General features: G+C 37.3%; 1 pseudogene; it reads left to right on the forward strand.

The window, feature by feature from the left end:
- The first annotated feature begins 99,268 nt into the window (after window positions 1–99,268).
- Window positions 99,269–100,379, forward strand: LOC125100508 (hsc70-interacting protein-like; annotated as a pseudogene).
- Window positions 100,380–144,179: the final 43,800 nt, after the last annotated feature.

Raw genomic sequence — 144,179 nt, forward strand, 5'->3', positions numbered from 1 at the left:
ATTTGTACAGATAAATGTAATTATTTTTAATCTCTAAATGCCAGTTTATTTCTGGTTCTCATATTAAGGCCATAAATAATCTACAGAAGTCTCATATTTACTCATGAGAACAAAAGAATTTTTTTTAAAGCCAAGCTTTTTCTGTCATCTATACTATATGCAATAAAACATACATATATGAAATCATGTATCTGTGACATAAGTGTTGTGTATATATGTATTGTGTATTGTGTGTATATGTGTATGGCATATGAACACAGATATGTCCTGTTCCTGACCACCATCTTCAGTTTCCCCCTGACAATTACTGAAATATTTTCCACTTTTTTCTTCCTTTTTTTAAAAGACTTTATTTATTTATTTGACAGAGAGAGAAAGATCACAATTAGGCAGAGAGGCAGGCAGAGAGAGAGGGGGGAAGCAGGCTCCCTGCTGAGCAGAGGACCCGATGCGGGCCTCAATCCCAGAACCCTGAGATCATGACCTGAGCCGAAGGCAGAAGCTTAACCCACTGAGCCACCCAGGCGCACTCTTCATTTTTATAATACAATTATGACCTCCATAGTATATGGTTGTCTAGTCTAATTTAGGATTGTAGCCTTCTCTTCATTTCAAAGTTCACTTTAATGCTTTGATAAATTTATTCTTTTGCCTACCAAAAATGTATATACTAATTTCCTAAAGAGCACCTTGCTTCTTGGTGATAGACCACCATTTAACGTTCCAGCTATCATCTATGAAATAATCTTTTCTATGGTGTCAAATATTTTAAATTTTAAATTAAACATTTTAAAGATTATGAATTCAGCAAACATGTAGTAGGTTTCGGGGATGAAGTGATTGCAAGACTAACAGCATTCTTGTCCTCATAGAGCTCACACTCCTGTGAGGGAGACTGCTTGCAAATGACTGTACACATAAAGCAGTTATAGAATATGACCAGAGCTTTAATGGAAATACGCAAGGTGATGTGAAAGGGAGTGACCAAAAAAAGGGAAACTGTGTTAGATATGTGTGTCAGAAAAGATGTCAAGTTGGAGAAAAGACGAAATAAAATCAATGTTTTTGTTTTACTCTGTTTCCATTCATTGCTTTTAAAAGATAAGAGTTGGGGCGCCTGGGGGCTCAGTGGGTAAAGCCTCTGCCTTTGGCTCGGGTCATGATCTCAGGGTCCTGGTATCGAGCCCTGCCTTGGGCTTTCTGCTCAGCAGGGAGCCTGCTTCCCCCACACCCGCCTGCCTCTCTGCGTACTTGTGATCTTTGTCAGTCAAATCAATAAATAAAATCTTTTTTAAAAAAGAGAGAGAGAGAGTTATATTTGTCTCCACACAAGTGAGCTGAAGTTACTAGATTTGAAAAACTTTAGGAGGGATTTGAATACATTAACATCCAAGGATGAGATGTGCTGAGGCCTGGGGTCAACTTGATTCTGGACATGCTGATTTGTGTGTGCAGCTTGTCTCTGGGTGTAAGTGTCTGTGGCAGATGGCCTTGATGTTTTGGGGAGGCATGGAGTTCTGCCTTGCCTTGGCCTTGACTCTTTTCTACTCTTGTGCTATATTGAAGTAATGGGGACTGGGCTCATTTGCAAACAAATCTCTTTCTTTTTTTTGTTTTCCCCTAAGTAGGCTCCATGCCCAGTGTGGAGCCCATAATGGGACTTGAACTCAAAATCCCACTATTAAGACCTAAGCTGAGATCAAGAGTTGGACACTTAACTAACTGAGCCACCCAGGCACCCCACAAATAAATTTTTTTTTTCTTAAAAAAAAAAAATCCAAAATCTTGAAGACAACAGTCACCGTTGTTAGACCTCCGTCTTCTTCCATATCTGCACTGGACCCTCACTAATAATGGGAAAGCTTCTTTTCTCCCCAGGGCAGTTAAAAGAGTCCAACAATTTTTATGTGGGATTATTTGTTCAGCTTACGGTTGTATTAGATATTTGTTGTCATTATTTCCTCTTAATATCCAGCTTTATTTTTCTGTTCAGTGAGTAAAATATAGCTCAGATAGTGGGTTTTTTTCCTCTTCCTTTTTCTTCATTGTATTATTTCATTCATCAGCCTCTTAACACTGGTTTTGCTTTTCTTCTATATTCTTAGATTTTTTTTTCTTTTTGTATATTCTCTTCCAATTGGCCCAGTAAAACTCTTTATCTCTGTTAAAAATTAAAGGAGGGATAGGTATTCCTCAAGATCAGTAATTATGTTTACAGGTATAGTGATTCTCATCTCATCACGTCTCAGTCTAGTATGGAAGACTTAAAAGGAATTACCTGTTCCTGTGCTTCTATGTATTCCAGTCCTCCAGGGAACAACTGAATGACCGATCCAGCACTAAAATGGGTCATTCAGTTCAAATTCAAGTGGTCTTGTCAACATACAACAGGATGAAGTAGAGATTTGGTTAAGTTTCTAGTTTAGCAGAGTTTGTACTAACACCTGGTGTTTGAGATCCCCAAACCCACTTTGAGTTCTTATTTATAGCTTGCAGAGACATTGATTAAATAAAATGGGTGATTTCCACACTTTATCAAATATTTCTGGAATTAAGTGTGTCATGTAAAACTATGTATCAAACCCAAAGTACAGTGATTTTTCCTAATTCATAAATATTACAGAGAATTCTTCCAAAACTGAACTCTTTTATGATATTTTAGTAATGAAAATATGAAGTTCTCTGCATCCTGAGATGACCACTTCTCCCCTATAGTAAACACTGGGTAAATTTATCTTTTTATGGTTCTGGAGACTAGGTATAAAGTCTTGATGGTTATAATATATTTTTGCTATAATATATATTTTTTTCTGAGTTTATGTTTCTACCTTATTTTTAGGGAATTTTAATTGTAAATACAGTCTTCAGTGAAATAATAAAAGATGTTATCTACTTTTGACGGATTAATAATATAAAGCTTAATGTTTCCTACTGTGAACAAAGGAAAAAGTAAATTTAATTGACACATTAAAATGATGTTTAATGGCCAATGATAGAATCTAAAACATTCTTAAAGTACATAATTATGACAACACACTGAAAATGTATTTAAGAATTATTCTTCAGAGGGGTGCCTGGGTGGTTCATTTGGTTAAGTGACTGACTTCAGTGCAGGTCATGATCCCACAGTCCCCAGATTGAGCCCTATGTTGGGCTCCCTTATCAGCAGAGGAGTCTGCCTCTCCCCCTGCCCTGCTCATGCTCGCTCGCTCGCTCTCTCACTCTCTCTCTCTTTCAAATAAATAAAGAAAATCTTTTTAAAAAATTACTGTTCAGAAAATTCCTAGAAATAGGAGCCAATGAAAAGTCCAAGTTTGCAGCTTACTCTCTAGTTATATTTGATTCAATAAATTTAGGAACCTTTTCTAAAATTAACTGATTTTAACTCTTTTAAGTCCATCGAAATGATGATGCAATGATGGTAACATCGTTCTCAGTTCTACCAGGCATAATATATAAATTTATGGTATGTTTATTTTACTTATACAAAATAAATGTATTCCTTTATAATATAATAGTCAGTATGAGGCCTTTTATTGCTCAGAACACAAAATATTTTTTGACGTAGAAGGCAAAATAGCCAATAAGTATAATGTATACTCTTGCTGACCAAATTGCTTCATGAATATTCATTTGATTTCCTCAAGTGTCACGAAGCTTGATGAGTTATTAGAATTAAGAAAAAGTGAACACATTTGTGCAATTATGAACTGGATTTTAAAGTAAAACATTATCTCCCCCCATGAACGTTTTCACATCCTTTCCAAGTCACTAATAACCCTTCTCCATACCTTAGTCATATTCTGGTATTCCGAAATCCAACACCAAAGATTAGTCCTAAACTTTATACCAATAAAATCATACATTATGTACTTTTTAAATCTTACTTCTTTTGCTCATATTGTATGTGTGAGTTTTTTCTACATTGCGCCCAAGTGGAAATAGTGTATTCATTTTTGTCACTGGATCATATTCCATCATATGAATATATCATAAATTATTCATTCAAGTATGAGTAACGCTGCTGTGAACATTCTGGTTTATGTCTTTTTACCCACACATGTACCCATTTCTTTTGGATGTTTGCTTGTGAGTCAAATTGCTGGCTTATAGGTTACATTATATGCTCAACTTTAGATTCTGCCAAATAGAATTAATGGCTTAATTAGCTGTACTAATTTACACTTATAACAGCAGTGTAGGAAAGTCTCATTTGCTTGGCATGTTTACCAATTCCGTCAGTATTTTTAAATTATAGTCATCATGGTAGAGGTAAAGCGGTATTTCATTTGGATTTTAGCTGTCATTCCAGATGACTAATAGGGTTGAGCACCCTTTCATATATTTATTGTCCATTTTGTCATATTCTTTTGCAAAGTGCTTTTCATATATTTTCTTATTCTTCTGTTGGGATGTCTTCCTTTTTAAAAAAAATTTTATTTATTTATTTGACAGAGCACAGGCAAGGGGAGCATCAGGCAGAGCAAGAGGGAGGAGCAGGCTCCCCACTGAGCTGGGAGCTCAAAATAGGGCTAGATCCCAGGACCCTGGGATCATGACCTGAGCCAAAGGCAGATGCTTAACTGACTGAACCACCCAGGCACCCCTGAGTTGTCTTCCTTTTTTTCCACAGTGATCTGTAAGAGTTGTTTATATGGTTGGATGAAAGATTACCTTAGGTTGTATGCTTTGCAAATATCTTCTGTCATCATGCAGCTTGACTTTTCACTTTCTTTAGGGTGGCTTTTAATGAATAGATGTCCCTAATTTTAATGTAGTTGAGTTTATCAATCATGATTGTTGTCTGTTTTATGCTTTCTGTGACCTATTTTAGAAATTTTTAGTTATGTAAAAATAGGTAAGATATTTGTATGTATTATTTCCTGGATGAATCATTGTTTTATGTTTCATAATTGCTATATAATTCCCTTGCAATTGACTTTTATACATAACATGAGGAATGAGTAATGTTCAGTTTTTCTTTCTCTCTGGATACCTAGTTGACCTGGGCTTTTTTTGCTCCACTGCTCTGCTCCACATAGCCACCTTTACCGTAACTCAAATATTTATAAATATGTTAATCACCAGAATCTGTTCTGTTCCATTAGACAGTTTAACCATCCTTATAATAAATAATGTGGCTTTACTATAGAGTTGCTATTTAATAGCATACATCTCTAATTTTATTCTCCTTCAAGACTGCTTTTGCTATGCTTAGCTCTTGGTGTTTTCATATACATTTTAGAAACTACCTGTTATTTTTTTTTAATGCAATGACATTAAATCTTTATCAGTTTGGAGGGATTTTACAGTCCTGAATCTTTTATTCCATGAACAAAATAATCTATCAGGTAAAGGCCAAAATACCACTTTTGCTTATTTTCTAGGTAATCATCATCTTTTCCATTGACTACTAGAAGTTACCAGGGACATTTGTCCTGGTAGTCAAGATTGAAAACATGGGATACTAAAACTAAGCATCTTCAGCCTTTTCTGTTCAATATAATTATGTTCTTAAGCAAACTTACAAGAGCAAACATCAAATTTAAAAAATCTGTTATTTCAGTCAGGCAAGATTTTTATACTTGGAATAACACAGTTATTTTCCCTCTATGAATATCTAATGTTAAAGGTATTTGTGTAGTTCAAAATATTTAGCTATAAAAGGCAAAAATTATATAATGTAATCCATTGTCATCTTATATAAAGCTTTTGCTCAAGAATTATGGAATCTTTTTCTACCACCATAAACAATATTATTAGCACAGTGTTTTAGCAGTTTCATTATTCATTGAAAGGATAAACACAAAGCCAGTCATACAAAGCAGCTTTATGGCAAATGTTACATTTTCCTGAACATACTCTTAGTCCCTGATCTTGAAGTGTTGTTTCAGTCATATATTCAACAAATATTTATTGAACACTTACACCAATCCAAGCAGTATGTCATATGATGAAAACATGGTTGCTGCTTATAGTTTGGCTAAGAAGATAAAATTCATGTACAAGAATTTTAGAATTTTATATACATGGAAAAAAAAACAAATAAGTTCTTTGATTAGGTCACCTCTCATTGGTCTCTCTATTTATGATTATTCATGCTACTTCACACAGTGCCTCTCATTTCAGTTTTCAAAGTATACTCCACCATCATCTCTGAAATACCTGTGTTTACTGAATCCACTTATAAGCATCCTCTTTATTGGGTTCCATTTCCACATATCCAAATGCTGCTTGGTCATCTCTCCCTAGAAGCTCCATAGTGACATTAAGCTCAGGAAATGCCATAATGAGCTTATTGCTATATTTACAATTAGCTCTGCTCACATCCTGTAATCTCAGTGTTGGTGCTTAAGAAAATATTCCAGGGGCGCCTGAGTGGCTCAGTGGGTTAAAGCCTCTGCCTTCAGCTCAGGTCATGATCCCAGGGTCCTGGAGTAGAGCCCTGCATTGGGCTCTCTGCTCAGCAGGGAGCCTGCTTCCCCCTCTCTCTCTGCCTGCCTTTCTGCCTACTTGTGATCTCTTGTCTGTCAAATAAATTTTAAAAAAATCTTTAAAAAAAAGAAAATATTCCAGATTACTTTACAAACCAGAAATTTGGGGCTAAACCTGGAGTCTTCTCATTCTCTCATTTTGATACTGCCACTCTGTTTAAGTCTTCATTGTTGCTTCTCTTTGTTACTGAATAATTTTATATGTGTAGACAAAATTGGCACAGGAACTAGTGTTAATCCTGACACTATTTTTTAGCTTCTGGTTTCCATTCCTTCCAGAATCCAGTCTGCATATTTATTTGTATACACGGGATACCTTATCATTAATTCTTCCTTTTTTAAGGTGGATAACTGCCTGCTATTTAAAACCAAATGATGCTACGTACTGCATGTTCCAAATACAGTGATCTGTGGTCATTCTCTGTGACCACCATTTTTATACAAATGCTTATAGCACCTGTGAAAGAGTTGCATTGTCCTTTTCCATGTTTCTCTGTTCCTAGTAAAATTTTGCTAAGATTTTTGAAGACAGGATTTAAATATGTGTTTCTTTGCCCTTGCAACAGGGCTCAGTTAAATATCTGTTTAATTAATGATTGAGTGGATGAATGTATAAAATAGTCATTCATTTGAGTTATTTTTTTCTGGAAGACTTCTTGAGTTTGCTAGTAGGTTTTTATCTATAGTACTTTGAACAAATAATAATTATCTGTGTTTATCATCACATAAGATCTTGAAACGTATTTTATTATACTACCTTTTAACTGTGTTTTTCCACAATTCTTCTGAGACCAATATAAGTACAAACTGTTTCCATCTTGAAAGTGATCAAACAGGAAAAATACAATATTTATCCAATAATTCTTAGATGATTAGGTAAGAGTCACAGAAGTGAAAACTACATAACCATATAGTCATAGTTAATCATTTTATAAATACTGACAGTGGATTTTAGAAAGTTTTTGTGTCTGTTCAAGAAAATACAGCTAGTTCATAGAATTGAGCCACTATTGATAATCAGAATAAAGGCAAGACATAAGCTTTCTTCATAATATTATTTTTAATATTACTGGCTATGCTTGGTATCCTTACCTGTATTTCATATAAATTATGTGTGATATAATAACTTGTGGCTTGTTAGTAAAGAGACATGAAGTTAAGGTGCTTTTGTTCTGGGGAACGAGGGAGATGGTGACCAGTGCCAACAGTGAGTTGTCTAAACTAGCACAAAAGAAGAGGACAAAAAGGAAATTGAAGTTTATGGAGGGAGGAAATCAGAAAACCAATATAGAAGATTAACAAATTAAAGCCAAGGAAAAATTTCTTTATGAAATGGATTAAAAACTCCAATAAGTCATCCATGAAGATTTGGCAATGGCCAGGTATCACTGATTATTGATACTAGTTGTAGGGGTGCTGTTTATAAAAATTGAAATGAGTTTCCAATAAATTCTTCACAGCTCATAAATTAGCATAATCCTACAGGCTGAAAACAAGAAAACTTTAGGTCAGGCATGAAGTAAATCAAATTGTATGCTTGAACAGTTGTCAATAATAATTAGAAATACACTTGACAAAGTATAACAATTCTCTGGACTGTTGATGCTTCTGCCACATTATCTGTCATTTTCATAGAGCTGATTTTGTTTTTGTTTTTTAATTGTCAGAGTTTTTTTTTTAAGATTTTATTTATTTATTTGACAGAGATCACAAGTAGGCAGAGAGGCAGGCAGAGAGAAAGGAAGGGAAGCAGGCTCCCCGCTGAGCAGAGAGCCCGACATGGGGCTCAATCCCAGGACCCTGGGATCATGACATGAGCTGAAGGCAGAGGCTTTAACCCACTGAGCCACCCAGGCGCCCCTAATTGTCAGAGGTTTTTTTTTTAATATTTTATTTATTTATTTGACAGACAGAGATCACAAGTAGGCAGAGAGGCAGGCATAGAGGAAGGGGAAGCAGGCTCCTTGCGGAGCAGAGAGCCCGATGCGGGGCTCGATCCCAGGACCCTGGGAATCATGACCTGAGCCAAAGGCAGAGGCTTTAACCCACTGAGCCACCCAGGTGCCCCTAATTGTCAGAGTTTTTAATTTTTTACATGGTAGAGGATAGATGAGCAAAGTTTAATCTTTTAAATGTGCTGGAAAGGACTAACTTCTTAAAAGATTAAGCTACCTAATGTGTCATGTGAACCATAGGGGTATTTTGAAATATATATTTGAAAAATTATAGAAATGAATTTGAAATAAACATGCTTACAGGCTTCTGGCACTGGAGCTTCCTTTGGGAGTGTTACTTTTTCCTTTGTGTTCAATATTCTCTGTGTATCTACTACTTACAGCTATATGATCCATGGGCAGTTTTCTGTTTTTGTGGTTTGATACTTTTTCTGATTACAATATCATCAGCAAATATTCTTTCTTACTCCTTTAAAATGATCTGCGTAAGATAGAATATCCTCTCAGTACTTAGCCCATTGCCCTTCTCCAGCAATATCTACTATAATTTCAGCTTTCCATAGCCATTGTTAATTTCATATACTAATTTTCATGTCACCTGTATTTTGGCTAGATCCTGCCTCAGACTGTAAATGGTTGAAACTAAACCCGTTCCCTCAACTGTAAAATGAAAGTGTATTTAGCTGAAAAATGGCCTACCTAAAATATCAGATTCTAATCTGTAGAAACTATGACTCTTATCTCCTGTGGCAAAGACATTGCAGATATGATTAAGTTAAAGATCTTTAAATGGGATGTGTTAGTTTGCTAGGCCTGTCATAACAAAGGACTATAGGTTGGGCAGCTTAAACAACAGAAATTTATTTTTCTCACAATTCTGGAGGCTAATATCCAAGATCAAGCGGTGAACAGAATTGGTTTCTTTTGAGCTCCATCTCCTTGGCCTGTAGAGGGCCATCTTCTCCCTGTGTTTTCATTTGGTCTTCACTCTACTTGTGTTGTCTTAATTTCCTCTTTTTGTAACAACACTAGTCATACTGTGTTACGGCATAAACCTCTTACCTCATTTTAACTTAATTACCTCTTTAAACACCCTCTTTTCATATACTATCATATCTTGAGGTACTAGAGGCTAAAATTTTAATATATCAATTTGGGGCGCTTGATCGGCCCATAACTCTCCACTCACCAGTCCCCCTAAATTCATCTACTGCTAACATACAAAATACATTCACCCCATCTCAGTAGCTTCAAAAGTATTAACTGATTCCAGTATCAACTCTAATTCCAAAATTTCATCTAAATCAAATATATATGAGATTGAGATTGAGGTTTCATCTAGGTAAAAATTTCCTCCTCAGTTTTGACTTTGTGAAACCAGACAACAGGTTATATGCTTTCAAAATAATAGTAGCTGAACCAGTGTTGTATAGAATACATTACTATTCCAAAGAGAAAAATTAGAAAGAAAAACAAGATGGGCCCTAATGACAATCACTAGTATCCTAAGAAGAAGGAAGCAATAGGAAATTTGAGACACAAAGAGGGAATGCAATATGAAGATGGAACATGAAAAGATTTGAAGATGCTGACCTTAAAGATTGGAGTGCAGTAGCTCTAGGCCAGGAATGCTGGCAGCCACCAGAGGCTGGATAGGTAAAGAACAGATTTACCCCTAGAGCCTCTAGAGGAAGTGTGGCCCACCTGACATACTAGCTTTTGGCCCAGTGATTCTGATTTTTTACTTTTGGTCTCCAGAGCTCTGAGAAAATTAATTTCTGTTGCTTTAATCCACAAAGTTTGTGATAATTTGTTATAACAGCCTACAAAATTAATTGAAAACTAATAAAAAGAGTAAAATGTAGTAATTTATAGCAGTTTGCACTGTGACCTACACATAAAGATGTGGTCAATGAAAGCAGTACTTCTGTTCTTTTTCCATGTGTTTACAATCAGACAGTCTGCCCCATCATGTTTCTTTAGGGCTCATCCCAGGATCTCAGATATAGTCAGTGAATATAATAACTATTATGGATCTTTAAAGTGTTAAACTGAAACTTATTTCTACTTCTCCCACCACAAATTCCTTTGTTGCAAAGGAAGGAAGAAGATGTAAGAAAAGAAACAAAAATTTAACATTACCGGAAAAAAAGAGAGTCATCAGAGGAACACAATTTGGGGTATAGTGAAAAGACAGAAAATTAATAAAATGTTCAGTTCTGGCAACATGGCTCACTAAGCTCATGTGGAATCCATTCTCACAAAACAAAACAAACAAAAAAAACACTTATAAATAATGATTAAAATATTTCTGAAGAATTATATATGTTTATATCTCAGTTTGATAAGACAAAGAAATCTCCCAGTGCTAGAATAAGTAAGAAGATGAAAGAAGCCAGAAAGAGCTGGGTCTGCTTTCTCTAATTTCCAAATCAATGCATAGTCATTACAAGAAAGTATCATAAAACTATATAATTTATGATTGAAAATCTCCTATAATCTCAGTCATAAGATATAAATTCCACTGACACTTTTGGGAATATTCCACTGACCTTCTTCTTCCCTGCATATGGTCACATTTTGTTATTTATTCACATACAGGAATGCATGCTTTATAGTTTCATTTGTATAAAGTTAAAAAACAGGCAAAAACTAACCTACTTTAAAAAATCTAAACACTAATTCTTGAAGTAGGTCAAACAATATATTCCTCTCCACAACTTATTTTTTTTAACTTAATAACTCTTGGATTTCTTTCCATATCTCTCCCTATAGATTTGCATAACTATTTTAATGTTTATTTAACATTAATAGAAAGAATTTGAGATCTACTTATTTCTTCTAATTTAAAATCTGAGATGTATTTCGCTTGATATGCTTTCCCTGGCCAAATCAATGTTCTGAGAATTATTTAGTAAAATAGTTCTCATTTTCATATCATCACATTTATCTTTTCAGTTATCTCTTTTAATTTTTCTATACCAGACAACTTCTTAGGAGGTACATGTGAAAATTTTAATTTTACATAGTTTAAATGTCTTTTTTAAAATAAACTTTTTATCAAAAATAAGATATATATGCAAATGAGTACATAAATTGTGATTGTTCAGTGAATTTTTAAAATGTGAACATAATCATGAAAGCCACCATTCCTATTAAGAAAAAGAATATAACTAGCACCCCAGGGTTCCTACCAAATCACCAGAAAGTTGACTATGAAAGTGAAAACACTAACTCAGCCATGTCTGTAGCCATTTTTAATTTGAACACCTGGTGTAGAAAGCAGAAGGAAGCTTCTTGCTACATTTCTATTTTGATAAACATGCATATATTAATGAGCAGCTTTAATAATTGTCTGGAAGAATTACTCTCACAGTTCCCTATAAAGTAGAAGAATCCACAATAGACACTGGGAGAAAGATGCCAGACCCATAAGCAACAACCTATGACATGATATTTTGGAAGTAGGGATAAGTATATAGTTTAATGATTTTCAAACTGTTGTAGCTGATGTGCTGTCCTTCCAGTGAAATTATGAGTGCCAGATTGTATGGAGGCATCTAGCTAAACACATGTCTCATTCCTCCTAGAATTATCTTTAAAACACAAAAGAATCCAAAAGGATATGAAGAACCACCCATTTGGAAGTCTTTTCCTTATCTGTATAGTAAGAGAGTTGGGGTAGATATAATACTGAATTTTATTATTTTTAAACACCATATTATTTATATTCATATTACTATGGAAAATAAGTGGTAATTATCTATTGTATGTGAATAGATAGAAGCATTAGTGACAAAAAGGTAAATAAACATTGTGTGTAATTACTTTTGTGTATGGCCAAAAAAAATCTAAATATGAGTAAGTCTTCCACATATTTTAGAATCTAAAGTAAAGACATCTACAGTTACCTGATAATGAAAGCATAATTTCTAATTTTAAAACTTCTCTGAGTCAGGCAACCCTCTCGGGTCCCCTCCCTCCCTCTTTCCCCTCCCTCTTTGGGAGCTTCCTTCTTACTATGGCTCGACAAGCTTTGCTTTGCTGCCCACCACTCTGTCTGGTCTACCTCTGTAGTCTTCAAAGCAGCGTGACCAAGAACCACAGGCACCGACAGAAAAGAAAATCCTGTAACAGAGTCAATAAATATTTACTAAGCCCCAAGCACGTATGAAGGAAACTAGGGAAGCGGTGCTCAGTCCGACCAAGTCCGCGCCCCTCACCGGCGTTGAGCTCCCATGAGAGAGAGAAGGAACATGGCCTGAGGTGACCTCTGAAAATGGTTTGCTATTCGCTTGACCCAGATAAGCCTATGAAATCATGCAAATCAAGAGGCAGAACTTCAGGGCTCATGGTGGGATTGATCCGTACATGAGGTCTCCCTGCTACATCGAGAGGATCCTTACTGAAAAAGAACAGATTGTCCCTAAACCAGAAGAGGAGGTTGCACAGAAGAAAATGATTTCCCAGAAGAAACTGAAGCAACAAAAAGTTATGGCCTGGGACTAAATTCTGCACAGAATAAATGCATATAAAAAGATTTTAAAAAGGATAAAAAAAAAAACTTCTCTGAGTCTATCCATTTATCCATTAATAGCTGAAAAAGGAATTTCAGTGTTCCCTATGTGGGGCACTTATCAGTATATAGAGAGAGGTGAAATGGAGGTGGAGAAGTTGATGAGGAGAAAGAGAAAAGGAGAGAGGAAGGGGCAGGAGAAGGTGAGACAGAGAGAGAGAGATTGATTTTTCTTAAAATGTATTTTTAAAAATTTGAACCAAACATCTATTCTAGTTCACAGTAGGGAGTGTGTCCAATTCTAAAAATCCTGTCATTCTTTGTGTAATTTTTTCTCAGTGAACATACCTATTCACTGCTTTATATGCACTATATCACTTATTCATCATAGGAGCCAGTGAAATAGGCTTTTGCATTTTTAATTTAAAGAAGCTAAAGTATACAAAGTCAAAGAGTTTTCCAGCATTATCAGGATGAATGAAGTCCATGGCTGTCCTCTAAAGGTCACATTGTCATCTGCTTTGGTATATATCTCTTGTCTTCCCAGTTAATAGACCACTCTCAGTGATTACTGAGGAGGGGCAAAGTGAGAATAATGTACACGTGCTCTTGTAACAGATATGAAATGTCAATGGAATGATACCATTTATTTCTAATTTAAAGGTTATCCTTTCCTGTACTATATTCTTTGAACATTCAATTTGGCAAGCTGAAAGTTTGGGAAATGTTTCAAAATTGAAAACTTCGTAGCCAGTAGAGCTCAAATAAGCCATAATTTTATATCAATTGCAGGGTACTTTAATATTTATTCTAAATATATATATGTCAGAAAGATAAAATTTCATAATGTGTTTTATGGCTTATAATACCTCTTCAGTACAGAACCTTTATATTTATGATGTTTATTACCTAAATTGATTTAGTGATTATTGTTTTAGTTGTGGTGTGACTTGAAAGGAGGAAATACAGATGATACTGCTGTGTTCTTCACTGGACACCTACCTTAAAGAGCATTGTCAAACCATGAATAAACATACCACAGTAACCTTGGCCAGCTGGCCTCCTCTGTTTTCCTTTGCAGGGGGTAATTTTTTTATCTGCTGGCAGCCCATATTCACTTTTGTCTTAGATTATTTTATTATCTTTTATTGGGATATATTTGTAGAGATTAAGTAGGGTTCTTTGGAGTTTACACTATTTTTATTTGCTAGACATTTGATTCCCCTGGGAAACTTTTGTGTGTCAATACTAAAATGCTAAATTAATCCATAATTTCCCAAGATTAAATAGGTTTAGTAGTGGAGATGGGATTGAAATATATGGCTGCCTTACTCTAAAAAGTTACAGTTTATTACAAGATAATGAGAGCTTACAGTGAAACAAAATCACCAGATGGGCTCCTTGACTGGAGACAGTGTTTAAATTTGAACTTTACTGTTTTCCTGAAGATACTCCAAATTCCTATTATAGCATGTAGGATGGGGTTTTTTAACTTAATAAAAAGGTGATCAAAGGAGGAGAGTTTGTATTTTTCAGCTAAACTTGTCATATTGAATCACCTATATCTAGGATGTTCGGTTGATAAATTCTCCCAGAAATCTGAAGTAAGAATGATATCTACTTTCTTTCTGTAAGGAGGCTGTAAATACTTAGGTTGATCATAGTTTTCTAACATTTTTAAGAAATAATAACTAGCTTCCCAACACTTTTTTTAAAACTGCTTTTATTAAATCAGACACACATACACACATGCATATAATTTAATTATTCTGTGGCACATTTGTCTTTTATTTTCCTTAGTAATATTGATTGTCTTATTTTCCTCTGGAAGCTGATCAAGAGTTAAAGATTCAGGTGCAAGCAGTTTATCTAGGAGGTTGTAAGGACATGGGTAGGATAGTGAGGAAGAGAAACAGTGAAGGGGAACCAACCATGACAGAGCAACTGGAGGTTAGTCCTGCAGGGAAACTCTGGAATATAGTGCCCAACACATATCTCAGAATTATCCCACCAGTGGGTGCAGCATCATCACTGGCTTTGGAGTTTCTCCCTGGTGGGTATTAATTCTTTGTCTTCTGGCCTGGTATGCTTCTGGGCAGAGCCCCTGTGAGACTGTATTTTTCAAACATGGCCACACTGGGGTTTCTCATCCTGCATGCTATTCAAACATTGTGACTATGACACTCTTCTCATCAGGGTAAGGGACCTTTATATCCTTTTCTTGAATCTGGCATATTTGTGATCACAGTGGAAACAACACCTTATGACTTCTAAGTCACATCATAAAAGGTGATACAACTTCTGCTTGGTTCTTTTCACATGGTTCTTTTCTCTTGGAACCTAATCATCATGCTGTGAGGATACCTGCACCTCCCCATGGAGAAACCCATAGGGAGAGCAACCCACTAACACCAAAGTGCCAGCCATGTGATTGAGCCATCTTGGAAGAGAGTCCTCCAGTTCCAGCAGAGCTATCCCACTTAACACTGCAGGGAACATGAGCTAATCCTGATGATCCCTGCTCAACTTCCTAAATGTAACTAAATAAGTGATTGTTACTGAATTAACCCATTATTATTTTGGATTGGCTTTTTAAATAACAATAGAAAAATAGTACAGATTTTTCTGTACTGGTAGTCATGGGTGGCACCTAAATTCTTCCCTTGAAGCCATGAAGTAAAGCCTTTATAACTGCCTTAATCATATGTTTGAATTTAGTGTTTTCAGTATAACATTATGTGTTAATTATATTGGAATTTTAAAAACAAATAATTTTTTTTAATGAGGTAATGAGAAAGGGAAAAAAGTAGTGGCAGCTGTAGATCAGGATTTGGATGTTCAGGTATATAGCAGATTGTATTTAACAAAGGTAGCTACAACAGTGTCGCCCTTCCTGCATCTTTATCTAGAATTTTACCACTAGCCCATCAGAAGTGCTCCCCCCGAACTTCAGTGTTTTGTTTTTTTTTTTTGTTTGTTTGTTTTTTTTTGTGACTGCCTTGTCCAACAGTATATGGCAGCAGAAGTGATGTTATATGACTTCCAAGGTTAGGTCATAAAGATGCTCACTTCTGCCTTGTTCGCTTTAGATAATTATCCTGAGAACCCAGCCACCATCCCCAAGTAGCCTATAGAAAACCACATGCCTATAGCTACAAGTGAGTCTCAGCTGACTCATAATGTCCACTTGCCAGCCATCTAAACAGTCATCTTGAAGTGAATCCCAATTTTTAGTCAAGCCATGACACCTGATAGCATAGCATACCAGTTGGAGTAAAGATAAGCTCCCTCTGTTGAGCCCTGGGAAAATTACAGACCTGTCAAAATTAATAATAGTCATTTTAAGTCACTAAGATTGGTGTGAAAGTTTACACATAAAGTTGTGTACTGTGGGTTAAGCAAAGATATATAAAGCAAAATCTAGAAGAAGAAAAATTGATAATTTTATCAAAATTAAAATCTCTGCAATTCAAAATACGTGGTTAAGAAACTTTAAGGACAAACCAGAGTAGAATAAAATACCTGCAAAGCATATTTCTGATAAAGGACCTATATCTAGAATATATAAACGTTCTTAAAGTTCAATAAGAAAACAAATTTTAAAAAGGTGATAAGGGAGGATCAAAAGACTTGAATAAACACTTTACTAAAGATGATACATGAATGAAATTATGTGTGAGAAATGATGTTCAACATTATTGGTGTTCAGGAAAATGCAAGTAAAACCTACAATGAGATATCTCTACACACCTATTAGAACAGCTAAAATTAAGAAGATTGAACATACCATATGTTGGTGAGGTTGTGAAGAAAGTGGTTGTTTCATACACTACTAGTAGGAATGTAAAACCATTTTGGAAAATAGTTTGGAAGTTATCGAAGAGAATTGAAAGCATACGACTGTACAAAGACTTGTACTGAAATGTTCATAGTAGCTATATATGTAATAATCAAAACTGAGGAAATCTCAATGTCCATCAGCATGTGAGTGAATAAACTGTGGCATATCCTTATAGATCTTCAGCAGTAAAAAATATATGAATACATGTTATGTACAACTTGAACAGATTTCAAAATAATTATGCTGGGTGAAAGAAGTCACACCCCCCTAAAAATGAGTGCACACTGTGTGTATTTAAATTCTAGGGAATGCACATTTAATGTATATACAGTGACAGAAAGCAAACCAGTGCTTGCCTGGGGATGGTGGTGAGGATAAGAGAAGATTATCGGGGGGGGGGTTACAAGGAAACTTTTACAGATGATAGATACATTGATGACTTTTAAGATATTCTTTAGATTTTTTTTTAGTATAGTTAGCAATGTTACATTAATTGTAGCTATACATCATAGTCATTCAACATTTGTATACATTATGCAATGCTTATCATAAGTATAGTTACCATTTGTCAATACAACACTATTATTGCACCATTGACAATATCCTGTATACTGTACCTTTTATTTTCATGACTCATTCATTCTGTAACTTGAAGAGTGTATCTCCCACAACCCTTCACCTATTTTGTTCCTCCCCTCCTCTCCCTCCCCCCTGGCAACCATTAGTTCATTCTCTCTTTTTGGTCTGATTCTGCTTTTTGTTTGTTTATTCATTTGTTTTGATTTTTAGATTCTGCATATAAGTGAAATCATACAGTATTTGTCTTTCTCTGTCTGACTTTTTTCATTTATCATAATACCTTCTAGGTCCATCCATGCATCCACATTGTCACAAATAGCAAGATCTCATCCTCTTTATGGCTTGGTAATATTTGCGCGCGCGCGCGCGTGTGTGTGTGTGTGTGTGTGTGTACCACATATTCTTTATACATTCATCTATAAATGGACATAGGTTGCTTCCCTGTCTTGGCTTTTGTAAATAATGTTGCAGTAAACATAGGGGTGCATATATCTTATGAACCCTGAACATTTACCAAATTAATTTAATAGTTTTTTTTGGTGGAATCTTTAGTGTTTCCATATGTAGTATCATGTTATTTGCACACAGTGATAGTTTTACTTCTTGAATACCATTTTGGATGACTTTTATTTCTTTTTCTTATCTTATTGCTGTGGCTAGGACTTCCAGAACTATGTTGAATAAAAGTGATAAAGGTAGACATCCTTGACTTGTTCCTGATCTTACAGGAAAAGCTCTCAGTTTTTTTACTATTGAATATGATACTGGTTGTGTGTTTGTCATATATGACCTTTATTATTTTGAGGTACATTCCTTCTCTATCCACTTGGTTGAGAGTTTTTTTTTTTTTAATCCAAAATGGATGTTGAATTTTTTCAAGGGATTTTTTTGCATCTCTTGATATGGTCATATGATTATTATTTTTCATTTTGTTAATCTAGTGTATCACATTGATTGATTTGTGAATATTGAACTATTCTTGTATCTGTGGAGTAAATCCTACTTGATCATGGTGAATAATTTTTATTAATGTATTGTTACATTTGATTTGCTGATAATTTGTTGAGGTTTACATCTTTGTTCATCTCTTCTCTGTCTGTTCTCTTTCTGGGATTCCCATTATATGAGTGTTATGTTGCTTGATGATGTCCCTGAGTTCCCATAACCTATTCTTATCTTTTATTATTCTTTTTTCTTTATGCTGTTCACCTTTGGTGCTTTTCCTTATCCTGTCTTCCAGATTGCTGGTGTCCTGCATCCTCTAATCTGATATTGATCTTATGTGGGCTGTGTGCCCTGCTATTAAATAAGCCTGAACCACATTTGCCTTCATTCCAGTCAGCTATAATGACCCATTTTGTCTGTTGTGGGTACACTAGGCAAGTTTTGATTCCTGCACTATTGAGAAGCCTTTCTGAGGCCACTGCAAGCTTTTTGGTGGGAAGGTGTACAGTTAGGCTAGCTTTCTAAATTAGCATCTCTGCCATAGCTGCAGGCATATTCAACAGCAGGGCTTACTGTCTGTGCAGCCACCTAAGAGGTCCAGCTCTGGAACTGTGGGTATGCTGGTATATTGAGTTCTCTCCCCCTCTTCCCAGGACAGGGGTCACTTTAGAGCTTATGAGTGGAGTTGTAGAAAGGCATAAACATTAGAAGCCTGGATAACATGCTATAAGTGCAACTGAATATTAAGAAGGGTGCCCTTATCACTGTATAGTCACCCACTGTGGTTACAGAGAAAATGAGCAATAGACAGAGCCTAAGGCGGGGGGTGGGAAACTGAGGGATTTGGGGAGAGGTTGTTAGCTGTAGCAGCAGGAAAAAAGATGCTGACAAGGGAGGGTAAGTTTTCAGAACACAGAAGAAGCTAGATAGTTGTGAACTCTGCTAATCTGGCAGGCTAGATAATTTTGTTAGTCCAAATGATTTTTTAAGGCTATTTGTAAAGCTGGCTTTAATATACCTTAATAGGGATTCATTAAGGAAATGGCTTGTTACCATTCATGTGTTTAATGATTATGGCATATTTCCTTAACTAGACATGCAATTGATTGCTTTAAATACCCAGCTCTGCAAGGCTATTTCTGTACTTTGCTGCATAAAATAAGCTTATGTATAGAAATGTTTCTATTTACTGGAAAGAGATAATATTTAAACTACTATAGGTTATAAAATAAAAAGAAAGGGCATATATTGAACACAAAGATAGTTATTTTACTAAAACTGTTATTTTTCAGTGGCCTTATATTTCTTTGCAGTTACTTAAGTGATGCATGCACATGCATTGGTGGGAGATTACAGAAAAACAAATGATAGACAAGGAAAGATTCAGACATTTAATAAGGCTAATATATTTTTATGTTGTTATTTTCTCCTTTTGCTTTGTTAGTATAACTCTGTCAGTTTAATTATTTCCAGTATGCTCCTGTGCAAAGAAGTTTAATAATGGTTTTAGTCCTGGTGATTCCATCAGTGAGCTGTGGTGAATAGGCATCTAGCATTTTAAACATCTCTTATATGTTATCTGCAACTATCTTACACATACTATATTTGCTTATTAGACAAATATCAATACTAGAGACAGGCATTGTTGTGGAGTGAAAGAAACCTAGACTGGAAGTCGAAAGATATTGATTCTAAATTCTCCTACCGCAACCCAAGTAACCTTGAAAAATCATTAAAAACTATATAAGCCTATATTTCCCCACTTGTAATATAGAGATAGCACTTTCATTATGTAACCACATTATTTTAAGAGTCAGGTACATTCATTGTAGCCAATATTTATTCTTGTGTGCCCACCATAAGGTCTGGTACTCACTATGACATAGAAGATACATAATACTAATGAAAGATGTATTATAGCATCATATTAGGTCACTGTTTTCCTCTAGGTTTAAATTATATTATCTAAGGATCTGGTAGTCACATTTCTAGCCAACAAAAGATACACAGGTTTGCAAATTTAGGTTCTCCATGTTGTTCCTCTAGGTCAAAGGAAGATTAAAAGTTAAAATATGGGGGAAGAAACACCAGATATATATAAACAAAAGATAAAACTGACCTAACTATAATAAAATAAGGGAAGCTTATTTTAAGGCAAAAAAAGTGACTAGAAATTAAAGATCACCATAAAATATTTAACAGTTTAATTCAGTGGACAATATGATAATGCTAAATTCACACTGTCAAACAGAGCAACACAAATACAAAGGGAAATGGATAAATCTACCATTTGATATTTTCTGGGAAATTTTAAATGTATTTTCTCTTGGCAGTTGATAGATGAGAATGACAAAATAATCAGTAAGTATGCCAATTTGAAAAGTCTGCCTGAATGATTTTATAGAACCATGTACCAAATAATTGGAAAATGAAGATTATTTTTCAAGTACATGTGAGAATTTGCAAAAATTGACTATTATGACAGAAGCAGAGCAAAGAACAATTTCAGAGAAGCAGTATCATTGGACACATTGTTTCTTCAACAATAAATTAAGATGGAAATTGATAGCAAATGGTAATTCTCCAAATTTTTGAAAGATAAAGTGCCCAGTAAATTCCATATAAAAAAAAATAAAAGAAATTGAAAGGGGGATTTAAAATATGTGAGATGTCAACATAATGATGTGTTAGACTATGTTCTAGGATAGGTGAACAAAATAGACAGGTTTCTGCTTTCAAAAAAGTTTATATCCTTGGTGGGGGGGGGAAGACAAATTAGATGCTAGAGAGTGATAAAAGTTAAGGAGAAAATAAAGCATAATAGGTGAAAAAGGAATTATATGGGGAGAATGGGACAAGAAAAGGATTCAATGTTAAGTGGAATGGTTAGAGAAAATATCATTGAGAAGGTGGCATTGGAGCAAAGACTTAGAGTTGATGAAAGACCAAGCCGTGCAGAAGTGTGCAAAGGAACAGGCATTGTTGAGTGTGTTTTATTTCTGATTTAAATCAAGTTTTTTCTAAAAGCAAGATGAAACTGCAATGAAGGTAGTTAATTCTTAAAACATGTCATATCCATTTACGTTGAAAATGTCTTAAAGTCATAAATAGTTTATTTTCTCTTTTGCATTCTATGGATGATTTGACTTATTAAAATGGAAATTTTTATGCATTTCCTATGATGCTATTTTATCATTTCACATTTATAAAATAGAATATGCCATTTACTTTACATTTGAGCTAATATTGGCTAGGAATATAAAACAGCCATTGTCTGGCCAGCTGCCAAGATAAAAACATATTTAGAGAAGTAATTCAGTGATGTACTCTAAGTTAAAGTGTATAACAATTTTTGTATTAGTCCTATTATCTCCTTCTTAATACACGTTGTAAGGAATAAGTGAACTGCTTTGTTTGCATTTCATTAATGCTGAGTCTGTGCAGTTTCTCAACTTCTAAGTACACTATCCATGGGGAAAAAAATGTCAGGTAAAAACCTGTTTCACCAAACTCAGCTACTTTGATCCTCAATCTAGCACTCAAGACAGTTTTAATCTTTAATAATACCAATTTAATACAGTGAAATTCAAGGTTAATAAATAAAATGTAAATGAATGCTGGTGGTTTAAGACAAAATTATGTAGGGTTTTCTCTCTGTTAAAAAAAGCAGCTTTCCTAAAATGACAGACCTGTTGATATAGGACTATTGCTATTTGAAAACAAATTAAGACTGTAGATTCTGGCCAGGGTCCTGAATCCTGAAAGTCACCACTAATTAATGTTATTCTAGACAAGTTACTGACTTCTCTTAGACTTGATTTTTCCCTCTGTAAAATTGTCATAATAGTACCTAGTAACAAAGATAATTGTGAGAATTAAACATGAAGAAATATATAAAATACTTAGCACATTATATTGTAAGTAAGTAACAGATGTTAGTGGAATGTGTTTTTTAAATTGATTGGACTTAATGAAGTGCAAATAGGAACCTCTTTTACTCACTGTTCCCCAGAGAAACAGAACTGCTAAAAGGTGTATATATGTATGTGTGTGTGTGTGTGTATGTGTGTGTGTATGTGTGTATATGTATATACATGTGTATATATGTGTATATATGTATACATATAGATGTATGTATATGTATATATGTATGTATATACATATATACATATACATACATCTATATGTATACATATATACACATATATACACATGTATATACATATACACACATACACACACACACATATACACGTATACATTTATGTAATAGACATACAAGTGCTAACCAAATGGTAGGTATTACTACATAAAAATGTTAAATAAATGTAGGAATATAATTAAGATAAGAATTTTTCACACAGATTTATGGTCATAGAGCCAAATTTTTGTAACCTTTCCAGTCAGCACCTTGTTGACATAGAAGAAAATATACATACCCTTTAAAGATGGAGTAGAAGGAATCAGAAAATCGGAATGGGTAGAAGACATAAAGGGGGAACAACATTTCTTCAGTATACTTTTTTGTATTGGTCTCACGTTAGTACCATGGCAACTATTAACATGTCAATCAATAAATCCATCAATCAGTCAGTTCAGCCAAGTGTGTAGGTAGCAGTTGGGGAAGAGAATGGGAGGGGATAAAAAACAAAGAGTAACAGATAAATCTAGTTCTATAACAAATGAATAATAGACCCACACTGGCTGAGGTGGGGGAAAAAACAGCCAGATGATTTCGGAATGACTAAAACTCTTAGGTTTTGATCAAACTATGTAGTTGATTAAAAGTAATGTATACAGATATTGTATACTATTTAGTAAGTTTCTCACAGATTAACAATTCAGTCTGAGTCAACTTTATGTTTATTCTAAGATTGAGAATGCAAGTAAATATTTTGTAGATAATGAGAGCCAAGTTTTTCACCAACAGAGAAAGAAGTTACAAAGTAGGGAAAGGGGAAGGCTAAAATAAACACTGTGCTATTGTGTTGCAATGGGAGCTAATGCTATAAACTCATCAATTTTAATATATAGGAATGTATAAATATGTACATGTATATATAGATATATACCTATATATACATGTATATATAGATATATACCTATATATACATGTATATATAGATATATACATATTTATGTGTTTTGTGTATGTGTGATCAATGCATGTTTTTCCTGCCTTTTTCTGCTTATGACAGCCAAGAATCTGTGACATGGTATTAGTAATATGTACAACTAGCAACAGATGTATTTTGTATACCTGTTATAAATACCATTCCCTACTGAAAGGAATCAAGGCTTTTTAGAGTAATGGTTGAATCCAGGGCTGGATCAGGGAAAATACTCAATGAAACTGTAATGTCTTGTGGGACCAGAAAACAAGGAAACACTTAAACATGATAGGAGTATGTCAAAAGAACATAGAGGCTGAGGTGCCTTCTCACCTGGTCAGTAGAGTGTTTGACTGTATATCTCGGGGTCATAAGTTCAAGCACTATGTTGGATGTAGATTACTTAAAAATAAAATCTTAAAAAAAAAAAAAAGAATGTAGAAGCTAATTTGAAGGGGTGTCCACTGGCCAAATCTGGGACATATAAGACAAAATAAATAACAATAGTGATGAGTTCTATCCCATGAAATAAAATAAATATCCCTAAATCTACACGAATAGAAATAAATAACACAATATATAAATGATTAGAGAAGAAGGGATAGCTCTTCCTCAATGTATAATTTCAGTAAATGTTGAAATAATGAAGGAAATAGAAAAATTGCCATTTAGCAAATACCACCTCAATCTGATTTTATACTGTTGATAGTTATATAAGGTTATATACAGTTATATAAAATGCTAACATCTGGGTTAAGTGTATACATGAACTCTGTGTATTATTTTGCAACAATTTTGTGAAACTAAAATTATTTCAGAGTAAAATGGAAGAAATATATATATATATATATATATATGAAAAAAAGGTCTAAAAAAATGAAAGAAGCCAGTTTAAAATAGGGCTGAGTTTTGAAGGATTACTAGGAGTTAGTTTTGGACATACAGAATTTTGATTCAGTGGATCACTAAAATGGGACAGACTAGAAGGCAGTTGCATATGTGCCATCAAGACTAAAGACACATTGAAGAGTTCTTGACTTGGGGATAGTAGGAACCAAAGAGTCAAACAAAATCAGCCAGGAAGAATGCATGCAAGGAAGATATGGAAGACAGAGCCATGGAGAATACTGACTGAGAAGAATTAGCAAGAAAAAAGGTTAAGAAAACGGAAAGAGGTGGCATCAAAATGCAGACTTTAAAGAAAGAAGTTATCTGCTTGCCAAAAGTTTCAGTGGAGAAAAGATAAAAAGGAAAAGGAAGAAGAACTGTAATGTTTTGTGTGACCAGAAAATAAGGAAACATTTAAAATATGATAGGAGTATGTAAAAAGAACATAGAGGCTGGGGCACCTTCTCACCCAGTTAGGTCAAAAAATGTGGAGAAATGCTCTTAGATATACTGTGGCTAGATTTCTAAATTTCAAGGATAAGAAGAAAATTTTACAAACATTCCAAAAGAAACACTTTTTTAAAATCCCATTTAAGCTATAAAATTTGCGTCTGCCACAGGAATGTGAAGATACCAAGTAATTAGCTACAGATTATTGAGACCTAAGGATTGTGTTTAAAGAAAACTATATATATCCAGCTGAGATATAATTTATCTGTCAAATAAAAGAACTTTTGGGGCATGAAAGGATTTAGCAGGTCTACCACCCAAATTATTTTTCTGAGAAAATGTTCCAGAAAACATTCTAACAGTGAAAAATTAAACACAGATCTCACATTAGGAAGACATACAAGATATGTGAAAGAGTGTTAGAATTCTCTTTGCAATTCATTTCTGAATGGATTATAGAGTTAATAGGATTCTTTAATGCATGTGTTAATTATTTATGAAATTGGAAAATAGGTAAAAGGAACAGTATAATAATCGTATAGAACCAAAACTTTCTTCTTGTCCCTGGAAAGCTGAGATTTGAGTAAGGATGAGAAGAATGGGAAACAAGCTTTCGTTGTGAAGGACTGAGGCACATAGGTAGGAACAATAACACTTACCATGTTTTGAGGGCATTGCTAATCCTCATATTTATATCATTACAAGTTATTTGTAAAATACAAAAGTTTTAAAAAATGTTTGGATGCCAGTTATGGGAAAATAAATGGAAACTTTTTTTTTTAGATTTTTTTTTTTAATTTATTAGAGAGAGTACTAGCAGAGGGGGTGCACAGGAGAGGGAGAAGCAGACTCTCACTGAGCAGGGAGGTCCATGTGGGGCTTTTGTAACAGAAACTCTTAATAATACTATCAATTTAACAAGAAAAATAAAGTTAAAATTTCCCCAACTTGGCAAAAGGCAAGAAAAGGAAAAAATAAACATAGAAAGAGAAGCCTGACTTCCTTCCTAGAATTCAATAACTTTACTTACTCCATTTTAGAATAAAAGTAAAGGGATGCCTGGGTGGCCCAGTCAGTTAAGCTTTTGCCTTCAGCTCAGTCATGATCCCAGGATCCTGGGATAGAGTCCCACATCAGGCTTCTTGCTCAGCGGGGAGCCTGCTTCTCTCTAGGTGTCTGCCTGCCACTCTGCCTGCTTGTGCTCTCTCTCTCTCTCTGACAGATAAATAAAATCTTTTTAAAAAATTTAAAATAAGGTAAAATGAAATAAAAGTAGAAATGTAGGTGTAGAAATGAGTACCAAAAGAAAAGAAAACAAAAACATATTGAAGAGAAGAGTGGGGTAATTTTTGGAAACAATTTTGATTGTTCATCTGCTCAGGATTTTTAATTCCTTATGTATAGGCATATTTCTTTTTTTTTTAAGATTTTATTTATTTATTTGACAGACAGAGATCACAAGTAGGCAGAGAGGCAGGCAGGGAGAGAGAGAGGAGGAAGCAGGCTTTCCGTGGAGCAGAGAGCCCAACATGGGGCTCGATCCCAGGACCCTGGGATCATGACCTACGCCGAAGGCAGAGCTTTAACCCACTGAGCCATCCAGGCACCCCTAGGCATATTTCTTATATTCCTCTCCCCCATCTGTTTTCTTTACAAAACCATATTATTTCGTATTCTGAGGAGATAAATATTATTTCCTGTGGCACAAAAGTATGAAAAATTGTTTTGCAGATCTCCACTAAACGATTCATTAGTATTGGTCTTTTCCTGTTTTAAAATATAGACATGCTTCTTTATGCTGTTGCGTTGATTATTTTCCATTACTCTCTGGGATGAATCCTTGAAGGTTTACCCTAACTCTCCCTGATTCTCTGTCTACAACTCTGGTAACCTTTTGATAGATAGATAACTCTATGGAGAGACTTTTCAGAAGTGAGAACCTGAAAGAAATAAAGACCTTCATGATTCTTATTTTGTAAGAATGCAATTTTTCATTATAATAACAAAATGCACATTTGAATACACAATATATTTGTAAAATATAAACAAATAAATGTAAGATTTAAGGAAATATATGCATTAAACTGGTTATCAGTTCTGTTTCCTCTCTAATTCAACTGCTAACTAAAGTGCTCATGTAAATTCTGCCTAAGAGAAAATTTTGAGCTTATCTTACTTAAATTTGAATATCCAGGATTTTCTCCATAATTCCATAATGTTCTCACTTCCTCTTCAGAGCAGATATCTTACCTTGCAGAGCTAAAAGTAAGTTCAGTTATTCCAACCACTCTGCTATTCTTTAACTGGTATGAACTGCTTTGCTCCAAACAGCTTTAACAAAGACCGGAACTGGACATTTCAGCCTATCATTCCTCATCCCAGACAATCTCTCAGTGAAAGTAAAAGTACACAAAGAGAGAAGGTGTTGTAATGTATTTTATTTATGCCTCCACTTCTTGCACAGTGCTTGACAAAGAGAGAGCCTTCAACAAGTGTTTATTCAATGATTGAACACATGAGTAAATGAATAAAGAAACTGAATAACAGATTTAAAATTCCAGTACCTGCTTTTAGCTCCTCTCTCTTCTTCCAGAGTTCAGCAATGGAAGAGAAATAGGACTCTATTTTAAAAAGTCTTTAGTTAGTTTTCTCCCATTTAAGAAATGAGATAAATTATTTCCTTTCAGTAAGTTATATAACTTAAATAGCTCTTATTAAGCTCTCTTAACGGTGTTCCAGCAGTGTTTTTTTCCATCCATATGCCAAAACTCTGAAGTGTTGATAACTGTCATAAAAGAAACTTATTTTTTGTGTGTGTGGCCAATTTTTTCCCCTCTGAACAGTGTGAATCATAATTTATAAACAACAGAATGGAGTTAATTCACATGTTTGTTGATAAGAGTTTTTGTTATTTTGCCCTTAGTATTTGTGTAAGTTTTCTTTCGCTCCTGTAACAAAGTGCCACAGACTTAGGAGTTTATAACAATACGAATTTACTATCATATAATCTTTAGGTCAGAAGTCTGACATAGGTCTCCCTGAGCTAATGTGAGGTTAACAGTGCTTTCTGGTGCCGCTAGGAGGAATCCATTTTCTTGCCTTTCCAAGCTCTGGAGATTACGTACCTTCCTTGGCTCACACCCACCCATTCCCCTCCCCACCGCCCACCCCCCTTTCTCAAAGCCAGCAAAACTGCATTGCCCTGATCCTTCTGTTTCATCTCTCTGCACACGGCTGGGAAGAGTTCTGAGCATTTGAGGACTCCTATGATTCCAGTAGGACCCCTGGATAATAAGGCTGACCTTCCCAGCTGAAGGTTCATAACCTTAATCACATTTGCAAGTTTCTTTTGCCATGTAAGGGAACAATATTCACAGGCTCTGGGGATGAGAGCGTGGACATCTTGGAAGAGGGGATATTATTCTGATTATCAAAGTATTTTTTTAGAAATTTTAGTCACCTATTATAGAAGATGGACAGTGATTCCAGGGCTTGTACCTCTGAAGGATTAAAGAGGGTAAAATTGTAGGAAATAATCTTTGCCCCCTTAAAAAAAATTTTTCCCCCTATTATGGGCTGAATGCTTGTGTCCCCCTGAAATTTGTATGTTGAAATTCTAACCCCCAATATCAATGGTAATGGGAAGTAGGGCTCTTTGTCAGAGCATTCATTCATAGAGAATCATTGAATTCTCTAAAGAAGAGACTGGGAGAATTCCCTCATCCCTTCCACCATTGGAGGACACAGAGGGAAGACAGCTGTCTTCAACCTAAAAGCTAGTTCTCATCAGACACTGCATCTGCTGAAGCCTTGCTCTTAGACTTCCCATGTTCCAGGACACTGAGAAGTACATTTTTGTTGCCTAAGAAACTCAGTATATGGTAGTCTTGTTACAGTAGCTTAAATAGACTGAGATACATCCTTTATAATTTTATAAATTATATGGAAATTATATAGGAAAAACTGGCCAGTTTTTCCTACAGGACCTCTTCTATTTGTGACTGACCTATATGCAAGTCATCGTAAAGCCTGTGAGTGTTATTCCCCCAGGTACATTTCATTCCCTCCAGTGTTATGTCACTAACACACTCTGGTCCATAAATCCAGGATATAGATAAAATTAATAAATAATAGTGTCAGTTTCATTATTCCCCAGATTTATTTTGAACTCTTGGTTGTGTGCAATATAAAGTATACATGGACCCTAGGAGATGATAGATAAGAAAGCATTTCATACAGCATAAATCATTATGCAAATGAATTGTTATTATACCTAAAACCTGATAAAAATTGAATACAGACTCTAGGTGAGTTATAATGGGGCATTGTTGTAGCATGTCCCAAGAGACATTTTCTCATGGATTGTACTGGTCGTAGTTTTTGTAATTGCCACTGGAAAAAGTCACAAGGAGATTACAGTGTACCTCATTTGACAATTAATGGTATATTACTTTTTATACATTAGATATTCTGTGTATTTTTATCACCAAGAGCTTTAAGGCATATACTATTATCCACCTAGCTGATCTGTTTTTATATTTTGAAAGGGTCTGAATTCAGAATCTGCTGTATTTCTTCTTCCATCTTTCCAAATGTGTTTTGTCCATTGTTGTGTCTCAGGAATCCCCAGGATCAGGGATTTCAGGCTGGGAGTGACTGTCCAAGGTTTGTGCAATAGCCAAATAAGGTATAAATTGATTTAGCCTGCTTAATGTGCAAAGTCACAAATCCATGTATCATATTTGTCACATTTGATATTTATTACAAATAGGTTTCCTCATGTGCCTTCATTGGATACTTCTTATTTATTGCTTCTAATCAGACAGAGATAGGAGCAACAGGAAAAAGAGGAATCATTTATAAACCTTTTCTCACCATTCTGAAACCAGTAAGTAGTTCTCTTGGCTTACTCTTTCAGTTTAATTTAATTTTTTTTCTTTTTTTGGCTGAGCTCAGAAGTTCAACTGCAGTCTTGAAAAACAAAGCTAGAGCCTTAATGTATAACACCACACTGACAGCAGAAATGCCCCCACCACCCATTGAGAATGCAATTTATCGATTATTTGCTCTCTACCTACTTCCTAAAATAGCCACCTTGTTAATCTGGACAGAAATCTTACCTGTTTATTTTGGTTTGGCAAATTATCTGTGCATGTGGCTTTCATTGTGTCTTTAAAGAATGATAGAGTGGTGCCATGTTGAAGAGGAATTCCTCTGTTTGCCCAATTATTTCAGTAAAATTTCTTCACCAACAGCATTATTCATACTGACTGCTTACGAAGCCATTAAGTCCTGGCTCTTGGTAACTTTTGGACATTGTGCAAGGGTGTCATATCAATCTTTTCATTGTCCTTGAAACAGTCCTTAGGGAACCATATGAATTCCAGTGTATTTTTAAAAGATTGCTTGAGTTGGAGTACCAAAGAGTATAGAATTTAGATGTATTATTTCGCATTGAGACATTTATTTTCAAGTGCAAAGCTAAGGGTGCCCCAGAATGTGTACCAGGAAGTTAGTTATTGAACAGAAACCCTAAAAGATTTTATTCTCACATAGGCTAAACTGACAAACTGAAATATGCAGAAAGCCTATTTGGGAGAGCGGAGATCTGAATTTTCGAGTTGCTTGACTGTGTTCAACAATGGTTGGTAGTAAACTGGTATCTTCAAAGCAGCAGCCCAGTGTTACTGTTTTCTGCCACATATGCAATTCTTGGGGAGTTTTGTTGTTGGTGTTATTAATCAAAGCAAGAAAATAATGTTTTTTTGTTCCATTTAGTAAAAGTCTAAAGTCTATGCTGTAGTTATGCTGTAAGTAAGACATATTTTAACAATGGAATGGACAAAGAGAGATGCCCGACTGGTGAAGATAAGTATTTTGTCATTTCTGAGGACAATGATAATTCCTGGTCACTTACTGGTAATGTACAGCACCGGCACAATCCAGATGACATAACTCATTGCTAACCTCCGTGACCTGTCAGGGAAAGAGAATAAACTCAATGCTATGTTTTAAAAGTCAACGGGTACTTAGTATGTATTTTTAGAACAGTTTTGTTGCTTACCAAGAGGTTTAAGTACTAAATTTGACTCATTTCCAGAAACTCAGCTACAATTTCAGCAAATTATCTTGCCAAGTGTTTCAGATACAGGTCTAAAATGCCATCAACTGAGAAACTCTGCAACCCACATATTTTGCAGACACACCCGGGCTGTTTTTTAACTTGCAGGAAAGAGCACACCCAAAAAAGCTGGAAATGCTAATAAAAGCATGGTGAATTTAGTAATAGAGAGTGACAGAGAGAGTGGGGTTGAGAGTGTAATGAGTGATAGGTAGAGCTTAATTAGATAGAAAATTCAAAGGCAATAAAGTATCCTACCTCTAGCAACAAAGGAGACTGAACTGGAGCAGATGTCACCTGTTGTAGTATAGGCACATGGAAATGCAGATAAAATACATTTTAAAAGAAGTAGAAATTGAGTCCCCAGACCTATAACATAGTTCACAGGAGATTCCCACAGAATAGACATCTCTTATGGTAGATGGATTCACAGTAAGATATTATATATCATTTAAGAAAGTGAAACATATCAAGGACGGATGAACAGATGCAAGTAGGCAAAAAATTAGCACCCCTAGAAGTGGAAATAGTAGGAAAATCTGAAAAAAGCTTTGAAATGAACATATTTCACATGATTAAAAAGAGATAAAAGAACTGAAAACATAATTTTTAAAAGATACGATAAGATAGAATAAATATATTTGTTAAAATAACCAAAGAGAACTTTTTAAATTTAAAATGTATATATTGAATTAAAAACTTGATAGATTAAAAGAACAACAAACTAGACATAGCTAAACATAATAGAAAATTAGAAGATAGATACAAGAAAATCATGTGAGGGGCACCTGGGTGGCTTAGTCAGTTAAGCATCTGCCTTCGGCTTGGGTTGTGTTCCCAGGGTCCTGGGATCAAGTCCCACATCAGGCTCCCTGCTCAGCAGAGAGCCTGCTTCTCCATCTGCCTCCTGCTCCCCCTGTTTGTGCTCTTTCTCTCTGGCAAATAAAATGAATAAAATCTTTAAAAAAGAAAAGAAAATCATGTGGCGAGAAAACGGAATGTAATTAAGAGACATCAAAGACAAAATGAGTAATTTAACATGAAAATGTTCCAACCTTGTTTCTTGGGGGGAAATATTGATGATTTGGGATAAAACTGAAGATGTGAATATCAGCAATGACCCTTTTAGGTGTATGTACTAACAGCTCTTCCACATGTACACAAGGACATACACAAGACATATACAATGTTTATTACATCAATTTTAATAGCAAAAAAACAGGTGTAAGCATCTGTCAATTGGGAAGTACATAAATAACTTAGAGTACGTAATGGGTGCATTACAGTAATTGAATTTGTTAATATATATGTGTGTATATGTAGCAAAATGGAAAGTATATACATTTTAAAAGTAAACAAAAAACCACAATAAAATAGGTAATAATTTGATAATCACGGTGTAATTGTTAAAAGCACAAAAATGTTTTATCATTACAAACAAAATCCTAGGATGAATATAAACAGGGCAGGATGTCATTATTCTTTAGGGAAGAAGGCAGAGAAAAGGGAGAGGAAGGTTTCAAACTATTTTGGTATAAAATTTTACTTATTTTAAAACAAATTGGAAACAAATAAGGAAGAATGTTAAGTTTGTGAAAAGAAATTTGAGAAGTACCTCAGCTCTATTAGGTTTTATTCCATATTCACTAAAAATAATCTTGTGAGGGGCGCCTGGGTGGTTCAGTGGGTTGAGCCGCTGCCTTTGGCTCAAGTCATGATCTCAGGGTCCTGGGATCGAGTCCCGTGTTGGGCTCTCTGCTTAGCGGGGAGCCTGCTTTCCTCTCTCTCTCTCTCTGCCTGCCTCTCCATCTACTTGTGATCTCTCTCTGTCAAATAAATAAATAAAATCTTTAAAAAAAATAAATAAAATTTAAAAAATTAAAAAAATAATCTTGTGAAAAATAAATTCTAGGTTGCAAATCCAGTGGGTACTTGGCAGTCATTTTGCTTGACCTCTCATCAGTATTTGAAAAACTGAGCACTTGCTACCTCTTGAAAGACTTGACTTTGAAAGTTTTATGTTCCCAGTAAACTTGGAGGTGACTCTCTTTCTGGCCGCTACGTTGGGGAACACCAGGGCATAAGAATGCCTACTCTTCTCATGTGTAATAATCCTTGGGTGACCTGTCTGCTGTCATGGCTTTAAATACAGTATTTACTAGTGACTCCCAGGTATATCCTCTAGTCCTGACATCTCTTCAGAACTGATTGAAGTGATGCAATGAGCAACTGTCTGCATTGCCGATTTAATGTAACTAAAACAAACTGCTTCTCCGTACATCCATTGTTCACACAATATGCAGAATAATAAAAGTAAGTCAATCCCATGCAGAAATCTCTATTAGTGTACCATGACTCATACAACAATATCTTAATTCCTTGCTATAGTTTATTGGGTTTCACATGACCTGACCTCTAGCTGCTTCTCCAGACAGCTCCACAGCTTTTTTGCCAAATAAATCACAAGCACTTCTGCTTTAAGATCTCTCTTAGTTTCTTTTTGCCCAGAAGTCTTCTCCAAAGATATTTTTAGTTCAAGGAATCATTTTGTTCAGCTTCCACTTAAATGTCATCTCAAAGATGCATTCTGTGATCATCATGTATCATTTTTCATATTCTATACACTTACCCATTCTTTATTCTCTTCACTCTCACTTTTAACCTGGCATTTTATAAATAATATATTTATATATTTTTGTCTTGTATGCTTTCCCCATGAATGTAAGTTTCATGAGGTCAGGGATTTTTGTCCATCTTGCTTACAGACTTGTTCAGTTACCTTGAACAGTCTCACACAAAGTAGGTACTCAATAAATACCTGTTGAATTGAGAGATTACTTACTGGTTTGCAACTGTTTTTCAGTGTATTTGAATTCTTCCATTATGAAAAAAAGTTACAGCCATCTTATTAGAAGTAAGATTTGCTAGCACTTTCTTTCTCATCAGAAAATTACTTTGTCATTTATTGAATATGTTCATAGTATGCTAACATTTTTTCTTAATTCACCTCAACAGTCTATTGCAGTAAAACGGGGGGGGGGGGGGGGCAGGAATATAAAAGACAAATGACATTAATCTTCCTGATTATAGTTAAGCAACATTCACTTTCTAAAGCTCTTGGGTAAAAATTTAATGCTTAAATTAATCCTGGCAAATACATCAAATCCTACCTTCATGTAAGATTTAGTTTAATTCTAAATGGGAAATAGTAGAGAAAAGGACAGTATTACTTTGCTTTTGGTTATCAATCAGCCATCGAACATGAGTAGCAAATATTAAAACAAACTATGTAATATTATTTTATTGATCAAGGAAAATAATCAAAAAAGAAACAATAGAGTCTAAGCACTCTGCCATTCTATTAACACATTTGTATCTCTAGATGTTGGAAGAATGGTGGCATTCAGAGCAGCCTTAGGAATACTATAAAACTGAATCATGAAAAGCCCAAACTCTGTTCCTCTACCCTTATTCTAAGGAAACCTCCTTGATGACATCCTTTCTATGTAATTAACCAACAAGAGAAAATGCTTTTATTTGCTACTTAGCTTAAAATTGAGGGACCTCTTGGAAATAGCCTATTAAAAGCCATTTGTTAGGCAAAGGCAAATAAAATCTGACCCTTCAGAGTTTTAATTGATGGAAAGAAGTGTAAGGCTAAAAAAGAACAGTAGTGAATACATGCATGAGTAATTCATGGCCAATTCTCAGAGGCTAATCCTTGAGAGTTTCCTTCTCTTACAAATCTGGAAGGAGCTGGGGACCTGAAAGATGGAAGTAGCATTGCTGATTGGATTGGTTGTAAAAAGAAACAGCCAAAAAGTTGCTTTTTCCCTAGATGAAATAAATACAAGTCCTAAAACGGTTCTTAAAATCCTGCATGGCTGAGGATCCTGAGCACCTTGCCTGGAACTATGGCAGTAATGGCAGATGTTTTCGAGAGTTGTCAGTCTAGGTTTGGGCTCTAAAGATGAAAAGTTAGCATTCTGTGTTCAGAATTTTAACAAATCCTCCTTCCTCTGGAGGCTAGTCATTGTTAAATTCTTGTTTCCTCTATTAAAGTAATAATGCCATAATTACAAAGGGAGGGTACTTCATGCCTGCTGGATACAGATCTGCATTTATGGATTTTGAAGTACAGTCACTGAATTTCTAGCAGAGAAGCTAAAAAAGACTGCAGCTGAGAATTCTCAGAGTTGAAAAGTAATGGTGATTGTTACAAATTACCACATGAAATTGCCAGTTATATTCCTAAACAATTGCCCTAGTTTGACAATGTATCCAAAATTTTCTTGTTGCTCTCCCTTAGAAAACTTGAGTGTTAACCTTTAATACTGTTTTGAAAGTTGCTAGATTGCAACCTGAATATATCTTGTTAATCTTAGTGGTACTTAAAAACAGATGCTCCATCATTTCCCAAACTTTGTGATGATTGCAAATCTCATTTGTGCATTACTCAATTCCTGATTTTCTCCATAACCATACACATAATGTTACCATTCTTGAACATTTGCATCATTACTAGTAATCATTTTTCCTAGTCAGTCCTGGATATTGAATTTTCCTTCTGCAAGTCATTTTGGCTTAGTAAGATTCTAAATATTTTGCTCAGAAAATGAAAATAATTTTCAGTGAGTTTATACAGAAATAAAAACTTCAGGTGAAGCAATAAATCTATTTTTGTTAATTCTGATTAACAGGATGAGAAATCTGTGTTCAGTCAGTGAGAATCAACTAAACTGAAATCCTTGAAGATAGGAATATTTCTGTCATTTCATTGAACATGCATAATTAACTGACCCATTTAATTATGAGAGGATTTGGTTAATCCTCATAAGGGCTGGAGCAGATGCTGTTTCATTGTGGTTCACTCCATTAACCTGCTGTTGAAGCACAAAACAATGAGTATCACTTGACTTGCTGGCATTTTTCAAACATCCAGTGCTAAAAATCAAAGAAAACTAATATTTTTATTGGAAAAAAAATGTTCCATCTTCTAAGTTCTTCAAAATGGATGCCTTAAAATACAAATAGGAGACCCCATATTTCAAGAAAAAGTGAGTTAGAATAATCTGAACAAATCATTTAATTCTCACAGCAAATCACCAAATGGAGTAACTGTTAATCTCCATATTACAAGTGAAGGAACTGATACACTTAAGTGGTTTCCCTGAGGTCACATAAGTAACAAGGGGTAGAGCTATGACTAAAACCTGGATCTCATTTGTTTCTAGTGCTGAAAAATTAGCACCCACATTTGGAAGGCAGTGCAGTACATACAGCTCTAGGCATTCCCTGGAGTCATAGTCTTGCTTCACATTCAGCTACCTTTGTAATCTGGGTCCTTTCATTTATTTTCCTAAATCTAGAGATTCTCCAAATCAAAATGAAGAAGATAATAATATAACTTATCTCATTGTGTTGTTTTAAAGTTGTATGAGAAAAGGCATGTAGAGTGTTCAACACTATATCCAGCACATCCTAAGTGCTGCTCAATGAATGTTACCTATCCCGATGTGCAAAGAAAAGACATTCTCATAGGGAATAGGATTTCCTGGGTCTATCTGAGGAGATATTGATGGACAGAGTAAGGAAGCTATAAATGAAGAACATCCTGGGCATTTAGTTAATATAAGTTTTAATCAGTAATGCCACACACATTTATGGCATGTCTGATATTTTCCAATTAATGTATGAGGAACTGGAGATGGAAAAAAGAAAGACATTGCATCTATATTCAAGTAAACCACCACTGTTCATTAGAATAGAGCCAAAATATAAATAGAAAACAAAAAATAAAAGCCGCTGAGAAAGGACCTCACACACTTCCAAAATCATGCAAGACAGGGCTTCAAAGTGGAGCTTGGAAAATCACACATGACTTTTCAGAAGTCTACATGTCATTTTATATGTTGGGAAAGGATCTGAGTTGGGGACAGGATAAAGATGAAGCTGAAGACTTAAGAAAGTGTCATATAATAGAGGATAGTAGATGGCTGTCTGGGGAATTTCAGTTTTATCCTCTAAGCAATAAGAATACTTCAATTAAGTATTCTAAGCAGGAGAGGGACACAGTTACATGTATACTAAGAAGTCCCTACAAAGATGAAGAGTGATTGAAGATGCACTATATCAGATTAACTTAACAGATTAAGTTCACACCTGACAGAAATCATGAAATAGCTGTGGCCATGTGCAAAGGTAGGCACACATGAAATGGGTCTGGCAGCTTTATCTTTGTCATCTTTTTAGTATATAGCTTAAATAATCAAATTCACTTCAAGATGACAGCTGTATATCCATTCCTATTATGTCTACATTCCAGGTATCAAAAATAAAAAAAAAACTTAAAAAGGGAAAGGGGGGAAAATTGGATGACCCAGCCGAGTCAGCCCCTTTTAAAGAGCTTTACAGGGCTCTTACCCAACAGCTTGTTTTCTTTCTTACTGGCTACTCCAAAATGAGACGAAAGTAGTTATACACTGCTACACTAGACAGTATGGGGGCTCAGTGTCTATAAAAGGGGGGAAAAGAATTATTAAGTGATTAACTAGCTGCTTGCATGAGTGGCACTGTTAAATGCTATTAAAGTAGTAGAGTTCTTGCTAAATGAAATAAGTCAGAGAAAGTCAGTTATCCTATGATCTCACTCTTATGTGGAATATAAAAAACAAAATAGGATCATATAGGAAAAGAGAAAAAAATAAAATGAAATCAAAGAGGGAGACAAAGCATAAGAGACTCTTCATTGTAGGAAACAGAGTGAGGGTTGCTGGAGGGGAGAGGGGTAGGGAGATAGGGTCACTGAGTTATGGACATTAAGGAGGGCACATGATGTAATGAACACTAAGTATTATATAAGGCTGACCTCTGCCTCTGAAACTAATAATACACTGTATGTTAATTAGTTGAATTTAAATTTTTAAAAAATCAGACTAAAAAAAAAAGGAAAAAAATAAAGTTATAGAGTTCTAATGGGAACTGCCACTAAGGTAGATCTATGAAAGTATGAAGAAGGGATTCTATTCTTAGATCAACTAATAAGACAATTGTGCTAAGAAAAAAGCTACTTTTCTCTATATCCCCTTAGTCTTCCATGTGAACATAAAAATATTTGTTCAGACTTTTAGTTCTTCTTTCCCTGCATTTATACTCTTGTTTTTCTCTTACTGCATTCACTTGAACTGCAGTTCATTGTTGAAATGTAATGGGCATATTTGTCTGTCTTATTTCTGCTTTTAACATTTTGTCATTTAAAGTTTATATTGTTGGGGTGCCTGGGTGGCTCAGTTGGTTAGGCAGCTACCTTCAGCTCGGGTCATGATCCCAGAGTCCTGAGATCCTTGCTTACCAGGGAGCCTGCTTCTCCCTCTCCCTTTCCTGCTCCCCCTGCTTGTGCTCTCTCTCTCTCTCTCTTCTATTCCGTCAAATGAATAAATCTTTTAAAAAAATAAAAAATAAAGTTTATATTGTTGTTTTAAAAAAACTAATATTCCTTAACAAATTTTATACTTTTTCTTTTCCTTAGAAATTTTCTTATAAATCACTGATGAATTACATTAAATGCCTTCAAGCACTTATTGAGTGGATTTTATTAATTTTCTCAGTTAATTTATTAGTGACTTTATTATGACATATTTCTGATATTTAAACTGTTCTTCCCTTCTAGAGTAAATGCTGATAGGTTATAGATTATTATTTTCATATATTGCTGAATTCTTTTTACTTAAATTTCTCATCTATTTTCATTTGTGATGTTGGGCCTATAAATTTTTTATAACTGTCTTTGCTGCATTTTGTTGTTATTTTATGCTGACTTTATAAAAATTATTTTCTATCATTTTCTATGGCCTAGATTAGTTTAACAAGGGAATTACCCATTTCTTATGGATTAAATTTGAAAATGGCAGAATAACATGGTCTTTATGCCTTTTCTGATGATAGATTTGAATAACCCTCCCAGCATCTTCTCTGATGATTGTTCACACACAAGCAAAGGATAGAATTTTAGGAGCCACTGCACTCCTAAGAAGTATGTGGGCTTGGGCAAATAAAGACCAGGGCTAGCAGTGACTTCTCAAACATCCTTCATTGTGAAGATATTTAGGATCTTTGTGCACCCTTGTACACCCTATGCAAGGGCATAGGCTGGAGTACTAATAATGGCTAAGATAAAATTTTCTATCAGCCTAAGCAGATTGAGGTCAGATTAAGTAGAACTTAAAGAAAAGATAAAAAAGAAAAGTGGCTGTGACCTTTCTTACATACTCAAGCTCATGAAGTAGAGTTGTATACTTGAATTCATTAGTAACACTACCTAAGCGAGCTACCTCAACCAACTCAGAGAGCTCCTAACCTTAATTCTGTCTGCTAAGCCAGGGTTTGTCCATTTTATTTTTTTTTTTTTTTAATTTATTTATTCGACAGAGAGAAATCACAAGTAGGCAGAGAGGCAGGCAGAGAGAGAGGAGGAAGCAGGCTCCCCGCTGAGCAGAAAGCCCGATGCGGGGCTCGAACCCAGGACCTGGGATCATGACCTGAGCCGAAGGCAGCGGCCCAACCCACTGAGCCACCCAGGCGCCCCGGGTTTGTCCATTTTAAAAAAAAAACACCCTTGCCATGTGCATAGCTTCATGTGTACAGCTATACATGGACAAATTTTATCACTGATACCATATTTTTTTTAATATTTTACTTATTCATGAGAGAGATCAGCAGAGGCAGAGGGAGAAGCAGATTTCCCCACAGAGCAAGGAGCCTTATGGAGGACTCAATCCCAGGACCCTGGGATCATGACCTGAGCTGAGGGCAGATGCTTAAGAGTGGCCACCCAGGTGCCTCAATACCACATTATTTTTTTTTAAGATTTTATTTATTTATTTGTGGAGAGAGCACTGGCAAGGGGAGTGGCAGGCAGAGGGCAAGGCACTCTCCTTGCTGAGCAAGAAGCACAGGGCAGGGACTCCATCCCAGGACTCTGGGATCATGACTTGAACCAAAGGCAGATGCTTGACTGAGCCACCCTGGTATGCCATATTTTTGATGAAGATTTATGTTATTGGACCCGAAAGATTCCCAAATCAACAAATGAATGTCTCATAATCCCTTAAATAGATTACTAGTGTCACATTTGAGAATTACTTTAAAACTTAAGAATAAAATATATCCTTTATCTTTCTGTTTTCTTTTGTTTTCATCTCATTATTTTCCTGCCAATCTCGTTTTTTCCTCAGATGCATTCCAAAATATGCCCTGCCTGTTTACATTGATTATCACAAGATTTGTATGCATATGCCATAAGAAACAAAGGATGAGGTGACATAGGTCTCAACTATAAATATAACTAGTTTGCTCCACTTTTTCCCAGTTGACAAGTTGTGTGACTGAAACAGCAAATCAGTTCAGACAAATTGATTATGCAGAGCATTGAGGCTTTCTGTGAAGAATCAGTCCCTGCTATATAGAAAATGGAATTGTTGTCACCCTCTACTTCAGAGCCATAAACTCCTTGGAAATGTGACTGTGTTTTGAAGACATGTACTTCTATGGACTTAAGATTTGTGGAAACATTTGCTATATGATCTCTCATAGACAGCAGAAGCCAAGTTTTTCACATCTAAATCCTTTGATGTAGACGTTAATATGGAGTCTTCTTTCTGTGGGGCAGGGGAATCAATTCTATTTAGGAAAGGTAATACAAAAAGAAACTCAAAATTAATATTTTTAAATGCTCATATTATGCATAGAAGTGTTTTGAGAGCTTTATATTTATTAACTCACTGAGCCCTCACAAGAACTCTCTATATATACATAGGCGTATATTATTATAATCATTGTTGTTCGTATTTTATGAGTGAAAAATTTATAAAAAGATAATTTAGGGATGGGAGTCAAGATGGCGGAGAAGTAGCAGGCTGAGACTACTTCAGGTAGCGGGAGATCAGCTAGATAGCAGGAGATCAGCTAGATAGCTTATCTAAAGATTGCAAACACCTACAAATCCAATGGGAGATCGAAGAGAAGAACAGCAATTCTAGAAACAGAAAATCAACCACTTTCTGAAAGATAGGACTGGCAGAGAAGTGAATCCAAAGTGATGGGAAGATAGACCGGGGGAGGGGCTGGCTCCTTGCAAGTGGCGGAACAACGGAGAACAAAATCAGGACTTTTAAAAGTCTGTTCTGCTGAGGGACATGGCTCCAGAGGCTTACCCGGGGTGAAGCCCACGTGTCAGCGTGGCCTCAGGTCCAGCAGGGTCACAGAAGGATCGCGGGTGTCTGAGTGTCGCAGAGCTTACAGGTATTAGAATGGGGAAGCCGGCTACAGAGACAGAGCCGAGGAGTGAGCTCTCAGCTAGGGGTTACCTTGAACCGGTCGCAGGCTCGGTCAGCTCAGAGCGCGGCCAGAGGCCAGGGTGACGGGAGTAATTGGGCGCTTTTCTCTGAGGGCGCACTGAGGAGTGGGGCCCCGGGCTCTCGGCTCCTCCGGCCGGAGACCGGGAGGCCGCCATCTTCATTCCCGTCCTCCAGAACTCGACGGAAAGCGCTCAGGGAACAAAAGCTCCCAAAAGCAAACCCAAGTGGATTACTCAGCCCGGCCCGGGGAAGGGCGGTGCAACTCCGCCTGGGGCAGAGACACTTGAGAATCACTACAATGGGCCCCTCCCCCAGAAGATCAACAAGAAACCCAGCCAGGACCAAGTTCACCTACCAAGGAGTGCAGTTTCAATACCAAGGAGAGCAGCGGAATTCCAGAGGAGGAGAAAGCAAAGCACGGAACTCATGGCTTTCTCCCCATGATTCTTTAGCCTTGCAGATAATTTAATTTTTTTTTCTTTTTCAATATTTTTTTTCTCTTCTTCTGCTAAATTTTTTTAACTTTTACCCTTTTCTTTGTTAACGTTTTTTAACTAGTTTATCTAATATATATATATATATATATATATATATATATATATATATATTTTCCTTTTTATATATTTTTCTTTATTGGTTTTCTTTTTTTAATTGTTTCTTCTTTTTTTTTTCTTTCTGAACCTTTTTATCCCCTTTCTCCCCCCTCACGATTTGGGATCTCTTCTGATTTGGCTAAAGCATATTTTCCTGGGGTTGTTGCCACCCTTTTAGTATTTTACTTGCTCCTTCATATACTCTTATCTGGACAAAATGACAAGGCGGAAAAATTCACCACAAAAAAAAGAACAAGAAGCAGTACCAAGGGCTAGGGACCTAATCAATACAGACATTGGTAATATGCCAGATCTAGAGTTCATAATGACGATTCTCAAGGTTCTAGCCGGGCTCGAAAAAGGCATGGAAGATATTAGAGAAACCCTCTCGGGAGATGTAAAAGCCCTTTCTGGAGAAATAAAAGAACTAGAATCTAGCCAAGTTGAAATAAAAAAAGCTATTAATGAGGTGCAATAAAAAATGGAGGCTCTCACTGCTAGGATAAATGAGGCAGAAGAAAGAATTAGTGATATAGAAGACCAAATGACAGAGAATAAAGAAGCTGAGCAAAAGAGGGACAAACAGCTACTGGACCACGAGGGGATAATTCGAGAGATAAGTGACACCATAAGATGAAACAACATTAGAATAATTGGGATTCCAGAAGAAGAGGAAACAGAGAGGGGAGCAGAAGGTATATTGGAGAGAATTATTGGAGAGAATTTCCCCAATATGGCAAAGGGAACAAGCATCAAAATTCAGGAGGTGTAGAGAACCCCCCTCAAAATCAACAAGAACAGGTCCACACCCCGTCACCTAATAGTAAAATTTACAAGTCTTAGTGACAAGGAGAAGATCCTGAAAGCAGCCTGGGAAAAGATGTCTGTAACATACAATGGTAAAATTATTAGATTGACAGCAGACTTATCCACAGAGACGTCGCAAGCCAAAAAGAGCTGGCATGATATATTCAGAGCACTAAACGAGAAAAACATGCAGCCAAGAATACTATATCCAGCTAGGCTATCATTGAAAATAGAAGGAGAGATTAAAAGCTTCTAGGACAAACAAAAACTGAAAGAATTTGCAAATACCAAGCCAGCTCTACAGGAAATATTGAAAGGGGTCCTCTAAGCAAAGAGAGACCCTAAAAGTAGTAGATCAGAAAGGAACAGAGACAATATACAATAACAGTCACCTTACAGGCAATACAATGGCACTAAATTCATATATCTCAATAGTTACCCTGAATGTTAATGGGCTAAATGCCCCAATCAAAAGACACAGGGTATCAGAATGGATAAAAAATCAAAACCCATCTATATGTTGCCTACAAGAAACTCATCTTAAACCCGAAGACACCTCCAGGTTTAAAATGAGGGGGTGGAAAAGAATTTACCATGCTAATGGACATCAGAAGAAAGCAGGAGTGGCAATCCTTATATCAGATCAATTAGATTTTAAGCCAAAGACTATAATAAGAGATGAGGAAGGACACTATATCATACTCAAAGGAACTGTCCAACAAGAAGATCTAACAATTTTAAATATCTATGCCCCTAACGTGGGAGCAGCCAACTATATAAACCAATTAATAACAAAATCAAAGAAACACATCGACAAAAATACAATAATAGTAAGGGATTTTAACACTCCCCTCACTGAAATGGACAGATCATCCAAGCAAAATATAGACAAGGAAATAAAGGCCTTAAATGACACACTGGACCAGATGGACATCACAGATATATTCAGAACATTTTATCCCAAAGCAAGAGAATACACATTCTTCTCTAGTGCACATGGAACATTCTCCAGAATAGATCACATTCTTGGTCCTAAATCAGGTCTCAACATTTATCAAAAGATTGGAATCATTCCCTGCATATTTTCAGACCACTATGCTCTGAAGCTAGAACTCAATCACAAGAGGAAATTTGAAAGAACCCAAATACATGGAGACCAAACAGCATCCTTCTAAAGAATGAATGGGTCAACCAGGAAATTAAAGAAGAATTGAACAAATTCATGGAAACAAATGATAATGAAAACACAACGGTTCAAAATCTGTGGGACACAACAAAGGCAGTCCTGAGCGGAAAATATATAGCGGTACAAGCCTTTCTCAAGAAACAAGAAAGGTCTCAGGTACACAACCTAACCCTACACCTAAAGGAGCTGGAGAAAGAACAAGAAAAAAACCCTAAACCCAGCAGGAGAAGAGAAATCATAAAGATCAGAGCAGAAATCAATGAAATAGAAACAAAAAAAAAAAAAAAAAAAAAACAATAGAACAAATCAACGAAACTAGGAGCTGGTTCTTTGAAAGAATTAATAAGATTGATAAACCCCTGGCTAGAGTCATCAAAAAGAAAAGAGAAAGGACCCAGATAAATAAAATCATGAATGAAAGAGGAGAGATCACAACTAACACCAAAGAAATACAGACAATTATAAGAACATACTATGAGCAACTCTACGCCGACAAATTTGACAATCTGGAAGAAATGGATGCATTCCTAGAGACATATAAACTACCACAACTGAACCAGGAAGAAATAGAAAACCTGAACAGACCCATAACCAGTAAGGATTTGAAACAGTCATCAAAAATCTCCAAACAAACAAAAGCCCAGGGCCATACGGCTTCCCGGGGGAATTCTACCAAACATTTAAAGAAGAACTAATTCCTATTCTCCTGAAACTGTTCCAAAAAATAGAAATGGAAGCAAAACTTCCAAACTCATTTTATGAGGCTAGCATTACCTTGATCCCAAAACCAGACAAGGATCCCATCAAAAAAGAGAACTACAGACCAATATCCTTGATGAACACAGATGCAAAAATTCTCACCAAAATACTAGCCAATAGGATTCAACAGTACATTAAAAGGATTATTCACCACACCAATGCCTTACTCTTTGCAGACACTTGGTGCTTGACTTTTTTTTTTTTTTGAAGATTTTACTTATTTATTTGACAGAGATCACAAGTAGGCAGAGAGGCAGGCAGAGAGAGAGAAGAGAAAGCAGGTTCCCCGCAGAGCAGAGAACCCAATGTGGGGCTCGATCCCAGGACCCTGGGATCATGACCTGAGCCGAAGGCAGAGGCTTTAACCCACTGAGCCACCCAGGCGCCCCCCCAACCTTTTTAAAAGATTTTATTTATTTATTTGGCAGACAGAGATCACAAGTAGGCAGAGAGGCAGGCAGAGAGAGAGAGAGGAGAAAGCAGGGTTGCTTGGCTTTTTTAATCCTACAGCTCAGCTGGACTAAGAAGAGAGAACCTGAAAAGCATTTTGGCTTAAGGATGAAACCTTTAAAACAATCTCAGCAATCATTTCAATGCGTATAGCCAAGCTTCCAGTATTAATGCAATCACATTTTGCAGCTATGGCCAACAGTCTATGCATATTGAATGAGTTTTTACTGCTCATTGCAAGTCAGCCAGGGAATTAAGTATCAGGTTCCCGTTATTCAAACATGGAATTCACTTCAGCTATTTCTGAAACCCTTACTCTCTGCAGGTGAGAGTGCTGGATTTGATTTTTTTAGGAAGTAAAATAGATTTTTCTAAGTGGCCCAACCCTATAGCAACAAAAAAGGTTGCTGTAGCTTCACATGGTTCTCAATACCTCTTTCAGCTTGTGAGAACTCCATTTCACAACCAGAAGAAAGTTATTTACCTCAGACCCCAACTGTTTGGTCTGGAGTTTGGCCAGTTCGGCCCTCGTCAGCAGTTTCTTTCTTTTTTTTTTTTTTTTTTTAAGATTTTATTTATTTATTTAACAGAGAGAAATCACAAGTAGGCAGAGAGGCAGGCAGAGAGAGGAGGAAGCAGGCTTCCCACTGAGCAGAGAGCCCGATGCGGGGCTCGATCCCAGGACCCTGAGATCATGACCTGAGCTGAAGGCAGAGGCTTTAACCCACTGAGCCACCCAGGCGCCCCTCGTCAGCAGTTTCTTAAGTTTACTGACCTCATTGTAAGCCTCGGGCCTTTTAGGTGTTTGTTTTACCTGCCTTATTTCATAATTTTGGCCAAGATCTGAAAAAAAAATTATATTTATTAGGTAAGAATAAGGCTTATAAACTGAATGAATTTGTCCTAAAAGGTGCCTCAATAATTCCTTTCTTGATGAAGATAAATATTGTTCTACAGATCTGCATCACTCAGAGACAGCATAAGAGCAGATGGGAATAAAAGGAATGAGCAAAGGGAAAGATGAAGAAAAAGGAGGAGAAAGAATTGTGGCAAACACAAAGGGACAGGGATGAGGTGGGGAGAAACTGTCATGTACTGCAAGTGTGTAAACATGTGTGACATAGATCAGTGTTGAGGAAAATCAGCACTAAACAGTAAGTTATTTCCTCACCAACATATTTCTTGATATTCTGTATACCTGGTATATACTTGAATACCATTGTTAATGATTTATTAAAAGCACCTTACAGATAGGTATCCTTATGCATATATTGTCAATTCATTCATGAATTAACTGGGTGACTTATCCCTTTGGGTCCATTTGTGCCAATATTACCTTCAAGAAAGGAAATGAAATATATATGAAGTGTATTTGTACAGTTGGCATTTAGTGACTTTAAACTGTGCTAAAGTATCATTTTCTTATGTTCTCACCTTATATAAAATTTTAAATAAAAATTTGAACTTCTATATTAGAGGAGAAAAGTTCTCTTGATTTAAAAAATAATTCAGATTTTGAAAATGAGATAGGAAATGAGATTCCTCAACACATGAAGTATGATTTCTCATAATTAAACACATATTCTTCAAAGTAATTTTCTCCCATTTTCTTCTCTCTGGGCTCTTTCTAAGGAGTACTGTTCAGCTTGACACTTTAACTGTCGCTTTGCAATGGGTGATTTAAATTTCGTCTCCAGGCCCTGAACTCCAGACATAAAGCTAGAACTGCAGTCTCCCTCCTACCTGAAATCAATGTTGTGAATTTTTGTAGTACTGTTCTATAAGACAATCAGACAGCATCACTTTTCTGTTTAGAAAATCAAACTTTGTACCAAGTCATTATTGTGAAATATTATTAAATCTAAACTCCCCATTTTATTAGTCAGGGTTTTTCTCAAATTTTGTTCTCAGGCTATATTGTAAATTTTATTTTTACCTCTATTTTTCAAATATGCTGTATTCCATACAGTCTTATCTTGCCATTTGTCATAGACATCTTGGAATTTCTCTTTACTCCCTAGAACAGCCATTGAGATGTATCATTCAGATCTGTTTGAAGGGAAACTGCCACAGGGAGCTGACTTAACTGAAAACCTGCAGGAGCCAACCCTTTAAATGCCCAGGCCACACTTCCCTGGGCTACTCCCAGCCAGTGACTGAGCATGGTGGTTATGAGTACTGATCGTTTCCTGCCCTATGCAGTATTTGTCAATCCGGCAACTTTGGTTCAGGAGCCCCCATCCTGCCTGAGCCTTTCTCAGAACGGTACCATCATCTGAAGCTGTTATTATTTAATCTTCCTTCTTTCTAACCTTTTAGAAGGGACAGGACTGCAACATGGTCTGAGGCTCTCCCTGTCTCCTCTTGCATCTTCACTCTTTATTCTTCATTAGTATTTCCCACAATAAATCTCTGGCATGAGTAGGCCCATATTGGAGTCTGCATCTCAAAATACCTTCTCATCCTTTAAGATCCAATTCAAATGTATTCATCAGTACTTTTCTTGTTAACTGAATGTAAATTTCTTCCTCTCCTGTCTCATATTTAATTTCTCTTTTCATGATATTTTGTACCTTTTAAAATTTATAAATAAGACATGTTTAATAGTAAGGTAAAATAAATCATTGTTTGCAATCACCTAAAGGCAGCTGTCCCTATTAGAGGAAGTGGGTAAACACATAGGCCAAGGTTGAAAAAGAGGATTGGTGAACATAGATAGCTTGAAAAAATTTGAGTAGGTGTAAAACCAACTTGAATATTATAACCATTCATTTACATTTGACATTCTCCTGTATGATATATAATGGTATGATTACTTAAAAAATATTTTAATTTGTCTTCAAGGAAAAATTGACATCCACATCCTGTGGATTCTTATTCTCTTCACTCGTGGCGTTCTCTACTTTAAGATGGACACTACAAGACTGTAATATTTTTAGACACCCAGATTCACATAAAGGTCTTTTCTCTTTATTTCTTTATTTTTTTTCTCCCCTTTTCCCTCCTTTCTCTTTCCCATTACATCCTTTCCCTCTATCTTTGTCTCCTTTTCCTTCCCCTATGCTTACCTCTCACTTTTATCCTTTGGAGATAAAATGCAAAGTAGCATGCACAGAGCTCAAAAAGAAGCATGAATATGTACTATAAGAGCACTGTGAACAAAAATATTATCTGAACAAGGTATCTGAACAAGGGACTTGAGATAAACTGGGAGCTATTTTAAAGAAAAAGTAAAAAGATGTAGGAAATTTTTAGGCAAAAGTAACAATGTGTATAGTGATGGAGATGACAAAAAGAACATGTAATTTGTTGGTGCTGGTAAAGACCTTAGTATGTATTTGGATTTTAAGTTGCAGAGAATAAGAGATCTTTTTTTTATTATTATTATTATTAGAGGGGTGCCTGGGTGGCTTAGTCAGTTAATCTTCTGCCTTTGGCTCAGGTCATGATCTCAGGGTCCTGGGATCAAGCCTGCTTCGCATTCTCTCTCTGCCTGCCTCTCTGCCTCCTTGTGATCTCTCTATCAAATAAATAAATAAAATCTTAAAAAAAAAAGATTTATTTATTTGAGGGGCGCCTGGGTGGCTCAGTAGGTTAAAGCCTCTGCCTTTGGCTCAGGTCATAATCCCAGGGTCCTGGGATCGAGCCCCACATCAGGCTTGCTGCTCAGCGGGAACCTGCTTCCTTTCCACTCTCTCTGCCTGCCTATCTGCCTGCTTGTGATCTGTCTGTCAAATAAATAAGTAAAATCTTTAAAAAAAAAGATTTATTTATTTGAGATAGTGAGAGAGCACACACATGGGCACCAAGCGAAGGGAGGGGCATAGGGACAGGGTGAGATCTCAAATAGACTCCCTGCTGAGTGCGGAGCAAGACTTAAGACTGGAACCCAGGAACCTGAGATCATAACCTGAGCTGAAATTAGGAGTCAGACACTTTATGAACTGAGCCAGGTGCCCCAGAAGATAGGTCTTTTATGTTATGATAATGCATTAGAATATGTTTCCTAAGATCAGTAGTGAACTGATGAAGAATTTTTGTTTTTTTTTTTTTGTTTTGCTGTTGTATTTTTTTTTTCATTTTGTTTTATTTTGTTTATGTTGGAATTTATATAATCAGATTTGGATTTAGGTCAGATAACTCTGATGCTGGGTTAAGGGTAGACTGGAGGAAGGGGGCTATATAATGCCTAGTATAATATACCTAGGGTGCCAGTATATATGTTAATGGGCTAGATACTGAATATGTACATGAATGGTTAGATATATAGTCAATTCATTAAGGAAGTTATTGACACCCACTGAAATGCTTAGCTCCTAAAGAGGAGAACTCTACCATTCAAATATTCCCAAATTATTGCAAAATGTTTCCTTGGGTATTATGTAGGGTTGGTAATTAGTTTATAAATTCAAGACAATTACTAAGCCATGTGAAAGATTGGCATTCTTCATAGTTTACAGTGGTTAAATGAATGTGGTAATCATGGTGTGTTAATTAAATGAGGACATTTTCATGGCTCAATGTCAGTAAGGGAGCCTGTTAACCCACATGAGAGGATCTGTTCATAATCAGGTCAGCCATGGCCTTCAAGGAACTATTCACAGAGAAATTTGGAGGACTTCTTTATGTTAACCATTGAAATCTGAGGCCAAAGGTAGCAGCGTTAGTAAGAAATCCTCAAAGAAGCCTCCAGTCCTACCATCCTAGCACAGTTTCCTGGGCCACTCATGTGATCAAAGCTATTATGCATTTTAGAACACCTAGAGCTCCAGATAAGTATGTGATATCAGGCCTGGTTGCCAAAGCCTGTCCGTGAATATGGGTGCTACTTTATGGTGCCACACTGGAAGCCATGCAGTAAGTATATGTCAGCCCTTACTAAGTGGGTGTTTAGCAAACATATTTTTATTTGAGCTGCATGTAACTATGAAATATCTGTTATTACTCCCATTTTATAGGCATTGAAATTATACCCCAAAAAGGTTAAATAACCAGATAGTTATTGCAGAGCTAGGAAGAGGTGGAGTAGGCAATTACTTCACAATGTAACATTTACTGAATAATGATTATGTAAAAATAAAACACTCTGCTTTATTACTCTCTACACACACACACACACACACACACACACACACACACGAATGAAACAGTTCTGATCAGCTGCAAGGGCCTTTCTTCTGTGGCATTCTAATAGTGTGATAAAAGTGTAAATGTCAAACTCAGGAGTGAAAGATAAGACCTCTTGGCAGATAGGCTAAAACATGTAAGTGTCCGCTGTATTTCAAGATCTAAAATACTAATTTAATAAAATCTATAACAATCCTTCTTACACTCATACTTTGTCTGTCATTCCCCCATTCATACTAAAACACACAGATACATTCCGGTAAGGACATAATTTAGCACTTGTAATTTTTAAAAATGGTAACCTTATAAGAAAACCCTGTAGCTTATTCTTTTTTTTTTTTCTCCTTTCAAAGATTTCATTTATTTATTTGACAGAGAGAGATCACAAGCAGGCATAGAGGCAGGCAGAGAGAGAGAGAGGAGAAAGCAGGCTCCCCGCTGAGCAGAGAGCCTGATGTAGCTTATTCTAATACATAGCAATACTTCAAGAAAAACATATGGAAATTTATTGAACTGCTTTAACATACCCTACCTTCTGCAAAGTAAAGAAAAATGTACTTTGGTTTTAAAATGCAGGATGACGTACTAATGCTTTATAGATCACAAGAAGGTAAATAGTTCTTTAAAACTTTTTTGAAGGGACGCCTGGGTGGCTCAGTTGGTTAAGCAGCTGCCTTCGGCTCAGGTCATGACCCCAGCGTCCTGGGATCGAGTCCCACATCGGGCTCCTTGCTTGGCGGGGGGCCTGCTTCTCCCTCTGCCTCTGCCTGCCATTCTGTCCACCTATACTCGCTCTCTCTCCCTCTCTCTCTGACAAATAAATAAAATCTTAAAAAAAAAAAAACTTTTTTGAAGCTGAGAAAAGTGGCTATTATTTAGAAACAAAAGGATATTACAAAGATAACTTGAATATTTACAAAATGAAATTGAAAACTTTGTTTTCCAAGAATATCATTTTAACTGAGTCAAGATGTTTCAAGGATAACTCCTAGTTCTGGACAAGCTTAGCAATTGGAAATTTGGAATATAGCAATCAGTAACCTGACTAATTGATGGTAAGTAAATAGTTTTATTAATACCATAGTTTACATCCTTCTAAAATGTACTGAGAAGTCTTACTTGCTGTTTGCTTTCATTTCCCACTGATAGCAGGCGCAGTAAGATTCATCCAGTGATTTGTTCAGTTTGTATTTATTAAGGGCCTATCATTTGCCAGACATTGTTGTGGGTTCACGCTATATATAAAGCCTTTGTTGCTTGCTTACGTTTTAGCAAAAAGAGACAGAAAAAAATTTTATATCAGTATGGTGCATGGAGGTATGACCAAGGGGTAAGAAGAGAAGAGTGCCAGGAGAAGACAGTAAGGAGAAGAGGGAGTATCCATGTTATATGGATAGACAAAGGTGAACGCCTCTCCTAAGGCAAAATTTGAAAAGAGTCCTGAAGCAGGTGAAGAAAAAGCCATGCATCTATCAGGGGAAAATGTTCAGGCAGAAAGAACAACAAGGGCAAGTTTAATGAGTTTAAGAAACAAGGAAGTGTGGCTGGAACACAGTGAATAAGGGAGTGGTGGTAGGCATGAAGTTAAAAAAGTGAGTCCAGATCACTTAGATCCTCATAGTGCATTATAGAAGCTTGAGTTAGATGGGAAACCAAAACGGGGCTTTGAGCAAAGGTTGATGGTTTATATTATTTTGAAAGGCTTTGTGGCTCTGTACTGTTTGGAGAATAAATTATAGGGGAGCAGAGAGACCAGGAATAAGCCATTTACAGTAACCCATATTGTAGTTATAATGTCCTACGCTAGACTGAGAGTCAAGGTGGTAAGAAATTGTTGGATTCTAGAGATATTCTTAAGAGCAAGGCCAGTGAGATTTGCCGTTAGGGATGTATAATGGAAAGAAAAGAATCAGGATGGCTCTAATTATTTTGGCTTGAGAAAGTAGGAATGGAGTTACTGTTTACTGACATGGAGAATACCATGTTGAAAGTAGAAATGTCAGTGTTCATTGCTGAGCATCTTAAATTTAAGTCACGTATATCCAAATGGAGATGTTAACTAGGCAATGCGATGCATGAGCCTGGAGTTTAGAGGAAGTCTAGACTAGAAATACGAATTTGGAAGTAATCAGCAAAAATGGTATTTAAAAGCAGGATATCAAATGAAATCATAAAAGGAGTAAATGTTAATATATACTTCCTTGTCTAGTTATCATAAATTTAGTTTATTTTTTACTATTTAGTTTATTATTTTATATAAAGTGATACTCTAGATATTTATTCAAAGTTCTGAATGTTTAATAATTGCTTTTAATAATATACTCAATAAAACCTTTTTTTAATATTTGAGCAATTTACTTCTACATAGCTAAGCCTACTGAATGAATTTTAAGTTTTTTCTGTTATCATATGATATCTCTACATTTTACATTTTCCCATAATGCTTAGTAAAATACTTGACATGAGTTTCAAAAAGGTATTTAATTCATAAATGTATTGGATATCAAAGACCTAAATAAGAACTCAGAGGATTTATTATGATACATCTACAATTTGATGCTCTTGTTAAAATACAAATTTAAAAATATAGTCATTTGTACTGTAAAGGTTTCATATTTCTTATATCCCCCATATGAAGTATAAGACTATAAAAAACAGAAGATTTAAGTTTTGTCATAGAATTACAGCTGCTACTACTGTTGTGATGTTGAGCTGGTGCTGCTAGCACAGTTGTAGTAATTTATTGAAAAATTAGTATGTGTTATTTGACATACATCATTTCTAGTATTTTAATAATCTTGTAAGAAAGTTGTATTGTGCCCATTTTGCCATTTTTAAGTTGAAAACGAAGAATAAAAGAAAATAAATTATATGTGAAGGATTATAGAGTAACAAATTGGGGAGTCTGGATTCAAACCCAGGTCTCTCTGACTTAGGAGAACAGAATTTTATTGTTATTCTGCCATCACCCCAATCTAAGCAGTCTACTTATAGAATGCACATTAGTATATGTATGAGACTGAGATATAATAGAAAATACCTTCGTTTTGAGGAAGTTCAAGAGAGGAAAAGAAAGAAAAGAAACTCAACCTTTACACAACATGTAGAACACTGTCTTTATTCTTGACAGCATGAAAAAAGGAGCAGAGTGGTTGAATTTTCCCTTTGTTCCTCAAAATTTCATAGACATGTTTCAGATGTATAACAGCCAGGTTTAGAAGGTCATGTTGAGTCTTTGCTTTTATGGCTTACATTCCAGATATTGATTTAACATTTGCCATGCACCTAGTATGTACTACCTTTAATGCTGGAAGCTGAAATCACTAAGATAAATAAGTAATGGTCTTAATTTGCAAGGAGATTCCAGTTTTGAGAGACACAAACGAGTTAACCAAAATTATAATATACTGTGGTAAGTGCTTATACACAGTTACTTTATTGCATAACGGAGGGAACTGACATACTTCCTTGAGAATGTGATGCCTGTGCTGAATTTTGAAGGATGAAATGTGTTAGCCGGTCTAGGAAATACTCCAGATGGCATAAGCAAATATCTGCTTAAGGAACTATTAGCATCTTACTTGGACTGGACTAGGCATCTGAGGGTAGGAGTAGGGTGATGGGGAGGAAGTGAGCTGATGAGTATTCAGGAAGGGGACTAGACCTCGTTCAAGTCTGTATAATTTATACTAAGGTATTTGGACTTCAGCCTTGAAGGATATCTAGCTTGGGAGTGACATGATAAGATTCATAGTGTAGAAAGCCACCTGGCTGCGGTGTATGGAATTTACCAAAGAAAGGACAAGACCCAAGAAACAAGAAAGGTCTCAAGTACACAACCTAACCCTACACCTAAAGGAGCTGGAGAAAGAACAAGAAAGAAACCCTAAACCCAGCAGGAGAAGAGAAATCATAAAGATCAGAGCAGAAATCAATGAAATAGAAACCAAAAAAACAATAGAACAAATCAACGAAACGAGGAGCTGGTTCTTTGAAAGAATTAATAAGATTGATAAACCCCTGGCCAGACTTATCAAAAAGAAAAGAGAAAGGACCCAAATAAAATCATGAATGAAAGAGGAGAGATCAAAACGAACACCAAAGAAATACAGACAATTATAAGAACATACTATGAGCAACTCTACGCCAACAAATTTGACAATCTGGAAGAAATGGATGCATTCCTAGAGACATATAAACTACCACAACTGAACCAGGAAGAAATGGAAAGCCTGAACAGACCCATAACCAGTAAGGGGATTGAAACAGTCATCAAAAATCTCCAAACAAACAAAAGCCTGGGGCCAGATGGCTTCCCGGGGGAATTCTACCAAACATTTAAAGAAGAACTAATTCCTATTCTCCTGAAACTGTTCCAAAAAATAGAAATAGAAGGAAAACTTCCAAACTCATTTTATGAGGCCAGCATCACCTTGATCCCAAAACCAGACAAGGATCCCATCAAAAAAGAGAACTACAGACCAATATCCTTGATGAACACAGATGCAAAAATGCTCGCCAAAATACTAGCCAATAGGATTCAACAGTACATTAAAAGGATTATTCACCACGACCAAGTGGGATTTATTCCAGGGCTGCAAGGTTGGTTCAACATCCGCAAATCAATCAATGTGATACAACACATTAATAAAAGAAAGAACAAGAACCATATGATACTCTCCATAGATGCTGAAAAAGCATTTGACAAAGTACAGCATCCCTTCCTGATCAAAACTCTTCAAAGTGTAGGGATAGATGGCACATACCTCAATATTATCAAAGCCATCTATGAAAAACCCACCGCAAATATCATTTTCAATGGAGAAAAACTGAAAGCTTTTCCACTAAGGTCAGGAACACGACAGGGATGTCCGTTATCACCACTGCTATTCAACATAGTACTAGAAGTCCTAGCCTCAGCAATCAGACAACAAAAGGAAATTAAAGGCATCCAAATCGGCAAAGAAGAAGTCAAACTATCACTCTTTGATATGATACTATATGTGGAAAACCCAAAACACTCCACTCCAAAACTGCTAGAACTTATACAGGAATTCAGTAAAGTGTCAGGATATAAAATCAATGCACAGAAATCAGTTGCATTTCTCTACACCAACAACAAGACAGAAGAAAGAGAAATTAAGGAGTCCATCCCATTTACAATTGCACCCAAAACTATAAGATACCTAGGAATAAACCTAACCAAAGAGACTAAGAATCTATACACAGAAAACTATAAAATACTCATGAAAGAAATTGAGGAAGACACAAAGAAGTGGAAAAATGTTCCATGCTCCTGGATTGGAAGAATAAATATGGTGAAAATGTCTATGCTACCTAAAGCAGTCTACACATTTAATGCAATTCCTATCAAAGTACCATCCATTTTTTTTTCAAAGAAATGGAACAAATAATCCTAAAATTTATATGGAACCAGAAAAGACCTCGAATAGCCAAAGCAACATTGAAAAAGAAAGCCAAAGTTGGTGGCATCACAATTCCGGACTTCAAGCTCTATTACAAAGCTGTCATCATCAAGACAGCATGGTACTGGCACAAAAACAGACACATAGATCAATGGAACAGAATAGAGAGCCCAGAAATAGACCCTCAACTCTATGGTCAACTCATCTTCGACAAAGCGGGAAAGAATGTCCAATGGAAAAAAGACAGCCTCTTCAATAAATGGTGTTGGGAAAATTGGACAGCCACATGCAGAAAAATGAAATTGGATCATTTCCTTACACCACACACGAAAATAGACTCAAAATGGATGAAGGATCTCAATGTGAGAAAGGAATCCTTCAAAATCCTTGAGGAGAACACAGGCAGCACTCTTCGACCTCAGCCGCAGCAACATCTTCTTAGGAACTTCGCCAAAGGCAAGGGAAGCAAGGGCAAAAATGAACTATTGGGATTTTATCAAGATCAAAAGCTTTTGCACAGCAAAGGAAACAGTGAACAAAACCAAAAGACAACTGACAGAATGGGAGAAGATATTTGCAAATGACATATCAGATAAAGGGCTAGTGTCCAAAATCTATAAAGAACTTAGCAAACTCAACACCCAAAGAACAAATAATCCAGTCAAGAAATGGGCAGAGGACATGAACAGACATTTCTGCAAAGACGACATCCAGATGGCCAACAGACACATGAAAAAGTGCTCCATATCACTCAGCATCAGGGAAATGCAAATCAAAACCACAATGAGATATCACCTCACACCAGTCAGAATGGCTAAAATTAACAAGTCAGGAAATGACAGATGCTGGTGAGGATGCGGAGAAAGGGGAACCCTCCTACACTGTTGGTGGGAATGCAAGCTGGTGCAACCACTCTGGAAAACAGCATGGAGGTTCCTCAAAAAGTTGAAAATAGAGCTACCCTATGACCCAGCAATTGCACTGCTGGGTATTTACCCTAAAGATACAAATGTAGTGATCCAAAGGGGCACGTGCACCCGAATGTTTATAGCAGCAATGTCTACAATAGCCAAACTATGGAAAGAACCTAGATGTCCATCAACAGACGAATGGATAAAGAAGACGTGGTATATATACACAATGGAATACTATGCAGCCATCAAAAGAAATGAAATCTTGCCATTTGCGACGACGTGGATTGAACTAGAGGGTATCATGCTTAGCAAAATAAGTCAATCGGAGAAAGACAACTATCATATGATCTCCCTGATATGAGGGAGAGGAGATGCAATATGGGGGGTTAAGGTGGTAGGAGAAGAATAAATGTAACAAGATGGGATTGGGAGGGAGACAAACCGTAAGTGACTCTTAATCTCACAAAACAAACTGAGGGTTGATGGGGGGAGGGGGGTTGGGAGAGTGGGGGTGGAGTTATGGACATTGGGGAGGGTATGTGCTATGGTGAGTGCTGTGAAGTGTGTAAACCTGGCGATTCGCAGACCTGTACCCCTTGGGATTAAAAATATATGTTTATAAAAAATAAAATTTATAAAAAAAAAAAAAAAGAAAGGACAAGACCATTCACCAATAGGAAGACACAGAACTTGTAGTTATCTAAGTGAGCAAAGATGATGGTATGCCGCAAAGGAGATGGAAACACATAAAGCTTAGAAAGTTCAAAATTGATCAAAGTCGTTGACTAGATGGGTATGAGAGAAAAGATAAGCCGTAATTTGCAGGTTTTGGGGAAAGGAGGGAGCCACTTAGAACAAGGGTAGTTGGATAGTGATGAGTTGTTTTTTATGTGTTGTTATTGAAGAATACATGAGTTTGATCATATAGGATCAATAGCAATTGTATTCATAAGTCTGACACTCAGAAGTGCTATCTGGGCTAGTATTACAAACCTAGGAGTCACGGGTATTTAGACGACAGTGAAACCATGACCATAGATGAGATCATTTCCTGAGTATGATCTAAGATTACTTTGGAGGAGCAAAAGAAGAGCAACGAAAGGTAGGAAAGGGAAAGAATGGTAGTAAAAGGGAAGGAAAGAAAAGGAAAGGGAGGAGGAAGAGGGGGTTGGGAGATCCCAGCACTGAAATGGCTGTGAGACTCCCAAGAAGGGCTTTTAGAAGGATATATTTGAAAATTAAACAGAAAAATGAGAAAGGGTGGTGTCAATGAATCTAGAGAGAAAACAGAAAAATTCAGAACAAGGTTAGAGATAGATCAAAGATTTATCAGTTCCTCAATCTCAGGCTACATGATCTGATCCTCAAGAGCTAATAAGATGTGAAATTAACTCTCTAATAAATTATAAATGCAGTAAAACTTAAATAAATTTAAATAAAATGCAAAAAAAAAAAATCCTGGGGACGATAGTAAAGGATCACCGACAATGAAGAAAGTTTTGGCTGAATTCAGTAAGCCTTTGAAACGATTTGCAAACCATGAATTTAAGGGTTCAAACTATTGTGTATTTAATAGACTATTGAGGCTACCAGCTCATGACTGGCAGTTTCCAATTTTTTAATTTATTTTTATTTTTTTTCAGTGTTCCAAAATTCATTGTTTATGCACCACACCCAGTGTTCCATGCAATACATGGCCTCCTTAATACCCACCATCAGGCTCACCCAACCCCCTCCCCCAAAACCCTCAGTTTGTTTCTCAGGATCCACAGTCTCTCATGGTTTCTCTCCCCCTTCTGATTTCCCCCAACTCACTTCTCTCCATCTCCCAGTATCCTTCATGTTATTCCTTATGCTCCGCAAGTAAGTGAAACCATATGATAATTGACTCTCTGTTTGACTTATTTCACTCAGCATAATCTCTTCCAGTCCCGTCCATGTTGATACAAAAGTCGGGTATTCATCCTTTTTGATGGAGGCATAATACTCCATTATATATATGGACCACATCTTTATCCATTTGTCCATTGAAGGGCATCTTGGTTCATTCCACAGTTTGGCAACTGTGGCCACTGCTGCTATGAACATTGGGTACGGATGGCCCTTCTTTTCACTCCAGCTGTATCTTTGGGGTAAATACCCAGTAGTGCCATTGCAGGATCATAGGGTAGCTCTATTTTTAAATTTCTTAAGCAATCTCCACACTGTTTTCCAAAGTGGCTATACCAACTTGCATTCCCACCAACAGTGCAAGAGGGTTCCGCTTTATCCACATCCTCTCCAACACTTGTTTATTGTCTTGTTGATTTTGGACATTCTGACTGGTGTAAGGTGATATCTCAGTGTGGTTTTGATTTTAATTTCCTGGATGGCTAATGATGAGGAACATATTTTCATGTGTCTGTGAGCCATTTGTATGTCTTCTTTGGAGAAGTGTCTGTTCATGTCTTCTGCCCATTTTTTTTTTTTACCTGATTATCTGTTTTGTGTGTGTTGAGTTTGAGGAGTTCTTTATAGATTTTGGATATCAGCCCTTTGTCTGTAGTGTCATTTGCAAATATCTTCCTCCTTTCTGTGGTTGCCTCTTTGTTTTGTTGACTGTTTCCTTTGCTGTGCAGAAACTTTTGATCTCGATGAAGTCCCAAAAGTTCATTTTCGCTTTTGTTTCCATTGCCTTTGGAGACATATCTTTTTTTTTTTTTAAGATTTTTTTAAAAAATTTATTTACTTGATAGAAATCACAAGTAGGCAGAGAGCTAGGCGGCGGGGGGGGGGGGAAGCAGGCTCCCCACTGAGCAAAGAGCCCGATGAGAGCCTCAATTCCAGGACCCTGAGATCATGACCTGAGCCAAAGGCAGAGGCTTAACCTACTAAGCCACCCTGGTGCCCCTGGAGACATGTCTTGAAAGAAGTTGCTGTGGCCGATGTTGAAGAGGTTACTGCCTATGTTCTCCTCTAGGATTTTGATAGATTCCTGCCTCACGTTGAGGTCTTTTACCCATTTCAAGTTTATCTTTGTGTATGGTGTAGGAGAATGTTCGAGTTTCACACTTCTCTACATAGCTGTCCAATTTTCCCAGCACCATTTATTAAAGAGATTGTCTTTTTTCCACTGTATATTTTTTCCTGCTTTGTTGAAGGTTATTTGACTATAGGGTTTAAGGTCCATATCTGGACTCTCTGCTCTGTTCCACTGGTACTACGTGGAACATTTTTCCCTCCACTAAGTGGACACTTCTCATTGCATTAGGTCTGCAAAATTTTAAACTTTTGTGTTTTCACTTAGAAATTCCTGAGTTTAGATGACATTCTTATGTCAGAAATGGGCTGACAGATGAACATACATGAGCAGACTCAAGGTTTTAATGATACCTTAACTTCTCTGGTTTGATCTCATGTTTTCAAAGACCTTTACAAATGCTTTCTCTTTCTCATGCTAGGATGACCAACTGTCTCAAACTAACCAAAATTTAGCACTGCAAGTCTGGTATCTTAGACAACTACTCAGTACCAAGCAGACCAGGAAAGTTAGTCACCCCTTGCAGAGTGCTGGTAGGGTATAGCATAAGAGAAAATAGCAGGCCCAAAAGTTACAAATCTGAACTGACCATTCAGTTGAGTGAGCTGAAAATTAACACAAAAGTAAGAATCCTTTATAAAGAAAACGAAGTTAAAAATCAAATGAATGAAAAAAACAATTTCAAAATGAAATGGTGAGAATCAGTCATGGAATCAAGCTACTGCTAATTATGCCAAGTATTTGTGCAAGAAAAAGAAAAGTAGAGTTGTGTTTTTTGTCTATTTGTTTTTGGTTTTGGGTTTTTTTTTTTTTTTCAGATGGACAAATAACAAAGTACAGATAAGGTCATCCACCATGGTGTTTAGACTGATCTTTCATTTACCATACACACTATGAATTTGTTATTCGATTTCAGCTCTTGGTATATCTTAAATGATTGTTTTAATTCTTATGTAAAATGGCTCTTTAATCTTTATATTTCCCTTTGTATTTGTCAAGTGCTTCATATTATGTTATTATTTTTTCCTGTTTTCTACTTAGATTCTAAGTGGATATCAGAAAACAGTGATAGGACCCTCCTCAGGTAACCAGGAACATGGTCCCAGGAGCTGATGATGATGACATGGCAAGATAATTAAAGATAATTAAAATAGCTCTCTTTCCTATGAGGCTGTAGATACTACAGTGGAAACTGCAGTATTTCCATTATCACAGGGAACAAATAACTTCTCAAAGCCTGATTATAAATCTCAAACTAACATTATAGGCAACTAAATGCTTTTTAGTAATTTTATTCAGAATTGTCAATGAGTAGAAAATATATTCTCAGTCATTGCAGATCAATAATTACATCTGATTCCTTTGAAACATGTGGAATAACTCATAATTCCATGGTTACTTAGCTCACTTGAATGAGTGGCTTTCTCTCTTAAATATTAGACCTCCCAATAAATGTTACAAAGTACATACACATTTTTCATTCCTTGTAGCAAAATAGAAAGGCAGTTTTGGGTTTTTGGCTTTTTTTTTTTTTTAAATACCCTTTCTCAGTTTTCATCCCTGGAACGAGTCTGAGATTCATTGTCTACTAACTTTGAGAGCCTAAATAATATGCTTACAAATAGCTTTTCTTTAGCAGCTTGAAATACTGCCCAAACTTAATTTATCTCCCTTACATATAAATTTCTAGAATCGGCATGCAAATTTTAGTTTCCTGTTAAAATAACTAATTAGATGCATAATGCATAACCAAGCTATAGGACAAAAACTGTTACAGGTCAGATTACATTTTATTTCAAGCTCTCCCAAATAAACTAAAATGTCATTATGTTCTGGTTTTTTTTGAACATCTTTTTTATTTATTTGAGAGAGAGAGAGCTGGAGTAGGGGAAGGGGCCCAGGGAGAGGGAGAAGGGAGGGAGCCCAACACTGGGCTCGATCCCAGAACCCTGAGATCATGACCTGAACGGAAGGCAGTAAAATATCATCATTTTCATTTCCATCTTCCCTGTGTTAAATCTGAGCTATTTTAATTTCTTGTAGTTCGGTTTTAATTTATATTTTTGCTCTATAATCTTTATTCTTCATGTACATCTTTGCTCATGTTGGGTTGCAGAGAAGTAGCTAAATAATGAAAAGCTTATATTTGGAACAGTGGTTCTGAAGATAATTGCCATGTACTAATTTACTTACCATTTACTGAACACATATTTTTGATATAGAATGCACTGGTAAATAAAGTTAGCAAAATCTTTATTCTTATTTTGCTTACATTCTTATGCATTCAGGAGTAGAGTGGTAAAGAATAAAAAGCAGTTAAATGAATAGTAAAATTTACTAATAAGTGATCTCAAGAAAATAAATTTGAATCTGTGGTAAAGAGAGATGAGAATCTCTATAGTTGGTTGATTAGGAAGGCTGAGACCTAAAATGCTGGAAGGAACTAACCCTGCATTAAATGGTAAGGTTAGAGGATTCTAGATAGAGGGGAGCCCAAGTAAGCAACTGCTTAGCTTAGAACAACATTTATGTGTTTTAGAAGTAGAAAAAGAGAGACAGACCAGGATAGCTAGAGCATATTAAATGAGGATGAGAGGATAAGAGATGAGCAAGAATGGAAGTTGAAGAGGAAAAATATTCAGGAATTGAACTGTTTTGGCACTTAAAGGTTATATTAAGGATCTGGGACTTCATCCCAGAAGCAGTACAGTCATTGGTAAAGGGCATGAGAATGGTCTAAGGAAAAGAGTGACGAGAAGTAATTCAAATTTTATTGATCACTCCCAGTAGCAGCTTGGAGAGTGGACAATACCGAAGAAAAAGGGACAGCAAGAATACAGTTAGGAATATACTTCAATACACCAGACAAAAATAACTGTGGGTAGAACTAGGATGCTTTTAGGGAAAACTGAGAAAACCAGTCAGTCTTCTGTTTTTAAACGCTAAACCTATAGAATTTGCTGATGAAATGGGTGTGGGTGATGATTTTTTTTTTTAAAGAAGCAATCAAGGATTATTCTTTTCTGCCTGAGCAACTGGGTGGAGAGTTGGCTTATCAACAGAGATAGGAAAAGTGGGTAGGGAAGAGAGAATCAGGATTTCTGCCTTGGGCCATTTCATTGTGGGCTTTCTAGGAGATACATGAGTGGAAGTGTCAAGTAAGCAGTTGGCTATATGATTTCTCACTTCAGTGAAGTCTGGGTTGTTATTATAAAAAGAAGAGCTGAGAGAAGAAAATGTTTCAAGTTGGAAGGAGTGAACAACTTAGAATTTTGCTGAAAAGAGAAGTATGGTCACAGGGAAACAAGCACTTTGGAAACTGATTATTTTAACAAGAGCATTTTCAGCAGGTGGTGAGGATGGATTCCATACTAGAGTGGATTGAGGCAAGAACAGTGTTTGGGGAAGAGGAGATCATGACCACTGAGATTTTAATTTCTGCTTCCTGATACTGAGTGCCTTTTCAAGTGCTTGCTGATAATTGACATACTTTCCTTTATGAAGGGTCTATTCAGATTTCTTGCTCATTTTGAGAGGTTGTAGGTAGAAGTTTTCCCTGAGATACAGGTTTTGCAAATATTTTTTCTAGTCTATGACTTCCCTTTTTATGTCATTTAGGGTATTCTTTGAAAAGCAAAATATTCTAATTTTGATAAAGTCTAGTTTATCAAATTTTTCCTTTTATTATTAATGCTTTTTGTTAGAAATGTCTAAAAAATCCTTGCCTGCCTTTAGTTTATGAAAATATTCTTCTGTTTTCTTCTAGGATTTTTATGGTCCTAAATTTACTATATATGTACACATATATGTATCTATCTATATGTATGGTTATATACATACATATGTATGTGTGTGTGTGTGTGTGTGTGTGTGTGTGTGTGTATATATATATATATATATATATATATATATACCTATATATACATATGTATATACACAGACCAATACAGATAGGTATATTCCAGTCATCTCTACTAATTGTGTCTATTTTTTGATCTGTCAGCTTATTTATCTGCTTTTTTAGAGTATGTAAGTTCATCTCTGTTATTTATGTTTATACCACCTATGTTTTATGGCACTAAGATTGCTTTATTTTAAAACCTTTTATGTGTAATATGAAAAACATATTTTTAGAGTTTGATTTCATTCAGTCATGGATAGTTTTAAATTGGTGAGTTTAACCTTTTTAGATGTATTTTAGTAGTGTGATATTGGTACTTTTTAATATGATCTTACATTTTGTATACATTCTTATTCTTTTTTCCCCTTTTCGGATTTCTTTGGATAAGGTTATTTTCTCTTGGTTTAATGTTTATGTTCATGGTATTTTTCCTTTATGTTGGCTGTCTTTAACATGCTCATATTTATTTACTCACTGTTATTTCTTTAGAATTATTGATATCTGTATCATCTCCCTAGTAAGAAATATACTTTACTCACTTCCATGTATTTTTGGTCTCCAAAGACTCATGTGTATAATGTCTAAAATTATAATTTATCTCTGTATAAATAGAATATATTTTCTCTTCATTTCCTTTATTTGGTCTTAGTTTTGTTTATTTGGTTATTCACTTATTTGGTATGGTAGCATAATAAACTACACCAAGACAGTAACTTTACTGCTCAAAATTTCTTAACAGTATCTCCAGGGTCTTTTTCTCTTTGTGTGAAAACATCCTCCAAAATGGTTTTCAATGTGGGTTTTCATATACTCTAAATACTTTTATGATACTTGAACATTTGAGTAAAAATATAGATAAATATAAAATTCTAAATTCAGATTCCTTTTTTACTTTAAAAAATCACTTTATTATAATTTTTATTAAAGCACAGTACACATATAGAAAGTGAAAAATCATAAAAGGTGACTTATCACAAAATAAATTCACCCATGTTACTATCAATGAGGTTAAGAAATAGAACTCTATCAATATCCAAAAAGCACCCTGATGTGCCTTCTCTAACTTACTACTCCCTCTCTTTCCTGAAATGTTTTCATTATCCCTTTTCTATTATCATAGATCAGACTTCTGCATTTTTCTTTATAATTAGAATCATACTGTGTGTATTCTCTTATACAGATGCTTTTTTTCCCTCAATGTGATGTTTGAGAGATTTACCATTTATATTGTGACTTATATTTATTGCTTTATAATATTTCATTATGTGAATATACTTATTTTACTGTTGAGTATATCCAGTTTTTGCCTGGTGTAAGTAGTGCTGCTGGGAATATTCAGGCACATATCTCTTGGTATGTATGTGCATTGGAATTGGTTGGCTGTACATTTGCTAGTAAAATGACTAAGTCTTAGACTAGGCCAGTGTTGAATTTCAGTAGATAACACTGAAGAACTCACTTCTCTGCAGTTTTCCCTCCTGAATTTTAACCTTTCTAGTCCTTGTTACTGCAGCAGCTTTCCTTATCTTTAAAAGGATTAGTTTTGCATTTTATCTGGGCATTTTAGTTGTTTAGAAGGAATGATACTCTGCTACAAGGTAGTCCAGAATACCTTCTATATGAAGCATAACTATATTCATTCTCTTTTTTTAAAATTGCCCTCATGAAGTCGCAAAAGTTTATTTTGGCTTTTGTTTCCTTTGCCTTTGGAGACATATCTTGAAAGAAGTTGCTGTGGCTGATATCGAAGAGATTACTACCTATGTTCTCCTCTAGGATTCTGATGGATTCCTGTCTCAAGTTGAGGTCTTTTATCCATTTTGAGTTTATCTTTGTGTACGGTGTAAGAGAATGGTCGAGTTTCATTCTTCTACATATAGCTGCCCAGTTTTCCCAGCACCATTTATTGAAGAGACTGTCTTTTCTCCACTGTATATTTTTTCCTGTTTTGTCGAAGATTAACTGACCATAGAGTTGAGGGTCCATATCTGGGCTCTCTACTCTGTTCCACTGGTCTGTGTGTCTGTTTTTATGCCAGTACCATGAAGTCTTGGTGATCACAGCTTTGTAGTAAAGCTTGAAATCAGGTAATGTGATGCTCCCAGTTTTATTTTTGTTTTTCAAAATTTCCTTAGCAATTCGGGGTCTCTTCTGATTCCATACAAATTTTTGGTTATTTGCTCCAGCTCTTTGAAGAATACCGATGGAATTTTGATTGGAATGGCATTAATGATTGGAATGGCATTGCTCTAGGCAGTATAGACATTTTAACAATGTTTATTCTTCTGATCCAAGAGCATGGAATGGTCTTCCATCTTTTTGTGTCTTCTTCAATTTCTTTCATGAGTGTTCTGTAGTTCCTCGAGTACAGATCCTTTACCGCTTTGGTTAAGTTTATTCCCAGGTATCTTATGGTTCTTAGTGCTATAGTAAATGGAATCGATTCTCTAATTTCCCTTTCTGTATTTTCATTGTTAGTGTATAAGAAAGCCACTGATTTCTGTACATTGACTTTGTATCCTGCCACATTAATGAATTGCTGTATGAGTTCTAGTAGTTTGGGGGTGGAGTCTTTTGGGTTTTCCATATAAAGAATCATGTCATCTGCAAAGAGAGAGAGTTTGACTTCTTCATTGCCAATTTGGATACCTTTTATTTCTCTTTGTTGTCTGATTGCTGTTGCTAGAACTTCTAATACTATGTTGAACAAGGGTGGTGAGAGTGGGCATCCTTGTCGTGTTCCTGATCTCAATGGGAAGGCTGCAAGCTTTTTCCCATTGAGGATGATATTTGCTGTGGGTTTTTCATAGATAGATTTGATGAAGTTCAGGAATGTTCCCTCTATCCCTATACTTTGAAGCGTTTTAATCAGGAACGGATGCTGGGTTTTGTCAAATGCTTTTTCTGCATCGATTAAGAGGACCATGTGGTTCTTCTCTCTTTTCTTATTAATCTGTTCTATCACATTGATTGATTTGCGAATGTTGAACCATCCTTGCAGCCCAGGGATGAATCCCACCTGGTCATGGTGGATAATCTTTTTAATGTGTTGTTGGATCCTGTTTGCTAGGATCTTGTTGAGAATCTTAGCATCCATATTCATCAGTGATATTGGTTTGCAAAATCAAAAGCTTCTGTACAGCAAAGGAAACAGTCAAGAAAACAAAGAGGCAACCCACGGAATGGGAGAAGATATTTGCAAATGACAGTACAGACAAAAGATTGATATCCAGGATCTATAAAGAACTCCTCAAACTCAACACACACAAAACAGACAATCATATCAAAAAATGGGCAGAAGATATGAACAGACACTTCTCCAATGAAGACAGACAAATGGCTGTCAGACACATGAAAAAATGTTCATCATCACTAGCCATCAGGGAGATTCAAATTAAAACCACATTGAGATATCACCTTACACCAGTTAGAATGGCCAAAATTAGCAAGACAGGAAACAACATGTGTTGGAGGGGATGTGGAGAAAGGGGAACCCTCTTACACTGTTGGTGGGAAAGCAAGTTGGTGCAGCCTCTTTGGAGAACAGTGTGGAGATTCCTCAAGAAATTAAAAATAGAACTTCCCTATGACCCTGCCATTGCACTACTGGGTATTTACCCCAAAGATACAGATGTAGTGAAAAGAAGGGCCATCTGTACCCCAATGTTTATAGCAGCAATGGCCACGGTTGCCAAACTGTGGAAAGAACCAAGATGCCCTTCAACGGACGAATGGATAAGGAAGATGTTGTCCATATACACTATGGAGTATTATGCCTCCATCAGAAAGGATGAATACCCAACTTTTGTATCAACATGGACAGGACTGGAAGAGATTATGCTGAGTGAAATAAGTCAAGCAGAGAGAGTCAATTATCATATGGTTTCACTTATTTGTGGAGCATAACAAATAGCATGGAGGACATGGGGAGTTAGGAGAAGGGAGTTGGGGGAAATTGGAAGGGGAGGTGAACAATGAGAGACTATGGACTCTGAAAAACAATCTGAGGGGTTTGAAGAGGTTGGGGGGTGGGAGGTTGGGGGAACCAGGTGGTGGGTATTAGAGAGGGCACAGATTGCATGGAGCACTGGGTGTGGTACAAAAACAATGAATACTGTTATGCTGAAAATCAATTTTAAAAAAATGATTAAAAAGAAAAATTGCCCTCATGGGGTGCCCATGGCTCAGATGTCAAGTGTCTGCCTTTGGCTCAGGTTGTGATCCTGGCTGGGGTCCTGCAATCAAACCCCGCATCGGGCTGCAGGAAGCCTGCTTCTCCCTCTCTAGCTCCCCCTGCTTGTCTTCCCTCTCTTCCTGTCTCTCTGTTTCAGGTAAACAAATCTAAATAAATAAATAAATGCCCTCACATAATGAAAGTATGTGACTAATTTGCTTGTAAAGATAATCTTGAACTTGCTTACATGCTATTATTTTTTATATTCCCATGTTTGTCATTTTCAAACCGTTTCATTTTCCTTTCTGTACAACGAGTGGAGTAATTTTAAACTTTTCCATAGTTAAGATGGCCTCCTAAGTCTATCCTGATTTTTAGTTATAGGTTTAAGGATTTGGATAATGACATGATTTTTTTTTTTTTACTAAATTATTAAAACAGCCACATTCTATGCCATAACCAACTGAAGAATTTGTAAATAGTCAACTTGGATATGATTAGTTCATATCCATTTACAAAATCATAAATTACACAGCATGTTGTTGGTAAATTATAATTTCTCTTTCAAATGTTCCTTTACTGGGTTTGCTACTGGGCCTTTTTCTCCTGCTTGTCACTTACTGATGCTTTTAGGGACATGAGGGAGCAAGTGAGACAGCTGAAGGACAGATGAGTTTTGTATCCCAAACAGGAATTTCAAAGAGAAGGTAACAGAAGAAGACAAAAATGTTTAGTCATCCACCTTTCAGAATAATCAAATTCAACTTTTAAAAAGGAGGTCTGAGAGAATGTAACCTCCATTCTTTTATTAGCAACATTTCCTTTTCATGCTGTGACTGGGATAAGTTAAACATGGCAAGTAAATAGTTCTCTTTTTATATATCATTCACTTGATTAAAAAAGAGATGAAAACTTGTCTCACATTTTGCATCACTCTCCCAATTTGAAGACAATTCTGTATTAACATTTCATATAGCTCATTCATTATCCTCACTGATGATCTTCTTTATCGTGCCAGATAACACTAGTTGCTAACCAAATATTTATTCTGCTTCCTCCTTAGAATTAGAACTTTTTGTTTTTTAATATGTGCATGCATTTAAAACCTACATTTCGGGGCACCTGGGTGGCTCAGTGGGTTAAAGCCTCTGCCTTCAACTCGGGTCATGATCCCGGGGTCCTGGGATGGAGCCCCCTGTCGGGCTCTCTGCTCAGCGGGGAGCCTGCTTCCCTTCCTCTCTCTCTGCATGCCTCTCTGCCTGGTTGTGATCTCTGTTGTCAAATAAATAAATAAAATCTTTAAAAAACAAACAAACCTACATTTCCCAGCTCCCTTTACAAATAGAGGTAGCCAATGAGACAGAAGCAGATACGGAATTGTAAACAGGTATTTACAGAAAAGTTCTTTAAATGTAGCTGACTAAGGTTGGAAGAGATTCCTTTGGCTTTATACCTTGCTTCTTCATGCCTCAAAGAAACTGTCACCATCATTCCTTAAAGCTATTTTGGGAGAAATAAAGCAAATGAAAGAAAAGTTGGGTAATCATATCATGGTGTACATATTCTGAAGCTGCTAACAATAATAACATGCAATCTGATTCCCAAAACTTTCTTTCACAGCTCTCTACCTTAATTATAAGCTACTGTCTCTGCACATTTGCATAAACAACTCATAAGGTGAAATTGAGGTTTTGGAACATAAAAATGTAAAATGTAATTTATTATTCTTAAAAGATAGCTATAATTTTGTGATTTAATATGAAATGCTAAAATGTAGTAGTCCATTTATAATATAAAAACAATGAGGGGTGCCTGGGTGGCTCAGTGGGTTAAAGCCTCTGCCTTCAGCCTGGGTCATGATCTCAGGGTCCTGGGATCGAGCCCCGCATCGGGCTCTCTGCTCAGCAGGGAGCCTGCTTCCTCCTCTCTCTCTCTCTCTGCCTGCCACTCTGCCTTCTTATGATCTCTATCTGTCAAATAAATAAATAAAATCTTTAAAAAAACAACAACAACAATGGGTTTCAAAAAAAACAAACAAACTGAAACAATGGGTTTCATTGTCTTACTCATGAAATGTATATATTGTTTTCAGGTTTTTGTTATTTAGTTATTTATAAGAATTTTAAATTTATTAGAGAGGGAGCACAGAAGCAGGGAGAGGGGCAAAAGGATAAGAAGAGAATCTCAAGCAGACTGCCCTGCCCGCTGAGCTCAGAACCTGATGCGAGGCTCCATCTCACCACCCTGATATCATGACCCAGGCAGAAATTGAGAGTTTGTCTCTTAACTGACTAAGTCACCTGGGTGCCCCAGGTTTCAGGTTTTTAAAATTTGTATTTGATTTGCCTGCATTCCAGAGAATACTTGCTTTACAAAGGTAACATATGACCACTTGCCTACAAAAGCATAGGAAGCACCTTCTATCTCTAGTTCACAGTGTTATCAACATTTTGGCCCCTGCTTATTTTTTAGCTACTTAGTATCACTATTTCCCAAGGTTGTGTGTCCTGATACATAATAATTCACGTATTACAAAGAAAATGGAACTATTAATATTTAAACTCAAGCAGCAGTCAGTATTCATGAAAATATTTTCCATTTGGCTTTAAAATTTGTCAACTTATTTTTTTCAAAGAATTAGAATAATTTTATATTCCTCCACAGTAAAATTGTGAACTATATAAATGGTTTATAACTCTTACTAATCAGAGTAGTGAAACCTCATTAATTTATATCCTTAATTGATAATTGAAACTAATATAGATAAGACAGATATTGCAGTTTACATTTACTAAACCTGTGTAATAAGAACTGACTTCAAAAAATAGACCTGATTTCAGGGTGTAGGTAAAGGTATAAAGAACATGTTTTTATACCAGTGCATTAAAAAAGAGTATGCATCTTTTGCTGGCGAGGATGCGGAGAAAGGGGAACCCTCCTACACTGTTGGTGGGAATGCAAGCTGGTGCAACCACTCTGGAAAACAGCATGGAGGTTCCTCAAAATGTTGAAAATAGAACTACCCTATGACCCTGCAATTGCACTGCTGGGTATTTACCCTAAAGATACAAACATAGTGACCCGAAGGGGCACATGCACCCGAATGTTTATAGCAGCAATGTCTACAATAGCCAAACTATGGAAAGAACCTAGATGTCCATCTACAGACGAATGGATAAAGAAGATGTGGTATATATACACAATGGAATACTATGCAGCCATCAAAAGAAATGAAATCTTGCCATTTGCGACGACGTGGATGGAACTAGAGGGTATCATGCTTAGTGAAATAAGTCAATCGGAGAAAGACAACTATCATATGATCTCCCTGATATGAGGGAGAGGAGATGCAACATGGGGGGTCGAGGGGGTAGGAGAAGAGTAAATGAAACAAGATGGGATTGGGAGGGAGACAAACCATAAGTGACTCTTAATCTCACAAAACAAACTGAGGGTTGATGGGGTGAGGGGGTTGGGAGAGGGGGTGGGGTTATGGATATCGGGGAGGGTATGTGCTATGGTGAGTGTTGTGAAGTGTGTAAACCTGGCGATTCGCAGACCTGTACCCCTGGGGATAAAAATATATGTTTATAAAGCTGTAAAAAAAAAAAAAAAGAAAGAAAGGATGAATCCCCAAGTTTTGTAGCAACATGGACGGGACTGGAAGAGATTATGCTGAGTGAAATAAGTCAAGCAGAGAGAGTCAATTATCATATGGTTTCACTTATTTGTGGAGCATAACAAATAGCATGGAGGACAAGGGGAGATGGAGAGGAGAAGGGAGTTGAGGGAAATTGGAAGGGGAGGTGAACCATGAGAGACTATGGACTCTGAAAAACGATGAGAATTTTGAAGGGGTGGGGGGTGGGAGGTTGGGGGCACCAGGTGGTGGGTATTGTAGAGGGCACGGATTGCATGGAGCACTGGGTGTGGTGCAAAAATAATGAATACTGTTATGCTGAAAAAAAATTAAAAAATTAAAAAAAAAAAGAGTATGCATCTTTAATTTCCAGAAAGAGTCCAAAGAGGCCAAATTTTCTAATATAACAGGCAAAAGGAAAATTTAGAAATACAGTCATATTTTTAAGCATGTGTATAATAATTTTTTCACAAGACCTTTTTCTAAGTTTTCACCTCGGTTAGTTCAGATTAGTGAGAGCATCTGTATACTTACTTCACTTCAAATGTTAAACAAAATACACTACTTAAATATTATCATTTCAGCTTAATATGAAAGTGGAGAAAGTCTAAAGGATTGTAAGAGCTAAGTAGAAGCATATCAACATAACATATGGATATATTTTAATTCTTAGGATGCAGCATATATGCTCAAATATAAAATTAATTTTTTGCCATCTATATTAGAAAATTAGAAAAACAGAAAAATGTAAATGCCTGAGCCTTTCTAAAGATCTCTCTATAAATAGCTTAAATTTAAAACACTGACCAAACCAGTGAGTGGCAAAAATGTGAGGCAACATGATCTCTCAAGCAATTGTAAAATAGTACAATCACTTGGAAAATGATTTGATAGTTTTTTTTACAAAGTTATATGTGTACATATCTCAGCCACTGTACTTCTAGAGAAGTGAAAGAGTATGTCTCTGTCAGGTCTTATACATTATTATATATAAGATCTTTATTTTTAGTAATTAAAATCTAGAAACAACCCAGATGCCATCACCAGGTGAATGGAGAAACAAATTGTGATATATGCATACAATAGGAAAATACCTAAGAATAAAGAATTAATAGTTATATGTTCCACAGCATACATGAATCTCAGAGTAATTATGCTGCCTGAAAGGAGGCAGATAGGGCGCCTGGATGGCTCAGTTGGTTAAGCAACTGCCTTTGGCTCAGGTCATGATCCCAGAGTCCCAGAATGGAGTCCCTCATCGGGCTCCCAGCTCTGTGGGGATTCTGCTTCTCCCTCTGACCTTCTTCCTTCTCATCTTTCTCTCACTGTCTCTCTCTCAAACAAATGAGTAAAATCTTAAAAAAAAAAAAGAGGCAGATAAATAACAACACATACTGTATGCTTCCATTTACATAAAATTCCAGAAAATGCAAATTTAGCAACAAAAAGCTTCTTAGTGGATGCCTAGAGATGGAAGAGGATGATATTAAAAAGAAGAGGGAGGACAGGATTAAAAAAAGATACAAAGGGACATTTGAGGATAAATAGTCTGTTCATTATCTTAAATTTAGTAATGGTTTCGGGGCACCTTGGTGGCTCAGTGGGTTAAAGCCTCTGCCTTTGGCTCAGGCCATGATCCCAGGGTCTGGGGATCGAGCCCCACATCGGGCTCTCTGCTCCACAGGGAGCCTGCTTCCTCCTCTCTCTTTCTGCCAATGAAGGAAATGTTAACATTAAATTAAAATAATGTGAAGGTGGATTCTTATTAAAAAAAAATTTAGTAATGGTTTCCCTACATTTAATAAAATAAGCAAAAATTTCTGTGGCTTTAGGATTTTTAAAATCAGATATGTGAAGTACAGTCCCAAAAATGAAAGCTGGAAATTTTGACCATATTTTTAATTATAAAACAGCATTCACAACAAAGGTATAGACTAAGAGAACAGAAAGCTTGTTTCTAGGAAGAAAAAATTCTACACTGAATTGAAAAAATAAACAAAACCTGATTTGGAAATAGCACAGCAAATGAGTAGGCAATTCATAGAGCAGGAAGTTACTATTGTATATAGAAAACTGATAAGAATTTTTTTATTTTTTTAAGATTTTATTTATTTATTTGACAGAGATTACAAGTAGGCAGAGAGGCAGGCAGAGAGACGATAAGGGGAAGCAGGTTCCCTCCTGAGCAGAAAGCCTGATGCAGGGCTCAATCCCAGGACCCTGGGATCATGACATGAGCCGAAGGCAGAGGCTTTAACCCACTGAGACACCCAGGTACCCCGAATTTTTAAATTCTGATAAAACAATGGCAGAGATAGAGGGAAACATGAAATGTATACATGGCTGGTGATTGGTTTAACTATTTTCAAGTTACTGGTATATCTTTTAAATTTGATTATTCATTTTTTACTTCCTAGCAAATCCACTGGTAGGTATGTGCCCTAGGAAATTCTAGGATAGGTGCACAGGAGACAATCACTGTGTTGTTCTTTGCGGCATTCTTTGCAACACTGAAAATTGCAAACAAGCTAAATTATCAAATAGGGGTGAATAAATCTTTTCCTATGATGTAATATAGTAGTTTAAATCAGTGATGCTCAATCATGGATGATTTGCCCTCCAGGGACATTTGGCAACACCTAGAGACATTTTTAGTTGTTAGAACTATAGACGGAAGGATTTTACATTGCTATGGTTACCAATAAGGGTGAACATCTTTTCAGTGGGTAGAGAGGCCAGGGATGCTGCCAAACATCCTAGAATGTGTAAGGCAGTCCCACAACAAAGAATTATCTGACCCAGAATGTAAAAAATGTTGAGATTGAGAAACTGATTCAAATGAATAAACTACATTTATGTGCATCAACATGACTGCATCACAAAAGCATACTATTAAGCAGAAGGGACTACTTGCAAAAATACAGATGATATTACATATAAACTTCAAAAAAACAGCTTTTATATCATTTATAATCATTTATAATTTATATCATTTATAATCACATAGATTTATTGTAACTTTTGAAAAACGTTGATGGAAATGATATGCATTGACATTAATAGTGGCTTACTCTGAAGCAGGTGGGAAAGTAAAAGAATGCTAGTGATATTTAGCTACTTATTTTTTTAAAAATAAATAATATGGCTATAGCAAACATGACAAAATACTCATTTTTGGTGAGTCCTTGGAACATTATTATAAAATTATATCTTGGTAAGTTTTGAAATCTTTATAATACCACTTCTCTTGTTAAAAAATCTACTTATTGAATTCATGAATTAACTGGAAACCCCCCCAAAATTAAAACAGAACAAAACAAAACAAAAGTAGAAAGAAATAGATTAAAACAGAAGTAAAAGAATCAGAAAAACATTTTTTTATTTATTTGACAGAGGTCACAAGTAGGCAGAGAGAAAGAGAGGGAAGCAGGCTCCCTCCTGAATGGAAAGCCTGATGTGGGGCTCGATCCCAGAACCCTGAGATCATGACCTGAGCTGAAGGCAGCGGCTTAACCCACTGAGCCAACCAGGCACCCAGAAAAACATTTTTTAAATACAGTATAAAGTCAAGATCATCTTTTTAGAAAAATGTGAGTAAAATAAAGTTTTGTTAAACTTAAAAACAAAAAGATAAATTAATGGTAGCTGTAAAAAAGGAATACAAAGTCAAGATTAGGTATAGAGGGATTATGGTAATAAAAACACCTACCACAAAAATAAAAGGGCAAAGAATATGAATAATTAATGACAGAATAAGTATTCTATAATGTTAGCTCATTGATGAAGCAAGAATAATGTCAGTAAGCTATAACATGCATTCAATAAATAATTAAAAAGTGTACCAAAGAATTACATATTATATAGTCATTAAAATTATGTATTTACAATGGACAGGTTTTTTAATACAGGGAAAATACAATGTTAAAAAGTAAAAAGTATCAAATACAGCATGATCATAAGTACTTAAAATAATTGCATACAAAAAATTAAAAAGCAAATATGCCTAAGTGCTAACTAGAAATACTTGTAATTGATAGGACTGTGAGTACTTTGCCCCTTCTGCTGCTTCTTTACAAGTTTTTGTACTTCGATTATTTTACTCTATTCTTAAAAATATTTTAAGCTCTGTTATCAGCCCTGCCTCTACAACATGAAGTCTTATTATTGCTATTAATTTTTTATCAATATTTTAAATTTGAATTATATTAAGTCATTAAGCCAATTATGATATGTTATTTGAGAGAAAGACTTGTATGATTCAGACTCATCAAGTGTGATTCAGATGTTCATCTGTGAAATTATGTCCCCAAATTAGGAACAAAATATATGACAACAATATATATGTTGTATATATATATATATATATATGACACTACAAACATGGTTGGTATAAGCAATGGAAAGTTCATCTTCCAGAACCACATGTATTGAACAGGAAATGGGGAATGGTACTCCGGGACAAGCTTACAAACCCTGTCATTGAAAGGAAGACTCCTACTCGATGAGTCAACCAGCTGTAAGAAACTATAATCACAGCTGGAGATCACTGGTATAATGACCAGTGATGCCACAGAAGCTATTTTGAGTCAATAGCAACCTACTATTCTATAAGCTTTACGGCTCTACCTATTTCATATTGAACTTCCATAATCCTGAGAAGTGGAGTTGGACAGTAGACCAAAATAATGCTCCTTAATGGCACATTCAGCGTGACTCACTAGAATATACGACATACTTATCATTCCTTATTCTGGAAAATTGTCCATCATTCAAAACAGAGTATTATTAAAAGAGAAAGAATTTCCCAATTTATTAAGACTGTCACAGTAAGTCGATTGGTATGAACATGTATATCTATTCAAAACCAGTGAGCTATTTGCTCCTTCAGAAACTGTTCTCTTACTTTTGGGGAGCCTGCCTTATCTCAGTTCTTTTATCTTATCATCAAACCATATTTGTTTCCTTCACTGTACCCTCTTCTCGGCAATCTAATAACATGTATATCCCTGCCCCCCAGAAAAGCCTGTCTTTGTTCCCCTATGTCTTTTCTTCTCTCCATCCCCTCTTTGCCACCCCTCTCTTTTCAAACTCTCACTGTTTCAACTGTTATCTCTAGAGTTAGGTGTTTTTAACTGGTCCTTTACAGTATTCCAAATATTCCTCCAAGTACTTTATATATGCTATCAATTTTATTCTCTCATATAACCCTCCCAACAATTTTATGGGCTAAGTATAATTATTTCTTCTCTTTTAAGTGAAGAAACTGAGGCACAGAGATTAATTTACTGGTCTAGGGTTGCATAGGTAGTTATAAGTGATAGGTTTGAATTGAAGAAACTATGGAAAATTAACTTGTTTGTGGTGAGGGTGTAGGTTTTTCCCCATTTCCATGATTCTGATGTCCAGAGTACTAATCAGTGGATTTTCTGTTCCCCCCTTCATTTTTCCCTTCCTTCTCCTGATGTCCACCCTGCTATTCCTTATGTTCCACAAGTAAGTGAAACCATATGATAATTGACTTTCTCTGCTTGACTTATTTCACTCAGAGTATCTCCTCCACTTCCATCCTTGTTGATACAAAAGTTGGGTATTCATCCTTTCTGATGGCTGAGTAATATTCCATCATATATATGGACCACATCTTCTTTATCCATTCATCTATTGAAGGGCATCTCAGCTCTTTCCACAGTTTGGCTATTATGGACATTGCTGCTCTGAACATTGTAGTACACATATGGCCCTTCTTTTCACTACATCTGTATCTTTGGGGTAAGTACCCAGTAGTGCAATTGCTGGGTCATAGGGTAGCTCTGTTTTTTATTTTTTGTGGAACCTCCACACTGTTTTCCAAAGTGGCTGTACCAGGTTGCATTCCCATCAACAGTGTACCTCTCCAACATGTGTTATTTCTTGCCTTCAATTTTTGCCATTCTGACTGGACACACACTGTTTCTTTTGATGTATTTGACTCCCTTATTTTCCATCTGTTAGCATATGCTTAGGCCACTACTGAAGTCAGGATTCTTAAACTGGTTCAGCAGGATCTCTTCAGTATGTAATTTAACCTGATACATCATCTCTGATGTCCTTTATCATAGATGCATTAACAGCTCTAACCACTATTGAGATTTAGGGTTAATAGGCCTGACTCTTACTGTACTTCATCAAATAAGAATATCTCCAGTGTGTGACATCAACTGCTGTGAATATATGTTCTAATTTACCCTTCCAGACGTGGCAGGAGTTGCTGTTTTCTAAAGTTCAGCTTCCAAATGCCTGCTGTGGCTGCTCTGTGTAGAATAATTGTGCTAAATGGAAGGATAGCAAGATGTACAAGAGACAGTTCCTGTCCATAGGCCATTTTTCTTCCCCCAAACTTGGTATTGTATGTCGTTTTCATGGTAGGTATGCTTTTGTATCATATTGTTGTTTAAATTTTCATTGGCCAAACACTTTTCATTCATGTTTATTATCATTTGATTACACTCTTTGGAAAAGTAACTGTTCCAAACTTTTGCCCATTGAGTTGTTTGCAGCAATTTTTACATATTTTGGATATGAATATTCAGACATCTTTTTCTGCCCTGTAGCTGATCTTTCACCTTCTTAAGAGTGTCTTTTGGTACCACTAAATTAATTAAAAACAGGATTTTTTAATATAATTCAAATTATCTTTCCTGCTTATTTCTTTTTATGTTTTGAAAATAGTACCTATTCATTCTGTATTTCCTTCCAAATGTGTTGTTATTTTATCTTTATAAGGAAGGGCTAAGGCTCATTTTCTTCCATATATTTATTGAGTTTACCCAACAAAATATATTGAAAAGATTCTCCTTTCCCCCACAGCACTACAGTGTTGCTTTTGTAATACATCAAATGACTGTACGTGTATGAGTTTGTTTCTAGACCATCACTTCTGTAGTGAAAGATACATAATATATAGTCATGAGAAAACATCAGACAAACAAACATTAAGAGACATTCTATAAAATAAGTTTGTAGTTTAAAAAGTTTGTAGTTTAGTTAATAATATTGTATTGATAATAATTTCATACTGTCAAAAGTTGGGAAACTCATTCTTCCCCTTTGTAAAGGTAGGAACATGTATAGATTGAAGCAGGAGGTCTAGCCTGTGGCATAATTCACATGTATTATAGCTAATTTTATTTTTCTTTCTAAAGGGTATAAATTAGTTTATTTATCTCTGATAATTGTAAATACCTGGAGAATGTCTTTGTATGTGAGGTTTTTTTTTTCATAACTCTTATTCTCTTAATATGCAGATTTGTGTTTTTCACTTTTTGGAAATTTGACTCCATACTTCATTAATCCTTTACTCACCTCTGACTTTCCTGTTCTTTTTTTGAATGTGTATTTGTTTGTTTCCAGGAATGAATTCTGCATTTATTTTATCTTCTCCTACATAGTGTGTTTTTGCACAACTTATGCATTTGTTCATTTATTCAGTGCATGCATATATGTGTGTGTGTGTGTGTGTGTGTGTGTGTGTGTGTGTGTGTGTGTGTGTATAAAATTTTTAGGCCTTACTTTAGAAACTGAGGGTGTGGTGGCAGTAAACAAAACAGATAAAAATCCCATCCCTGTGAAAATGACATTCTAATATTCTTACATTATGGATATTGAGGGTTTTCTATGTATTCTGCTTATTGAATTAAATTTGTTTTATTTTGCCAATCATTATTTAGTTGCTGATAGCTTCTTCTTATTCTCAGTGTTCCCTTTATATTATATTCTGTTCTTATGACTAAAGTACATCCTAGATTCCTCTGTCTCTTGAATAATCTGTTTTTCCCTTGAATTTATTTGTTCTTTTTATTCTGGTCTTTTAAATCAATTATTTATTATTATTTTCATTTCTATTGATTACTCATATTATCAATGAAACATAGCATTATTATTCTGGAAAATGAATAAGGAGTCCCTTCCCTACTGTTGTGTGGGTAGTGTAATGTCTCTGGCAGTCGTCTTCTGTGGAAGGTCACCTTGGGGTGCATATTTATGGAGCATGTCGTGAGACTGAGCACGCCTAAGGTGCTGGCTCTCAGAGGTCACCAGTACCCACATTGGAAGCCATTAAAGAAGAATCCTCAGGTTTTACTTCTGAGAATGAAACTCAGTCTACCAGAAAATCTAGTAATAGGGGCATGGAATACAGGGGGAAAAGTGTGGAAACTGATATAACTATCATTCAGAAAGACTATCCACTAATGACTGCTTTTTATTCTTCTTCTCACTTCTAGGACCATGCTTATAATTAGGATTTTGCTTGAAAGAGTTGCTGCCATGGACTCTTTCTTCCATCTCTCAGGCTTGCCTGTAAACCAACTTTAATTCACTTTTCTTCTTTTACAAATATATTAAAATTACTTCAGTGATTACTTTCTCCCAGTCTCCTTGCTATTATAAGTTAATTTTCTTTTTGTGTTTTTCTGCAAAGTATTTTCAAGTGGGTCACAGAAGAGTGGAGAGGAATATCTGATGCATTTTAAGTCATGTCCCCCGCTTCCATATGTATGTATTATATGTAGTATACTAGACATTAAGGCAATAATATAAATATTTTGATGGCAGTTTATTGGGAATGCACATATCCAGAACTCCAATGTAAATAATAATAGGAAAATAGAAAGCATTTAAAAATGAATCCTATGGGGGGCCCAGGTGGCTCAATTGTTAAGCATCTGCCTTTGGCTTGGGTCATGATCCTAGGGTCCTAGGATCGAGCCCCACATCGGGCTCCCTGCTCAGTGGGAAGCCTGCTTCTCCTTCTCCCTCTGCCCCTGCTTGTACTCTCTCTGTCTCTGTCAAAAAAATTTAAAAATCTTCAAAAAAATTTTTAAAAAACTGAATCATATAAATCAAATATAAATTATAAACGGTATAAATAGAGATGACAAGTCAGGTACTTAACTTTTCTTTTTTAAGATGTATTATGGGTGTCTTTATTGCACATGTGTTCCAGCAATGTGTTGAATCGGTAGCAGAACGTCCACACATTAGTCATAGGCAACTCCAGTTCATTATGAAGTTACCCATAAACAAGTAACTAGACACATAGGTCAGGGCTGAGCACAGACTAATCCCTGGACCTGGGAAGTATTTCTTTTTTTAACCCTTTCAGTTCTTTTTCTCATTTGCCATATAAGTTGTCGAAGGAGATAAATGAGTGAAAGTTGTGCTACCTCAGATGTATTTGTGTGTTGTTTCTCTTTATGCTGTTGAAATCCCAAACCCAGGTCTCTATGTTCACCTTTAGACACCATTACTCATAATACTGTAACACCTAATACATCAGTATATGAAGTGCCTTCAGAATAATGAATATCTTCCCCTTAATAATTAGGCAGTTCAGATGGCAGAAGGTTTTCATTTAAAGATGGTTACTTGGACGAGATACGAGAAGAAGTGTTCTGAAATTCTATCCAGGAATGAATCTCAGACGAAAATACACATACATACATATAGTAAATGGATGATCTTACATTTAAACACACACATGTAATAAATGGGATTCACAATAACATAGCTTAGAATGTGTCACCAGTTCATAAATGAGAATCTGTGCTTCAATAATTCTGACTTAAATTATGCATTTAAAAAATTGAGTCCCTGAATCAGCAGTAGTTATTGATGTAAATGTTTTGACGAGAGCCTCTATTGACATTTGTTGTGGTCCATTAAAAATTCCTTGTGAAAAAAATCAATATTTAATGGCTTTGTGAGCTTTGTTAATGTTTCTGGCCTTTGTTTGGTCTCTAGCTGTCTACCAACCTGAGATCCACAGTGACCACTGGGTACCATAGCAAATATAATTTCAAACATATTATTTCTATGATCATATAAATGTTTAAACACTGACTATATTTTGAATTTTTATTTTGTTTGATTGTAAATATTTATCATCATAACTCTGTAAGCTCTGGTGGTTTAGCGGGTTAAGAAAAAGAAAAAGAGCAACAAAGAGCAAAACTTCCAGTGATAATTTTTAAAAAGCAAAATAGGACTAAATATTCTATACACTGAAACTACTACTTACATTTTAAGGGAGAAGATATATTGCATCCAGCATTGTCAGTTCTGTATTTAAATAAGTAGAATTGTGTAGTAATATATAACAAAAATGTTACTAATATATAGTAACACATAGTACTATATAGTTTACAAAAGGATTTAATATTATCTCTTTGTAAGCTTTACAATAAACCTATGAGGATATGTTTTAAATATTTCCATTTTTGGTATAAGGAAGGAGAGTTTTTGTTTTTGTTTTTGTTTTTTTGTTATGTTAGTCACCATACGGTATGTGATTAATTTTTGATGTAGTTTTCCATGATTCGTTGTTTGCATATAACACCCAATGCTCCATGCAATACATGCCCTCCTTAGTACCCATAGCGGGGCTCACCCATCCCCCCACTCCTTCCCCTCTAAAAATCCTCAGTTTGATTCCTGGAGTGCATAGTCTCTCATGGTTCATCTCCCCCTCCAGTTCCCCCCCTCTTCATTTTTCCCTTCCTTCTCCTAATGTCCACCATGCTATTCCTTATGTTCCACAAGTAAGTGAAACCATATGATAATTGACTTTCTCTGGTTGACTTATTTCACTCAGAGTATCTCCTCCACTTCCATCCTTGTTGATGCAAAAGTTGGGTTCATCCTTTCTGATGGCTGAGTAATATTCTATCATATATATGGACCACATCTTCTTTATCCATTCATCTGTTGAAGGGCATCTTGGGTCTTTCCACAGTTTGGCTATTACGGACATTTCTGCTATGAACATTGTGGTACATATGGCCCTTCTTTTCACTACATCTGTATCTTTGGGGTAAGTATCCAGTTGTGCAATTACTGGATCATAGGGTAGCTCTGTTTTTAATTTTTTTGTGGAACCTCCACACTGTTTCCCAAAGTGGCTGTATCAACTTGCATTCCCACCAACAATGTAAGAGAGTTCCCCTTTCCCCACAACCTCTCCAACACTTGTTATTTCCTCTCTTGTTCATTTTGGCCATTCTAGCTGGTGTAAGGTGGTATCTTCATTGGGTTTTGATTTGTATTTCCCTGATGGCTAATGATGATGAACATTTTTTCCTGTGTCTGTTAGCCATCTGTATGTCTTCTTTGGAGAAGTATCTGTTCTTCTGCCCACTTTATGACTTATTTGTTTTTTGGCTGTTGAGTTTGAGAAGTTTTTTATCTTGGATATCAGCCCTTTGTCTGTACTGTCATTTGCAAATATCTTCTCCTACTCCGTTGGAGTAGGTTGCCTCTTTGTTTTCTTGACTGTTTCCTTTGCTGTGCAGAAGCTTTTTGTCTTGATGAAGTCCCAAAAGTTCATTTTTGCTTTTGTTTCTTTTGCTTTTGGAGACGTGTCTTGAAAGAAGTTGCTGTGGCCAGAGTCGAAGAGGTTACTGCCTATGTTCTCCTCTAGGATTTTGATGAATTCCTATCTCACATTGAGGTCTTTCATCCATTTTGAGTTTATCTTTGTGTATGGTGTAAGTAAATGGTCAAGTTTCATTCTTCTGCATATAGCTGTCCAGTTTCCCAGCACCATTTATTGAAGAGACTGTGTTTTCCATTGGATTTTTTTTCCTGTTTTGTCACATATTATTTGACTGTAGAGTTGAGGGTCCATATCTGGGCTCTCTATTCTGTTCCACTGAGCTATGTGTCTGTTTTGGTGGTGATACCATACTGTCTTGATAACTCCTAGTATTTGAAAATGATCTCTGTAGAGTATTGAACAGGTTATTACTCAGTACATGGGTGTGAAGACTGTGGAAAGAATTAGTAGAAAGAAATGGAGGTAACAATGACTCCATTTTCAGAATATTAGTCAGTAAGATCTTAGCAAAATTTGTTAAGGAGGATGGTTCCAAAAATGGAAAGCAAAATTATAGCAAATTGAATCAAACAGTTTATGAGAATGAGAACATGCTGAAAAAAAATAATTCTAATACATACAGAAAAAATAATTGATAAAATTCAATCCCCGTTCATTATAGAAATGATTAACAAATTAAGCATAGAAATAAGATTTTTTACTTTGAAAAAAGGTACTTAGAAAATATTATGATTAATATCCTTGTAAACGGGACAATGCTACAAATAATCCTTTTAAAAGAAGAAATAATTTAAACAGTTTCACAAGTTTCTGGCTTATCTTTTTTGAGTTCTGCTTCACAAAAATGTATTATGTTCTTATTTTTCCTCCTTTTTACACAATAGGTAGCATTCATTTTATAGTCTGAATTTTGTTTTCCCCACTTAACAATATATTCTGAAAGTTAGTGGGTATTAGTTGATAGAGTTTTGTCATTCTTTTTATAGGTTCATAATACCCAATTCTGTAAAAGTACTGTAAATTTTATGTGGGCATTTCGGTTGTTTCTATCTAATATCTTGCAATTACAAACCATACTAACAAGGCAAATCTTTTGCATATATATTTTAACATTTTTGGAGGTATAACTTAAAAGTAGATTTCTAAAACTAAGGTAAAAAAAATAAGTGAACATTTATGTTTTGTTACATTTTGACAATTTTTTTACATAGTACTTGAAACATTTTTATATTTTCACTGGCCTTAAAAATATTTGTTTCCCCACAGATTTGCCAAAAGACTATGCTCTCAAACTCTTAATTTTTTTCATCCTGATAGGAAGTTATATCTTGGTATTTTAGTTTTCATTTCTGTTATTAGAATTGCAAATGATTATGATGATTGTAGCTGAATATCTATTCATAAATTTAGAAAATTGTCTGAGTCCAGTGTCTCATTTTTTAAATTGGATTTTTGGGGACTTTTCTTTTTTTTTTTACTATTGGTGATGACTTTTTATATAATACCTCCAAATGCATGATCCATAAAAGAACTGATAAACTGGACTTCATTAACGTTACAAATTCTGCTCTTCAATAGACAATGTCAAGGGAATGAGAATACAAGCCACAGACTTGGAGAAAACACTTACAAAAGACATACCTGATGAAAGACTTTACCTAAAATATACAGGAAACTGTATGGATGAAATAGGTGATGGGGATTAAGGAGTGCACTTGTGATGAGCATTGGATGATGTATGGAACTGTTGGATCAGTATATTGTACACCTGAACTAATATGATTGTATATTAACTAACTGGAATTAAAAACTTAAAAAGCAAAAAACAAAAATAATATACGGAAGAGTAATATATTTTAGCAATTTGAATATTACATCTCTATAAATCAGCAACTCAAAAGTAAAAGTTTTAAAAGCACCATTTATAATGGCCACAGAAAGTCACAGCATACCCAAAATTAAATTTAACAATTGTGCTTAAGATTTATGTGCATAAAATTATGAAATTTTCCAGAAATAAATTTATAAAATAGTAAGTAAGATATATCTTGTTCATGAATGGAAGACTTCTGAAGATACCAGTTTTTTCTAATTTGATCTAAAACATCACAGTACTTCCAGTAAAAGCTTGTGAGCTTTTCTTTTTCTTGGACCTTGGGAAGACATTTCTAATTACTACAGGGAAGATTAAAAGATTTAGCAATAGACATTTCTGATGGAGGAAGAAGAGTGGGAGGTACAAAAAGAACAAGAAAATGAGACAAGAGGAGAAGGAACTTGTCCTACTCCATATCAGGACTTAGGCAGGTACAGTAAGTTTGACATTTGACAATGTTGGGTTGACTAATCTGTGGAAAATGGGGGAAGTAATCAATAAAATAAGCTTGGGAAAAGGGATTTCTACTTAGAAAAAGAGGATATTAGATCTGAACCTCACATCATGTACAAAATCTAATCCAGATGGAGCATGAAACTAAAAATAGAAAATAAAACTTAAACTTTTGTTAGAATATACCATTGAAGATTTTTTTCTGACTTTGAGGTAGGAAGTAATAATTTAAGCAACACACTAAAAAATGCAATTCTAAGAAAATTTTGATCAATTTAATTATATTAAGAATATAATATGCAGAAATATCATAAAAGACATGTAAAAATAAACTTCATACCATAATAAGACACATTTAACAAATAAAACAAAGGGTTAGTATAAAAAATGAGTATTGAGGACACTCAGGGTGCAGGACCCACAAGCCTCTTGCTCTGGGCAGTGCCTGGCCCAAATCTAAACAAGGATTCCCCAGCCACTGGAATATGCCTGGCTCTGCATTTGCCGTGGCCAGCATACTGGACCAAGCCTGTTTGACCTTCCCTATCTCAACTAGATCCTGAATATCGAAAAGCATGTTCATTTGATAAATTTGAGGAAAATGGGAACTTGGGGAAACCAAGGCTTTCTAGAGGAGATCTATGAAGACCAGCAGAGGAGATGCTAAACATACTAAGAAAGAATTTTTTTTTAATTTTTGTTTTTGTTTTTTGATGACTTTGCAAACAACCATTATGCATTTAAGCACTAAAATGTTTCATTTGGCATTTTAGTAACTACACTAGGTAGAGATATAGGAGTCTACAGGATCAAGCAGATCTCAAATGATCAAGTTTAGTTATCTCCCTCCATCCAGTGGGTACAAGCATTATGATGGGAATGGTAAAAACTGAGTGTATTCCCATATTCCATGAACTGTTGTTCATATAGCTGACTACAAGTCCAAATTGGATTTCTCTTCCTTTGCCTTTTTTGGAAAAGCGTACTTGATGCCCATTTTTAAAGACATGAAGAGCTAAAAAGCCCAGACTGAGTCTTCATTTTGCAGCTGTGTTTTTGCTTTTGTTTTCCATTCTTGCTTTTGAGGATGGTTATCTTATACATAACAGCTCTGTAGGGGGGGAAACCTAGTACATTCCTCCTCACCCTCAAGCTCTGTTTTTTTTTTTTTTCTATCTATGAATTGTTTTGGATTTATTGTCTGCTTTTTATCCCTCATAAGTTCTCTCTTATCTTTTATAATGTTTGAAAACCCATATTTTAACAGAATAACCTTAAAACAAAAATATTAAGAAGGAAAATTTTGGAAGAAGAAATGAGTTGGCTTAATTTTTCATTCTTCAGATGCCTTACTGCAAAAATTACATGAAGGCTAGATGGCCAACCTCATCATATTTCTCAAAATGAAACTCATTAAAAGGTATCTAATGAATGGTATTATGACTTTTTGAGAGCATGAATACTTCTGAGCCTTTTATTATCAAAGCATCAAAAGCAATTTGCAGTTCTCAAACTGAAATCCATCCCCCATTTGTTCTTCATGACTGCTGAGATGTGGCCAGCAATAGGTGACCTCAGGAGACATGTTAAGGCTTCTTCCATGTATATGTATTTTTGTAAGCACACATGTACACATATATATATGTATGTGTATGGATACTTTTTAAATTTTTGTTTAATGTTCATTGTAGAATCAGCTGCCAAAACACTGGAGTTTGAGAAAAAAATATCTCCCCAGACTCTCTCCCAAAGACAAGAAGGACAACAAAGGCCATCTCTGCAAGCTGTTACATAATACAATAAACATGGTCATGGGGCTGAGAAGGTGCTCTGTAAACTGAGATGGGTCACATAGATGGAGATACTTGTGTTGGTTAGAAGAACCCTGCTCCTAGACTTGACTCAGCTCCAAATTAGTTGTCCATCTTTGGGCAAGATTCAGAAATTTCTTGGACCTCTGTTTTTTAATCTGTCAAATGAGAGTTCAACTAGATAGGACATAGTTGATTTTCGTTTCATAACTTCACTGGTCCTGGGCACCCTAACAGGCTAGCTTTCATTGTCTCTTGGTAGATGGGGAGTTGACAGTGAATAGCTTCTTAATGTTATGTGGTAAATATATTGATATGGGTATTGCTCTATTGGAAATTTAGTTTAATCCATGTTAAAATAACCATCCTTTACTGAGCCTTTAATGTGCTAAGGCTGTTACAAGATGTTATTTCTTTACTGACTGCCATTTTACATATGAAGGAATCAAAGCCCAGGAACACTAAATTCACACAAAATTAAGCTCATTTTCTACTATTGTATTATTAGTAACAGGTGTATATGAATATATAGCAAAAGCTTGTACAGTGGGTGAAACAACATTCCATTGTAGAACAAAAATTTTAACAAAAGAAAATCATAAAAAATTCTAAGTGGGAATTTACAGTATTTGGTTCTTTAAGAAATAAAAGTTTGCTTTAATCCAATGGAAATTTTTAAGTGTGATTGGTTAGTGCTAGTGAGAAAATGAGTAAAAACCATGTTTTGGGGGTAAAAAGACCATAGAATTCCACTCAAAATGTTATTTTAAAATGGGTAAAATATTTGGAAGCCATTTCACAGAAGAAACACATATGAATAAATAAAAAGGAGTGCAGAATGCCTGGGTCGCTCAAACGGTTGAGCATCTGACTCTTGCTTTCAGCTCAAATCATGATCTCAGGGTCATGAGATTGAGCCCTGCTTGGGAGATAGATACATATATATCTTCCAGGAGACTTGGAGAAAAATGTTCACAGCAACACTGTAAGATCAAAAATCTAGGAATAATCCAAATGCCTATCAGTATAATTTGATAAGTAAATGACAGTGTGTTCACACCATGGAATATTATGCAACAGCAAAAATAAACTGGCTAGATCCATATGCACAATATGGATGAACCTTAAAAATTTTTGCACTCTAGGGGAGGAGTCAAGATGGCGGAGAAGTAGCAGGCTGAGACTACTACAGGTAGCGGGAGATCAGCTAGATAGCTCATCTAAAGATTACAAACACCCACAAATCCAATGGGAGATCGAAGAGAAGAAGAACAGCAATTCTAGAAACAGAAAATCAACCACTATCTGAAAGGTAGGACTGGCAGAGAAGTAAATCCAAAGCGACGGGAAGATAGACCGTGGGGGAGGGGCCGGCTCCCGGCAAGCGGCAGAGCAACGGAGCACAAAATCAGGACTTTTAAAAGTCTGTTCTGCTGAGGGACATCGCTCCAGAGGCTTAACCGGGGTGAAGCCCACGCAGGGTCAGCGTGGCCTCAGGTCCCGCAGGGTCACAGAAGGATCGGGGGTGTCTGAGTGTTGCAGAGCTTACAGGTATTAGAACGGGGAAGCCGGCTAGAGAGACAGAGCCGAGGAGTAAGCTCTAAGCTCGGGGTTACCTTGAACCGGTCGCAGGCTCAGTCAGCTCGGAGCGCGGCCAGAGGCCAGGGTGACGGGAGTAACTGGGCGCTGTTCTCTGAGGGCGCACTGAGGAGTGGGGCCCCGGGCTCTCGGCTCCTCTGGGCCGGAGACCGGGAGGCCGCCATTTTCATTCCCGTCCTCTGGAACTCTACGGAAAGTGCTCAGGGAACAAAAGCTCCCGAAAGGAAACACAAGCGGATTACTCAGACCGGCCCCGGGTAAGGGCGCTGCAACTCCGCCTGGGGCAAAGACACTTGAGAATCACTACAACAGGCCCCTCCCCCAGAAGAGCAACAAGAAACCCAGCCAGGACCAAGTTCACCTACCAAGGAGTACAGTTTCAATACCAAGGAGAGCATCAGAATTCCAGAGAAGGAGAAAGCAAAGCACGGAACTCATGGCTTTCTCCCCATGATTCTTTAGTCTTGCAGTTAATTTAATTTTTTTTTCAATATTTTTTTTCTCTTCTTCTGCTAAATTTTTTTAACGTTTACCCTTTTCTTTGTTAACGTTTTTTAACTAGTTTATCTAATATATATATATTTTTTTCCTTTTTATATTTTGTTCTTTATTGGTTTTCTTTTTTTAATTGTTTCTCTTTTTTTTTTTTTTCTTTCTGAACCTTTTTATCCCCTTTCTCCCCCCTCACGATTTGGGATCTCTTCTGATTTGGCTAAAGCATATTTTCCTGGGGTTGTTGCCACCCTTTTAGTATTTTATTTGCTCCTTCATATACTCTTATCTGGACAAAATGACAAGGCGGAAAATTCACCACAAAAAAAAAGAACAAGAGGCAGTACCAAGGGCTAGGGACCTAATCAATACAGACATTGGTAATATGCCAGATCTAGAGTTCATAATGACGATTCTCAAGGTTCTAGCCGGGCTCAAAAAAGGCATGGAAGATATTAGAGAAACCCTCTCGGGAGATATAAAAGCCCTTTCTGGAGAAATAAAAGAACTAGAATCTAACCAAGTTGAAATCAAAAAAGTTATTAATGAGGTGCAATCAAAAATGGAGGCTCTCACTGCTAGGATAAATGAGGCAGAAGAAAGAATTAGCGATATAGAAGACCAAATGACAGAGAATAAAGAAGCTGAGCAAAAGAGGGACAAACAGCTACTGGACCACGAGGGGATAATTTGAGAGATAAGTGACACCATAAGACGAAACAACATTAGAATAATTGGGATTCCAGGAGAAGAGGAAACAGAGAGGGGAGCAGAAGGTATATTGGAGAGAATTATTGGAGAGAATTTCCCCAATACGGCAAAGGGAACAAGCATCAAAATCCAGGAGGTGTAGAGAACCCCCCTCAAAATCAACAAGAACAGGTCCACACCCCGTCACCTAATAGTAAAATTTACAAGTCTTAGTGACAAGGAGAAGATCCTGAAAGCAGCCCGGGAAAAGAAGTCTGTAAAATACAATGGTAAAATTATTAGATTGACAGCAGACTTATCCACAGAGACGTCGCAAGCCAAAAAGAGCTGGCATGATATATTCAGAGCACTAAAGGAGAAAAACATGCAGCCAAGAATACTATATCCAGCTAGGCTATCATTGAAAATAGAAGGAGAGATTAAAAGCTTCTAGGACAAACAAAAACTGAAAGAATTTGCAAATACCAAACCAGCTCTACAGGAAATATTGAAAGGGGTCCTCTAAGCAAAGAGAGACCCTAAAAGTAGTAGATCAGAAAGGAACAGAGACAATATACAGTAACAGTCACCTTACAGGCAATACAATAGCACTAAATTCATATCTCTCAATAGTTACCCTGAATGTTAATGGGCTAAATGCCCCAATCAAAAGACACAGGGTATCAGAATGGATAAAAAAACAAAACCCATCTATATGTTGCCTACAAGAAACTCATCTTACACCCGAAGACACCTCCAGGTTTAAAGTGAGGGGGTGGAAAAGAATTTACCATGCTAATGGACATCAGAAGAAAGCAGGAGTGGCAATCCTTATATCGGATCAATTAGATTTTAAGCCAAAGACTATAATAAGAGATGAGGAAGGACACTATATCATACTCAAAGGAACTGTCCAACAAGAAGATCTAACAATTTTAAATATCTATGCCCCTAACGTGGGAGCAGCCAACTATATAAACCAATTAATAACAAAATCAAAGAAACACATCGACAAGAATACAATAATAGTAGGGGATTTTAACACTCCCCTCACTGAAATGGACAGATCATCCAAGCAAAAGATCAACAATGAATAAAGGCCTTAAATGACACACTGGACCAGATGGACATCACAGATATATTCAGAACATTTCATCCCAAAGCACCAGAATACACATTCTTCTCTAGTGCACATGGAACATTCTCCAGAATAGATCACATCCTTGGTCCTAAATCAGGTCTCAACTGGTATCAAAAGATTGGGATCATCCCTGCATATTTTCAGACCACAATGCTCTGAAGCTAGAACTCAATCACAAGAGGAAATTTGGAAAGAACCCAAATACATGGAGACTAAACAGCATCCTTCTAAAGAATGAATGGGTCAACCAGGAAATTAAAGAAGAATTGAAAAAATTCATGGAAACAAATGATAATGAAAACACAACGGTTCAGAATCTGTGAGACACAACAAAGGCAGTCCTGAGAGGAAAATATATAGCGGTACAAGCCTTTCTCAAGAAACAAGAAAGGTCTCGGGTACACAACCTAACCCTATACCTAAAGGAGCTGGAGAAAGAACAAGAAAGAAAGCCTAAACCCAGCAGGAGAAGAGAAATCATAAAGATCAGAGCAGAAATCAATGAAATAGAAACCAAAAAAACAATAGAACAAATCAACAAAACGAGGAGCTGGTTCTTTGAAAGAATTAATAAGATCGACAAACCCCTGGCCAGACTTATCAAAAAGAAAAGAGAAAGGACCCAAATAAATAAAATCATGAATGAAAGAGGAGAGATCACAACTAACACCAAAGAAATACAGACAATTATAAGAACATGCTATGAGCAACTCTACGCAAACAAATTTGACAATCTGGAAGAAATGGATGCATTCCTAGAGACATATAAACTACCACAACTGAACCAGGAAGAAATAGAAAGCCTCTACAGACCCATAACCAGTAAGGAGATTGAAACAGTCATCAAAAATCTCCAAACAAACAAAAGCCTGGGGCCAGATGGCTTCCCGGGGGAATTCTACCAAACATTTAAAGAAGAACTAATTCCTATTCTCCTGAAACTGTTCCAAAAAATAGAAATGGAAGGAAAACTTCCACACTCATTTTATGAGGCCAGCATCACCTTGATCCCAAAACCAGACAAGGATCCCATCAAAAAAGAGAACTACAGACCAATATCCTTGATGAACACAGATGCAAAAATGCTCGCCAAAATACTAGCCAATAGGATTCAACAGTACATTAAAAGGATTATTCACCACGACCAAGTGGGATTTATTCCAGGGCTGCAAGGTTGGTTCAACATCCGCAAATCAATCAATGTGATACAACACATTAATAAAAGAAAGAACAAGAACCATATGATACTCTCCATAGATGCTGAAAAAGCATTTGACAAAGTACAGCATCCCTTCCTGATCAAAACTCTTCAAAGTGTAGGGATTGAGGGCACATACCTCAATATTATCAAAGCCATCTATGAAAAACCCACCGCAAATATCATTCTCAATGGAGAAAAACTGAAAGCTTTTCCACTAAGGTCAGGAACACGACAGGGATGTCCGTTATCACCACTGCTATTCAACATAGTACTAGAAGTCCTAGCCTCAGCAATCAGACAACAAAAGGAAATTAAAGGCATCCAAATCGGCAAAGAAGAAGTCAAACTATCACTCTTTGCAGATGATATGATACTATATGTGGAAAACCCAAAAGACTCCACTCCAAAACTGCTAGAACTTGTACAGGAATTCAGTAAAGTGTCAGGATATAAAATCAATGCACAGAAATCAGTTGCATTTCTCTACACCAACAACAAGACAGAAGAAAGAGAAATTAAGGAGTCCATCCCATTTACAATTGCACCCAAAACTATAAGATACCTAGGAATAAACCTAACCAAAGAGACTAAGAATCTATACACAGAAAACTATAAAGTACTCAAGAAAGAAATTGAGGAAGACACAAAGAAATGGAAAAATGTTCCATGCTCCTGGGTTGGAAGAATAAATATGGTGAAAATGTCTATGCTACCTAAAGCAATCTACACATTTAATGCAATTCCTATCAAAGTACCATCCATTTTTTTCAAAGAAATGGAACAAATAATCCTAAAATTTATATGGAACCAGAAAAGACCTCGAATAGCCAAAGCAACATTGAAAAAGAAAGCCAAAGTTGGTGGCATCACAATTCCGGACTTCAAGCTCTATTACAAAGCTGTCATCATCAAGACAGCATGGTACTGGCACAAAAACAGACACATAGATCAATGGAACAGAATAGAGAGCCCAGAAATAGACCCTCAACTCTATGGCCAACTCATCTTCGACAAAGCAGGAAAGAATGTCCAGTGGAAAAAAGACAGCCTCTTCAATAAATGGTGTTGGGAAAATTGGACAGCCACATGCAGAAAAATGAAATTGGATCATTTCCTTACACCACACACGAAAATAGACTCAAAATGGATGAAGGATCTCATTGTGAGAAAGGAATCCATCAAAATCCTTGAGGAGAACACAGGCAGGAACCTCTTCGACCTCAGCCACAGCAACATCTTCCTAGGAACTTCGCCAAAGGCAAGGGAAGCAAGGGCAAAAATGAACTATTGGGATTTTATCAAGATCAAAAGCTTTTGCACAGCAAAGGAAACAGTTAACAAAACCAAAAGACAACTGACAGAATGGGAGAAGATATTTGCAAATGACATAGCAGATAAAGGGCTAGTGTCCAAAATCTATAAAGAACTTAGCAAACTCAACACCCAAAGAACAAATAATCCAGTCAAGAAATGGGCAGAGGACATGAACAGACATTTCTGCAAAGACGACATCCAGATGGCCAACAGACACATGAAAAAGTGCTCCACATCACTCGGCATCAGGGAAATACAAATCAAAACCACAATGAGATATCACCTCACACCAGTCAGAATGGCTAAAATTAACAAGTCAGGAAATGACAGATGCTGGCGAGGATGCGGAGAAAGGGGAACCCTCCTACACTGTTGGTGGGAATGCAAGCTGGTGCAACCACTCTGGAAAACAGCATGGAGGTCCTCAAAATGTTGAAAATAGAACTACCCTATGACCCAGCAATTGCACTGCTGGGTATTTACCCTAAAGATACAAACGTAGTGATCCGAAGGGGCACGTGCACCCAAATGTTTATAGCAGTAATGTCTACAATAGCCAAACTATGGAAAGAACCTAGATGTCCATCAACAGACGAATGGATAAAGAAGATGTGGTATATATACACAATGGAATACTATGCAGCCATCAAAAGAAATGAAATCTTGCCATTTGCGACGACGTGGATGGAACTAGAGGGTATCATGCTTAGCGAAATAAGTCAATCGGAGAAAGACAACTATCATATGATCTCCCTGATATGACGGAGAGGAGATGCAACATGGGGGGTTAAGGGGGTAGGAGAAGAGTAAATGAAACAAGATGGGATTGGGTGGGAGACAAACCATAAGTGACTCTTAATCTCACAAAACAAACTGAGGGTTGATGGGGGGAGGGGGTTTGGGGGGGGTGGGATTATGGACATTGGGGAGGGTATGTGCTATGGTGAGTGCTGTGAAGTGTGTAAACCTGTTGATTCACAGACCTGTACCCCTGGGGATAAAAATATATTATATGTTTATAAAAATAAAATTAAAAAAAAATTTTTGCACTCTAAGAGATTTTTTTAAATATTCCGTCCTTTAATATAATGAATATGATGAAGTATAAGGTTACTCAGTATTTTAGACATCTGGAGTTTTAAAGTATGTGTACTTGCAATTGATAAAAACAGAAAATGACATGTGGTTGGTAATTGTGCCCTTGCCTGGCTGGTAAAGATAGAACATGGCATAGCATAGACTACTTGGTAGAGCAAAAAATACCAAAGCAATACAGCAGCAGTGTAATAAAGCATAGCATTCAGTTGAGGAGTGCATCTTAATCAGAAAATAAGCATTTTTTTGAAGATTGATGTTTTACTATAGAACTGTGTTGTATTTTAATGTTTCCTTTATAGTGTTATTTTTTTTAAGATTTTATTTATTTGACAGAGATCACAAGTAGGCAGAGAGGCAGGCAGAGAGAGAGAGGAAGGGAATCAGGCTCCCTGCTGAGCAGAGAGCCCGATGCAGGGCTCTATCCCAGGACTCTGAGATCATGACCTGAGCCGAAGGCAGAGGCTTTAACCCACTTAGCCACTCAGGTGCCCCTATAGTGTTATTTTCATTTATTTACTTTTATTGAAATATTGTTGACCTGCACTGTTATATTAATTTCAGGTGTACAACATTCTGCTTCATTAATTCCAAATATTACTCAGTGCTCAGCAAGATGAGTATAGTCACCATCTGTCACGAGACAGCATTATTATAGTATTGTTGACTGTATTCCCCATGCTCTACTTTTCATCCTCATGACTTATTTACTTTATAACTGGAAGTTTGTATCTCTTAATTTTCTTCACCTATTTATTTTAGCAAAGAATGTGAATTAAATTAGCATATCTCAAGCATTATTCTTCGTTAGCTTTTTATTTTAAAAAATCTTGTCAACATAGGGAGATGGAGAGGAGAAGGGAGTTGAGGGAAATTGGAAGGAGAGATGAACCATGAAAGACTATAGACTCTGAAAAACAATCTGAGGGTTTTGAAGGGGTGGGGGAAGGGGGGTGGAGGAGCCAGGTTGTGGGTATTATGGAGGGCACATATGGCATGGAGCACTGGGTGTGGTGCATAAACAATGAATTCTGTTACGCTGAAAAGAAATTAATAAAAAAATCTTGTCAACATAATTATAAATCTTTAATCAAAATATCCTTTCAGTTTCTGTCATTTGTTTTATTTTTAATGCTTTGTAAATGTGAATAGGAAAAATTCAAATATCCTTTCTTGAACTAACAATCTCCTGTCAAAATGGTTCTCACACTTCAGGGTACATCAGAATCATCTGGAGTGCATATGAAAACACAATTCAGTGGGCCCCAACCACAGAGTATCTGATTTAGTAGCTCTGAGGAGTGGCCTATGAATGTACATTTCTCACAAATTCCCAGGTGATGGTGATGGCTGTTGGTCCAGGCTCCCTTTTAAAACACAAATGCCCATCAGTTTTTGGATTCAGATACCACTTGTTTCCTTTCCTAGAGTCAGTGTATGTAGAGGTGATGTGTTACATCAAAGGTCGTGTAACTTGAGTCTGCCCAGTGGTGTGCTTATGTCCACAGTTTCATTGTCTACATAAAAAGAAGTTGGGTCCAGTGGATTCTCAGGGCATTTCAGTTCTAAAATTTTATCAAGCATGTCTTTTTCAGGATTCATTTCTGAAGTCAGTAAATCTTCTTAATTCTTCACATTAGCTGATGTATCATTTGCCAATATGAGTTCACAGAAATTTGTCAACATTTAATCAGCTTGTGAAAATCCTTATTTGAGAGAAGATTGCATGTCAAGATTTCATTGTTTTTCCTAAAAAGTTTTGACCAGACTAAATGGTAGATATTTGCAAAAGTACACTTAAACACTTATTAAAAGACCAACTTTAAATTTGGGATGAGAGCTAGGCAATACATTATTTGTGATATGGGAATTCATCTTGTCTAACAATGTGTCAAGTAACTTATACTTTGATTCTGATAAAAATTCTTTTTTTCCTCATATCATCTTTATTTTTTTTAAAGATTTTATTTATTTATTTGACAGACAGAGATCACAAGAAGGGAGAGAGGCAGGCAGAGAGAGAGGGAGAGGGAAGCAGGCTCCCTGCTGAGCTGAGAACCCAATGCGGGACTCATCCCAGGACCCCGAGATAATGACCTGAGCTGAAGGCAGCGGCTTAACCCACTGAGCCACCCAGGCACCCATCTTTATTATTTTTTAAAATTCTTTTTATTAACATATAGTGTTAGTTGCTTCAGGGGTACAGGTCTGTGAATCATCAGTGTTACGCAATTCATAGCACTCACCATAGCACATAGCCTCCCCAGTGTCCATAACCCAGCCACCCAGCCTCTCCCCCCACTCCCCAGCAACCCTCAGTTTGTTTCCTGAGATTAAGAATCTCTTATGGTTTGACAGAAATTCTTAATCTGGAGTTTTTTCCTAGATCTCAACATAAATGTTAATGAGCTCAGGTACAAGAAGTTTTCTGGACCTCAGAGATGAACCCCTATAACAAGATTCTAACACAATTGTTTAGGTAACCTGAAGAGAACAACCTGGTGACAACTTTTGTAGCCTGGCTTCACAGCCATTTGTGCTTGTGAATATAAATGAACCTGGAGAAAACTTCCAAACTCATTCTTTGAGGCCAGCATACTTTGATCCCAAAACCAAACAAAAACCCCACCTAAAAGGAGAATTACAGACCAGTATCCCTAAGGAATATGAACGCAAAAATTCTCATCAAGATACTAGCCAATAGGACCCAACAGTACATTAAAAAGATTATTCACCATGTTTATTCCTGGGCTGCAAAGGTGGTTCAAAGTGTGCAAATCAATCAGCATGATACACCACATTAATAAAAAAAAAGGAGAATAACCATATGATCCTCTCAACAGATGTAGAAAAGGCACTTGACAAAATACAGCATCCTTTCTTGAGTAAAACTCTCACAGTATAGGGATAGAGGGAGCATATCTCAATATCATAAAAGCCATCTATGAAAAGCCCACAGAGAATATCATTCTCAACAGTTAAAAACAGAGCTTTTCCCTTGAGGTTAGGAACATGACAGGGATGTCCACTGTCACCACTCTTGTTTAATATAGTACTAGCAGTCCCAGGCTCAGCAGTAAGACAATAAAAAGAAATAAAAGACATCTAAATTGATAAAGAAGTAAACTTTCACTCTTCACAGATGGCATGATACCCTATGTGGAAAACCAAAATGACTCTACCCAAAAACTAGTAGAACTCACACAGGAATTCAGCAAAGTGACAGGATGTAAAAAACAGTGCACAGAAGTCAGTTACATTTTTGTACACAATTAGATGGAAGAAAGAGAAATTAAGGAATCAATCCCATTTATAATTGCACCCAAAACCACAAGATACCTACAAATAAACCTAACCAAAGAGGTAAAGGATCTGTACTAAGAAAACTATAGAACGCTCATGAAAGAAATTGAGGAAGACACAACAAAATGGAAAAACATTCCACATCATGGATTGGAAGAACAAATACTGTGAAACCGTCTATGCCACTCAGAGCAATCTACACATCCATTGCAGTACCATCAGCATTTTTCAGAGAGCTGGAATAAACAATCCTAGAAGTTGTATGAAACAAGAAAAGAACCCAAAACCCAGATGAATGTTGAAAAACAAAACCAAAGCTGGTGGCATCATAATTCCAGACTTCAAGCTATATTACAAAGCTGTAATCATCAAGACGGTATGGTGGTGGCACAAAAATAGACACATAGGTTAGTGTAACAGAATGGAGAACCTAGAATTTGACCCTCAACTCCGTGGTAGCTAATCTCAACAAATCAGGAAAGAATATCCAATAGAAAAAGACAGTCTCTTCAACAAATGGTGTTGGAAAAATTGGACAGCCACATGCAGAAGAATGACACTGGACAATTTCTTTTACACTGTAACAAAAATAGACTCAAAATGGATGAAAGACCTAAATGTGAGACAGGAAAATCCTAGAGGAGAACACAAGCAGCAACTTCTTTGACCTCTGCCATAGCAGTTTCTTGCTAGACACTTCTCAAAGCAAGGGAAACAAAAACATAGATAAAAATATTTTTGCACAGGAAAGGAAATAGGAAATAGTCAACAAAACCAAAAGACAACCTACAGAACAGGAGAAGATATTTGCAAATGTCTTATCAGATAAATGGCTACTTTCAAAAATCTATAAAGAACTTATCAGATTCAACACCCAAAAAACAAATAATATAGTCAAGAAATGGTCAGAGGATATGAACAGACATTTCTCCAAAGTAAACATCCAAATGGCCAACAGACACATTAAAAAATGCTCCACATCACTGGCATCAGGGAAATAAAAGTCAAAACCACAATGAGTGGCTTAAATTAATAAGTCAAGAAACAGCAGATGTTTGTGAGGATACAGAGAAAGGGGAACCCTCTTACATTGTTGGTGGAAATGCAGGCCTATACAGCCACTCTGGAAAACATTGTGGAGGTTCCTCAGTAAGTTAAAAGTAGAGCTACACTATGACCCAGCAATTGCACTACTTACTAGGTATTTTTCCAAAGGATACAAATGTTGTGATCCATTGGGGCACCTTTACCCCGATGTTTGTAGCAGCAATATCCACAATAACCAAACTATGAAAAGAGTCCAGATGTCCATCAACAAATAAATAGATAAACAAGACATGTTATATATATATATATATATATATATATATATATATATATATACATATACATATACATATGTGTTTGTATAACACACACAATGGACTATAACTCAGCCATCAAAAAGTATAAAATTTTACTATTTACATCACCATGGATGGAACTGGAGGATATTATGCTGGGCCAAATAAGTCAATCAGAAAAAGAGTTATCATATGGTTTTACTCATATGTAGAATTTAAGAAACAACAGAGGATCGCACCTTCCACATGGTCATGCTGAACTAGTACCTGCACCTGGAATTGGGTCGCAACCTCAGCCATGCCTTCCGCCTGCCACTGCCTCTGGACCATGGACCCCCGCAAAGTAAGCGAGCTTTGGGCCTTTGTGAAAATGTGTAAGCAGGATCCGAGCATTCTGCACACCAAGGAAATGCATTTCCTGCGGGAGTGGGTGGAGAGCATGGGGGGTAAAATACCACCTGCCACTCATAAAACTAAATCTGAAGACAGTATCAAGGAAGAAAAACCAGATAGTAAGAATGCAGAGGAAAACATAAAGACAGATGAACCATCAAGTGAGGAAAGTGATCTAGAAATTGACAATGAAGGTGCGATTGAACCAGATACTGATGCCCCTCAAGAAATGGGAGATGAAAATGTAGAGATAACCGAGGAAATGATGGATCAGGCAAATGATGAAAAAAGTGACTGCCATGGATGCCCTAACTGATGGTGAACTACAGAAAGCCATTGACTTGTCCACAGATGCCATCAAACTAAATTCTCGCTTGGCCATTCTGTATGCCAAGAGAGCCAGTGTCTTCATCAAATTACAGAAGCTAAATGCTGCCATTGGAGACTGTGACAGAGCTATTAAAATAAATCCCGATTCAGCTTAGGCTTATAAGTGGCAAGGGAAAGCACATAGACTTCTGGGCCATTGGGAAGAAGCAGCACATGATCTTGCCCTTGCTTGTAAACTGGATTATGATGAAGATGCTAGTGCAATGCTGAAAGAAGTTCAACCGAGGGCCCAGAAAATTGCTGAACATCGGAGAAAGTATGAGTGAAAACGTGAAGAGCAAGAGATCAAAGAAAGAATAGAAAAGGGTTAAGAAGGCTCGGGAGAACATGAGAGAGCCCAGAGGGAGGAAGAAGCCAGAGGACAATCAGGAGCTCAGTATGGCTCTTTCCCAGGTGGCTTTCCTGGGGGAATGCCTGGTAATTTTCCTGGAGGAATGCCTGGAATGGCAGGGGGGATGCCAGGAATGGCAGGGATGCCTGGGCTCAAAGAAATTCATAGTGATCCACAAGTTCTTGCAGCCATTCAGGATCCAGAAGTTATGGTGGTCTTCCAAGTAGTGGCCCAGAACCCAGCAAATATGTCAAAATATCAGAGGAACCCAAAGGTTATGAATCTCCTCAGTAAATTGTCAGCCAAATTTGGAGGTCAAACATAATGCCCTTCTGACAAATAAAGCCCTTGCTGAAGGAAAAGCAACTTTGACCACCTAATGGATATTGTAGTAATACAAACCAGTGTACCTATGACCTTCTCATGAAGAAAGCTGGGGTGCTGTGAGGAGAATCCCTACCCCTCTGCTCCCCATGCAACTGAAACATTCTACAATGGTTTGCCATTAGGGTATTCATCCAGATAATGTTTTCCTACTGGAAACTACAAACTTTAAACACTTTTTAAACCTTAAAAATATTTAAAAACATATTAAAAGGGTGTGTTAGTCCCTACATTTTTCTTTATTAATCATTTCAGTTTTTTCCTTTGGATTAATTGGGCAAGGAAGATACTTCAGTTGGAAGATTTATTGCTCAGTTGTAACGAGTGAAAAAAAAAGGAGGCAAATAATACATTTAAATAGATAAAGTTTGAGTTGGAGATACGGTTTCTGAGGCATTTTGACTTGTCTTTTTTAATGATTTTTTTTAAAGATTTTATTTAGTTATTTGACAGACAGAGATCACAAGTAGGCAGAGAGGCAGGCAGAGAGAGAGGAAGGGAAGCAGGCACCCTGCTGAGCAGAGAGCCCGATGCGGGGCTCGATCCCAGGACCCTGCGAGCATGACCTGAGCCGAAGGCAGAGGCCTAACCCACTGAGCCACCCAGGCGCCCCTAATGATTTATTTTTTAAACACAGTTTATTTTGGTAGAACCATTGGGACCACCAGTATTGCAGTCAGACCTGGGTAGGGACCGGAAGTGCTTGGCGGGGCAGCAGCAACCTTATTCCTTTTATATAGTGTGCACCCTTGTGCAGATGCATTTAAATCTTACACTGTGGTCAAGGGATGATTTTTACATTGCTGCAGTTGACTTGGATTACTTAGCTGTGTTCTTGTTGGATATAGAAAATAAATGTTTTTGCATTATTTCCAAAAAAAAAAAAAAAAAAGAGGGAAAGAAAAAAAAAGAGAAAACAGAAGATCATCAGGGAAGGGAGGGAAAAATAAAATAAGATGAAATCAGAGAGGGAGACAAACCCTAAGAGACTCTTAACTGTAGGACATAAATAGGGTTGTTGGTGGGGAGGTGGGTGGCAGGATGGGGTAACTGGGTGATGGGCATTAAGGAGGGCACATGATCTAATGAGCACTCATTGTTATATGCAACCAATGACTCACTAAACTACCTCTGAAACTAATAATACACTCTATGTTAATTAAATTTAAATTTAAAAATAAATAAAGATAAATGAATGTGGAGGCATGAGTATCTTAGTGGGATAAAGTCACTCTGGAAGAAAAAAAATGCAGTTGAAGTAATGTATTTGGGATGTTTTTACAGTTTATATTACTTCATAAACATGCTCCCTAAGCATCTATTAACATCTTTATATTCATAGATGCCATCAAGAGAAGATGAACAATTGGATTCCCATATAGGTGTGATAAATGGTTGCACATGCAGTGATGATAATACAAGCTAGACCTTTAGCCATTTATTTCTGGCTTTACTGCTCGGAGATTTCAGCCAACAATTTCAGCCAACAATAATGTCTTTTGGTGATTAAAAATGTCTGCAGGGGACTAAAGATGATTTGAGGCAAGAGAGTTCAGAATACTGATTCTTCTTTAACCATATTTTATGCTCCTTCGTTATTTTTGGTAATAGATTTGATAAACTCACTGTATAGTTGACATGGAACATTTCATATGACTCTTATGCTGCTCACAGACACAATTTCAAAGTTACTATGCTAGAAAATATTTTGTCCAATGAGTAGGAATTCTCTCCAGATGAGTGCCAAAAATGTTTTTTAAAAAATACTAATTTATGAGAAGAAAAAAATACATAGTAAAATTTTTACTCTTTAAAAAAATATCAATTTATTTTGCACATCAGACATCCCTAAAGTATAGAAGAAAAGATCCTAATTCTGTGAGTTGCCTTTCGGGCTACTAATTGGTTCAAAAAAAGTTTTTAAATAATGATGAATGTGTTCACTATATCTACATCAGGTTTATCGAGCAGCCCCAAATCATTTTTTCCCAGGTGGGCAGTCTGCTGACAATTGCTTGTATTTTCTTTCCCTTTTTGGCATGATTTAACTCAACACCCTAAAAAAGTGAAAAACATTCTTATGGCATCATCTGTGAAACAGATTTGGAGTTCATTTCCATGCACTTTAACCTAAGGTCACTTTGAACCACCAAGAGGTGTGTACATGTGTATTTGTATTTGTGTTGTATGTATGTTATATTCATATGTGTGTACCGAAGGCCTGACCCCTACAGTACACTGAACGAGCACTGATCTGTAGGATTTCTGTAGTTTAGTGTATATGGCAGGTATCACACTAATCACCCTTAAGACAAAATTTTTGTATCTTAAACAGACAGTACCCTGTCTTTTCCAAGTAAAGTCTAGAGGTCTACTAGGACCAAGGAGGAAAGAAGAAAATTCATAAAAATAAAGGTTCCAGGGACGCCTGGGTGGCTCGGTGGGTTGGGCCGCTGCCTTCGGCTCCCGTCGTGATCCCAGGATCCTGGGATCGAGTCCCGCGTTGGGCTCCTTGCTCGGCGGGGAGCCTGCTTCTCTCGCTGCCTCTGCCTGCCTCTCTGCCTGCTTGTGTGTACTCGTTTACTCTCTCTCTCTCTGGCAAATAAATAAAATCTTAAAAAAAAAAAAGGTTCCAATTATCACTTAGTTCTAGTAATACATTTTCTCTCTCTTTTTAATTTATTTATTTGACATAGAGAGAGATCACAAGTAGGCAGAGACGCAGGCAGAGAAAGAGGGGAAGCAGGCTCCCTGCTTAGCAGAGATCCCAATGCAGGGCTTGATCCCAGGACCCTGAGATCATAACCTGAGCTGAAGGCAGAGGCTTAACCCACTGAGCAAGCCAGGAGCCCCAATACCTTTTCTCTTTAGCCATCTTCATTGATCATGTCCTTTAGTGAAGAGGTACAAATGAATTTTCTGAGCTGGTGTACACTATTGAGTGTGTGAATTTTCAATCCAGAATTAGGAAATTTAATCACAGGTCCCTGATGCATATGCAGATATATATATATGTGTGTATATACATATATATACACACATACATACACATACACAAAGCCAAACCTTGTAGAAATTAAGAGCTCCAAGCAAGGTTTTAAAAAAGGTAGTCATGCTAGTGCAAGCAGATCCATCATGCATGTGTGCAACTGTGTGTTAGGAGCTAATGGTGAGTACTGGCGACCTGAACCCAAGACTTTAAAAATATCAATTTCATAGATCTCTATTTAGGAATATTTGCCATAATTTTAAGGGGAAAAAAACTATCTCTCATAGAACCATGGGGGAAGTCATCTCTGCTCACATTTGTGAGTTGAGCACTGCAGATGCTATTTCCCACATTTCATGATTACTTGCATCTGAGTTAGCACCCTTCTTCCAGTCATATCATCAATTTCAGAGCACTCCAGCACTCTTCACTGATATGGGGACTTCACTTTGTGGGAAGCATCCATACAGGATCTTTCCTACTATTTGCCATAGATTACCTTTTCATCACTACCACTAATTATATAAAAATTATATTAAAAAATATGTGTTCTCTTCATGAACCTTGGTTCATAAGATTTTCTCACTTATTCCTCCTGAAAGAATTCCTTTACTTTATTGCATGGCATTCTGACTTTACAAAGAAAGTTTCTACTCTGTCTTTTTATTAGATTATGAGTCAATATCATGGTACCATCTAAATATAGTTGAATTATTTATAAATTAGGCTCTTCCAGTTTGTAAAGCTTTCAACATCCCCTTCTAAGCTTTGTCTTCCTTGTTTTATAAATCTCTTCTCATGATCCCAACAACCTCTGAAATTCCAACTCTTTTTATTTTCCTTTTCTATGTCTACACCAAAGGGTTGACATGTTCTGTAAGTTCTGTCTAAAGCCCCAGCCCCTTAGACTATTAGAAAATTTGGGCTTGGGCCCTAAATCACCACGATCTGGTTGAGATATTGCTTAAGCACTCACATTAAAACAGTTTAAGTAGTTAGGAAATAAACTTTAAAAAACATTTTTCACATGAAATTTTGGGTCACTGTTAACTTGTTTTGAATACAGAGTGATGCTGTTTGTTTACACTTCCTTGGGATCATCATTTTTAATGCAGAACCATTTACTGTTGGGGTGAAGAGAATTTGAATATTACTAACTTGTTTTTGTTTTTTAAAATGAGTTGTTAAAGTCAGAAGAGAATTTCATTTAAAATAGACACCAATAAAATGGCATTCAAAATCAGCCCCAGTTATTTAGTAACTGTGAAGGAGAGGGGTTAAAAAAGAAAGAATTAGAAATGTCTTATTTAATAGGTTTTACTTTGGAAAAGTAGAACACCTCACTCAGCATTTTCTACCCTCAGGACCAGCATTTGCTGCTGAGTCATGTCTTCCTCATCTCTAGAAACACAGGCAGCATCACAGGCATCTGTCAGTCAGGAACTGATCTGATCAGACATGCCTCAGCCAATAAGACTTGAGATTTTCTAGAGGAGAGGTGACAGTTGGGAATAAATATAGAATCATTTGAGGCATGTAAGTTTTCTTAGGAGCCTCATCTCACAGAGTGGATGGGCAGCATTGATATAATTAGTTTTTAATCATTTCCCCCAGTAGACAGGTGTCACCTCTTAGCCTTGAATAACTCTGGAGCTTCCATTGATAGGGAAAAACTGTACTCTAAGATGGCTGACCAAACCAGCAAGGGAATCCCAGTCCCTGTCTCAAAGCCCTTCCGGGTTCTTCTTTCCTACCCGGTTTCCTGAGCATGCCAAAAATACCAAGTATGCGGAAGTAGTAGGGTATAAATCCCCCTCCCTGCTTGTGCTCAGGGCTTAGACCTTTGGAGAACAACCTCGTCTGAGCCCACCAGTGTTAAATAACCTCTGAACCTCCAAAGTCTCCGAGTGCCACTTGGTTCTTCTGCCAGGATCCAGTCCAGTTTCTGCAACATTTGGTTCTCTGACTGGGAGATCCAGCCACGTTGGCCCATTGTTGCCACTGGTTTGGGACAATGGTGGGGCACTGAGGGAACGAGGGATCTTAAGGGAGAAGGCATGCCCTGCCTGATTTTTGTCAGTCTCCCACCTGGTTGCCTCAGGCCGGCCCGCCCCTCTGTTCCCACCCGGACTCAAAGGAGACTTGGCAGGTGAGGTCCTGGTCCCATTGGATTCCAGTAAGACCTGGGGCCCCAGGACCCAGTCAGGCCCACCCCAAGGGTGGGTGGAAAGACTGATCACCCCCCAGAGATCTCTTAGAGGTCTCACAGTAGGCCTCCCAGTGAGGGAGGTCCTTCAGGTCAGGAACCCCCTTTAAGGGGGACAGGAAGGAATTTCCAGAAGGAATTCCACAGATCAGGGCCTTCTGGAGGGGAGGAACTGTAATAACTTTGGTGTGAATGCGTGAGTGAATGTGCAGTTTGACCGGCTTGTTGGGCAGACTGATTCTGTGGCTCCATGGGACCCTTAGGGTCCCCAGAAGCCTACAGAATCCGAGTGGCCCTAACTTGCTTCTGTGGTGACCTCATAGGGTCTAAGGTGAGTCCCTTTGGGGTGCCAGTCTGGGGTTCATATGGACTCACTAAGGCTAAGAGGCACCCAGGTGTCGTCTGGGATGGCGAATGGGGGCATCTGACTGGTCTCTTCTTTGGAAGGATACCCACCCTTCATTTGTCTTCATGCTGGTAACACAGGGAGGGAACACACAGGGTGCCAAGGAGCCTCCCTGCTCATCACAGTGGAAGCTCTTCAAAACCTATGGTCTTAGACTGTAAGCTCAAAATTTTAAGAAGCGAATTCTCAGGAGACTATGGGATCAAAACATCGGGAAAATTAGGCACATTTTGTGAATTGGAATGGGCCACCTTTGGGGTCAACTGGCCCTCTGAAGAGCCCTAAGACCTACTCACTGTCCAGGTTATTTACAAAATTATGGTCGGGACTCCCAGACATGCTAACCAATTCCCATACATCGATTCTTGGCTAGCCCAAACTCTGCCCCCCGTGGGTCTGATTCTGTGCTAATAGGAAGGACCAAAGTAAGACATTTGTAATCCAAGTAAAAGAGCCCAAAGTCTGTAAGGAAGCAAAGCCAATCAGAGAGACCCTGGCCGGGGGGCATCAGGAACAGCAACGCAGATGAGCTTTGGACAAGGATGAACCTGTCAAAGTGTAGGGACTACAGTCCTCCTCTGACCTGGGGCCTAAAACTGAGCTGCAGGAAGACAGTGCTCCTGCTTCTTGTAAGTGGCTTGTGTGGGGAGATACCTGATTTGGCAGCTCTGATAGCCCCCGGGAAACTTGATCCAGACAGAAATAGAATGTAAAATAACAGGAGCTCTCATATTTACCTTTAAGAGAAAGTGGGAGAGATGCCTGGGTGGCTCAATGGGTTAAAGCGTCTGTCTTCCATTCAGGTCAGGATTCCATGTGTCCTTCAGGATGGGGACTTTAAGAAATATTCCCAAGCAGCTGCCAAACCTCCTTTGTTTCGGGGAAATTCCCTGTCTTCTCTGGCCCAATATGGATTGTCTCTCCCCCTTATTGGAGGGAAAACATGGCACCTGCTCCTCTGGAGCTGATGACCATCTGAACTTGGAACCCTTTCTCTGCCCTCTGGCAGCACTTTGTCTCTTCTGCCTCCCCATCCCCCTTTTCCAGTTTCCACACCACCTTGGGTGCGGCCTGCATTACTGGCTTCTAGACCATCCTCAGTTCCTCAGGCACCACTGTTAAGGAGCAAGAAGGGCACCCACAGGACCTAACATCACCCACTCCAGATTTCCCCACGTGTCTCAGGTGAAAATTGACCATAGGGAAGATACTGGTGGAACATATTTCAGCATTTAAACTAAGTTTGTTGGTTTAATTCAGACAGATGTATCAGTGGTAAATGTGAAACTTTTCTTCTGTCAAGGTTTACTGAAGGTCAAATAAGCTCATTATCTCTATTGAAATTTGTTAACAAAGTGATGACTAAACTGATGGTTAATTGTTTCAAAGTTTTCATGGGTAATTGTTAATATAGCTTTCAAAGTCTTTGGTAACCTGAAACTTTAAAGTTTTGGTTGGATGACAAATGGAATTAAATTGTGGGCATCTAGGTCTTTTCCAAATGGAATAGAATGGTAAAGCATTGATTACTGGACATAGGTTTGTGCCTTTGACTTCCTACTGCAAGAAACTAAGAATATTTAAATCTGTTGGTAAACATGTTTTGTGCTTAACTGATTCATAAATTTGCCATCTAAAAGAATTCTGTTGTAACAGTACACAAATGGTTAGTACTTAACCATCACTAGATGTTAAGGTGTTTCTAAGGGTACATAATTCTGCTAACTGTAACTATGACTAATGGAAATAAGAGAAACAACTCTATGTGGAAAAGTAGGTGATATGTAAGAAAGATGTAAGGAATAGGAATACATTTTGTTAAAGGAAAAAAAGGTAATTTTGTCCTAAATGAGATGGTTGTTTGGAAGGAAATGGCTTGGGACAAAACCTAAATGCAAAGGAAAGTTGTGGAAGGTTTGTGAAGGGAAATCTTCAGAAAAAGAATTTTAAGTATGGTCATGACAGACTAAGATTGAAATTAAAAAAAAAAGACACTGGTGTAGAAAGCTGGTTTTCTCTCTAAGATTTTTTATTTATTTATTTGACAGATAACAAGTAGGCAGAGAGGCAGGCAGAGAGAGAGAGGAGGAGGAAGCAGGCTCCCCACTGAGCAGAGAGCCTGATGCGGAGCTCAATCCCAGGACCCTGGAATCATGATCTGAGCTGAAGGCAGAGGCTTTAGCCCACTGAGCCACCCAGGTGCCCCCCCCCTTTTTAAAGATTATTTATTTATTTATTTGACAGACATATCACAAGTAGGCAGAGAGACAGACAGAGAGATAGAGGAGGAGAGTTTTCTTTCTGTTTAAAAGGACAAAGTTCTCTTAGGTTAACTGATCTGCTATTAAGAAGAAAACGTAAATAGTTGTTTCCTCTTTGCCTGTCCAGAAAAACCATTTTCCACATTTCACCTATATCAGGTATTTAATATCCCTAATTATATTTAGGCATGTGCTTTAAAACTTTCTAAGATTTTAGCAAATGTTGACAAGATTTAAATTGTAAATGAAATCTCTTTAACTCATTAGGCTTTTCCTTGGTGTGCTAAATTACTCAGGAAGTACTGCTAAACAAATGATAAATCTTGGGTTACATTTGGGTAAATGCTATAAGGACTCTAGAGGTTCTATACATTTCCTAAAGTTTTAATGTTTCGATAAGGTCATCACTTGATATTTAATTACTGAGGTGTTATGTGTCACAGAAATAACCTGATTTCCTTGCCAGCTAAATTGTAAACTCTCATCTCATCAGCTCTTTAACCATATCTATTCTGAGTTTTTGCCATTTATAATTGTTTTAATTCTCTTGTAAAATGGGTTTCACCTTAAAGGAGATTCATAAAAAGGACTTTCAAGACAACACAGGTATTCAGTATCTTTAAGATCAGAACTGAAATGAGTAAGAATTTCCAGAACTAACTAAAGCTGCATTCAAACTAAACCAGAATTAGTAATATGGAACTAAATGAACTAAAAGATTATAATGTTATGTCTCTTATTTTGACATTGCTTGTTCTCTAATGTTTGCTCTTTCAGACTAAGAAAAATTTTAATTAGTTACCTGTGGCTTTATGTAAAAATATTCATTTGTAAACAAATCAAACCATTCAACTTTCCTCTCTATCTGAACACTCTGAAACTCAAATGGTCTCAGCAAGTATTCTTTCTTCCATGGCAATCAGCCATTTGCATAAGTTCAATGAGAATCTGTTCTCCTTGTAACAGGACACCATTGGAAACATTGGTTATTTTACCAGGGCTTTGACTGGACTGTCATATTTGAGAAAGACATGTATAGACTCAGATATGACCAGACAGCTTTAAGGAACTAAGGTTTACTTTATGAAACCGGAGCCATAAAGCCCCTTGGAACTGTTGGCCTGGTACCTTGCTTACAGAGTTCCCAGCAGCCTCACCAGGTGAGTAAAGAATATCACTTGCTGGCAAGTGCAGGAACCTCAGGATACTTTGGGATCCTCAGGAAGAGGAATTTGCCCAAATCAACAGGTATTGCAGGCATGTCTGATAGCAATACTTGGCTTGGCTTCTGGCCTAGAGAGGCTACTAAAAGTTCAACCTAGAGATTCCTTATAAGAAGTTCCAGCAAAGTAGATTCTAAAAGATCTATATGATCATTCACTGTTCTTGCTGATCTTATGTAAATAATTAGGTCAAATCTGTTTAAACTGGACTTGTTTTTCAAATAAAGTAGTCCTAATTTGGCTGTCTCTGGAAATGAGTGTTATTTTAGAGAGAAAAACTATATTTCAATAACACACCTTTGTGGATGTTAAGTTCTAGATTTGATTGTCTTTAAATGTTTGTCGTTTACCTAAGCTAGACAACTAGAGGTAAACTTAAAAGAAATTACCACAATAACTCATATATAGACAATCTTCTGCTGATTATTCTGTGGGGATAAAAACAGAACTCCATGGGCACATAATTATTTAAACAACTGGAAAATGGGATTGATTCCCCAACAATTGTGTAACGTAAATATTACCTTAAACAATTCTGTGGGGCTAAGATAATGAAATTGCCTAAAAGCCAGAAGCATACCCCATCCCATAGGATTAACTATGGACTTGTGGAGATAATAGATGACCCCACTTCTTTATGATTGGACTGGATGATGCATGTGGGACTCCCCTTATCTCTTGAAACGTTTTCTCCCACTTGCCAGTGATCCTTTGTAATTAGAAAAGGGCTTCTTAATGGTTTAATTCCTTAGTCATATTTATCCTAGAATCCACCTCTATTGAGGTACAATTACAAACAAAGGCTTTAGCTAAGCATAGAACAGCCCTCCTCGTAAAAGGAGCCTCAAAGCTCACTATGGGACAGTCCCTGACTGTAATAACTTCGAATCAGATCCAGATTTGTTTTAGAAACCAAAGGCTGCTGATGGATGATGGAGGCCAACTTATTAAATACCAGGCTACACTGATAGAGATGCCTGAAATAATACCTAATACCTGTCAGACTTTAAAATCCAGGTACCCTTATTCCTGGACCTGAACGTCATACTTCTGTAGAGCATAACTGTTGAAGGTCATTGATACTGTTTATTCTAGTCGACTGGATTTAAAAGATTGTCACAGCTATAATTCACCTCAAAGGCTCTATGGCAGGCCACCCCCCCATAGTAACTAGGCTTAGAGGAGACCTCAAACAGATTGGAAACTTAGAGGTGTAGCAGCACCTCCAATCCCTGGGAAGAACTCAAAGGCACATCTCCTGAGAAGCTTTAGAAAGGATCTCTTCAAACCATGGTGGACAGGGCCCCACACTATTGTTCTAACCACCCCTACTGCCCTCAGGGTCTTAGGTACCACTGAATGGGTCCACTGATCTAGAGTAAAGAAGGCCCTCACCAGCTGGATGAATCACACCGTGGAAAGCCCAACCAAATCCTATGGACCTGCTCTGGCTCCACCTTCGATGAGACCCCACTGACTGATGGACATCTATTCACCATGATCCCTGGCTATTGTCGACATGACACCAACACCCTCACATCAGGAGTTTGACTTTACATTGCTCCCCCTTCTGACTGGACTTTCTCCCAGAAACTTGTTATTTTTATTGCTTATTGGGCAACCTTAGGAACCTTAAGATGGATTGCTAAGTTCATAGAAAACATTATTACTAGGCAAGCCACTGCCCACATACTAGCCTTGTAGGGCCATGGTAATAGATGATAATGATGCCCTCTAAACTAGGTATTTAAAGGGTCATTGAAGGGGGAAATGATAGGAAAAAACTGTACTCTAAGATGGCTGACCAAACCAGCAAGGGAATTCCAGTCCCTATCTCAAAGCCCTTCTGGGTTCTTCTTTCATACCCCATTTCCCGCACACACCAGAAGTACCAAGTATGCGGAAATAGTAGGGCATAAATCCCCCTTCCTGCTTGTGTTTTGGAGAACAACCTCGTCTGAGTCCACCAATGTTAAATAAACCTCCGATCCTCCAAAGTCTCCAAGTGCTGCTTGGTTCTTCTGCCAGGATCCAGTCCAGGTTCTGCATCTGCATAGCCTCTTTCTTGACAGTCTCATATTGCATAAATATTCTTGTAGTTTAATGCAGGGTTTTTTTAAAAATTTTTAAAAAGATTTTATTTATTTATTTTCAGACACAGACAGTGAAAGAGGAGCACAAGCAAGGAGAGTGGGAGAGAGAGAAGCAGGCTTCCCACAGAGCAGGGATCCCAATGTGGGGCTCAATCCCAGGACCCTGAGATCATGACCTGAGCCAAAGGCAGATGCTTAATGACTGAGCCACCCAGCTGCCCCTCGTTTAATGAACTTTTAATATTTCAACTATGTTTTCTTTGCTTCACTTAATCTAATCACTTATTATTTCCTACTAATGAGCACTTGTGCTTATAAACTCAATCCCTGTGTGCTTGCCTGCTGCCATTCCCATCTCTGTCCCAGTTTCATTTCAGTTTGCCATTTGTGTGTATGATTTTTATGATGACTGATATGCTCTCCAGTTCATACTGATTATATATTATCAGGGACCTATGTAAGTGAATTTAATCTGTGGAAATTATAGTTTAAAGTCGATGAAGTTTTCCTGCCCACAATATGAAGAAAATCACATGGTAAGTGATAGACATACATCTGTACCCAGTTTTCCTATTGAAGTTTGGAGGCAGAAATAGGAGAAATCAGCAATGAACCAGTGTTACAGTGACCAAGATAAAAATATCTTTAAATTATTAATTTTTTAAAAAATCTGACATCCTGAATAAATTTCAAAAGTATCAATTGGATTCCATTTAATAAGGACATACAAAGAACATACTATATCCACCCTTTTCTGTGTAATGTTTATTAAAAGTATAACCACACAAACATAAGGGAAGAGAGTAGCATAGCTAAATGAATGATATTAAAATATTTGGGGATTATGGTAGGTATAAAGCATAGTTAGAAAGGCAAGCAACTACAATGCTCTTGGTGTGGGCTTCAAACTAGAAGGAGGTAACCTGTCCAGAATACTGTTTAAGAGGCTAGTGTGTTCACTATTGAATGTAGAAGTGTAGCTGAAACAAGATTATTATTCATTTAAGTCTGTAATACTTTAAAGTCATCCAAACCCCTCCCCAAAGACACAGCATTTTCCCCAGCATGCGAACACTGTTTACCATCTAGGTTTTTACTCCCCAAGCAAACAAAACATAACACTGCCCAAAAAAGGGGGTTCTTATTCGTAGACATTGAATAAACTGAGGGTAGTCACACATAAATGTAAGAGTGACTGTTATTAACCCAGAGCAAATCCCTTCTTTTTCCAAGCACCCAATTAGTGTCATATTCACTTGTAGAGTGAATCAGAAAAATATCCTTGGAATTACAAAATTCTACTTTGAAACTTAATAATTACCAGATATTTGAGGAAAACCTAAAATTAAAAAAGAAATATCATGATAAACACAAACAAAAGCTGCCCCCAGAGGAAGCAGAGATGTTTCAGGGAACAGAAAATAACTTCAGATATATTTAATTACTATGCTCAAGAAGTTCAAGAAAGTATTGCATCTATAAGAAGATTAGGATTCTTTTTAAAGAAACACTTTAGAAAAATAAGGAATTATTGGAAATTTTTAAAACATTGCCATAAAACTAAGAGTACATCAATACAAATGTGGAATGGAAAAATCAAGAGAATATGGTAGCACATAGAGTAAAAAGGGTAAGAAAGGAAATGTGAGCGGTCGGGTAAACTTTTTTTTTTAATTTAGGGGTGTGATTATTTATTATTTAATTGCTCCAGGAAGGGTTAGTAGACAAAATTGAGTGCACAGAGGTATAAAAGATATGCTTTTGAAGATTTTAACTGGGGCACCAATCTTCAAGATAGTTTAAGACATATTTAAAATTTTCTGCATTCTTACTGATTTTTGCTGCTTCTGTCAGTGACTAAAAATGTCAGGATCTCCTGCAATGGTTACTGAATAGTCTCTTTCTCCTTGTGCTCTGAAATTTTAGACTAATTAATTAGGTATATGCAAACTTAAAATTTTTGTATCTTCTTTATATAACTTTAATTACTGCGAAAGCTTAACTGTTTTCCACTGATAATACTTTTTTCCTTGAAGTCAATTTACCTGATAGTAATATGGCTACATGACTTTCTTTTTTTAAACTAAATTTTTTTTTTAATTTTCATATGATTATCGATTCACATGCAATTGTAAGAATTCAGAGATCTCAGGTATCTTCTTCTCTCATGTTACTTAATGATAGTATCTTTATACTTAGAAAATTACAGTATCACTACTGATATTGACATAGTCAAGATACAGAATAGTTAATAATTCTGCTTATATGAAAGTCTTTTGGATATTATTTGCTAGGTATATTTTGCTATTCTTTCTTATTTCAAGCTCTTCATGTGCGAATGTAAATATATCTCTTATAAATAGCATATAGGTAGATTATAAAGAGAGCCTTTGTCTTTCTTGCTGTTACAGTTCTATTGAGATATAACTGTCAAACAACATAGGGCACAGTAGACACATTTAAAGTCTATAGTCCTGTGAAGTCACACACATATGTGAACTTGTGAGACCAGTATAATAAAGATAATGAACATTTCTAAATGCCCAAAAGTTTTCCTAATTTTTCTTTGGGTTTGTTAGGGTCCATGATCAAAGGAACGAGACTGATACAAAGTGAAGGTCAAGCAAAGCTTTATTTTGCACCAAGCATCCAGAATCAAACTGACCGGTCAGGGCTGTCTCTTACGAAAAGGTGACGATGACGACCCCGGCAAGTCCGCTCCCAATGTGGCTGCTCTGGACAAGGCTGCTCCGCAGATGAGGCCACTCCGGATGAGGCTGCTCCCCGGTCGGAGCCGCTCCCAAGAAGAGGCCACTCCCAGGATGAGGCCACTGCTGATGAGGCTGCTCCCCGGACAGGGGCTGCTCCAGTGAGGCGCTCCCCGGAAAAGGCTCTCCCAAAAGAGGCCACTCTGGAGGAAGCCGCTCCAAGGACGAGGCCGCTGCTGATGAGGTTGCTCCCCAGACAGGGCCGCTCCCAATTAGAGGCCACTCTGGACGAGGCCGCTTCCTGGACGAGGCCGCTCCCAACAACGAAGAGGCGACGACGACAGCGACGATGACAAGGAGGACAACAACCCCGATGACACAGACTCTGCTCCCCATGATGCCACTCTGACAAGGCTGCTCCCCAGAGGAGGCCACTGCTCTGGACGAGGCCGCTTACCGAGGAGACCACATCCCAGTCTAGGTCACTCTGGACGAGGCTGCTCCGGACGAGGCTGCTCTGGAGGAGGCCGCTTGACGACGAGGCTGCTCGCCGACAAGGTTGCTTCCAGGAATGACGCCACTCCGGTGAGGCCCCTCGTGGCGGGGCCGAGATTCCAGGCGGCCGAGGCCGCACTGGGTGGGGCCGAGGCTCAGGGCAATGAGGCCCCTCGTGGCGGGGCTGTGGCTAGGGGCTACAAGGCCGCTTGCAGCTCGGGGCGGCGAGGCTGTTCGCGGCGGGGCCGCTCCTCTGTGGCAGTGAGGCTCCCCTCGGCTCAGTGGTGGTGAGGCTGCTCCCTGCGGCGCCGCTGCCAAGGGCCGTGGTTCCAGGCGGCGGGGCCGCTGGCAGCGGGGCAGCTGGCGGCTCTTACAGGTCTTACAAGAGCTGTTACAGCTCTTACAAGAGCTCTTACAGCTCTAACAGCTCTCCTTCTTCTGCTCCCGCCAACTCTCCTGCTCCCTTCTGCTCCCACCAACTCTCCTTCTTCTACCTTCTTCTTCCTCCGACAGTTCTCCTTCTTCTGCCCCCGACAGCCTTGCAGACCAACCTTTATGGGGGTGGTTGAGCCCCATCCACACACAGGTCACCAATTGAATTTCAATTCACCCTAGTGGATATATGCGCGCCCCACTGATTGGGTGTCTTCATCCAGCCTGCCGTGCCCCTACATCCGGGGTTTACAAGTAAGTTCCTGTGGGAGGGGCAGGCCCTTACAGGTTGATCCTCAGGCAACCACTGATCTGTTTTCTGTCACTGTAATTTAGTTTGAATTTCCTAGGATTTTATATAAAAGAAATAATTTTATATAAAAGAAAACTTACATTATATACTTTGTTATATCTGGCTTCTTTCATTCAGAATAATTATTTTAAGATTCATACAAGTTGTTACATAAGTTGTCCCTTTGAGTTAATTGTGTGAATATACCATAATCTGTTTATTTACCTTTTGAGAAATATTATTTTCTCTCTGTAGCTATTAACCAATACAGCTGCTATAAATATTCAGCCACAAGTCTTTCTGTGTTCACATGTTCCATTTCTCTTGGAAAATAACTGGGAGTAGAATGACTGAGCCCAATGATAGTTGTATGTTTAACTTCTTTTTTTAATTTAAATTCAATTAGGCAACATATAGTACATCAGTAGTTTCAGATGTAGTGTTCAATAATTCTTAAGAAACTGCCAAACTTGTCTCTAAACTAGCATGCCTTTTTATATTCCAACCAGAAGATACGAGTGTTATTTTTCCACATCTCGTCGCAACTTGGAATAATTAAGCTTTTTATTTTAGACATTTTAATAGACTTTTAATGATATCACACTGTGGAGGTTTTTTTGCATTTCTTTCGTGATTATTGATATTGATATTATTTACTTGTAATTTATGCTTCTTCTTTGAAGTTCCCAAATATTTTGCCCATTTAAAAATGGGTTTCAAATTTTAAAATTTGAGGTTTTTAAAAAAGATTTTATGTATTTGAGAGAAAAAGAGAGAGCATGAGCAGGGGAAGGGGAACAGGGAGAAGTAGGCTCCCCTCTGAGCTGAGAGCCCAATGCAGACTGGATCCCAGGATTCTGGGATCATGATCTGAACCAAAGGCAGATGCTCAACTTACTGAGCCACTCAGGTGCCCCTAAAATTGGTTATTATGGGTTTTCTTCTTACTGAGTTTAGTGAGTTCTTTGTTGTAGATAGAATCCTTTATCAAATACATGACTTGAAAATACTTTTTAGTCTCTGCCTTATATTTTCATTCCTTTAAAAAACAAATATTTTTAACTTTGAAGTCCCATTTATCGTTTCTTTTATGGGCCTTGTTTTTGGTGTCATTATTAAGAAATCTTTGCCAGAACCAGGTCACAAATATTCTCCACTGTGTTCTCTCAGGTTTTACATTTAGATCTATGATCCACTTTGAGTAGATTTTTATGTATTGTAGAAGATACAGATACCAGTACCAGTAGATCTAGTACCATATATTAAAAGGTTATCCTTTCTCCAGTGAATTTCATTTGTACCTTTTAAGAAAATCAATTGTCCGTATATGTGTGGGTCTCTTTCTGGAAGCTTCATTTAGATCCATTGATACATTTGTCTTAACACAAATACTGCACTGTCTAGATTCCCAGAGTTCTATAGTATATCTTAAAATCAAATAAATGTAATTCTTCCCAGTACTTTTTAACTGTTGAATAATTATAGGTTCTTCAAATTTCTAGATGAATTCTAGAATCAGCTTGTCAAACTCTATAAAATGTCTTGCTAAGGTTTTTATTGGCATCACATTAAACTTTTGAATAAATTTGGAAAGAATTTATGGTTAGCACTCTTGAGTCTTCTGAACTCAGAATATGGTATATCAGTGTTTTGTTGCTATTAATGTAAAGATCTTGAACATCTATTGTCAGATTTATCCCACAGTGTTTCATACTCTTGATATATTATAAATGATGTTATCTTTTCATTTCTATTTGTTTATTGTTAAAATATATAAATAGAATTGCCTTTTTAAACATGGAACTTATATCCTGCAGCATTTACCAAATCATTCATTAGTTCCACTAGCTGTGTGTGTGTGTGTGTGTGTGTGTGTGTGTGTGTGTGTGTGTGTGTGTGAATTCTAATGGATTTTCTGCATAGGAATCCTGTTGTCTGTGGCAATTCAGAGGTTGAATGTGGCATTTGTAAAATACCAGATATCTTTAAACATGTAGACCTGAAATAGAGTCAGAGCGTGAGGTTAAGAGGAAGTATTTCCATTAACCAGGAAATGGTATGTATAAGGTGATATAACAGGAAGAAAGACAGGTTAGGACCAATTTTCAGAAGATCTTGACTACCAATGTAAAAAGAATAAATCACAAATATTCCTTTAAAAAAATGGATGGGGGGGTGCCTGGGTGTTCAATGGGTTAAAGTCTCTGCCTTCAGCTCAGGTCATGGTCCTGGGGTCCTGGGATAAAGCCCCACATAGGGCTCTCTGCTCAGCGGGGAGCTTGCTTCCCCCTCTCTCTCTGCCTCCCTCTCTGCCTACTTATGGTCTCTGTCTATCAAATAAATGAATAAAATATTTTAAAAAAAATAGGGGCACCTGGGTGGTTCAGTGGGTTAAGCCTCTGTCTTAGGCTCAGGTCATGATCTCAGGGTTCTAAGATCAAGCCCTGCATCAGACTCTCTGCTCAATAGGGAGCCTGCTTCCCCCCTCTCTGCCTACTTGTGATCTCTTGTCTGTCAAATAAATAAATAAAATCTTTTTTAAAAATGGGTAAATGTCAGATGTTATAATATTTTAGGCAGTTCAAGTCTGTGATGTGTTGAATATTGTTTTGGGCTATTGGAGATGACCATGGTGGATTAAGTAATTTCTAAAATGAGTAAACAGGGAAAAAAATAGTTATTACTCATGGCCCTACTGACAGGCATGGAAATATTTCATTCATTTTTAAACTGAAAACCTCCTTGACACTGATGATCTATCACTGGGATAGGGTCTACTGTGCAAATAAAGTGACATATAAATAAATAAACCATTGCTCATCTCTCCTCATCACTTTTAGTAACCTGGAGTTCTAGACAAATAGTGATTGATGGGTATTACTTTTGACTTTGCCATGTTTCTATAAAGAAATATCATGGGCTTGTACATTACAATTTTCAAATTGCAGTTTGGCCTCTGTCCTCTGTCTCCCCCATGTTATTACTCTCTATATAGATGGAAAAAATTTAATGGCACATAAAAGGCATAAAAGGTGATTTGAACTTACTAAATCATGACACTGGAACAAAGATTCTCCTCTGTATCAATTTGGTATATACCATATACATATGTTTATATGTAACACATTATTGTTATTACTGGCGCAGAAGAAAATTTAGTTTTTATTCATTGGTCTGAAGGATTTCCAATATTTTGCTCTCAGAAAATAAATTCTGTTTCTGTTTTGCATATCAGGAGTGGGTCAGAAGTATAAAGTACAATAGAGTAGTGATTTTTTGGGTGAGAGCCAGGTGAGAGTCTGTATACCCTCATTGTCCTTTGAACAAGGGATTGAATCTGTGGTATCTGCTTATATTATCATGCTATGAAGATTGTCTTTGGCTTTTATGCCATTGTTAGAATGGCTTTGTTTTGAAGTCCAAACAGCTCTTTTCTTTGCATTTATGAGCATCCTGCTATGTAATCAACATTTCTTCCCTCTAGGCACTGCTGCTACTGCTGCTGTTGGCCAACTTTTATTGGGAATAATGGGAATAAAAGATGATGTCTTCCTTAGTGTTCCTTGCATCTTGGGACAGAATGGAATATATGCCAAGCATTATGAAAATGATTTTACATATAATATCTCTATTCCTTATTTATTACTGTGTAATGAGTTGCACTCAACTTTAGCAACCTAAAACAATTAAATTTATCGTGTCTTAAAATTTCTGAGGGTCAGGGATCTGGGAGTTATTTAGTTGGCTGGTTCTGGCTCAGGATCTCTCTTGTATTTGGAATAAAGCTCTCAGTCAGTGTTGCAGTCATTTGAAAGCTGGAGGATCTCCTTCCAAGCTCACTCACATAGCTGGTATATGATTTAATCTTCCAGTAACATTATTAGAGTAACAATAAATACTCTTATTGTTCTCATAATTACAGATGTGGAGACTGAGGCCTAATGAAGAACTTTAGTCTAATGCCACTGTGTTCAGTTTTATCAACTATGGCTAAGTCTCCTAGTGAATGGAATAATTCTGGGGTGTTTACAATGATTACTCCTTTTGTTAGAGAAAATAAAATCTACATTTACTTTAAAGGGGGTCCAGCTCCTTCGCTCATCTGAAACAATTGAGTACTGTTGTGTTTTTAATCTTCACATTTATTCATATTATCCTGAATCCATACATGAGGTATTCTGGATCAAAGATAGATTTCTTATTAAGTACTTCCCAGTAAATAATAAATGAGTTATTCTACCTATACCCTATTCCCTACCCCTAGAGTGACTAGTTAAGGAGCCAAGTCAATTCTCTTACCTGAGTAGCCAGACTCATCCATAGGCAAGGAAGGAGAAAAATTACTTTTCTCTGCTTTTATGAAGTACTAGGAGACACATGTCTGTTCATCTCTTAAAAGCGTCTTCTTCTTGCTCCAGTCCTTTGATACATAAATGAAACCTTTGGAAAAGCCAGAGACTATCTCCAGAGACTACCTAATTCTTTCTGGCAATGAAAACACCTAGAAGGGTAGTAGTTGCAGTCTTCATGGCACATTGAAGGGTTAATATAGGAATCTAGTCTAGGTTGTAGCCATCCATCAGCACTCTTATCAAGATAAGAGTTTTATTATCCTTTTGAGTCAGGGCAATTTACTAGACAAATGGCTACAGATATAATTCTCATGGTGTGTGAAGAGTCTCAGGGGGCTAGAGCTTTTTACTGGAATGCTGAGAAAGTAAAGGCAATTTTATTTATCTACAAGGTCCTACTGAGAGGCTATGGGGCCTCCCTCTTTTCTGAACAGCTTTGTTTTTTACCCCGTTGTCTTTTTAATGAAAGCTCTTTCTAAAAGGACTAATAGATTTGTACTATCACTTTCCGTACGAGAACTAATTATTTGAGGTATGTCTGTGTTAGGTGCATCATATATCATCAAAGCCCTTCACAAAGGTTTTGCACATTAGTCAAGTATTTGTGTTATTAATGAAGATGATTAATAATAACATCTCTAAAGTGACTTCCAGATCTGTAACTTTCTGTATTAATCCCATTTTGTAAACAATAGCAGTAATAATAGCAGATATTTATTTACCACTTACTCTATGCCAGGCACTGTTCTAGGTGTGTTACACAAATTATTTTAATGTTTGTAATTTCACAATAGTCTGTGTAATGACTCATTATCCCTATAATGAGTAAGCAAAAGTACAGAAAGTATATATTTCTTATCTGAGGTGAAGCACTGGGAAGTTGCAGAGCTGAGATTTAAACCCAGGCACTTTGGTTCCATGTTGCAAGTTCTTAACTATTGTATGAATTCTCTATGGTTTATTACTTCACAAACAAACATTTATTTTGCACCTTCTGCAAGCCAAGCATTGTTTAAGGCACTGTGGATATATCACTGAAGGAAACACTGAAAACCCCTACATTCATAGAGCTTATTTCCTGGTTAATGACAGGGTGGCCAGGTAAGGAAATAAAACTAAGCCAATAAACCTATATATGATATCATATTAGACTGGTAAGTACTATGGGAAAAAATTAAACAGAGTCAGAAAATAGAGTCTGAAAGGAGCTCCTATTTTAGAATTGTGAGGGAAGATATTTTCGATATTATCAGTTGCTACTAAAACTGTGGGTAATATGATAAATTTAGTCCATCAAGAACATTTTGTAAACAAAGCATAGAATAAAATGATTTTGAAAAGAGGATGTCAGAATTCATTGCATATAGTAAACAGTATTTCATAAGGTATTTCCTTCAGCGTGTATACATATTTGTGTATACTGAATCATAAAGTTAGTCATCTTTCTATGTGTCATTTTTAAAAATGTGATTTTGTTGCTGTTGTTGTTTGACACTGTGGGGAACCAGTAAGAAGGCCACTGAGGCTGGTGGTCAGGGACTGGGAGAAAGTGGGTGGAATTGAAATCAGGAGTGGGCGTGTACATGGAACACCTGCAAGGCTCTGTGAGCCACGGTAAAATTTTTGGCATTATTGTAAATGAAATGGGAAGCCATTTGAGAGCTTTGAGCAGAGTAGACATGATCTGATTTACCTTCTAGAAGGGTCATTTTGGCTGCCATATCAAAATAGATTGGAGGGCGCCTGGGTGGCTCAGTGGGTTAAGCCGCTGCCCTCGGCTCAGGTCATGATCTCGGAGTCCTGGGATCGAGCCCCGCATCGGGCTCTCTGCTCAGCAGGGAGCCTGCTTCCTCCTCTCTCTCTGCCTGCCTCTCTGCCTGCTTGTGATCTGTCAAATAAATAAATAAAATCTTAAAAAAAAAATAGATTGGATGTGAGCAAGGACTGAACCAAATTAAAATGGAACATAGTTTCATGCAATTGTATCAGTAAGAGTAGAAATGGGACAGAGAATTTCTGATTCATGGAATCATAGAAATAGAATTTTAGACTAAGAGTAACCTAAACATTATTTTATTTATTTTATTTATGAGGCCTGCAATTCTCCTGTACCAATACTTTTTCTACAAACAACTTTATTTCTAGATTACTTTAAAAGATGAAGCTGTTCTGTTTCATCTACTGAAAAAGAAACCTGCAGTAGTAATGAAGTAATAGGCCCTGAAGGTCAGGATCATAGTTGTAAAGGAAGTAAAATTTTGAAAAATGTTGATACACTTTTTCTGTTGTCTTTATGAGCATATGACCATAAGAAGCATCCTTTCATCAGCATGGAGATGAGCATCTATTAGAAAGGAATACATAGTGAAAGACTAAGGTATCATTTGGCTTCCAACATTCAGCAAGGGAATTTTGCAAATAAGCTAGTTTATTGTAAAATAATTGTTCAAAATTCCTTAATTTCCTAAGTTGGTATTTCAGAGGAAGTTGTGGCAAGCAAGCAAAGCAGAGAAAATAGGGAAATAACACTCTTGATTGTGGCAAGGAAAGAGAAAGGGAAAAAGAACAAGGAATACAGACTCATACATCATGTACCCATAATCCAGATTTTGGCACAGAGAGAAAGAGATATGTTAGATAAATGAAAATGACATAACCACACACACATATACCATACTTAACACACCACATCCTGTACACACACAGCTCACACTACACATACATGCACCACACATATATACCACATACACTCACACAACACACATACATACTTATACCACACACACAGTCTTTAAGACCCTAGAAACAAAAGGTTCTATCAAAGGCTGCTGCTATCCCAACCTGGATCACAGCCACCTCAAGTTACCAGAACAGGGAGGTCAGACACAGGTAAGGGACTTTCCGTCACGCCTGTTTCCCACATGACATAGAAGCACCTGAGGGTCTGGCTGTAGCACTTATTCCGGAGTGTTGTACTGGGCATTGCAATGAGGGTGACAAGACAGACCACTTTAAGGCCATTGAAAGCCCCAGCCAGACTTTAGATGTATCTGTGGCTTCTTTGGGAACTGAGATTGAGGCTGACAGGTAATGACTGCCAGGCCCTGACTAAACCAGAGAGCCTAATTCAGGTTTAAGGGATGATTGTCCAGCGGGATAAGCGCATCCAGGTGAACCTTCATACAGAAAACCAGAGAACTCTGAGGGTATCATAAGCAGAACCCAGACTCTTTTCTGCCTCTCTGAAACCATCCTAAAGTATTAGTGAAGAGGACTCTCAGAGAATCCAAGTATTGTTATCTAAAAGAGTCTGGGGACACCTGGGTGGCTCAGTGGGTTAAGCCTCTGCCTTCGGCTTGGGTCATGATCTCAGGGTCGTGATTGAGCCCCGCGTTGGGCTCTTTGCTCATGGGGAGCCTGCTTCCCCCTCTCTCTCTGCCTGCCTCTCTGCCTACTTGTGATCTCTCTCTCTGTCAAATAAAAAATAAAATCTTAAAAAATAAGAGTCTGAACAGGAGGAGGGGCAAGATGGTTTACTCTGTTTCAGCTGGTCCCCTAAAGTGAGCTAATTATCTACCAGAACACTCTGAACACCCATGAAATCAACCTGAGATGTAAGATTCTACACTTCTGGATCTCTACTCTACCGGGGCAGAAGACACCAGTGGAGAGGTAAAGCAGAGTGGGAACGATTGGACTGATATCAGGATAAACAGAAGGAGGAGGGATCTACCAGAACTGACCCGTTGGAAAGTAATACCCCAATACAAAAGTGCCCTGTGATTGGGTACCAGCATTAACTTGGAGTCTGGTTAAACACACTCAAAAAGAGCAAGAGATCTTAACGGGCAACTGGTGGAATTGGGCTGTTATAGGCACGGGCCTAAGCCCATGGACCAAGGACGGCCACTGCCAGTGACCACCCATGCTAGAGAGTGTGGCGCAAAACCTCCACACCACGGTCCCTGAGCCCTCAGCTTTCCACTGCTTGCACCACCGCTCAGTTAGGTGCGCTCCCACTGGTGCACATGAGGGAGTCTGGTGTGGACGCCAGCCAGCGCTCCCTAGAACTACAGCCTTTTGCACTCTGCGTGCACTGCACAGCCAGGGTCTGAACCGCACTCCCCACCCGCACCTGAGAGAGCTCCATGCGGGTGCTAGCCAGAGGTCTCTAGGACTGGCTGAGAGTCTGAACACTCTCAGTCCAGGCTTGAAAAACAGTGCGTTATCTCTGGTTGGGATCTCTAGGTGGGCATTGACCTGTGAAATCCTGAGGTTTGAACCCTTGACAGCAGTCCCGGCAAAGGTAGCCACCAGAAGCAGGCTCCCTGGACCAATATCACTTGCCGTTTTTGTGGCACGGGGGTGCAGAGACAAGTGGGGGCCTTGGGCGACCACTGGGACAGTGGCTGGGAGTGTGCACTGCCTGTGGGAGGTTGCATAGCTCAGCAGAATTTGCAGAGGGGGAGTTTGTGTGTTCTGGGCCACCCAGAGGGGAGCAGACTGAGGCTTCTCTCTGAGACGGAGGTCTGGGTGCAGTTTGCTTTCCATTAAACCTCCAAAAGGCCACAAAAAGCCACCAAAGAACAAAAACCTCCAGAGAACAAAGCCTGAAAAACCGGATTCCACAGAGCCCAGCCCCATGATAGGGACCAGGAGGGCTCAACCCAAGCAAGACTGACAGAAAAACAATGCGGCAGACCCCCTCCTCCAGAAAGCCAGCCAAAAGAATGAGAGGACAACCACTATAGGGTCCCCATAAAACTGTAAAACTCCAGTATCAGGAGGAAACAAGATATAAGCTCCCGGTATTACCCTAAAACCTGTATATGTCATAGATACAACTTTTATTTTTAATTTGTTCTCACTATATTCTTGTTCTTATTTTTTTATCTACTTACCATTACAATTAGAGTTTCAATACAAAATATTCCATAATAACCTTTTAACTTGAACTTTTTTCATACATATACCTGTGTTTTTCTTTTGCTTTTCTATTTTTTTAATATACATATAGACATAAGCTTCAAGGTAATTCTCTTTCCCTAATCAATACTACTCCTATATATAAACCAGTTTTAATCTCCCTTTTTCTCTGGAAAGTTGAGTCCTTTAACAAAGATCAAGATACACCCAGGAAGAATCAAAATAACCTTCCTCACCCAAATCGAGGACTTATAACCACCCTCCCATCTTTTTCTTCTGTCAGTGTTTCTGTGTATTTGCTTTTTTCCCTGGTATTATATAAATCTTATTCTTTTTTTTTTAATTTTTTTTATTTGACAGACAGAGATCACAAGTAGGCAGAGGGGCAGGCAGAGAGAGAGGAGGAAGCAGGCTCCCCGCAGAGCAGAGAGCACGATGCGGGGCTTGATCCCAGGACCCTTGGATCATGACCTGAGCCAAAAGCAGAAGCTTTAACCTGCTGAGCCACCCAGGCGCCCCTAAATCTTATTCTTGAGGTTCATTTTGGCTGGGTTCTTTTTTTTCTTGTCATTTACTTTTGTCTGTCTTTTTGTTTCTCCGTTTTTGTTTATATACCTTAAATATCTTACCCTTGGAGCCCAGTCTGGCTGGGTCTTCTCTTTCTTTTCTGTCTCTCTCTTTCTCTTTTTTTCTTTTTCCTTTCTTTTTGGTAGTGACTTCCGATTGCTCAGAAGCCTTCCAGGGTGCACCTTGCCTGGATTGTGATTGATGTATTCAGCTACACATCCCCTCAACTGCCTCTTACCAAAAGAGGTGGGAGGAACACCCAACAGAGAAAAAATTCAGAGACTGTGCCCTCTCCATCAGAACTATTGGATACAGACATAAACAGTATGTCAGAAAGGGAATTCAGGGTAACAATTATCCAGCCAATGGCTAGGTTGGAGAAAACCATTAGTGACAACATGGAATCTCTAAGGGCAGAAGTGAAAGCAGCCCGGGAAGAAGTTAAAAATGCTAGCAATGAGATCCAATCTAATCTAAGTACTCTAACAACTAGGGTAACTGAGGCGGAAGATAGAATTAGTGATCTAGAGGACAAACTGATAGAGAAAAAGGATCATAAGGAGGCCTGGAACAAACAGAAGCTGTGAAAACAGAATTAGGGAAATAAATGACGCCATGAAATGTTCCAAAGTCAGAATTATTGGGATCCCTGAGGGGGAGGAGAAAGAAAGAAGGTTATAAGATATAGTTGAACAAATTCTTGATGAAAATTTTCCCAGTCTGGGGAATGGAACCAGCATTCATGTCCTAGAGGCAGAAAGATCACCACCCAAGATCAATGAATCTAGAAAGACTTCAAGACACTTAATTGTGAGACCGATGAATTATAATTTTAGATAAGAGCTCCTGAGGGCAGCAAGGGGGAAGAGATTCCTTATGTACAGAGGAAGGTCCATCAGAATAACCGACCTGTCCACAGAAACCTGGCAAGCCAGAAAGGGCTGGCAAGACATATTCAGGGCACTAAATGAGAAGAACATGCAGCCAGGAATACTTTATCCAGCAAGGTTGATATTCAGAATGGATGGACAGATAAAGAGCTTCCAAGACCAGCAAGGTTTAAAAGAGTATGTGACCACAAAGCTGGCACTACAAGAAATATTAAGGGGGTTCTATAAAAGAAGAAAGAACCCAAGAGTGACATAGAACAGAAATTTACAAAGACAATCTATAGAAACAAGGACTTCATAGGCAACATGTCAATAAAAACGTATCTTTCAATAATTACTCTCAATATGAACTGCCTAAATGCTCCCATGAAATGACATAGGGTTGTAGATTGGATAAAACTATAGGACCTATCCATATGCTGTCTACAAGAGACCCATTTGGAACCTGAAGATACATCCAGACTGGAAATGAAGGGATAGAGAACCATCTTTCATGGCAGTATGCCTCAAAAGAAAGCTGGGATAGCGATTCTCATATCAGACAAATTAGATTTTAAACTAAAGACTGTAGTCAGAGATAAAGAAGGACACAACATCATTCTTAAAGGGTATATCCACCAAGAAGATCTAACACTTGTAAATATTTATGCCCCCAATATGGGAGCAGCCAACTACATAAGCCAACTGTTAATCAAGATAAAAAGTCATATTGATATGAATACATTAATAGTAGGAGATCTTAACATGCCACTCTTAGTAATAAACAGATCATCCAAGCAGAAAATCAGTAAAGAAATGAGCATTGAATGACATATTGGACAGAAGGACCTCATAGATACATACAGAACATCCCACCCTAAAACAACAGAATACTCTTTCTTCTCAAGCGCACATGGAACTTTCTCCAGAATAGACCACATAGTTGGTCACAAATCATGTCTCAACCAATACCAAAAGATTGAGATTATTCCCTGCATATTCTCAGACCACAGTGCTTTGAAACTGGAACTCAACCACAAGAAAAAGTATGGAAGGAATTCAAACACTTAGAAGCTAAACACCACCCTACTTAAGAATGTTTGGATCAGGGACGCCTGGGTGGCTCAGTTGGTTAAGCAGCTGCCTTCGGCTCAGGTCATGATCCCAGCATCCTGGGATCGAGTCCCACATCGGGCTCCTTGCTTGGCGGCGAGCCTGCTTCTCCCTCTGCCTCTGCCTGCTACTCTGTCTGCCTGTGCTCACTCTCGCTTCTCTCTCTATGACAAATAAATAAATTCTAAAAAAAAAAAAAAAAAAAAAAAAAAGAATGTTTGGATCAACCAGGAAATCAAAGAACTTAATTCATGGGAATCAATGAGAATGAAGACACATTGGTACAAAACCTGTGGGATATGGCAAAGGCGGTCCTAAGGGGGAAATACATAGCCATCCAAGTCTCACTCAAAAAAAAAGAAAAATCCAGAACATACCAGCTCTCTTTACAAACCTTTAAGAACTGGAGAATCAACAACAAATTAAGCCAAACCCACACAAAAGAAGAAAAATAATCAAGATTAGACCAAAGATCAATGAGATAGAAACCAGAGATACAGTAGAACATATCAACGAAACTAGAAGCTGGGTTTTTTTTTTTTAAAGAATCAATAAGATTGATAAACCACTGGCCAAACTATCCAAAAGAAAAGAGAGAGGACCCAAATTAATAAAATTATGAATGAAAAGGGAGAGATCACGACTAACACAAAGGAAATAAAAACAATTATCAGAAATTATTATCAACAGTTATATGCCAATAAGTTAAGCAACCTAGATGAAAGGGATGCATTCCTGGAAACCTTAAACTTCCAAAACTGAATCAGGAAGAAATTGACAACCTGAATAGACCACTATCTAGTAATGAGATTGAAGCAGTGATCAAAAACCTCCCAAAAAACAAGAGCCCAGGACCTGAGGGATTCCCTGGAGAATTCTACCAAACATTCAAATAAGAAAAATACCTATTCTCCTGAAGCTGTTTCAAAAAACAGAAACAGAAGGAAAACTTCCAGATTCTTTTAATGAAGTCATTATTACCCTGATCCCCAAACCAGGCAAAGACCCCATCAAAAAGGAGAATTTCATACCAATATCCCTGATGAATATGGATGCCAAGATTCAATAATATCCTAGCTAATAGAATCCAACAGTACATTAAAAAGATTATCCACCATGACCAGGTGGGACTTATCCATGGGATGCAAGGGTAGCTCAACATTCACAAATCAAAGTGATAGAACAAATCAATAAGAGAATAGAGAATAACCACATAGTCCTCTCAATTGATGCAGAAAAACCATTTGACAAAATACAGCATCCATTCCTGATTAAAACCCTTCAAAGTATAGGGATAGAGGGAACATTCCTCAACTTCATAAAATCTGTCCATGAAAAACCCACAGCGAATATCATCCTCAATGGGGAAAAGCTGACAGCCTTCCCTTTGAGATCAGGAACACAATGATGTCCACTCTTGCCACTGTTGTTCAACATAGTACTAGAAGTCCTAGCAACAGCAATCAGACAACAAAAAGAAGTAAGAGGCATTCAAAGTGGCAAAGAAGTCAAACTCTCTCTATTCGCAGATGACATGATACTTTGTATGGAAAACTCAAAAGATTCCACCCCCAAGCTACTAGTACTCATACAGCAATTCAGTATTGTGGCAGGATACAAAATCAGTGTACAGAAATCAGTTGCTTTTCTATACACTAACAATGAAAATACAGAAATGGAAATTAGAGAATCAATTCCATTTACTACAGCACAAAGAACCATAAGATACCTGTGAATAAACCTAACCAAAGAGGTAAAGGATCTGTACTCAAGGAACTACAGAACATTCATGAAAGAAATTGAAGAAGACACAAAAAGATGGAAGAGCATCCCATGCTCATGGATCAGAAGAATAAACATTTTAAAATGTCTCTACGGCCTAAAGCAATCTATGTTTTTGGTGCCATCCCAATCAAAATTCCACCAGTATTTTTCAAAGAGCTGGAAGAAACAATCCTAAAATTTGTATGGAACCAGAAGAGTCTTTGAATTGCTAAGGAAATGTTGAAAAAAACAAAACTGGGGGTGTCACGTTACCTGATTTCAAGCTTTACTACAAAGCTGTGATCACCAAGACAGCATGGTACTGGCACAAAAACAGACACATAGACCAATGGAACAGAGTAGAGAGCCAAATATGGACCCTCAACTCTATGGTCAAATAATCTTTGACAAAACAGGAAAAAATATACAGTGGAAAAAAGACGGTCTCTTCAATAAGTGGTGCTGGGAAAATTGGACAGCTATGTAAAGAAGAATGAAACTTGACCATTCTCTTACACCATACATACACAAAAATAAACTCAAAATGGATAAAAGACCTCAACATGAGGCAGGAATATATCAAAATCCTAGATAGTATAGGCAGTAACCTCTTCGACATTGGCCACAGTAACTTCTTTCAAGACATGTCCCCAAAGGCAAAGGAAACAAAAGCAAAAATGAACTTTTGGGACTTCATCAAGATCAAAAGTTTCTGCACAGCAAAGGAAACAGTCAACAAAACAAAGAGGCAACCCACAGAAAGGAAGAAGATATTCACAAATGACACTACAAAGGGCTGATATCCAAGATCTATAAAGAACTCCTCAAACTCAACACACACAAAACAGATAATCAGGTAAAAAAAAAAAAAAAAAGGCAGAAGACATGAACAGACACTTCCCAAAGAGGACACACAAATGGCTCACAGACACATGAAAATATGTTCATCATTAGCCATCAGGGAAATTCAAATCAAAACCACACTGAGATACCACCTTACACCAGTCAAAATGGCCAAAATCAACAAGACAGTAAACAAGTGTTGGAGAGGATGTGGATAAAGCGGAACCCTCTTGCACTGTTGGTGGGAATGCAAGTTAGTACAGCCGCTTTGGAAAACAGTGTGGAGATGGCTTAAGAAATTTAAAAATAGAGCTACCCTATGACCCTGCAATGGCACTACTGGGTATTTACCCCAAAGATACAGCTGGAGTGAAAAGAAGGGCCATCTGTACCCAATGTTCATAGCAGCAATAGCCACTGTTGCCAAACTGTGGAATGAACCAAGATGCCCTTCAGTGGACAAATGGATAAAGAAGATGTGGTCCATATATACAATGGAGTATTATGCCTCCATCAGAAAGGATGAATACCCAACTTTTGTATCAACATGGATGGAACTGGAGGAGATTATGCTGAGTGAAATAAGTCAAGCAGAGAGAGTCAATTATCATATGGTTTCGCTTATTCGTGGGGCATAAGGAATAACACGGAGGACATTGGGAAATGGAGAGGAGAAGTGAGTTGGGGGAAATCAGAAGGGGAGATGAACCATGAGAGACTGTGGATCCTGAGAAACAAACTGAGAGTTTTGGAGGGAAGGAGGTAGGCGGTTGAGTGAGCCTGGTGGTGGGTATTAAGGGGGGCACATATTGCATGGAACATTGGGTGAGGTGCATAAAAAATGAATTTTGGAACACACACACACACAATTTAAATAAAAAAAAAATAAGAGTCTGAACATTACTATGTAAAATGTCTTTTCAGTTACTAGGTCAGAATACGCTTGGACTAGTTATAGATTGGGGTTTATTGTTACTAACAGGAAGGTAGTGGCTCAGAGAGAAATGACCAGAATGTTTACTGGCAAAATAAAGTAAATTTTCTCGGCATATGCAAGGTGCAGTGTAAGTTAAATATTGTAAAAACACAACACAGTTTGTTACCATTTATTGTCTGTACTGTATGTATGCCTGGCCTGACTTCAAAGTCTGTAACTTTGAGCCATAGAAATATGAAAGAATGTATATGGACCAAAGGATCATGGAAGAAATGCCCATGGGATTCAACGCAAGACCTCTTACTGGAGAAAAAATAAATACAAAGCCATTTGGAGAATAAACCTTTCATTTTAGGTGGGATGCATCCACAGGCTGGGAAGGTAGCATGAAATTTTTCTTTTGATACTGTGAATTTGCATCTGTAACTAGTTTCATATTGAGAGACATGTGTTTCTGTGGGACTGGGCTTCTCTTTTGCTCTGCCAGCTTTTCCTTTTCACCTGGAATTATATCTTCATAAACAGGACGATTAAGTTTGTCCTTGATTAAAAAAAAAAATACTGTAGCTACAAACCAGTGATTTTTTTTTAAAGATTTTATTTATTTATTTGACAGACAGAGATCACAAGTAGACAGAGAGGCAGGCAGAGAGAGAGAGGGAAGCAGGCTCCCCGCTGAGCAGAGAGCCCGATGTGGGACTCGATCCCAGGACCCTGAGATCACGACCTGAGCCGAAGGCAGCGGCTTAACCCACTGAGCCCCCCAGGCGCCCCCAAACCAGTGATTTTTAAACAAGGGTCTTTTTTTTCTCTCTCTCCCTGATTAAGTAGACTCCACACCCAACATGGGGCTTGAACTCACAACCCTGAGTTCCAGCATTGCATGCTCTACCACCTGAGCCAGTCAGGTACCCCTGAACCAAGGATCTTTAATAAGTAAAAATTTCATACTATCTCTGTGTTAAAGGATGAGGGGTTTTTGTTATATTAATTACATATATTTTCCTTTAATTAACATATTTAGCTCTTTTAATATTGTTACTTTTTTATTTAATTTCCAAATTTTCTATTTATAACATGCCCTCCTTAATGTCCATCAACGAATTGCCCTATCTCTTCACCACCTTCCCCTCCAACAATTCTCAGTTTGTTTTCTCTGATTGAGAGTCTCTTATGGTTCATCTCCCTCTCTGGTTTTGTCTTTTTTAAATTTTTATTTCTTCCCCTATGATCCTGTTTTGTTTCTTAAGTTCCACATGTCAGTAAGATCATATAATTGTCTTTCTCTGATTGACTTATTTTGCTTAACATAATACCTTCTAGTTCCATCTATATTATTACAAATGGCAAGATTTCATTTTCTGATGGCTGAGTAATAGTCCATTGGGTATATATGCCACATCTTCTTTATTCATACATCTGTTGATGGACATCTGGGCTCTTTCCATGGTTTGGCTCTTGTGGACATTGCTGCTATAAACATTCATGTGCCAGTGCTCTGTCAGATAACTACATTTGTATCTTTGGGGTAAATACTCAGTTGTACAATTGCTGAGTGATAGGGTAGCTCTATTTTCAACTTTTTAAGGAACCTCCCTACTGTTTTTCTGAATGGCTGCTCCAGCTTGCATTCCCACCAACAGTGTAAGAGGGTTCCCTTTCTCCGCATCCACGCCAGCACCTGTCGTTTCCTGACTTGCTAATTGTAGCCATTCTGACTGGTGTGAGGTGGTATTGCATTGTTGGTTTGATATTGAGTGATATGGAGCATTTTTTAATGTGTCTGTTGGCTATCTGGATGTCTTCTTTGGAGAAATGTCTGTTCATGTCTTCTGCCAGTTTCTTGATTGGGTTTTCAGGTTTTGGGGTGTTGAGTTTGATTAACTTCTTTATTAGAGTTTGCATACTCGCCCTTTATCCAATATGTCATTTACAGATATCTTCTCCCATTGTTTTGGTTGTCTTCTGGTTTTTTTGTTGTTGTTGTTTGTTTTGTTTTTGTTTTTTTTTCTTTTTAATTATTTAATTTTTTCAGCATAACAGTATTCATTATTTTTGCACCACACCCAGTGCTCCATGCAATCCGTGCCCTCTACAATACCCACCACCTGGTGCCCCCAACCTCCCACCCCCCACCCCTTCAAAATTCTCAGATCGTTTTTCAGAGTCCATAGTCTCTCATGGTTCACCTCCCCTTCCAATTTCCCTCAACTCCCTTCTCCTCTCCATCTCCCCTTGTCCTCCATGCTATTTGTTATGCTCCACAAATAAGTGAAACCTATGATAATTGACTCTCTCTGCTTGACTTATTTCACTCAGCATAATCTCTTCCAGTCCCGTCCATGTTGCTACAAAACTTGGGTATTCATCCTTTCTTTTTTCTTTTTTTTTTACAGCTTTATAAACATATATTTTTATCCCCAGGGGTACAGGTCTGTGAATCGCCAGGTTTACACACTTCACAACACTCACCATAGCACATACCCTCCCCAATATCCATAACCCCACCCCCTCTCCCAACCCCCTCCCCCCATCAACCCTCAGTTTGTTTTGTGAGATTAAGAGTCACTTCTGGTTTGTCTCCCTCCCAATCCCATCTTGTTTCATTTACTCTTCTCCTACCCCCTCGACCCCCCATGTTGCATCTCCTCTCCCTCATATCAGGGAGATCATATGATAGTTGTCTTTCTCCGATTGACTTATTTTGCTAAGCATGATACCCTCTAGTTCAATCCACGTCGTCGCAAATGGCAAGATTTCATTTCTTTTGATGGCTGCATAGTATTCCATTGTGTATATATACCACATCTTCCTTATCCATTCGTCTGTTGATGGACATCTAGGTTCTTTCCATAGTTTGGCTATTGTGGACATTGCTGCTATAAACATTCGGGTGCACGTGCCCCTTCGGATCACTACGTTTGTATCTTTAGGGTAAATACCCAGCAGTGAAATTGCAGGGTCATAGGGTAGTTCTATTTTCAACATTTTGAGGAACCTCCATGCTGTTTTCCGGAGTGGTTGCACCAGCTTGCATTCTCACCAACAGTGTAGGAGGCTTCCCCTTTCTCCGCATCCTCACCAGCATCTGTCATTTCCTGACTTAATTTTACCCATTCTGACTGGTGTGAGGTGATATCTCATTGTGGTTTTGATTTGTATTTCCCTGATGCCGAGTGATGTGGAGCACTTTTTCATGTATCTGTTGGCCATCGGGATGTCTTCTTTGCAGAAATATCTGTTCATGTCCTCTGCCCATTTCTTGATTGGATTATTTGTTCTTTGGGTGTTGAGTTTGCTAAGTTCTTTATAGATTTTGGACACTAGCCCTTTATCTGATATGTCATTTGCAAATATCTTCTCCCATTCTGTCAGTTGTCTTTTGGTTTTGTTAACTGTTTCCTTTGCTGTGCAAAAGCTTTTGATCTTGATAAAATCCCAATAGTTCATTTTTGCCCTTGCTTCCCTTGCCTTTGGTGATGTTCCTAGGAAGATGTTGCTGCGGCTGAGGTCGAAGAGGTTGCTGCCTATGTTCTCCTCGAGGATTTTGATAGATTCCTTTCTCACATTGAGATCCTTCATCCATTTTGAGTCTATTTTCGTGTGTGGTGTAAGGAAATGATCCAATTTCATTTTTCTGCATGTGGCTGTCCAATTTTCCCAACACCATTTATTGAAGAGGCTGTCTTTTTTCCACTGGACATTCTTTCCTGCTTTGTCGAAGATGAGGTGACCATAGAGTTGAGGGTCTATTTCTGGGCTCTCTATTCTGTTCCATTGATCTATGTGTCTGTTTTTGTGCCAGTACCATGCTGTCTTGATGATGACAGCTTTGTAATAGAGCTTGAAGTCCAGAATTGTGATGCCACCAACTTTGGCTTTCTTTTTCAATATTCCTTTGGCTATTCGAGGTCTTTTCTGGTTCCATATAAATTTTAGGATTATTTGTTCCATTTCTTTGAAAAAAATGGATGGTACTTTGATAGGAATTGCATTAAATGTGTAGATTGCTTTAGGTAGCATAGACATTTTCACAATATTTATTCTTCCAACCCAGGAGCATGGAACATTTTTCCATTTCTTTGTGTCTTCCTCAATTTCTTTCATGAGTACTTTATAGTTTCCTGAGTATAGATTCTTAGTCTCTTTGGTTAGGTTTATTCCTAGGTATCTTATAGTTTTAGGTGCAATTGTAAATGGGATGGACTCCTTAATTTCTCTTTCTTCTGTCTTGTTGTTGGTGTAGAGAAATGCAACTGATTTCTGTGCATTGATTTTATATCCTGACACTTTACTGAATTCCTGTACAAGTTCTAGCAGTTTTGGAGTGGAGTCTTTTGGGTTTTCCACATATAGTATCATATCATCTGCGAAGAGTGATAGTTTGACTTCTTCTTTGCCGATTTGGATGCCTTTAATTTCCTTTTGTTGTCTGATTGCTGAGGCTAGGACTTCTAGTACTATGTTGAATAGCAGTGGTGATAACGGACATCCCTGCCGTGTTCCTGACCTTAGCGGAAAAGCGTTCAGTGTTTCTCCATTGAGAATGATATTTGCAGTGGGTTTTTCATAGATGGCTTTGATAATATTGAGGTATGTGCCGTCTATCCCTACAGTTTGAAGAGTTTTGATCAGGAAGGGATGCTGTACTTTGTCAAATGCTTTTTCAGCATCTATGGAGAGTATCATATGGTTCTTGTTCTTTCTTTTATTAGTGTTGTATCACATTGATTGATTTGCAGATGTTGAACCAACCTTGCAGCCCTGAAATAAATCCCACTTGGTCGTGGTGAATAATCTTTTTAATGGACTATTGGATCCTATTGGCTAGTATTTTGGTGAGAATTTTCGCATCTGTGTTCATCAAGGATATTGGTCTGTAGTTCTCTTTTTTGATGGGATCCTTGTCTGGTTTTGGGATCAAGGTGATGCTGGCCTCATAAAATGAGTTTGGAAGTTTTGCTTCCATTTCTACTTTTTGGAACATTTTCAGGAGAATAGAAATTAGTTCTTCTTTAAATGTTTGGTAGAATTCCCCCGGGAAGCCATCTGGCCCCGGGCTTTTGTTTGTTTGGAGATTTTTGATGACTGTCTCAATATCCTTACTGGTTATGGGTCTGTTCAGGCTTTTTATATCTTCCTGGTTCAGTTGTGGTAGTTTATATGTCTCTAGGAATGCATCCATTTCTTCCAGATTGTCAAATTTGTTGGCGTAGAGTTGCTCATAGTATGTTCTTATAATTGTCTGTATTTCTTTGGGGTTCGTTGTGATCTCTCCTCTTTCATTCATGATTTTATTTATTTGGGTCCTTTCTCTTTTCTTTTTGATAAGTCTGGCCAGGGGTTTATCAATCTTATTAATTCTTTCAAAGAACCAGCTCCTCGTTTCGTTGATTTGTTCTATTGTTTTTTTGGTTTCTATTTCATTGATTTCTGCTCTGATCTTTATGATTTCTCTTCTCCTGCTGGGTTTAGGGTTTCTTTCTTGTTCTTTCTCCAGCTCCTTTAGGTGTAGGGTTAGGTTGTGTACCTGAGACCTTTCTTGTTTCTTGAGAAAGGCTTGTACCGCTATATATTTTCCTCTCAGGACTGCCTTTGTTGTGTCCCACAGATTCTGAACCGTTGTGTTTTCATTATCATTTGTTTCCATAAATTTTTTCAATTCTTCTTTAATTTCCTGGTTGACCCATTCATTCTTTAGAAGGATGCTGTTTAGTCTCCATGTATTTGGGTTCTTTCCAAATTTCCTCTTGTGATTGAGTTCTAGCTTTAGAGCATTGTGGTCTGAAAATATGCAGGGAATGATCCCAATCTTTTGATACCGGTTGAGACTTGATTTAGGACCAAGAATGTGATCTATTCTGGAGAATGTTCCATGTGCACTAGAGAAGAATGTGTATTCTGTTGCTTTGGGATGAAATGTTCTGAATAGATCTGTGATGTCCATCTGGTCCAGTGTGTCATTTAAGGCCTTGATTTCCTTGTTGATCTTTTGCTTGGATGATCTGTCCATTTCAGTGAGGGGAGTGTTAAAATCCCCTACTATTATTGTATTCTTATCAATGTGTTTCTTTGATTTTGTTATTAATTGGTTTATATAGTTGGCTGCTCCCACGTTAGGGACATAGATATTTTAAATTGTTAGATCTTCTTGTTGGACAGTTCCTTTGAGTATGATATAGTGTCCTTCCTCATCTCTTATTATAGTCTTTGGCTTAAAATCTAATTGATCTGATAGAAGGATTGCCACTCCTGCTTTCTTCTGATGTCCATTAGCATGGTAAATTCTTTTCCACCCCCTCACTTTAAACCTGGAGGTGTCTTCGGGTTTAAAATGAGTTTCTTGTAGGCAACATATAGATGGGTTTTGTTTTTTTATCCATTCTGATACCCTGTGTCTTTTGATTGGGACATTTAGCCCATTAACATTCAGGGTAACTATTGAGAGATATGAATTTAGTGCCATTGTATTGCCTGTTAGGTGACTGTTATTGTATATTGTCTCTGTTCCTTTTGATCTACTACTTTTAGAGTCTCTCTTTGCTTAGAGGACCCCTTTCAATATTTCCTGTAAGCTGGTTTGGTGTTTGCAAATTCTTTCAGTTTTTGTTTGTCCTGGAAGCTTTTAATCTCTCCTTCTATTTTCAATGATAGCCTAGCTGGATATAGTATTCTTGGCTGCATGTTTTTCTCATTTAGTACTCTGAATATATCATGCCAGCTCTTTCTGGCCTGCCAGGTCTCTGTGGATAAGTCTGCTGCCAATCTAATATTTTTACCATTGTACGTTACAGACTTCTTTTCCCGGGCTGCTTTCAGGATCTTTTCTTTGTCACTAAGACTTGTCAATTTTACTATTAGGTGACGGGGTGTGGACCTATTCTTATTGATTTTGAGGGGGGTTCTCTGAACCTCTTGAATTTTGATGCTTGTTCCCTTTGCCATATTGGGGAAATTCTCTCCAATATTTCTCTCCAATATACCTTCTGCTCCCCTCTCCGTTTCCTCTTCTTCTGGAATCCCAATTATTCTAATGTTGTTTCGTCTTATGGTGTCACTTATCTCTCGAATTCTCCCCTCGTGGTCCAGTAGCTGTTTGTCCCTCTTCTGCTCAGCTTCTTTATTCTCTGTCATTTGGTCTTCTATATCGCTAATTCTTTCTTCTGCCTCATTTATCCTAGCAGTGAGAGCCTCCATTTTTGATTGCACCTCATTAATAGCTTTTTTGATTTCAACTTGGTTAGATTTTAGTTCTTTTATTTCTCCAGAAAGGGCTTTTATATCTCCTGAGAGGGTTGCTTTAATATCTTCCATGCCTTTTTCAAGCCCGGCTAGAACCTTGAGAATCGTCATTCTGAACTCTATATCTGACATATTACCAATGTCTGTATTGATTAGGTCCCTAGCCTTTGGTACTGCCTCTTGTTCTTTTTTTTGTTGTGAATTTTTCCGCCTTGTCCTTTTGTCCAGATAAGAGTTTATGAAGGAGCAAGTAAAATACTAAAAGGGTGGCAACAACCCCAGGAAAATATGCTTTAGCCAAATCAGAAGAGATCCCAAATTGTGAGGGGGGAGAAAGGGGATAAAAAGGGGTTCAAAAAGAAAAAAAAAAGTAACTATTTAAAAAAAGAAAGCTGATAAAGAAAAAATATAAAAAGAGGAAAAAAATATATATATATTAGATAAACTAGTTAAAAAACGTTAACAAAGAAAAGGGTAAACGTTAAAAAAAATTAGCAGAAGAAGAGAAAAAAAAATTGAAAAAAAAATTAAATTAACTGCAAGGCTAAAGAATCATGGGGAGAAAGCCATGAGTTCCGTGCTTTGCTTTCTCCTTCTCTGGAATTCTGATGCTCTCCTTGGTATTGAAACTGTACTCCTTGGTAGGTGAACTTGGTCCTGGCTGGGTTTCCCGTTGATCTTCTGGGCGAGGGGCCTGTTGTAGTGATTCTCAAGAGTCTTTGCCCCAGGCGGAGTTGCACTGCCCTTATTCGGGGCCGCGCTGAGTAATCCGCTCGGGTTTGCTTTTGGGAGCTTTTGTTCCCTGAGCGCTTTCCGTAGAGTTCTGGAGGGCAGGAATGAAGATGGCGGCCTCCTGGTCTCCGGCCCGGAGGAGCCGAGAGCCCGGGGCCCCACTCCTCAGTGCGCCCTCAGAGAACAGCGCCCAATGACTCCCGTCACCCTGGCCTCCGGCCGCGCTCCGAGCTGACCGAGCCTGCGACCGGTTCAAGGCAACCCCGAGCTGAGAGTCACTCCTCGGCTCTGTCTCTGTAGCCGGCTTCCCTCTTCTAATACCGGTAAGCTCTGCGACACTCAGACAACCCCGATCCTTCTGCGACCCTGCAGGACCTGAGGCCTCACTGACCCCGCCTGGGCTTCACCCCAGTTAAGCCTCTGGAGTGATGTCCCTCAGCGGAACAGACTTTTAAAAGTCCTGATTTTGCTCCGTTGCTCCACCGCTCGCCGGGAGTCGGCCCCTCCCCCCGCGGTCTATCTTCCCGTCGCTTTGGATTCACTTTTCTGCTAGTCCTACCTTTCAGATAGTGGTTGATTTTCTGTTTCTAGAATTGCTGTTCTTCTCTTCGATCTCCCGTTGGATTTGTAGGTGTTTGCAATCTTTAGATAAGCTATTTAGCTGATCTCCCGCTACCCGAATTAGTCTCAGCCTGCTACTTCTCCGCCATCTTGACTCCTCCCCTATCTTCTGGTTTTTATCAACTGTTTCCTTTGCTGTGCAAAAGCTTTTTATCTTGATGAAATCCCAATAGTTCATTTTTTTTTTTAAAGATTTTATTTGTTTATTTGACAGAGATCACAAGTAGACAGGCAGGCAGAGAGAGAGAGAGAGAGAGAGAGAGGAGGAGGAAGCAGGCTCCCCGCTGAGCAGAGAGCCCGATGCGGGGCTCGATCCCAGGACCCTGAGATCATGACCTGAGCCGAAGGCAGCGGCTTAACCCACTGAGCCACCCAGGTGCCCCCCAATAGTTCATTTTTGCCTTTGTTTCCCTCACCTCTGGGTATGTGTAGCAAGAAGTTGCTGCGACTGATGTCGAAGAAGTTGCTGGCTGTGTTCTTCTCTAGGATTTTGATGGATTCCTGTCTCACGTTTAGCTCTTTCATCCATTTTGAGTTTATTTTTGTGTATTGTGTAACAAAGTGGCCCAGTTTCATTCTTCTGCATGTGGCAGTCCAGTTCTCCCAACACATTTTGTTGAAGAGACTGTCTTTATTCCATTGGATATTCTTTCCTGCTTTGTTGAAGATAAGTTGACTGTAGGGTTAAGGGTCAAATTCTAGATTGTCCATTCTGTTCCATTGATCTATGTATCTGTTTTTGTGCCAGTACCATAATGTTTTGGTGATTACAGCTTTGTAATATAGCTTGAAGTCTGGAATTATGATGCCACCAGCGTTGGTTTTCTTTTTCAACATGCCTCTGCCTATTTGGTGTCTTTTCTTATTCCATACAACTTCTAGGATTGTTTGTTCTAGCACTCTGAAAAATGCTGATGGTATTTTGATAGGGATTCATTGAATGTATACATTGCTCTGTGTAGCCTAGACATTTTCACAGTACTTGTTCTTTTGCTCCATGAGCATGGAATGTTTTCTCATATCTTTGTGTCTTCCTCGATTACTTTCATGAGTGTTCTGCCACTTTCTGAGTATAGATCCTTTATGTCTTTGGTTAGGTTTATTCCAAAGTATCTTATGGTTTTGGGTGCAATTGTAAATGGAATTGATTCCTTCATTTCTCTTTCCTCTCCCTCATTGTTAGTGTATAGAAATGCAACTGATTTCTGTGCACTGATTTTATATCCTGCTACTTTGCTGAATTCCTAAATGAGTTCTAGCAATTTGGGGATGGAGTCATTTTGGTTTTCCACGTAGAGTATCAGGTCATCTGCAAAGAGTGGGAGTTTGACTTCTTTGCCAATTCAGATGCATTTTATTTCATTTTGTTGTCTTACTGCTGAGGCTAGGACTTCTAAAGTTGTGTTGAACAACAGTGGTGATAATGGACATTCCTGTCATGTTCCTGACCTTAGGAGAAAAGCTCTCATTTTTTTCTCCATTAGAACAATGATATTCTCTGTGGGCTTTTCATATATGGCTTTTATGATATTGACATATGTTCCTGCTATCCCTGTGGGGATATATCCCTGTGGAGATATAACACTGTGAAGAGTTTTAATCAAGAAAGGATGCTGAACTTTGTCAAAAGCTTTTTCTGAATCTCTTGAGAGGATCATATTCTTCTTGTCCTTTCTTTTATTTATGTATTGTATTACATTGATTGATTTTTGGTTGTTGAACCATGCTTGCAGACCAAAAATAAATCCCACTTGGTTTTGCTGAATAATCCTTTTAATGTGCTGTTGGATCCTATTAGCAGTATTTTGGTGAGAATTTTTGCATCCATGTTCCTCAGGGATATTGGTCTATAATTCTTTTTAGGTGGGGTCTTTGTCTGGTTTTGGGATCAAGGTAATGCTGGCCTTATAAAAAGAGTTTGGAAGTTTTCCTTCCATATCAATTTTTTTTTGAAACAGCTTCAGAAAACTAGGTATTAATTATTTTTTAACTGTTTAGTAAAATTCCCCTTGGAAGCCATCCAGCTCTTGTTTGTTGGAAGATTTTTGATTACCGCTTCAATTTCCTTGCTGGTTATGGGTCTGTTCAGGTTTTCTCTTTCTTCCTTTTTCAGTTTTGCCAGTTTATATGTCTTTAGGGATGCATCCATTTCTTCTGGATTGCATAATTTTTTGGCATAGAGTTGCTCATAATGTGTTCTTATAATTGTTTCTATTTCTTCAGTGTTGGTTGTGATCTGTCCTCTTTTTTTTCATGAGTCCTTTCTCTTTTCTTTTTGAGAAGTCTGGGCAGGAGTTTATCCATCTTTCTAATTCTTTCAAAGAACCATCTTCTAGCTTTGTTGATCTGTTCTACTGTTCTTTTGGTTTCCATTTCATTGATTTCTACTCTGATCTTTATTATTTTTCTTCTGCTTAGTTTAGGCTGTATTTGCTGTTCTTTCTCTACCTCCTTTAGGTGTAAGGTTAGGTTGTGTATTTGAGACCTTTCTTGTTTCTTGAGAAAGGTTTGTGTTGCTATATACTTCTCCCTTAGGACAGGCTTTGCTGTGTCCCAAAGATTTTGAACACCTGTGCTTTCTTTTTATTTGTTTCCATGATTTTTTTAAAAATTCTCTAATTTTGTGATTGACCCATTTGTTCTTTAGTAGGATGCTCTCTAGCTTCCATGTGTTTGAACTCTTTCCAAATTTCCTCTTATGATTGAGTTCCAGTTTCAATGCACTGTGGTCCAAAAATATACAAGGAATGATCCCAGTCTTCTGGTATTGATTGGCACCTGATTTGTGACCCAAGATGTGATCTAGTCTGATGAATGTTCCATGTGCACTAGAGAAGAATGTGTATTCTGTTGCTTTGAGATGGAATGTTCTGAATGTATCTGTGAAGTCCATCTGGTCCAGTGTATCATTCAAACCCCTTGTTTCCTTGTTGATCTTCTGCTTAGATTATCTGTCCATTGCATTGAGGGGTGTGTTAAAGTCCCCCACTATTACTGTATTGTTATTAGTGTGTTTCTTTGATTTTGTTATTAATTGGCTTATATAATTGGCTCCTCCTATGTTAGGGGCCTAGATATTTACAATCATTAGAACTTTGTATTGGATAGACCCTTTAATTATGATATAGGGCCCTTCCTCATATCTTATTACAGTCTTTGGTTTAAAATCTAATTTCTCCAATATTAAAGATTGCCATCCCAGCTTTCTTTTGATGTCCATTAGCATAATAAATGGTTTCCCACCCCCTCACATTAAATCTGCAGGAGTCTTTGGGTCTAAAATGAGTTACTTTTAGACTCTCTCTTTGCTTAGAGGATCCCTTTCAATGTTTCCTGTAGAGCTGGTTTGGTGTTCACAAATTCTTTTAGTTTTTATTTATCCTGGAAGCTTTTTATCTCTTCTATTTTCAGTGACAGCCTAGCTGGGTATTCTTGGCTGCATATTTTTCTCATTTAGTGCTCTTAATATATCATGCCAGCCCTTTCTGGCCTGCCAGATCTCTGTGGATAGGTCTGCTGCCAACCTAATATTTCTACTGTTGTATGCTACAGACCTCTTGTCCCACGCTGCTTTCAGGATTTTCTCTCTGTCTCTAAGACTTGTAAGTTTTACTATTAAATGATGGGTGTTGACCTATTTTTATTGATTTGGAGGCGGCTTCTCTGTGCCTCCTGGATTTTGATGTCTGTTTCCTCCCCCATATTAGGGAATTTCTCTGCTATAATTTGCTCCAGTATACCTTCTGCTTCTCTCTCTCTCTCTTTCCTATTCTTGGATCCCAGTTATCTAACATTGTTTTGGTTTATGTTGTTACTTATCTCTCAAATTCTCCCCCTGTGATCCAGTAGTTGCTTATCTCTCTTTTTCTCAGCTTCTTTATTCTCCATCATTTGGTCTTCTATATCACTAATTCTCCCTTCTGCCTCATTTATCCTAGCGGTAAGAGCCTCCATTTTTTCTACATCTCATTAATAGCTTGATTTTGACTTGATTAGATTTTAGGTCTTTTATTTCTTTAGAAAGGAGTTCTCTAGTATCTTCTGTGTTTTTCTCAAGCCCAGCAAATATCTATAAAAATCATTATTCTGAACTCTATTTCTGATATCTTACTTATGTCCATACTGAATAGGTAGGTCCCTGGCAGTCAGTCCTGCCTCTCCTCTTTTTTTGAGGTTAATTTTTCCATTTTCTCATTCTTGCAGAAAGTGGTCACCTTTCTATTTGTACAGTTGCAGTTATTCTTTTCTTAGATCTCCAGTTGAGTTTGGAGGTGTTCAGAATGATTTGATAGCTATCTAACTGAATTCCTATGACCAGATGAAATTAAGGTCTTATATTCCCCTGCCATCTTGGACTCTTCCCATAGAATAGTTTCTTTTTATTGATTTCCAGAACATTGGTGAAATTTCTCTAAGTACTTTAATGATTCTATTCATCATAGAAGATATTTAAATCCATTTTATGTAAAAAATAAAGTTTATAATTTTAATGCTATAATTAACACTAGAAGTTTAAGGAAACATTTTGTAATTTTTAGAAATCTTATCTTAAATTTATTTAAAATACAGGAAAATAATTGGAATTGGGATATTTATGGGGGAGGAGTCAAGATGGCAGAGAAGTAGCAGGCTGATACGACATCAGGTAGCAGGAGATCAGCTAGATAGCT

This window comes from Lutra lutra, chromosome 5 (genome assembly GCF_902655055.1).
Source record: "Lutra lutra chromosome 5, mLutLut1.2, whole genome shotgun sequence".
Taxonomy (NCBI): domain Eukaryota; kingdom Metazoa; phylum Chordata; class Mammalia; order Carnivora; family Mustelidae; genus Lutra; species Lutra lutra.